Genomic DNA, 144,179 nt, shown 5'->3' with positions numbered 1-144,179 from the left:
TATAAATTTTTACATGTTTTGAATATTAACGCTTTATAAACTTATGATTTGCAATTGATTTCTTCCGTTCAGTAGGTTGCTTTTTCTTTTTTTTTTTTAGTGGTTTCCTTTGTTGTGTTGATGCTTTTTTTGTTTGATGTGGTCTCACTTGTTTATTTTTGTTTTGTTGTCTTTGTTTTGGTGTGAAATCTAAAAAAATTCATTGCCAAGACCTATGTCAGGGAGCTTACTGCCTATGTTTTCTTCTAGGAGTTTTATGGTCTCAGGTCTTAACAAGTCTTCAACAGCTTGTTCTTTGTCTACTTTAAATCTGACATTTTAAAATTTTGATTTTCAATTTCCAGTGGATGTGTTTCTTAGACAAACTTAAAGAATAGACTTTTACTTTATTTCAAGATACATCAAAACTTAGTCACTTCCTTTTATAAAACTCTTCAGCAATACTTAGGAAAGGAGTCACAATAATAAAATAGGGAAATAAGAACAATTTATTCACGGAGAAGGGAATTTTTACAAAGGGAAGTAATGAGCTAAGACAACCATCCAACCTCTTTACCCAGATATTTTAACCAAGCAGATTTATGGACCAAAAGGCTGAGATTAATGGTTCTTAAGCCTGGCTGAGCATTACAATCACCTGGGGAGCTTTTAACAAACACCAAAGTCTGGGCCTCACCCCTGGAGTATCTGATTTAATTGGCTTTGGTGATGTCTGGGCATTGGTGCTTCTTCATAGCTCTCCAGGTGATTCTAATGTACAGCCAGGGTTGAGAACCACTGGTCTAGAAACTGTCTCTACTGCCCCTATGAAATATACAGGTAATATAATCAGAAGTGCGTTTCGTTGGTTTTTCTACTCTACCTGTGGAGCTTAATCATCTTTAACTCCTTCAGGTTTCAGGAAATGTTGTATGTAGTTAGACATTACACACACACAGGCACAAGAAAACACCCGATTGGCTCAGATCTTCAGAGCAACAAAGAGGTACAGACTTTATCATGTCTTTAAATGCTATAGCTCAAAATCTTCAAGTGGCAATACCTGTCACAGTAATAATCACTGGTCTTTAATAAAAATAGAATTTCACAGTTTGTGCCTCTAAGATCAAACATTGAATAAAGCTCTTAACTCTAGTAGTATAGACATGAATTGACAAATTCTTTGGAAGAGGCTGTCCAGCGATCTTTTATTCATTCCCTCTTGGAGGTGAAAGTGATGACACGTGGAGAGTGAAAGTAGGGATGCGGATGGGGGTGCAATCCTCATCAAAATTTTCTTCCACACTGAGAAACTGCTATAATTCAAAGTAGTTGGGCTGTAGTCAAAGACCCCTGGGAATATGCCCACAAGCTTCACAACTGAAGACGAAAGAGATAGGTAGGAATAGAGTGGCAGGATTCAGCATCATGAGGAAGGAAGTAGGGTCTCCCTGCTAGAAACATGCAAATACTTTTTTAATAACCATTTATTATTTATTTTTATTAGATTATATTAGTAATTTAACATACTTTCAGAGATTAGTTGGAAGTCAGTGCTGGACAAGAATGAAACATTGACTAGGTAGCAGAGTTGAGGCGAAACGTTTTCCACCAATATATTGGAAACCTATATCCAAGTGTTTTCACATAGATTTCTCTTCCTCAAAGATTAACATGAGTGGACTTCCCAGTCCCTTACTCCCCAGATTCTGTTATTGCAACCTAAGCTTACATCCTTTCCTTCTGTACTATCTGAATCCCTCTTGGCCATTGGCAGTGTGCCTATTGGAGATCCCATTAAAATTCTGGCTCATAATACTTATGTGACATTTGTCAACCTCAGTGTGTAAAATGGAAATGATATGACATCCTATGATTTTTATTAGAGCAAAAATTAGATTAACGTATGAGAAAGTATACTGTAAACTTTTGCTACTCAACCTTAACCAAAGCTGAACCTAGGAAAATTCACATTGCTTGCTTTTTTTGTTTTTTACTGCCAAAGATCAATGTGGGAAGTATTGCAAATATGCTGATCCTATTGACATATTCAATGTCAGTCTGTACCTCACTGCCGTCCTATAATTCTTTAACTTTTGTGGCCTCTCTGTTGCATTATCTAAAATGGTTGTTTCACACTTTTTTCACGTGCCTCAAATCTCTACTTCTGCCTCATTTCAGCTCCTGTGAGTAGATGGCCTTGGCTCTGTTATCAAGAATGATTGGGTCCATCCAATGGGAGGTCCCTTTAATGTTTTTGCATTTTATCTGGATGTATTTTCCTGGATTGTCATCTTTCCTACCTCTCTTTGCTCCTGCCCAAAATCTCTAGGTCCTAAAGATTAGCTTGACTGAAGCCCATCTTCTCCTGCTCCTATGAAGCCTAAGTCATTATCTTCTCTCTGCTCAGCCTCTTCCCTCACTCCCTACTCATTGACTTGTTGCCTTCAGACATGTTCAGGTCTCACCACCTCCATATAAACTCTCCTTCACCCTGGTTCTACCTTACATTACCATGACATCTCCCTCTTTCCTGGATCCCAAGTCTCTTAAGTGAGTAGTCTTTCCTCATCCCCCTTTCAATATTTAATGTCTCGTTATTTCTCACACCCTATTTCCTGTGACTTTTCAGGTGTCCTTCCCATCTTTGTGGCACTAGCATCTTCTTTGGTCTCTGTGACAACGGCTCTCCTCATTTTTGTCTTACATCTCACACTCTTTCACTGACTCCCTTTTCTTTCTTGTCTTCCAAGTAGTTTTACACCAAATCCATTCCACAGCCATCTTTTCATTTTAGAATTTCTCCCTTAAGATTATTAACCATTCTCACAAATTCTAATATGTACATAACTCTCAAATTTGGTCAATGCCAGGCTTTTGAGTTTTATTCTTGTATTTCCGATTGTTTGATGGTTACCCCCACCAAACTCATATTTAAAATTGAATTCGTTATATTTCCCTCAAGCACATTTTCTCCAGTCTTCTTATTTCTATTAATGACATTATCAACTGTATAATATTGGTGTTTCAATCTCACTCAACCACCAACTCAATCATATTTAGTCTAAATGTCTAAACATATTAGATTCATATTTAAAATCACGTAATCAGTCTAGCCCATGCAGTGAAAGAAACCTCCTAAATACACACACACATTTTTTTCTCTTTATCATTTATTTTTGTGAATAACATGTAAATATTATGAGTATGAAATTGGTTACTAAGGATAATCTGATTTGATGGCATTGTATTTATTGGAAGAAAGGAATGGATTTATAGTAATTGGACATGCGACTATTGTCCAGGAACTAACCAAATCAAATACATATTGTAGCATGAATGTCTTTTACAGTAACAAATGCATTCTGCCTTTAGTGTATTTTAAAATTTGTCTTATTTTATATCTTAGGTTGAAATGTTAAGTGATAGCAGAAATTGTATTCCATTCATCTCTGTTTTATCTGTGGCCCCTAGAACTTGCTCTTGTAAAATAGGTAATCGGTAAACATTCACTAAATTTACAAAGGCATTCACAAAGTTCTTGAGGTATAATGCAAAAAGCCACCCCAAATGTGGAATGGCTAGTGGAACAATTGCTGACAACAGAGTAGAAGGGTTGCAAAGAGCAATCTTTACTTATTTGTGTATTTTTTCCTAGGCTCAGACATTACTGTGGCATCTTCAGTAAGAAACAAGGACATTAACACAAGAAATGCATACATTTCTACCCATATTAACACTTTGTGTTTTTTATTTTTATATTATTTATTTATTTTAACATCTTTATTGGAGTGTAATTGCTTTACAACGGTGTGTTAGTTTCTGCTTTATAACAAAGTGAATCAGTTATGCGTATACATATATCCCCATATCTCTTCCCTCTTGCGTCTCCCTCCCTCCCACCCTCCCTATCCCACCCCTCTAGGTGGTCACAGAGCACCGAGCTGATCTCCCTGTGCTATGTGGCTGCTTCCCACTAGCTATCGGTTTTACATTTGGTAGTGTATATATGTCCATGCCACTCTCTCACTTTGCCCCAGCTTACCCTTCCCCCTCCCCATGTCCTCAAGTCCACTCTCTAGTAGGTCTGCACTCTGTGTTTTTTATATCCCATCTTTTTCTTTGTGATTGGCAAGCCCTACATATTTAGCTTAATGTTCATTCTGGGTGTCCTCCTAGAAATATCATGAGATTAGCTCACTTATGAAACTTAAGCAATTGTACTACATGATTATTGCCTGTAATAATGATAATGAGTTAATAAAGAGAAACATGGATTCAACAATTCTCAAGACCAACAGAGCTCTATGGAACCATCTGAAGTCCAATTGGAGGCAGTTCTTAAAGAGCCAGTGAGCAAAATTTAGACAGTTTATAAAAGCAGTCTGAGCCAAGAATCATGAAAACATAAACCTTAGGGAAACTAACTTCCAACTGTATAAATTTCCTCTTTAAGTTTCACAGTTACCTGTTTAAAAAAAATTACAAAATTCCAGTACTTTCCATTTTATTTTGGAACTGGATTGTCTCAGAATCAAGCCACTGTTCTTATCTGACTTTTGGTTGGTCTCATACTGCCTTTTTATTCGTTTGGCTGGTGTTGGTTCTAAGCACCATGCCCAAAATTGTGGGCAGGTCAACAAAATCCAGTTTTTTGTTTTCGTTGCCGACATGTTATATATACCCTCATAGAATACTTAGTGGGTAGATGGAATAGTCTCCATTCTTTGTGGCAATAGGAATTATTTTCAAATGAGTCATTTGCTGTAAATGAATGTGGTGGTGTGGGCTACCGCTTATACCAGCAGCATGTAAAGTTAGAAACATATTCTAAGAAACCTTAGAATATGAAGACATGATTTAAATCTTGGAAAGTTTTTAAATTGATAGTTTGATATTTGATTTCTTAGACTCACACATGATGTATGGAATATTTACCAGGGAAGAAATAAGGGAAAAAAAGGAAAAGAAAGGAAAAAAAAAAACCCCACAAATACCTTTTCTTTGACTTTTATTTTTTCTTTTAGCCTACACAGATAAAACAAAGTTCAGAATTTACTGCCAAACACTTATTCATGAGTGTAAGTCAAATTAAATGAAGACAAGTTAATAACAGCACTTTGTAAAATGATAAATAGCTAAATAAAAGGAAGGCATTATTATATTGCAGATCATTTAAAGCTATTATTGGACAATATGGAGCAGTTTAGGAAAGATTTCAATTTATGACAGATTGTAAGCTCCTCAATGCCAGGAAAGAAGTTCTGCTTCATCTTTGTATCTATTCAGAAAAGCGGTATATTTTAAGTGAAGATATAGATGTGAATGTATTAATATATAATTTTATATTTATATATAAAATATATTAACATAATTTGCATATATTATATATAAATCTTATATATATATGAAATTTTCAAAGAACTAGTGCAACCTTAACAAGTTTTTTTTTTTAATTACCTTAAGAGTCACCGGTATATGTTTCTATTGTTTTATGGAAACATAAAGAGTTAAATTCAGAAAAGTAAGGGGAAGCATGGGCCAGGATTCTCCAGTGTGACACACTAGAAATATCCCTACAAAACAGAAATGTCTATGGATTGATGTGTCGTATCTCAAAATATGGCCCTACAAATATAATAGGATGAAGAAAACATCTTGCTGACTCATCTATTTTCAGTAGATGCTCTAATGCAGTATTGTAAATGGGAGGTATTCCTGTCCCAAAATAACACACCCAAACCTGTTAAATAAATTCAACTTCATATGTCTGTTTCTCTATAGAAAATGTTAAAGCCAGTTGTTAACACACTTTGGAGACTTAATAAAGGTTCACCAAAAATACAGAATAGACTTCCTCCCCTGTTCATTAATCCTACCAAACCCTCCAAATCCAGGTCTCACCTTCTCCTGGAGGCATCCACACTGCAGAAAGGAAAATTAAAAATCATCTTATCTGGCTGGTATTTCACAGGTGAGAGGATTGAGCTGTCGAGAGGTTATGTGAGTGGCCTAAAGTCACACAGTTGTTCTGAGGCCAGAACCCAGATCTTCAAGTCCAAGTCTACTTCACTTTCACCACTTCCTCACCATCCCTAGTGAATTTCTCAGGCTTTGAAGATGACCAATAAATGCAATTTAGGGAGGTAGTGTTCTAGGAAATGGGTGAAATGTTCCGGGACCACCTCCCTAGTGGGGTCTTCCTGACAAAGAAAATAGATGTAAGAGGCTTCTTAGAGGTGAAACCTCACTCTTTAGTTTGAGGGGGTGATGTTGGCAGTTACAACAGAGTGGGAACAACCTCCTTGCCAACATTATTATAGCGTACCTTTGATATCAGGAATGAGTGTACGTTCTAGAACACTGGTTTTGAAAACAAATCAATAAATGGACTTCACAGGCTCAGTACTTCTCATGAAAATCTATGCAGAATTTTGTTAATTTTTTTTTTTTTTGCATTTATCGGCCAAGTCCAAAGATTTCCTCAAATTATCTAAGGGTTTTATGAACCAAAGAAGACATAAAAATCACAGATCTAGACTGTCAAAGGAAGTAAATCCTGCTCTAAAACTGCAAAGTTGATGTTTTTATGTTTAGTATTTCCAGCCTCTCCTTTCTGTAATATTTTGTCTTCATTAACAATATTCTGTTCCAGTCATTCCCTCCCATTTCAATACTCTTCTGATGGTCTTTTCCTCCCTCTTCAAAGCCTGTCTTCAAGAAAAAAAATATTCAAAACTCTTTCCTCCCCACTGAGATGGATGTGACCCATAAAGCTGTCATTCATCTACTCTCTTCTGTTTAGTTGAGCTGGACGTTTGAAGGCGTCCAGCCACTTCCCGCTTTGGTCATGAGAGGATGTCCTCCACATTCCTTGGCTATTTGCCATCCTCTCTTTCAGACCAACTTTAATGATTCCAGATGGGATATAATTCTTTTCCTGTGTTTATCAACTTCATGTTCTAGAGAACATGCAGTTTTTTTCGTGAAATGATTATCACAATCATACTAATTAACATATCCATCACCTCCCATAGTTATCATTTTGTGTGTGTGAGAGAGAGAGAGAGATCTACTATCTTGGCAAGTCTAAAGTGTACAATACATCATTATTAACTCTGGTCACCATGTATAACATGAGGGCTCCAGAATGTATTCATTTTATAACTGACAGTTTGTCCCCTTTGATCAGTATCTCCCCTTTTCTCTTACACCCCCATTCTCTGGTTGCTATCATTCTACTCTCTGCTACTCTGCGTTTGACTTTTTCTTTTTTTAAGATTCCACATATACATGAGAAAAGGACTGCTGGACTAGCCTGAAGAGAAGGGATCTGCTTTGGGAATTATAGGAAGTAAGGCTGAACACCTATGGGAAGATAAGTTATGTAGGGTCTTCTATTCCATGGTGAATTTGAACAGTGTTATCTTTACAGATTTAGGTACAGAACATGGTCTCTTTGTGGGGACTTTTGGAAAAAAAGGATGCTCAGGAAAGTGACTTGGCTGCAAGAGGGACTCTAGAGATGGGTAAAGGGGACAGAATACGATTTGGTAAAGAATTCAGGTGGCCAGTGAATCAGGTATTCAGAACAAAATAGTAGGGAATTTAGGCAAAGGTTAGTTTTCAGATTTTGGCGGGAAGGTAAGGAAGTAGTTGTTATTTGTGAAAATTCTTCCTGGATGGCAAGATTCTTCATACTGACTTAGGTCTAGAGCAGAGCTCAAGTCTTGCGGTGGGACTCAGACAGGTGTTGGGATATCTCTCGGTACAAATACACACATGCACGCTCGCACATACATTATCCCAAATCAAAGACACAGGACAGTAGGCTAGGCCACCATTTGGTTAGGCTGGAGGAGGAGTTATATCAGTTGTACAACTTGTATCCAGAACTCTTTTCTGGAAGTACAAAGCTCTGGGTTAGCAAAAGGGACTCAGAGGATAAAGCAGCAACCCAGCCGGTACAACTGGACCACCCCTACCCCCTTTTTTGGTAGAAACAATTCTTAATATCTAAAAAATTCCAGTGTATCACAGAGAGTATTGAAAAAAAAACTAGAGAAGCTCTCTGTTTCTAACTTGATGTTTTAGACTGTTGCTGAAACATCTCACTAGTGGCTAAATTTATGCTTTTAGGTGCATCGCTACCTTTCTAATTTTGCCAAAAAAAAGATTCTGTGCAACTGAATAAAAGCTTTTGCTCCAAGCCATCCAATGTCCTTTCTGGACCAGTAAAGATCTTCGTTTCAAGAATGGGCTAGACAGTAAAAAAGAATGAAATAATGCCATTTGCATTGACATGGAAGGACCTAGAGATTATCCTACTAAGTGAAGTAAGTCAGACAGGGAAAGACAATTATCATATGATATCACTTATATGTGGAATGTAAAAAAATGATATAAATGAACTTATTTACAAAACAGAAACAGATTCACAGACTTAGAAAACAAACTTACGGTAACCAAAGGGGAAAGTTGTGGGGGAAGGATAAATTAGGAGGTTGGGATGAACATGCACACACTACTACATATAAAATAGAAAACAGCAAGGACCTACTGTAGAGCACAGGGACCTCTATTCAATACTCTGTAATAACCTATATGGGAGAAGAATCTGAAAAAGAATAGATATATGTGTATGTATAACTGAATCACTTTGCTGGACACTTGAACCTAACACAACATTGTAAATCAACTCTACCCCAATAAAATTTTTAAAAATGATGTGCTAGACAGAACTCAGGGGTGACACCCCAGTTTATTAGGCTGCAATGGAATGAAACTCAGGTTTCTGGGTAGCTTGAGCTCAAATTACCTACCTGATATCTCCTGAGTGCCTCATTCTGATCTACAAGATCATGTTTGCTCAAAATGCCATCTGAAGTTTCCCTGAAGTAAACACTGACAGGCCGAAACGAAGCTAGAGTGACAGTAAGAGCATAGAACCATGGTTAATATGCACGTAGGGCTTTTGGAGAAGACCTGAGTGCTACACCATTTACGCTGGGATCAAGCATTAATGAGATGTGATAAAGAGAAGCAGACAGTAATCATGACTCACTTTGTCATCTGGTACAAACCACACCCTCTGGTGTGCAAACATGTCCCTCTTTCCCATCCAGAAATGGTGGGAACAGATGGCTTTGGAAAAACTTGTTTTGTAAGATGAACTTCTAAAGGGTCTAGTGTGTTTTTTACATGACCCTTATCTCCAAACACAAGGCCCTCAAATCCTGTACTTTTTCTCACTGTGTGTGTAGGGGGCTGGGGGAGGGAATGCACATTCTCTCAGTCCATGCGAATAAATCTCTTGCCCTGGCCCTGGTCCATTTCTGCCTAAATGAACTCATAAGAAATACTATAATTGGAGCCAAGGTTTGCAGCAAAAAAAAAAAAAAGAAAGAAATTTGTTTTGACTGAGAGAGAGAACTGACTTTATTTCCTCCTGGGACTTTTTAAAAAGATAACTTAGCCTTGTTGACTCCAGCTTTCTTATCAGGCAAATAAGTAGGTTTGGCTAGCAGGCTCACCTAACTAGCTATTCTGTAACTCAGATCCCTGACACATTCAGCAGCATTTCTGTTGGGGTTAATAATGGTGTATTGTGCAAAGCAAGCTTGATTTTCACAGCTCAGTCTTCCCTTTGCTTGGTTCTGTCTTCTCCCTCTCCTCCAAATTATCTTCTCGCCACGCACATTATCAGTTCACTTTACGTCACATAGCATCCCCGGCCTTCCTGTCCCCTCTGCCTTTCATTAGTTCTAAATTCTAAATGTCCTCTCCTCATTTCCTCACTGGTAACTCTTTCAGCCTTCAATCTTGTACCCAAGTCATGAACAATCATTACAACTGTTCCCTTTATGTCTTCAGCCTGCTTCTTCCTCTCTAAGTCTTGTTTATTCATTTTTTAAAATTGGGGTATAGTTGCTTTACAATATTGGGTTAGTTTATACTGTACAGCAAAGTGAATCAGCTATACATATACATTTATCCCGTCTTTTTTGCATTTCCTTTTCATTTAGGTCACCACAGAGCATTGAGTTTCCCTGTGCTATACAGTAGGTCCTCATTAGTTATCTATTTTATACATAGTATCAATAGTGTATATATGTCAACCCCAATCTCCCAATTCATCCCAACCCCCCCTTTCCCCCTTTGTATCCATATATTTGTTCTCTACATCTGTGTCTGTATTTCTGTTTGTAAATAAGATCGTCTATACCAACTTTTTCAGATTCCACATGTATGTGTTAATATATGATATTTGTTTTGCTGTTTCTGACTTACTTCACCCTGTATGACAGTCTCTAGGTCCATTCATGTCTCTTCTCTACAAATGACCCAATTTTGTTCCTAAGCCTAGTTTATTCTTATAAGAAGTTTTCTTGCCTGGACAGAAAGAATCAATAAAACATGACCAATGAAAATATTGCCTCTCTCCTGCACCTTCTCCCATACATAGTGTGTTATTTAATCATTGATTTTATGATATTCAGGTCGCTGGTTCTTGATGATAAATTCTCAGAGAAGAAAAACGTTCTCTACTTGAGCAGTGGGCATGGGTGAACCAAATTCTCGTGCTTATTTTGTTACTTGCTTTGTGATCTTTGGCAAAGGACTGCTGTATGACGTATGCAGATTCATGTTAGTACCTGTCGCATGATCTCAGAGTGTCATCATGGTGCAAATGAGTTGCTTTCTTCCCTTGCTCTATTTTTTTTCAAAAATGCTCAGATTAGGAGCTTATGTGAGCCTCTTGAAGGTAGTTTCTTTAGTGTCTGCTGTGTGTGTGTGTGTGTGTATGAGAGGGAGAGGGAGAGAGAGAGGGAATGTGAGAATATAAAGAAGGTAATGAGTAATCACTTATGGAGTGAATGAATGAAACTGGTTAAAATATATGAAAATCAATGGGGTGTCATTTTCTATTAATAATTAGAACAGAGAAACACATTCACCTACTAATTTATTTATACTTAAGTAAGAAAAGCCAAAGCTCTGAAAAATTCAATGAGATTTTTTTTTGTAGCTCCCACTTTTCAGATTTATTTCAGAATTTTCCAAACCCCACATCTTCTTAGAAGGTGTATTTAAGGTTTTTAAATGTAAGTAAAATAAATCGTGCTTTCAGGAAAATGTCACCATGCTAAGAATTAGTTGATTTCCAATTTTCAGATGACTATGACTATTAATTCTCAGTTGATAGGGACTTTGTGAGCACACTACACTCAATAGCGTGAGATCTGCCAACAACAGGTGTATTTTTGTTTCCAGTGAAAGGTGTTGCCTATTTTGGCAAGAGTGGAACTAATTTATAAATCACTGATTTACGCTGGTGTTGTGTTTATACACACACACACACATACACACACACACTTACACACATGTATATTTATATATGCATACACTCTCCCAGCAAACAGCCCAGCTATCCAAGACTGCATTCCAATTTGCCAGTATCAGTAAAATTGGCTACAATACCAAAAGGTGTTCTAATAAAATTGTGTGTCTATCCCCAAATGGTGAGAGTGTTCACATGCTTCTGCATGAGTATTTTCTGTAACGCTGTGACAGTGAAATGTTGGAAGCAATCCCAACAGAAGTGCATTAGTTAAATTGTTGTGCATCCATCCAATGGAGCACTGAGCAGCAATACAGATGCTTCAGAACTGTACCTATTCACTTAAGAGATTTTCACGATACATTTTCAAATGTAAAAGAAAGCTATAGAACTTAATATCATGGTCTCATTTTGGAAAAAGTAACGCACATATAGATGTGTTGAAAATTTTCTAAATGAATATACCCTGGTGAGAACTTGTCTCTGATGTGGAGAAATTAGACCCTTTAAAAGCCTTTTTTTCTTTTTTTGCTTGTTGGTACTTTCTGTTCTTCTATACTCAACATGAGTTAATATGATAATAAGGAAAAACACTTTCAAGATGGCTATTTGGCCATATATGTTAAAGCCCAAGAATCATCATCCCCTCAGCATAAGAAAAATTTTACACTTTGGAATAAGACCCAAGAAAATGATTAGAATGTATACAACGTATCCAAAATATTGGACTAATTTCCCCTTCCTTCAGCAGTGATATCCTTGGCAATATTAAGCACTATCATTTAAAAAATCTGTGCTAATTTGATGGGTGAAAAATCTGTTTATTTATATTTATATTTTATATATTAATCTTTAATTAATGTGGAATTAGTATATCAGACAGGAATTCTAAGTCGATGTTTTTCTTTTCTATGTAATTAGCTAGACTTATTAATTAGTAAACCTACTAATTAATACCATTTATTGAGGACCATAAACTGGTATGAAAATTTAACCTTATTATACACTAAATTTATAGATATATTATGGTCCATTTCTGTACTATCTAGTCGATCTCATTTATCTGTCTGTTACTCTGCCTGGACAAGACTTTTATTTTTATTTATTTATTTATTTATTTCTTCTGCGGTACGCGGGCCCCTCACTGCTGTGGCCTCTCCCGTTGCGGAGCACAGGCTCCGGACGCGCAGGCTCAGCAGCCATGGCTCACGGGCCCAGCCGCTCCGCGGCATGTGGAATCTTCCCGGACCGGGGCACGAACCCGTGTCCCCTGCATCGGCAGGCGGACTCTCAACCACCGCGCCACCAGGGAAGCCCTGGACAAGAATTTTAAATAGTGTAGCTTCATGATTTAACTCTGGTGAAGATTTGCCCCTCCTTGTCCTCACTTTAATGAAGGGGTGTTTACTAAAATGAATAGAGAATTATTAATCAAGGAACTCAAAAGCATGAACAGGACTGTTTGGGGACCCCTTACAAAATTTTGACAGGTAAACGTGTGATGTATTTTTCTAGGTATCTCGGTCAGTGATATCATTACCACTTGTCTGCACACGTAGACAGTGTTCACCTGCAGATCAGTATTTCTCCTAATCAGCTTTTCTACTATAAATGTTCTAACTCCTTGCCACCCAGCTTCTTTCCCAGGAACAAGAAATAACAATGTAGAGACTTCAGATAACTCCTTGGGTTCTGTGGGTCATGTTTCATTCTATTCATCCTGACCCCATTCACAAGGTTGTTCCTGATAAATACCTTTCCTCTATATAGTAAGACACGTGCTAAGGTTTGCACCTAACAACTCTGGTAAGTCAAGCAACCCTGGCAGTGATTCATTAGAGAACTGCATACTGGAGACATCTGAGATTGCTTCTGCAAGTCTCTGTGATCTATGAAGATAGTTCAAGACAATATTTGTACGTGAAGCTCTCATCTCCTATTCTGTATTCTACTTATTCTTCCAAGTATGTTCTCCTAGAGCTGTACCTTTATCTTTTTTTAATTTAATTTTTATTTTATATTGGAGTACAGTTGATTTACAGTGTTGTGTTAGTTTTAGGTATACAGCAAAGTGATTCAGTTTTATATATATATATATATATATCCATTCCTTTTCAGATTCTTTTCCCATATAGCTTATTACAGAGCATTGAGTAGAGTTCCCTGTGCTATATATTAGGTCCTTGTTGACTATCGAACTGTTCCTTTTTCTTTCAAGTCCTGCCATTCGTGGTCATCTTCCAGGTGAAAACGACTTTGGTCAATTTTTTTCTATATTCTTGTCTCGAAATTTCTCTGTGCTTCTTGTGCCACCTTGTCACTACACCACTGCTCTCTTTTCAGGCTTTCCATTGTGCCTTCCAGAATGACTGTGGCATTGTTTACAAAACCTGTGTTACTTTTGACATCACTTCACTTCATTCATCTCTAGCGAGGATAATGTACATCTGTAGCTTTTTAGTAGACAGTCCTCATTCTGTTACCTCCTAAGTATGCAGGAAGCAGTGTTCAGTTTTCCTAAGTTTCCCAGCTATTGGTATCTTTCCTCTTCTATATGTGTGCAAATCGTTTTTCCTCTGAAGCTGGGCAGCACTCTGTATTTGCTTAGCCTCCCAGCTACTTCTGCATATTCATCTACAAGTTAGCACACTTTTCACAGATTTTCCTCTTTCAAACCCTAGTTTCTACCACCATCCAAGTGAGTACAATGTTCATGTAATCTGATAAAAAAAGCTGAGCTTATCGCTCAGTTCCTTGACATTCTGTTGCATTTATCTTCCCCTTATGTCATTCTCAGAAATAGCTTCATCCTCAACCTGTTCATCACTCTAAAATTCTCCAGTTTTGGAACATTAAAAAAAGTTTTTGATTTCTAATTTATTATATAAAATTAATAATGTTCACTTTAGAAAAATTTTAAGAGAAAGAACATACAACTCACCAGTAAGCCCAGGATATTGATAATTTGTAAGTTATATATCAATCTACCTCTATATCGATCTATCTATCCATCTATCCATCCATCCATCCATCCATTTATTGTCTATAATGTGCATGTTATCTAGCTAGCTAGCTAGCTATTTACCTATAATTCTTCCTCTCAAAACCCTCAGCCACATACTAAAACACACGTACTAATATATAGGTATACATACATCACTTTTTCTATGTCTGCATGAAGTGGCAATTGAAACTCATTCGGGCCCAAACTGCTAGGCATAAACACGTGCCCTGGAACTATGGCTGTGTAGATGAATTCTCAAAGTTGTAATGTTGAGATCCAAGCAGATCTGAGCAAGAAACACACAGTTTCAGCCTTATTGACTCTCAGTCTAAACAGAACACCTCTTTAACCGCCTGTTGCTCTTGAATAATCATGAATAGTGTGACCAACAGCAGTGCAGCAGCTATCCTGCAAGACATCCAAGTTCCATCATGTTCTGTGTATCTCCAGGGGCCTTGTAGTGTCTGGAGCAGAAAGATTAACTCCCTAGGCTCACATGGCCATCTGACACAGGTGTTCTTTTACATGTTTTTTTCATTACAGGTAGCTCTCTTTGCACATGTAAGTGTTTTTCCTTCTCATGGCTTTCTTCACCTGTTATACAGACATTTAAAGTATATATACTTTTCAGGGGGCAACATATGACTCCTAAATTGTTTTATATATCTTTTAAAAAATTATTTTAACAAGCATGCTTTTTTTTTGTGGAAACTTGAGAACAATACTTCATTGCCTCATTTCTGCATGTATTTTTATAGACTTCAAGTTGGTTATTTTATCTATATTCAATTTGAATGGAAAGACATCATTCTAGTTCTGGTGTTTCCTAATATACACGCTGATGGAATTGCAACAACAGATTTATGAATCCCAATGTCCAACATGCTCCCCCAGTCCCTCACCTAGCCCCTACCCCTTACTTTTAACACATGACTCTGCTCTTATTTTATGGAGAAAGTACTTTTCATAGTGGGTATACTTCTTCACCAACCTTCAGTAATATTTTTTAGATGTTCCTTTATCTTAACAATTTATAATCCAGAACCTTAGTTTAATCCATTTATAAACCCTCACATAAATGATCAATTAATATTTGACAAAGGAGCCAAGAGTACTCAATGGAGAAAAGATAGCCTCTGCGATAAATGGTTTTGAGAAAACTGGATAATAACACACAGAAGAATGCAGTTGGACCCCTATCTTATACCGTACACAAAAAATAACTCAAAATGGATTAAAGACAACTATAAGACCTGAAATCACAAAACTCCTAGAATAAAACATAGGAAAAAGTATTCTTGACAATGGTTCTGGCAATGATTGTTTGGATTTGATGCCAAAAACAAAAGCAACAAAAACAAAAATAAACAAGTAAGACTACATCAAACTAAAACAATAAAAACTAATAAAACAAAACTGCACAACAGGTAAACAATTGACAAAATGAAAAGGCAACCTACAGAATGGAGAAAATATTTGCAAATTACGTATCTGGTAAGGGGTTAATAACCAAAGTATATAGGAACTTATACAACTCAATAACAAAAAAACATACAGTCCAATTAAAAAATGGGCAAAGACCTGAAAAAACATTTTTCCGAAGAAGACATACAGACGGCAACAGGTACATGAAATGATGTTCAACATCACTAATCATCAGGGAAATGCAGAACAAAACTACAATGAGGTATCACCTCACACCTGTTAGAATGGCCATCGTCAAAAAAACAATCGATAGAAAGTGCTGGTGAGAATGTGGAGAAAAGGCAACACTTGTGCGCTGTTGGTGAGAATGTTAATTGGTGCAACAACTAAAGAAAACAGTATGATGATCTCTCAAGATGTTAAAAATAGAGCTACCATATGATCCAGCAATCCCACTTGTAGGTATTTATCAAAAACAATTGAAATCAAGATCTCGAAGAGATGTCTGTACTCCCCTGTTCAGTGCAGCATTATTCACGATAGCCAAGATATGGAAACAATGTAATGTCCATTGATGGATGAGTGGATTAAAAAATTTATATATGCATATAATGGAATATTATTCAAGCTTAAAAAAGAAGAAAATCCTATCATTTATGATAACATAGATGGACCAGGAGAAGGTTATGCTAAATGAAATAATCTAGACATGGAAAGACAAATACAGAATGATCTCATTTATATGTGGAATCTAAAATCATCAAATTCATACAAGCAGGGCTTCCCTGGTGGCGCAGTGGTTGAGAGTCCGCCTGCCGATGCAGGGGACACGGGTTCGTGCCCCGGTCCGGGAAGATCCCACATGTCACGGAGCGGCTGGGCCCGTGAGCCATGGCCGCTGAGCCTGCGCGTCCGGAGCCTGTGCTCTGCAACGAGAGAGGCCACAATGGTGAGAGGCCCACGTACCGCAAAACAAAATTTCATAGAAGCAGAGAGTAGAATGGTGGTTATCAGGGGCTGGGGGGGAAGGGAAATGGGGAGTTTATGGTTAAAGGGTACAAAGTTTCAGTTTTGTGTGGTAAATAAGTTCTAGAAATCTACTGTACAGAGCAGTGATCTAACAATATTGTATACTTATGTTAAGTGTTTTTACCACACAAAATAATAATAATATTAGTAATAAACAATAATTTACAAAGGAGGTGGGAGGATACTTTAGGAGGACTTGGATATATCTATGGCCTTGATAGTGGTGACAGCTTCACAGGTGTATACTTATCCCCAGACACATCAACTTGTATACTTTGAATATGTACAGCCTTTTACATGTCAATTATACCTCAATAAAGTGGTTTAAAAAAGAATCTGCTGATTTAAATGTTAATCTCATCAAAAAAAAACCTTCATAGAAACATCCAGAATAATATTTGAACAAATATCTGGGTATCATGGCTCAGCCAAGTTGCCACATAATATTAACCATCACATATTTATAAGTTAAATTCTAAATCTTAATTTCTTCAAACTCTTCTCAGTTCCTTGGCATTCATTTGCATTTATCTTTTCTCTTCTTAAGCCACTCTCAGAAATAGCTTTATTCTTGACCTATTAAGAAGATCTGCTCAACACAAAATTAATTTAATTTATGAATAATTGGATGGTTTTAATTCATACTTATAGTGCATAAATGATCACACATTAATAAGTGCATGGGTTAGCAGCTTTGCTTGGTTAAGTCCAGAGAGAAATCAGAAAGGATCACCCAGTCCTATATTCTTATTCTATCAAGCTTACAGAGTACTTCTTCTCAACCCAGAAGCATGTGACACAGAAGTAGAGTTTGTAGAATGACTAAGTTACAAATAAATAAATTTGTTGAATATGACTCCTGGAACAATGTTCTTCCATACAGTTTGTATAAAAGTAAGGACAATGCCTTCAGCCTCCACTTCTAGGTGTTTAAAGTTCATTTTAATCAACCTGTCACAGCTTTGGGCATTATTACTTGTGTGGCTATCCCTTCCTTTCTACAATGGGCCCAAGATTTGTAATCCTGAGTTGATCCTCTTTGTCTGGCAAAGAATCTCTTGGAGGACCCTCTCTGATATGCAGATGTAGGGCTAGCAGGAACACATTTTTCTAGGATTAGAGAATTAGTGTATAACCAGTTCTTTTTTGTCTTTTTTCAATGATGAAATAGCTGCAATGTGGAGTACATCTCTGTGGAGAGAGTGACAATTTAAGTAAAAAGCCCTGGGCTTTCTGGAAGGAAAGAGTCAAATCCCAATCTATATGCCTAGTGTATGATTAATTTTCTATGTTAACTTGGCTAGGCCACAGTACTGAGATATTTGGTCAAACGATATCCTGTTCCTGTGAAGATATCTTTGCAGATGATATTAACATGTAAATCAGTAGACTTCAGCAAAGGAGATTACCCACCTTAATATGTATAGGCCTTATCCATTTACTTGAAGGCTTTAATAGAGAAAAGAATGACCTCCCCTGAGAAAGAGAGCATTCTGCCAGTAGCCGGCCTGCAGACTTGAGCTGCAATCCTAACTCTTCTGGGTTTGCAGCCTGCTAGCATACCCTGCAGATTTTGGACTCGCCAGCCTCCACAATTGTGTGGGGCAACTCAGGGAATACTTCAGGATATGAGGACCAAAGACAGAGACCTCTGAATTAAATAGCACGTGGGAAAAGGGACTTTAAGCTGGAGAACGGGCTTTAGACAAGGTTTTAAGTTTGATTGAGAAGAGTTGATTTGAAGCAATATGAAGCTGCCACTTCCTTTAAATCTAGCTATGCTTCCATGAACAAGCAATGTGAGCGATAGCTAACCAAGTCAATGTGAACTAAGAACCTTAGTGCCTTATTTGGAGCACCATCACTGTCCAGGGAGGGTTCAGAGCCTGTAAAAATACCTCTATATTATGGACCAGTTTTTCCATCCAGTGACGAAACAGTTGCAATAATAGACCAATCAGAATCCAGTTCTCAGTCTCTGCTTAATATCTTGAAAAGGCATGATGTACTTTCAGCTATGTAAACCTGTAAGAGTTTTGAATGATTTGGGGAATGGAAGGGTGTATACAGAGAAATATAATGGGTTTCCTGTTAAGTGTGTAACGGGGGCTCAAGTGGGTTACTAAAAACTTTTCTAAAGTTAAAATATACATCAGAATTTTATGTTAATAGATAAAAGAATTTTTGCTCCAATTTTTAAATTTTTAATTTAAATTCATCCATTTAAAAAAACATTAACAAATATTTATTGGGTACATTTTCTAAAACATGCACAGTTCTAAGTGTTAGAGCTAACTTATTGAACCATTACTTGCTTCATGGAATTTACATTCAAGGGGAAGAGAGAAAGGCTTTAAAAATGAATAAACACACAAATACATAATGTAGAATGTTGGTGTGTAATAAGTGCAATGGAGAAAAATAAAACAGAAAGGGTATGAGTTGTGCTACGGAAAAGAAAAATGGAAATTTCTGATTAAGTTATACCTCATTGAGAAGACAATCTTTTTTTTTTTTTTGCGGTACGCGGGCCTCTCACTGCTGTGGCCTCTCCCGTTGTGGAGCACAGGCTCCGGACGCACAGGCTCAGCAGCCATGGCTCGCGGGCCCAGCCGCTCCGCGGCATGTGGGATCTTCCCGGACCGGGGCACAAACCCGTGTCCCCTGCATCGGCAGGCGGACTCTCAACCACTGCGCCACCAAGAAAGCCCGAGAACGCAATCTTTGACCAAGTACTTGAACTAATCATCCAGGTACATATCTGAGGGAAGAGTATTTCAGGCAGAAGGAAGAGTCAAAGCAAACGCTGCAGCAAGCCTGTGCCTGATTATTCAAGGAATATGGAGTCATCCAGTGTGGCTTGATTAGAGTGAGCAAGAAGATGAGCTCAGACCAGAAGGGACTGAGGGGTGAGTGCCGAGTGTCAGGGTACAGGTCCTGTACAGCCTTGAAAGTCATTGTAATGGATGGAGTTGAGTTTAATTAGGATGGTGAAGATTTTTCAGTCAGTCTGGATTTTCATGTGTAGGAAGACCATGAGGGGACGACCATAAGAAAACTTTCTCTACCTTTGATTGTAAATAAGAGGAATGAGATTTCCCTATGGGAGTTTACATGTGAAATCAACACATAATGAATCAAAACAGATATAAGCAGCCTCCCTGGTCCCTTTGGAAAGGATTACTATTTGACTAGGGGACCTTATCCATAAAAATAGAGTAGGGAGGGAAATTTGTAGTTAGGCCAATCCAGGCTCTCTTTTTTTTTTTTTTTTTTTTTTTGCCATATCAAAGCACACATATTATTGGATCTTAATTTCAGTTTTTATACCAGATGAAGGGTAGGGGAGAGTGTAGGTCAGCCATGGAGCACAGAAAAACTAGAAGAATCACAGATATAAAGATGGACAATGTCTATTCTCATTCCACCTGGAAGACAGAGTGTTCTGACAGCCCTATCTGCTTGTTAAGTACATCAGATTATGCAAATGATGCATCAGTTTGATTGGACTCAATAAATCTCTGTGATTAGCTACTGCTTTTTAATTTAGATACTGTGTGATGAGAGGAAAGGTCACTTCATGTTACAAAGAGCCTAATGCAACGTAGCAAGTCTTAAATAATAGCTAGTAATTCAGGGTGGTTCAGGGTGAGAGGAGTTATTGGCTGATTATAACAGTAAAACTTAAGGTAAAATCTTATGTAAATATAGTACCTGAAAGGAGATAACAAAAACCTGTTCGTAGGTAAAAATGTATTTACAGAGCTTAAAAGCCAATAGCTTGCTTTCTTTGTGTTACACTATCTACTTACCACAGGTGGGAACATAAGTTAGAAGAGGAAACCTTAAGGCTTTACCTTTGTTCTGGTTTTAAAAGACTAACAGCGCTTTTCTCTTTTTTCTTCTAAGACTCAGCTGCTCATGGCTTGTAGTTCAGGGGCTCTGCTTGTTTTTTGAGTGATCCTCCTTCAAATCACTAAATCAATGTACAAACATATATTCATTAGCTCCTATTTTCTAAGCACTCTGTTGGGGTCTTGAGGGTGCAATGATGACTAATATGTATCGTCAAGGAGAGCTCAGTTTAGGGGAGAATAGGTCTGTCTATAGTTCTGAAAAAATATTTTGATTTTTGTGTTTACTTTATGTAATTTTTAAATTATAAAAATAATAGTAACCACTACTTAAAAATTAAGAAATACAGGAAGAAAAGAGGTAAAAACATTCATCTTCCCAGCACATACAGAAACACCTCCCTAAATATTTGGGAATTTTTTTGCTTTTTTTTTTTTTTTACTCCAAATAGGTTTTTGAAATTTTTATGTAGTTCATCTTCCCAGCACATACAGAAACACCTCTCTAAATATTTGGGAATTTTTTTGCTTTTTTTTTTTTTTTTACTCCAAATAGGTTTTTGAAATTTTTATGTAGTTGTGACTATTTTGTATATAAATTTGTGGCTTCAGTTTTGTTCCAATATTATAATGTTACAATTTCCCATAATATTAAATTTCATTGTAAGTGGTTTAATATTTTATTGAATAGGTATGTAGTTGACTATATGCCCATCTTTTTATTTTTGGATATTTAGTTTTAGTTTTATTCCTTATAGATAATGTAATTAACATCTTGATGCATAAAACCCATTTTATATTTCAGACAATTTTCTTAGAGTGATTCTCAGTAGTTGAATTACTTGTTTAAAATAGAAAATGTTTTAAAATCTTGAATTTGATGACCAGTCTGTCTTCCTTTAAACTCTAAGTTTGTATTTTTGTTTGTTCTGTTATAGAGATGTGATCCAGTAAATTTTCAACATGTGTACAGTATGTGTATAGAGCAGGCAGAAGGAATGTATTCAGCCGTGTTAACGCCTGAGTTCCTTATGCTCTACAACATATCCTTTAATAGCGTCTCTGGAAGCTATTTAATTTACTCAGTGCCAGCTCTGTGTAGTTCATTTCTGGGCACAGGGAAAACAAAGGTGGTGCCTCAGTATTCACTGACCCTGTAGTGTGTCTTTGGGTTGAAGGAATGGTACCTCTCTGTCTGTTCCAGAAGCAATTTGTAAGAGCATAGCAGTGTAGGAATGTTTTAATTAAATAAAAACATATTGAAGAAAGATCCTGCACCCAGTGGTCCCAAGATTTGTCACACATGCTCAGAAAAGATCAATACTGGGACTTCTCTGGGGGTCCAGTTGTTAAGACTCCGCACTTCTGCTGCAGGGGGTGCAGGTTCGATCCCTGGTCAGGGAAGTAAGATCCCGCAAGCTGAGCGGCCAAAAAAAAGAAAAGATCAATATCAAGTCTTTGATAATTCAATGACACTTCCTTCTCTAGGTTCTAGGTTGTGGTGAAGATGATTCATGTTAATACAAAGCAACTAGCACATTCTAATCACACAGTAAACATTTGCTCCTTTTTCTCTTCCTGCTAAGAAGACTTTGCATCCCCTTGGTCTGAGTAGAGTCAAGTAGGTGGTGACTGAATAATCCTTTTCTCCCAGTTCCAATACTAACATCATTTGGTCTTTTTTCTACGTGATGTTCTTTGAACTAATCAGAATGGAAAGCAGAAAGAATAGTGAGAATTCTGGGGTGAAAAGAGATTTTTGTGAAGTTCTTTTGAGGAAAAATACAGTCTTCCATGTGTGCTATTTCTCTTCGCCCTTAGTGAATAGGGACAGAGCTATAATGGTCCTGGGAGGTGAAACAGTGACAGTAAGATCTTCCTGGAGCTTCAATGAGAACCCATCTTGGGCAGAGTTCAAGACCTGATCTCTCATTCAAATGATTTGATGATTCTAAATAATTACTGTTGAAGAAATTTTGAAAGCCTTGAATGACATAAACATACAGAGAACACAGCAGAATGATTATATTTATTAAATCAGATACAATCTATGAGTCTTAGTAACCTACCCATAATTGGGTCCTTTTTTTCCCATGATCCCACTCTCGGTTTTAGGTCCATCTACTCCTAAGAGGTAAAGATAAGGTGTTTTAAACCTTGAACACCTCCCCTACCCATTTATCTATGTCTGTTTCTCCAGAAGTTTCTTTTTTGAGGTGTGCAGCAGGGAGGAAAACAAGAAGAGAGGGTGTCCTATTGTGGTACAGACACTCTGCTCCAAGAAACACTTCCCAAAGCATCAATGAAAAGGCAGAGCTCAAGACCAGATCCTCCCTGATACATTACATTGATCCTCATTGCCTGTCTCCTGCTTGGTGCTGTGGGGTCCTTTCACTATCAGTCTTTCCCAGCCAGCATCCCTAAAGGATTTTCTTTTTCTGATAATCATCTCCCAGTGGACTGTGGCCCTGAAGGATGGAATAGGATCTGAGTAACTCCAACGCTACCAAAAAACAATCCTTCATAAGCTACACACTGCTGGAGTCCCTGCAAAAACTCCCTTAATACATCTGGACCTCAGTTTCTGCATATGTGACTTGGAGTTGTTGATACATAACATCGAAAAATTTTAATAGGAACTAGCGACACCACATACAATGAACTTCATATGGCATCAGGCGTATATTAAAGGGAAGGGGCTTTACAAGTGTCTTATACATTACAATGCATAGGAACTACACAATCTGGAACGCCAGTTCAAAGTAGTAATGTTCTTACCTGTAACCAGATCAGATTTCATTCCTCACTATTTTTAATCAAATGATTAAAATGGATCATCTTGTTAGAATCCTCTCTTTAGGTGACATTTAACTAAGAGAAATTTTTGTAGAATAGAGGATAAAGTAAACATTTTACAAGCGCTTTTCAGATATATATTATCATTTGATCCTTATAAAGTCCAGTGAAGTAGAATGCTGGAAGTTATTTGCTACATGACTTTGGAACTTAACTTTCTCCATAATCAAGATTTAAGAGAAAGTTATATTCCCAGTGTAATAAAGCAAGTGGCAGAGTAAGAACTTGAACCTGTATTTTCCCACTCAAGTTCCTGTGCTGATATCACAACAACATCTTCCCATTCCCCCAGACACTCTTTGCTCCAAAAACACCAAAACATTACCAGCCATAAACTAATGTGTTTATCCTCCTCACTACTTCTCACAGTTGGTTCTTCATTGATCTCATTGTTCTTGCCTCCAGGAAGCCTTCCTTGCCCTGATAGGATTTCGGCATAGAGGTCACCTCTGACTTCTGACCTCTATGCCTAAATCTATCATAGCACTAAACACAAGGTACTGTGATATACGGACAGTACTCACTTTGCACAACTTCATGGTAACTGTTCTTGCCTATCTGCCTCACCAGACTGTAAGCGTCTCAAAGGAAATGATTGTGTTTTCAGCCATGACCTCAGCGTCCTACGCATAAGATACTAATGAATGTGTACAGAATTAATGGAGAAAAACCATGTAGTCATTTAAAAGCAGAGGTATTCTTTCTGTTCCCTGAAAAAAACAAACCAGTAGAACTTGGATGGAAGAGACAAGACACCTGTGATGTCCTGTTGGCTGAAATGTTCAATAACTAGATTAAAAAATTCCCTTATGCTTGTTGGCCAATATGTGTATTATCATTTAGAGATATCCCTTTTCATTGCAATCACTAGTATAAGAATGTGCTTCAGAATCCATAAAATGATGCATAATTTTAGTGGACCAGGAATGGGTTTTGTAATAATACTTCAGGGTTTTTTAGTAGGAATTGTATATTTCTTTCTCAACAGAAATATAACTGGGTGTATAAATCAACTGCATAAGTAGGAGGCATTAGAGTCTGTGAGTAGGAGATCAGACAACACCAGGTCCAAATTCCACTCCTACCACTTGCTAGCTAGGTAACTGTGGGCAAGCTGCGTACTCTTTTTATTTTATAAAATGAGGAAAACTGAGTCTTAATCTTCTGAATTTTTTATCTTTTTAAACCCCAGTTTTTTTCGTATACAAAATATGGGTAAGATGATATTTATCACACAGGAGTATCATAAGAATCAATATGATAATTAGTATAAAGGACCTGGAACTTGGTAAGCAGCTCTAATTAATATTAGCTATACTGTGTGATATCTGGGCATGCCAGCTTAGACTCACTACCACCTGTGACAACTCCTGAAATTATCCTGGAAATTACATTTTTTGAGTCTTAAAGGCTTCCCCCTACCCCCTTCTCTTGGTTGTTATTGATGATACGAATACCCTTGGAGGGCTGAAAAACCTTGAGCTTATAGAGTCCTACATTCTTATTTCATGAGAGTTCAAGCTCCCTGAGATCGCCATTGTGGAAGAACAGGCTAAGGATACAAAATAACTGGAAAAGAGAGTTTTACACAATAATGGGATTGGATCAGAAATTGCTTCACTGAACCACTTATATATGTGAGAGGATAACCTTCTCAATAAATTTTTGCCAACATAGCAAATACATATACATGTATTTATTTATTTTGCTTTTTATTTTTTTAATTTTTATTTATTCATTTTTTTATTGAAGTAAAGTTGCTTTACAGTGTTGTGTTAGTTTCAGGGATCCGCAAAGTGATTCAGCTACATATATATATATATATACTTTTATATATACATGTATATATGTGTGTATATATATATTTACAAATATATATATACTTTTTCAGATTCTTTTCTCTTAGAGGTCATTACAAAATACTGAGTATAGTTCCCTGTGCTATACAGGAGGTCCTTGCTGGTTATCTATTTTATATATAGTAGTGTGTACATACACATATATTTATTATACACATAATAAATACACACATTTATCAAGCTACATTGAAGCCATTATTGCAGTGGCTTATTGGAATATAGTATTTTACTGGAAATGTACTACTTCTGAGTGGGGAATATGGGGAAGAAAGAAAGAGAAACAATAGCGTAGGATCAAGGGATCTTAGAGCCAGACTGTGGCCAGAACTTCCGCCTGCTGTGCCATTGTCACAGGACCATAGCTCTGAGGTTGGGCAACACCTTTAGTAAACACTTCCTGAAGCAGAGACAAGAATGAACCCTGAGGTTTCATTCTGTCTCACTTGAGAGGAAGGGACAAACCCAGTGCACGTCTGCTTGAGACAGAAGGACAGACACCAGGCTCCTGGGATCACCCAGCATGTGGCGAGGGCTTCTTTTGACAGCCGCTTTCCTCCTTTCTCCACTTCCGGGTAGGTGTTTAACTCCTTTTCAGGTTCTGTTAAATACCCAGGGAACTGCTTGCTTTTCATCTTCTCCCAGTATTTTTTTTTTAACCAATTTTACTAACCAGTTGAGCTGGTTTAATTTGTTGTTTTGGGGGGCCCGTACTGATTTAAACACTCAGTGTAAAGGAGAGGCAAGCAGACTTCTTGAATCAATATTTACACATCTGATCTGAGAACACTTAGAAATGAGAAGGGAAATTTAATTCAGCATCATTTAAACAGTGAATGTGATCTTTGCATCAAAGAATGGAATGCACCCAAATCAACCTTGTCAGTTTTTAGAGCAGTTAAGATGAGGCAGGTTTGACTGGTTATTGCGGTACAGAAGGCTTCAGAAAGTATCTATTATTATTATTGGGGCCAGTTTGATTCGTCCTATTCCTTTCCATCACATTTTTATATTTAGTCCTTTCATTATTGGTGATGATAAATATGACGAATTAGAAATAAGTAGTGGACCCATTTCATGTTTATAAAGCACTGTGATATTACTTGATCAAAACAATGTTGCCGTTGAACTTATGTTGATCATTCAGTTACATTTTGCTGGTTAGATCAAACATTTGTCGACTGAAAAAAAAAAAGCACAATGTGAGAGTTGTGAGTGAAGTTTTATTTGGGGCAAAATGAGGACTATAGCCTGGGAGACAACTTCTCAGATAACTGTGAGGAACTGTTCAGAAGAAGTAGGGCAGGGAGATCAGTATTATGTGTTTTGTTGAAGGGGGATCCATGGAATCAAGCATACATTTTGGCAGGAGGTTGCTGCTAGTCACGGTGAGCGGATGTCTCCATTAATAATTTTAGAGCTTTTCTAGATATGAGAAAATGCAAGAAATTGGGTTCATAACATCTTCTCCTAAAAGTATCTAATTATCTGAAGGTCTGTTCTGCCAGTTTTTCCCAGAGTACAGAGTGCCTCATTTCTGATCTTTGCCGGCCCTGAACTCCTGTTTCAGGCTGTGTATTTGAAGGTCAACTACTGCAGTGGCTAGTGACTTCATTCTTTTTTTTTTTTTTTTTTTTTGGCGTACGCGGCTCCGGACGTGCAGGCTCAGTGGCCATAGCTCACAGGCCCAGCCGCTCCGCGGCATGTGGGATCTTCCCGGACCGGGGCACGAACCCGTGTCCCCTGCATCGGCAGGCGGACTCCCAATCACTGCGCCACCAGGGAAGCCCCAAGTGACTTCATTCTTGTAGTGCCAGATGGTGAGCAGCAATTTTCAGTTTAAGAATTCAAAAGTAGAGTAATATTACTTCCTAATAATCAATTATATCTAGCATATCTCTCCATCTCTGATGAATTCTCCAATTAGATTTTGGTTAAATTACATTGGCTAACACATTTCCTTTGTTTATTTCTACTTCGAGAGCTTATTGAAATTCAGCACGTTAGCTTCAGTGCGTGAGACTCCTTCCCTGGTAAACCTTTTCCTGGGCTTTAGAATGTTTGCCGGGACCTAGAAATGGGAACAAATTATCAACAAGAAGGATGGGGTTAGGTAGGGAAATATTCTCCTACCCCTTTTGCCCACTCAGTACTTTGTCACTAAAAGCATCTTTCCTTTTACGCTGGTTTCTGATTTGTTTTTCAGACTTGGGAAAGTTTTAACTTAACATCTTTTGGTATAGAACTGTGCTAGGAATTTAAATTATTGACTTAAAATTCCTATTTTTTGAGTCAAAGTTAATAGAAATCTTCTTTCCCTACATTCTCCAAAAGTAGGATCACTGAACACTCTCTGGGACACTTTGCTTGGTTGAAACATAAGAATTGTTTGTGTACTAGCCTTACCCAACAGCATAAAGATCAAGCTGGGTCTGTTAACAGAATAACATAGCTACCAGTGTGGTCCACCCACATTATAGCCTTTTCGGTGAATTTGGGCATACTAACTGATTCTGTTCTCCTGTCTTTGCATTCACATCATTTGCCCCAAGAGACAAAACATTTTTAGAGGTCATGTCACAAACTGTGACATCTCTGAATACTTGGTGAGAAGGGGACAGAGGTTCTGAAGTGGCTTTTGTGAGGATGGGGGGATGAACAGAAAGCTGCCTTCCCTTATCTTCCATCTGGAACAGAAAGCTGCCCCCTCTTTTTTATTTTCCATTGTGTATTTTCAAGAATGTCTCCATGAATCCGACTGCCAATTCGGGGGACACAGGTTCGAGCCCTGGTCCGGTAGATCCCACATGCCGCAGAGCAACTAAGCCTGTGAGCCACAACTACTGAGCCCACGTGCCACAACTACTGAGCCGGTGTGCCGCTACTGAAGCCCATGAGCCTAGACCCCATGCCCCGCAACAAGAGAAGCCACGGCAATAAGAAGGCCATGCACCACAATGAAGAGTAGCCCCTGCTCACCACAACTAGAGAAAGCCTGTGTGCAGCAACCAAGACCCAACGCAGCCAAAAAAAAAAAAAAAAAAGGAATGTCTCCATGGTCCCTGAAATAACCCTGAAATGAAATACCCACTGAAATGTAAGACATAAAGCCATTTCCATTTTCCCATCTCTTCCTTTTTTTGTTTCTCTGCCCCCATCATCCAGAGAATAAGTATGTGCCCCTCCAACCATGACTCCTGCCCAGTTCTTACATATGCGAAACTAAAAAATGAGGTCAAATCAGGCCAACTGTTTGTAATGAGCTTTACAATCCCCTGAGAAAAATAACTTATAAGATTTCATTGTAGGAAAGGGAAAAAAATTTAAAGAATGTGACAGGTGCTTGGGGGTGAAGAAGTAAGGAGAAATTTCTTTACTTCAGCAGAATATCCAGGGGGTACAGTACTTTTTGAAATTATTTTATTTCAAATTGCAATTTCTTCCTGTCTCCATAAGTCGACTGGAAGACCCCAAAGAGTATACGTAATTTGATCTTTAGAGCCAAAGTGATAGACATAATTAGGATGTGTTTTTTCCTTTAGTGTTTGTACTCACCTTTACTGCATGAAGTTTAAAATCACCAGATAGTTTGATGGGGTAGCTTGATGGGGTACAGAGAATCCCAGAACCTAAGTCCATGTCATTGCATAAACCCTGATTCAGGGCTTAACATCATGTGTTTAGTTTGAAAAGACATTGCTTTCAACAGTTTTGAACAGATTTGAAGAAAAATGGAAATATCAGTATTATGTACAAAGGGGCTAAACTCTAAAATGGCTCCAAACACATTAAAAGATAAAGTAGCCATCCAGACTAATGTCTGGTATATTAATCTTGTCAACAAGATTTAACTTTTCTAAAGACAGAGGGAGGGAGGCAGAGAGAGAAAGAGAGATAGAGGAAGGAAGAAAGAGAAAGAAAGAAAGAAAACGGTTGGAAGGAAGGATGAAAGGAGGGTGGAAGGAAGGTCAGAAGTTTCCAGATTAAAAGAGAGTAAAGAGGGCTTCCCTGGTGGCGCAGTGGTTGAGAGTCCGCCTGCCGATTCAGGGGACGCGGGTTCGTGCCTCGGTCCAGGAAGATCCCACATGCCGCGGAGCGGCTGGGCCCGTGAGCCGTGGCCGCTGAGCCTGCGCATCCGGAGCCTGTGCTCCGCAACGGGAGAGGCCACAAACATGAAAACTAGATAAAATACCTGACCCTAGAGTGGATCCTGCACTGGAATGGGGAAAATGCTATAAAGGATATTATTTGGTCAATTGACAAAACTGGAATACTGATGGTAGATTAGGTAAAAGTACTGGCTCAGTGTTAAATTTCTTAAATTTGAGAGCTGTGCTATGGCTGTGTAAGAGAATATTCTTGTACTTAGGAAATACTCAAGTTTGTAGGGGTAAAGAACCATGATGTATGTAGTGTAACTCATCCTCAAATGGTTAGAAAAAATTGTGTGTATGTGTATGTATATTTATATACATATGTATGTGTATATACACATATGTATATATGTGAGAGACTGAGAATATTCAAAATCTCAGTGACAACAACCTCAAAATATTGGTGGCTTACAAGAATACTTTGTCACTCATGAACATGTTGGCAATAGGGTAGATCTGTGAATTAGGTAAATCCGGGTGAAGGATATAAAGACGTTATTTGTACTATTCCTATTCTTGCAATTCTTGTATACATTTGAAATTATTGCCAAATAAAAAGTACCCCCCCCAAAGTACCCCCCCCAAAGATTTCACTCTTCTAAAACTAATAAACAGTGAAAATAATGATCTAACCCAAAGCCAAATAAGAGTTTTCTTTTTCTTGATCCGGTTTTGCTAGTCAAAACTAATCCATCCCGTGAGTTCTGTGGGAGAGAGAAAAGCAAGCATTAAAGTGAATTAGTAGAAACATATTGTGTTTCATCTCAGATTTGTGTAATCCCTGGATGATAGTTGTGTTGGTTCCACAGGCCTCAGAATAACAGTGAGCTGTTACACAGCTGGGAGGAGACGGCACCATCACACGTTAGGATGATGAGCCAAACAACACTTAGGTCTGTTGCCTCTCTTTAACTGCTGTATAATTTGTTGTATCTCAAATCTCGTTCTTTCAGGGCCTTCGCGGTTTCAGAAAAAGAAGGGCCACTAAGGGAAATTCTATCTGTTATCTTTAGAGAATGTACCCTGCTGCAAGAATGTGAAAAGCTGGAAATCTGTTCACTTCACACTGAAGAAAGTGAGAGGTTGCTGGAGGCGTTTTAAAAAATATCCTGGTTTAGTTTCTTCATTGATTTGTTTTGGTTGCCATTTGGAAGTGCTTGGCCATCAAACAAAGAGTTGGAAAGAAATTTCTCCACTGATTTACATGCTTAGACTCCATATTTCATAGTCAGTTGGGAAACATTAGCATTTAGATACTAACTAGAGGCATGGAGGTCAATGTGTATATCAGAGAAAACTTGTGTTGGTTGGATTGGCCTGTCCCCTTCTCACCACTTCTGAAGGGGAGCATGTGAGTGTTATCCCTTTCTGCTTTTATAAAAAGAATTAGTTGGGTAGTTATTATTTTATGAACTGAGGGCAGCTTAGACTAATATTTCCCATCAGAATAATGTGTGTTTCATACAGCATTTTTAGAAGAGTTACTCTGGTTGCAATGTTGGTGAATATATGGCTTCATGAGCTCCATATTAATGGGACTAATTGCATTGATTGAACACAGTCCACCAGACAGCATGCGGGTGCCTTATGGTGTACTTAGAGATTAACAGGAGACTGTACGGAATTGCTACCATCAGTTAATTTCTGGCAAGAGTAATTTTCTTACTCTTGGCATCTTATTATTTTGAAATAATTATGATAATTAGGAAAATTTTCACTCGATGGAAAGAAAATGACTGATTTACTGTTCCTTTAGGCTTTTGAACCTCGCTTATTGTTTTAAAACTAACATTATTATTTTCCTCTACCAAAAATTAATTAAATAGAAATAAAAGATGCCCAGTGATTAGCTCTAGAAGTAAGAAGTAAGTGACTGAGGGAACTTGTGATGTAATTCTTGAAGTGTGACTATGTAATGAGACATTTTATCACAAGGTTCTGAATAGAACATTATTGAAATGACCGTCACCTATTCAAAGAGATCATTGGAGATTCTGTATTTATTTGCATAAAGTTGTAGACTACTTGAACTGTTCTTCAAGATCATTTAATCTGCCCCCTCTTTTCACAATTAAAAAACCCAAACTAAACCCAAAGTTAATGTAGTCTAGTGTTGACGCCACGGCTTTAAGTGTTTTTGAATTATTTTTAACAGTAAATCTTGAGCCAGTGAAAGAAATGCCATTTCATCACTTTAACACTCCGTTTTTGACCCAGTGAGCTTTTAGCAAATTTAATCACTTTTTCTATTCTTCAAAGTTAGATATGCAGATGGCTCTTGAATGGTCAGAAGAATGAAAGCCATCCTAAAATGATAAAAGAAAATTGATATCACTAGGAATTTTGAAAAGTTTCTACTTTAGTTTCTGAAGAAACTTTGAAAAAATAAGCATTTATTCTCTGGAACATCACTGGGATAAGTGTACATTCATGCAAAGCGACTAATGAAAAATACTGTTTTATTTGCTAAAAGATCAACCCCATCACATAAATTTATGTTATCATAGAATTTAGGTTTGCCTATTTTAATGAGCTAGAATTACCCTCTAGTCATTTAAAGCCTTTCCAGTTCCAGTTAGGAAACTGCTGGGTTGGGGCCATCCTGTGGATCCCTGTTCCCTTGTACCTACATTCTCTGTGGATCTGCAGCCCCTTAACCTCTAAAGAGCTGGTCTGTTGACATTTCCTCAGGCACTTCTTTATACAGAGCAGGGACTGGACCATGTGGGCAAATAAAAAAGAAAATAGAAAATTCAGCATCAGCTTTGGGAAAACTGAATTTCTCTGAAAAAAATAACTTCTGGAAACAACATTGAAATGAGAATTCAAGATGCCATAGTAGGTTGAATCTTTCCAATTCTCTTTCAATATAACTGCAGGTTCAGAAGTTTTCCTTCCAGGCCAGTCCTAGTGCTCTAATTGTCTGCTTCTCCAAGTTTCATGTTTTTCACGTTTTGTATTCAAAAATGAAGGTATGTCTGTACTGCAAAAGTCAGCCCCTTCTATGGAGCTGATATTGGAGCCTTTTCTTACTGATTTCGTTTCTTTCATTACTGTAAAATATTGCTGTTGGAAAACCCAAGAAAAATATATTAGAATCTGAACTGGTATCCATTAGTTATTTCATTTTTATGACACTGTGTAGTTTCAGAGTGCTTCAGTTTGATTATTCTGACACTGATTAGGTTCTTAGAGGATTACTTTGGCTTCTGTTCTCTTGTCCTGGCTTTTGCCTGAACCTTTTGCTCCCTTCCCCTAGGGGACACAAAGTGGTAAAGAGAAGCGGGAAAATTCCAAAGAAATATCTTCACTAAGCTGAGAAACACCAGTAAACTTTCAGTGGGAGAATATCTGAAGATGTAGATTAAAGATCTGAGAGGAAGAGTGGGCTTCTAATTTTGCTGATCTTTTCTGGTGTCTGCACTTTTATAACTCTCTCACATCAGTTAAAGCCCCTGCGTGTGGCATCATTCATCAGAAACGCAATCAACATGACCACTACCGAACAGCATATGTTAGTTCTGCTTAGCTGAATCTTCTCTACCTTTTTTTTTTTTTTTTTTTGCTCAGTAAATTCTATAAAAGAACTCCCTGGAGTGAAAAACTATGAAGTGGTTTATCCCAGAAGACTTCATCCACTGCATAAAAGAGAGGTCAAGGATCCAGGTCAACAGGTACAGCTTTTGATTTAATAAAGAATTTTGAATACACGCACACACACACATATACACACACATACGCATATATATAACTATATTTAATATGTAGATATATATACATATTTTTGTATATATACATACACACATTTGTGTTTTTTAACCTGTCTTACCTTTATTAATCTTCACAATAACCCAACATTCTATTATTAGCTTTATTTTGATTTTAAAGTTCTGGCAGTTGAAATAAACTAACTGTCCAAGGTCACACAGAGGGTAAACTTTATTTATGGTAATTTATAATTTATTCTGTTACTTCTAAAGAATTTGATGCAACTTCTTTTATCTACCTCTTTATATATCTCTATCTATCATCTATACATACACACATACAAACAAAACCGTGAACACTAAAATTGAAGTAAAAAATAAAATATTGTGGGTGAATAAATGCATATATGTGTAGTAAATTAGGATTAATTACTGTAATTGAACATAAAATTTACCTCTTTTTTCAAAAGAGTCGGCTATTAAAGTTTGTAGAATTCTTACCACTTGACAAAACACACATTCTCAGTCAAAAGAGGAAAGCTAAAACATAATGATTCATTCCACAGCAATTTTCTAATTACCTACACCTGGAAGTCTTCTGCTGGGTGCCAGGAAAATACAAATAAATGAGACATAAATGACAACTTTTACATCTACCTATTGTAAGATGAAACTCACTGGAAGCTCATATTCCCCAACTGGACAAAGTTCCTCACAAATTATTTTTTCTAAAGCAAACACATGTATAGCAACAGAACCCAGAGTAGACTCTGTTTCCCAAAATAATTGTCTCTCAACAAAATGTTTCTGCTAAATTTATATAGGACCCATATGCATTGGATTCCCTGTCAATATGGCTTTCTTCAAATGCTTTCTGGCAGTCTCTTAAAAATGCCAACTACATCTTCCACTGAATATTTTGAGGTGAAAGCCAAGTTGCTAGAAATTAACTTTGTGGTTTCTGTGTTGAGACTCTTGGTCTTCCTTGTGCAAATAATTGATTAGCAATTACTTGAAACATTTAGAATTTAGAGTGCATGGGACAGAGGGGATCCCTGTATCTACAAAGATCTCAGTCTGGATTGATCACTTCTCAAGGCAGTGAAGATGAGGACTCTTGTACTTTTTATTATACCACTGTGCCCTCTGCTGGACCAGAGAATTAAGGCACCAACATTACCTGTCAGGTATGCAAAGAGCATGGCCCATTTTTCTGACTTCCTCACACCTGGCCACATTACTTAAGATTTGAGCTAGAATGAAGTAATCCTCTGAAACATTTTCTGGAGGAGGCACTAACAGCCAAGACAGAATCTTAAAGATTTGATTCATGATTGTATTCTTGACTGTATTTTACATACATGGCATAAGGAGACCTGAATAAGCGTTTGTTGAATAAGTGAGTAAATGAGTAAGTAAACAAATAGACAAATGAATGAGTGTAAGTGGAATACATTTCCTATAAACCTGCATAGATGTATAGTCAACACATTCTCAGTCAAGGTCCCTGATGTTGAAACTTACATTCTGAAGGTGGTCACTGTTCTTGCAGTCTCCAGATCACATGCTTCCTTAGAGGCCAAAAATATCTTGCTGTTGGTCCATGCCTTAAAACAAAATATCTGGGGCTTCCCTGGTGGCGCAGTGGTTGAGAGTCCGCCTGCTGATGTAGGGGACGCGGGTTCGTGCCCCAGTCCGGGAAGATCCCACATGCCGCAGAGCGGCTGGACCCGTGAGCCATGGCCGCTGAGCCTGCGCGTCCGGAGCCTGTGCTCCGCAACGGGAGAGGCCACAACAGTGAGAGGCCCGCGTACCGCAAAAAAAAAAAAAAAAAAATATATATATATCTGGCATCACAATGCCTCCCCTATTGGGAACAATGTCAGGCCTTAGCTAGGTCCACCAAGGCTTTCAGAGGCCTCGGATTACTGTATGTTATCACAATAGTTGGGCTACAGGGTTTCCTTTGTGTATTCACAGGCATCATGTTGACTTTATAGTTCTGTTTCCATCTCAGAACCATACAGGACTCTAACCGTCCCAATCCACCCACTAGACCTTACCCATGGTGTTTCCTGGAGGAAATTTTTATTTATATGTCCCTGTGCCCAGTTAATCTTACTCAGTGGGCTCCAAATCATTTCCTTCTAGTGGAAGCTCTCCAAATCAAGGTGCCTATTTCTTCTCCCAACCCATAGCTCAGAACCTAGATAGAATACAAATAAGACACACTTCTTATTAGCAGGCATTGTTCTCCACCATGAGCTTCTACTTGAGAAGTACAGTTATAACATTACCCAGTGCACCCTCTTTCGTATAGTCTCTGGTTTTCTTCTTTGCTGTTTTCTTTCATCTGTACCCTCTATGATAGTATTGGCTAAAACTCCCATTACCCAATTATCTTTTCTGAAACAACCTCCAAATAATATTTTATCTGAAAATCTACTAAAATCCATTGCTGACAGAAAACAGATATCTGGAAGGCTCTTCTGTATGGACGGTCATATCTGGTATCCTCCTAATTTTTTCATTTTATCTGGCCTTTCTTAAGCCTGAACAAGAAGTGGTGACAATTCTCCATGACGTTTGTTTTCAACCCTCAGGCTTTTTTCCAGCTCCTGTTATTCATGAAAGTGAACTGAGTTAGAGCAGCTTCCCCTCCTCTAGACCCACAGTGTAGGATATTTATAGTCTGAGATTTTTGACACCAGAGACACACTTCAATAACTGAAAATTTAAAGGAAATTTTAGCTGAAATAACTGACCTCGGAGATGGCAAATCCCTGCACAACACTCTGACCAGATGGCTCCAACTTTTTTTTTTGTTTTTTTGTTTTTTTTTTGCTGTACACGGGCCTCTCACTGTTACGGCCCCTCCCGTTGCGGAGCACAGGCTCCGGACGCACAGGCTCAGCGGCCGTGGCTCACGGGCCCAGCCGCTCCACGGCATGTGGGATCTTCCCGGACCGGGGCACGAACCCGTGTCCCCTGCATCGGCAGGCGGACTCCCAACCACTGCGCCACCAGGCAAGCCCCTTTCTTTTTTATCAACAATTCTATTTTTAAAAATTTGTATTGGAGTATAGCTGCTTTATAATATTGTGTTAGTTTATACTGCATAGCGAAATGAATCAGCTATATGTATACATATATCCCCTCTTATTTGGATTTCCTTCTCATTTGGCTCTAACTTTCTATTGTCCCTGGATGAGCTCAGGTCCTTTTCTCTCCTTCAGCAGAGGGAGGAGACAAGACAGCTTGACCTTAGGTGTAACACAGCAGCGGAAGCATCACTGAGTCCATAATAACTGGTGCTTTATCACGTTTGCTCTGCCATATTGGATCTCTTTAATAATGTCCTGGTACTTCCCAGTGAATTGGTAGATATTACGTGTCACCATGGCTAATAACCCTGTTTTATAGGACAAAGTCAGAATTCAGCACCTGATAGCATCTTCTTTAAAATTCTTCTGTATAGACCTCTCTATCTCCTCCTGTATATATAAATCTAAACTTAAAATAGTTCTCCTTTTCCACACAGTTTACTAGAAGTGACATTTTCTTCTCTTTCTGAACACCCGAGACTATGTTTTCTTCCTGATGACTTCTTCCTGCCTTAGGGTACAGATTCATGTCATTTTGCCCATATTCTGCCCTCCACGTAGCAGTGAGAAGACCTCTAGACCAAATCATCAGTTGAGAGGCTTGCGGGTCTTTGGGTCTGTGTGCATAGTAGTACTTCTTCTCAAATAACTTCCCTACCCTGTGTCACCTGGCTAATTCATATCTCAGCTGACATGTTCCTTCCTCAGGAAAGCCTTTCCCTGCCCTTAAGACGTTAGACATCCTACCCTGCTTCCAGATTCATACCCCTTATCATATAACTCACTTCTATTGTCTGTCTTTCCGCAATATTATAAGCTTTCTGGCAGTCGGTACCAATTTTTCCTGCTCAGAGGCCAGTTTCCACAACTTAGCAGTGCCTGGCATATAACCCACACTCACATCTTCTTTGTAGAATGTGAGGCTGCCTGGATGGATAGATGGGTTTGTATAAAGGCCTCAGATAATGTGTCTATTCAGTTGGCAGCTGTTTGACTTGTTAAAAAGAGGCAGAAGCAGACATTTGGAATTATAGAGACCACTGTTAAAGAAAAGCAGACATTGCTTTCTAATGATGAGACAGATGGACATAGCCAAATGAATCTGTGTGTGTATGTTTTTAATCACCAGTAAGTGTTTGTGCATTTTTGCAGGAAAAATTTGAAACTGAATTGAAGTATGAAATGACAGTTAATGGAAAAATCGCAGTGCTTTACTTGAAGAAAAACAAGTAAGAGTCTTTACTTCTGATACTATCCTCACCAACAGCCAGTTAGCATGTGGCAAGTGTGATAACTGAGTCTGTTACTACTTAGGACTCCCACAAACCTTGGCTAATCATCTTTTACTCTCAAGTGACCCAAGGGCTTCCGCGAGTATTTGTTTGTACTGAAGTAGTAGAGACACTGAGGAAGGTAACACTTTACTAGTGTTTTGCCAGTTGAAGTCATAAAACACAATGAACGAGGTGCAGGCAGACGTATATTTTATCAACTTCTATGAAACAGCACATAGATTTTTAAGTCTCCCCCATGCATCACTGCATTTTGTTATTTTAACACTGAAAGATTAGATATTAAAAAAAATTGCAACTATTTTCATCAGAAAAACAAGACATACATAAGTTAAATAAACTCTAGGGCCAAAAAACAAGTCAGTGGTAAAAACTGAATCAGGGTCCCCTGATTGCAACGCCAATGCTGTTTCTACCCAGCCAACCACTAACCCTCCATTTTCTCATACATTACATTTTCCTGTATTCCTTCATTCTCTTCATTCAGTTCATTGAAATCCAACATTCTTTTTCAAATTTCACTATCTCAGCTCTCACCCAGATCTTGATCATCCTATATCTAGACTATATCCGAAGTAGTTTCTTCCTAATTCTGTGCTTTCAAGCTTTATTAATCCCTCAATTATTCAGTATAGGGCAATGAGATTTTTTTTTTTCCCCTCAAATAGACTGTCACCTTTTGCAAAAAGCCACAACTGTCGAGAGTTTGGAAACAGTGTGGTACAATGGAAATAGTACAGGCTTTGAATTCAGGCAAATCTGGATAGGATTCTTTGCCACTTGAACTGTTTAATCTCATCTGAAAAATAAGGAGAGTAATATTTATCTGGTAGGATTGTTGAAATGATTAAATGATATGTGTAATAGGTCTATCCCAGCAGCCAGGATAGAGATGGTATAGAATACATATTAGTTACTTCCTTTTCTCCTCGCCCTGCCTCTTTTAAAAATATATTCAGACTCCTGTTTGCTGGTGGATAATTGAAAGAACTTTAGGAAGCTCAGTGAGAACGCTGAAAGAGCCCACACTACCAAGTGCAAGTCAGTTTTCAGTACACTTTCCACTGCTGCAACTGTTAAGTTACTGGTAACTGACAAGGACTGGGTGAAAAAGGCAGCCATCCTTAGCTGTGGGGAAGAACATTGCTCTTTTCAGTCATTTTCATCAACTTTGCCCTACTCAGTTCTATTTCTTCCTCAAATCTCTCCTCAGACAAACAGGCAGAGTCTGATGAGGAAACAGACATTGTTCCACACTACTCAGGAATGTCCCTGCCCTTCCCACTCTCTCCGGTTTAAGCATTTGCCCTGAGGGGCTAAGAGGTAAAACTTTGCTCCACACCCAGGGAAAGCTCTCCCTTTGATCACTGGACTTTGCAATTAGCATGAGTAAACATGACATTTTCCTCCCACCCTCAGGGGTCTCCTTGCACCCGGCTACACGGAAACATATTATAATTCCACTGGAAAGGAGGTCACCAGGAGCCCACAGATCATGGTAAGACAGAGTATCCTAAATTCATTGCTAATTGGCGTGTGACCCACACACTCAGAAGCAGTGTCATTGCCAATTAGTGAAAGTGAAATGGTGTTATGGCAACGATGTTTTTTTCACAGTAGTAATTTCTTTTCTTTAATTTTTATTTTATATTGGAGTATAGTTGATTTACAATATTGTGTCAGTTTCAGGTGTACAGAAAAGTGATTCAGTTATACATGTATATATATATCTCTTCTTTTCCAGATTCTTTTCCCATATAGCTTATTATGGAATACTGAGTAGAGGTCCCTGTGCTATACAGTAGGTCCTTGTTGATTATCTATTTTATATATAGTAGTGTATATAAGATGTGGTACCTATATACTATGGAATATTACTCAGTCATAAAAAAGAATGAAAAATCCCATTTGCAGCAACATGGATGGACCTAGAGATTATCATACTAAGTGAAGTAAGTCAGACAGAGAAAGACAAATACCATATGATATCACTTACATGTGGAATCTAAAAAAAAATGATACAAATGAACTTTTTTACAAAACAGAAACAGTAGTCATTTCTTAATAGATCCTCTAACATTTTTATAGTTTGACAAGAACAAATGTATTCCTTGACCACCATGGTAACCCTTTCCAGCCTTTAAGGACTCCTTATAGGAGAGTGGGCAGAAAGAGCTTCTTATTTTCATTTGAAAAGTAGAGAATTAAATGTATCTGGTGTTCTTATTCAGTGCCAGTCACCTCTCAGGATCATGTAGTCTCTCAAACTCAAGACTATTTCCTCAATGGTAGAATTGTAGAATTCTGTGTTTTCCCTAAATATTTCCCACTCTGGATTCTTATTCAGAGAAGAAGACAGGATGAAGTGGTATGAGGAGTGTTTTATCCTTGCCATCTATTCTGAGGAAGTTTTTCAAGCATTTTCTTCCATAGCAATGCACAGAGGTTTATGTGGGCCAATACCTCACCTGTTCCAAAGTACAAAGGTGAATTTGACTGAAGTACATCCATGTGAAAAAGTGCTAAGACTGAGCATTTGGCTTCGAGTGGATACAGGGATGTTAATCTAGTTAGTCTGGTGGCGCTGTTTGGAAAAATCAAGAAATAACAGCACAAACTGAATAATCCATTCATTGGAAAGAGTTCATCAGTGTTAGGAAATTTTACTGAGCAATTAGCCAAGGAAAAGAATGAATGTCTGGTGTTTTGGGGGCTCAGGTTTTAAACTTATACCTGTGAGTTGTTTTTTTCCCAGACTGTATTCATCCCTGTTATCCTTCTTCTGCAACAACAAAATTTACGACAGTGTTTAGTTAATGCCCCCTAAGCATTTGGGATCATTAGCTAAATAGTAAAGATTTTAACCACAAAAGGCTGCTTAAAAAAATTTTTTTTAGGGAGACTTCCCCGGTGGTCCAGTGGTAAAGAGTCCACCTTCCAATGCAGGGGATGAGGGTTTGATCCCTGGTTGGGGGACTAAGATCCCACATGCCGTTTGGCAACTAAGCCTGCATGCCACAACTACTGAGCTCGCGTGCCTCAACTAGAGAGCCCACACACCACAACTAGAGAGAAGCCAGCACGCCGCAACGAAAGATCCTTCATGCCTCAACGATGATCCTGCGTGCTGCAACTAAGACCCGATGCGGCCAAAAAAAAAAGAAAAGAAATTAAAAAAAATTTTTTTTGTTGTTCAGCATAAAATGATTTGAAACCATTATAGATCTTGTTTCAAGATTTCAAATTCAAATTTAGTAGCGGGTCTAAAGTACATGCACACTTTTCCTTTGTCAAACCCCTTTTCCCTTTTCTCTAGGATGACTGTTATTACCAAGGACACATCATTAATGAAAAGGTTTCTGATGCTAGTATCAGCACATGTAGGGGTCTAAGGTAAGGCTTCATAATGGTTTGTTTGTACCTGTGATGATGGGTGTGTGTGTGTGTGTTAATTACCTAAAGAATCTCAAATATAATAAATTATACTATAGTTGAGTATGAATTCTAAGGACTCAAAAATTGTGAAATTTGAAGGAAACATGGCTTTTCTTGGTAGTAGTTTGTAAATTACACCTCTGAATTGCTTGCAGAGTTGTCTTTGTTTGTTTGCTTGTTTTCAGAATATAGGTTTTTGAGTCCCAGTTTTAGAGTCAGAATCTTTAGGGAATGGGAACACCTCTCTTCACTCTAAACTCTCTCTAGTGTGTCCAATCCATGCCTATGGCATCCATTTCTCTTGCGATGTTAATGACTTGTCATGTATTTGTCTACAGTAAGATATCTCTTCTGATGCCCAGACTTCATTAGCTCACTTCCTCTTCCATATCTCCATATCTCTCCATATCTGGATATCTTAAGGAAATCTCAATCTTAATATACTCCAAATCCAACTAATGATATTCTCCCTCATGTGGCGTTTTTCCAGTGCTTCCTATCTCAGTAAAAGATATAGTCAACCAACCACCTAATGCAGAAACCTAGATTCCTTGATGACTTCTTGCCTTTCAAATACGCATTTTCTATCCATTTAACAAGCCCTATTGATTATGTGTTCTAAATATTCCCTGAGATTATTCACTACATTCTCTCTCTACTGCCACATCCTAGTCCAAACTGCCATGATCCTTTAGGCAGACTGTTGCAATAAATCACCTAACTTACTTCCCCAGTCCACTCTTCTACTTCCATGTATGCCTAGTCCAGTCTCCCTGCTATATATTCTCAGACTTTTGCTTCCTAGCAATTATCTGCCATAATTGCATGTATTACGTATACATCATATAATTGTATATATTTGTGGATCAAATGTGATTATTCGATCCACATCCATCTTCCTTATTTGAATATAAGCTCCATGAGATGAGAGACCACGACTCTTTTCCTTTTACCTTCTGCCCTTGCCCCAGTGTCTAATGAATAATGGGTGCTCGCTCCCTAATTCACGGTTAAATGAATCTTAGCTCAGGGCTTTAGCAGAGAGAATCGAGAAGAAATTGATAATATTCATTGATTATGTGCCTTACGTATTATCTCCTTCAATCTTTACAACTATACTATTAGGTAGATATTATTATTCCCATTTCAGAGGTGGAGAACTAAGGCTATGTGAGTTTAAGTCTTTTTCCCATGGTATCACGGATAATAAGTGATAGACTCAGAATTTTAACTCTATCTATAAGACTTCAAAGTCTCTTTTATTGTCGGTGTATCTTTAGAGCAGACCAGGCATGAGAATCGGAAGGACTCTTGACTGAGAGTCAGGAATTTTCCATTCTAGCACCAGTTCTGACACAGGTTAGCTATATGACTGCAGTAGTTACTTCTCCCCAACCAGTCCAATTTCCTCATAGAGAAAATAAGTTTAGGTAATCTCTAAGCGTCTCTTCAGCTATAATGTTATACTATATTTTACTGCCATGAGCTTGGAATGCTTTGGCATTGGTCATATTTTGAAGTCGACAAGTCTTTAGTGCTCAGAACTGGAATATTTTTAGGAAGCTTAGATTCTTGTGTTTTTCAGGGGTTACTTCAGTCAGGGAGATCAAAAGTACTTCATTGAACCTTTAAGCCCCACACATCAGGATGAACAGGAACATGCACTCTTCAAGCACGATCCTGATGAACAGAAGACTAACAGCAACTGTGGGATGGATGACATGTTATGGGTACCTGAAATTCATCAGAATGCAGTCCCATCGGCCACCAGTCTTCTTGTATGCCTACTTTTATTTTTTATTTGCGGTGCTCTCATGTATCTCATCCTGGCTGCTCTGGTTTCCAGTCTTAGTAGCTCCAACTGACTGAAACTTTACAGTCATTGTTGAAACTAGTAGGTTAAAGAGACATTAAAACCTTACTGTACATTGACGATTTATTTAATGAGTGTGTAAGGATCAACTATTATTAACAACATGTTGTGTGCAAGGGTTAAAAAGATGCATCGATATAATGCTGGCCTCCTAGAAGCAGACAGCTTTCGTGATGCTACAACATACAACAAAGGTGTAAAGTATTATTACTGCTTTGAGATAAAATACCCTGCCTTCTCCATGAATGAATTTATTCAATAAATCTTTCTTAAAGTACCACCATAGGTGCTGGGGATATAGCAGTGGGCAAAATAAATATCAGATCTTCCCACAGGAACTTAGAATATTCTTTCATACCTGGAATTCAGCTTCTGGTCACAGAAGGAAAATGAATATTGCTTGTGTTTGAAACTATAAAATATATACACAAAAACTTTGTCATTATTACCTTCATTTTCTTTAGGATACGCTTCACATCCAATCATCTCTTCTACTGATACATGTTCTCAGAATGCATAAGCACTGGACAGAATAGGTTTGAATAAAATAGAATCTCTGTTGGATTCAATTTGCTATGGGTTTAAATTCTACCAGCGGTATGATATCTAAGAGTCCAGGAGAATCACTCTGAGCTATATGTTCCTATGAACGTTGATCTCCTGGTTTAGCTTGGTACAGGCCTCTAGTCTTTCTGTCTCAATTCCTTGGTAACTGTGTGCAAATAACCTCGCTCTCATGACAGCTTATTGTTTGGTTTTGCTACTTCTTCTCAGTTCCTCTCACTGTTATCCCGCCTCTGATGGACCACTAAATATTAGAGGCCTCATGTAACTCAATACTGGGTCCCATTCTTTACTTTATCTACACATTCTTCCTAGGTAATCTCATCCAGTGCTATGTCTTATTTAAATAGGAACTTCACTAATTACCATCAAATGTATATCTCCAGCCTTTGCCTTTAGAGGCCAGACGGTTACAAGTAGCTACCTACTTCATGCATCTAACCCTTGTCTGAATTTCTCATCTGGCCTCTTACCAATTTCTACTGATTAAAGAGTTCAAGAACCCAGATCAGTAAAAAATCTACGTGAAACATGTTTTTTGTTTTTGTTTCATTTTGTGGAGAGAAAGAAACTGAAAATAGGGAGGCTTGGAATGTGGGAAGGAGATCAAGCACTGTCTGAGAAGAAAAGGACAGACTGGGTGCCGCGGTGGCTCTGGACTTTGCACCATTGGTAAAGGAGGGTGTATTCACTGGGATAGGAATAAAAGGCAACCAAAACAAAACAAAACCCTAGGAGGATGCTGAAGTTAACGTGCCTCTATTTCACAGCAGGCTAGTGGAGAAAGTCCACCGTTCAAAAAATATGAAGACTTTGGTTTTATTTTTAGCACTCAGTTGTGTAATCCTTTACACTCTTTGGTAAAAATGAAGGGGCCAGACTAGAATATCACCAATGTCTCTTCTACCTCTGACATTCTGAGCCTTGTCTATAGATGATTCTGGATGGTTAGTTAGAGTCAAAATGGTAATATTGTCTTCCTTCATTCCCAGACCAACCAGCTCTTACAGAATTACTCATTTAAAATTTAAGAATGACTCTTGCAGAGAAAGATGTTGTCTTAGTAATCTTCTTTTTTATGTTTATTATAGAAATCCAAAGACCAGAAGGCTTGGGAACAAAATAAATACATAGAATATTTTTTGGTCCTGGATAATGGTGAGGTAATTATATCAGATAAATGTGTCTTTCAAAATGCTATACTACATAAATTTATTATGTAAGATATTAAATAATGGATGGATAAGTTTTTAAAAATAATGAGTATGAGCTATTCTTTTTTACAAATTGTTTTGAACCTAGGAAATACAACATATAATTAGACTGATATGATCTTACCTTTTAAGGAATGTACACCTAATATGATATGCATAAACTGATTTTTTTGCACTATAATGTGCCTTTCTCATTGTCTGAAGAGCCCCAAACTTATTTTCGAATTAAATTCCTTTGTCACTTTGTCTTCTGTTAAGTAGTTAAATCATTGGTAAATTAAAATTTATGCTCATCAGGGAGTGGTAAATAAAATTAAAAAAAACTAATGGATAGAATTTTCTGAAAAAGATGATTTTTTGGTAATATTCATTGTTAATCTTCTTTTATAAGAATGCATTTTATATATTGATTGTTCTAAACCTGAAGTCCACATGTGTGCTCTCAAAAGGAAAATTTTTGTGTTATGATAATGTAAGTTAGTTCAGACCCTAAAATTTTGACCTCTCTTATTATACTAAATTCACTTACTGCTCATATTTTTTGAAATAAGTAGACTATTCCTTGCACTAGTGCTCCTCAGCTTAGGAAACCATGGTATTTAACTGAAAATATGTCTGCAATAGCTCCTTAGAGCTTTACACTGAGCTAGTACTTCAGAGGACAAAACATCATCTCTTCTTCCAGACTGCTTTAATTTAGGTAGAGAAATAAGGAAATGCTTTGTTTTTAATGTTTAAGTGTTAACTTTTATAACTGATCATTAGTTATAATAAGTAAAATAAAGTGAAATTGCTTTTTCTTACCTTCCAATTATATTCATTTCTATCAATGTCTATATTTTGTCTGTAGTTTAAAAAGTACAATCAAGATCAAGAGGAAATAAGAAAGAGGGTGTTTGAGATGGTCAATTACATCAACATGGTATGATATATTTTATTAAGTGTAATTTTAACAATTTGCTAGGTGGTGCCATTGGGTGTTTCTATGAATGTTCATGAAGCAGGGAAGAAAAGCCAATAGTCCTAAGACTAATACTGCTTACTGGCTCTTGAAGGGTGACCACAACTTTGGCAACTTAATTGAATATTAATATTACATGATAGAGAAGTATCTCACATACTCACCACACTATTCTCAGGTCCATGAAGATATAGGAGGTGGTTTTGTTTCATGGTTTTTATTTTTCTAAAACCCAGTAAGAAAATGCTGACATACAAATCCCAATAGAAAACCAATCTAAGGAAGAAAATGGAAAACCAACCAACCAACCAACCAAAAAACAAAATAAGCCAAGCTCTGGTACATAGCAGCTTTCAATACCTAATCTCATTTAATCCTTGAACAACGCTAACATATTATTAAATGTAATTTATAGCTAAGAAATTAGTTTCTAAGATGCAAAATAACTTGCCTAAAATCACAAAGTTAGGAAATGGTAGAGAGAAGATTTCAACTTAGATTGGTTAGATTTCCACGCCTGTTTCCATTGTACAACTGTTGATTTGGTTCTTTAAACATGATTTTATTATCTAATTTCTAAGAACTTTTAAAAAATGATTTTTATATCATTTCTATTTAAATCTGCTGCATTTCCAAAACCCATTTCACTCTCACAACCTTCTATACTAAACTAAACTATATGTTAGTTTAGCTTAAACTAAACTATACTATATGTTCTAAACTAAACTATATGTTAGTTTCCTATTAGTTGAACATATGGTTACCTACTTAGTTGAAATGGCTGAGTCACTTGTGGTCCTGCAAATCCTCTGAGGATAGAAATAAAACGAAGGTGGATACAATGACCAAGGTCATATCTCATCTTCTCACCACAAAGAGTATGCTGACTCCTCTTAATGAGCCCCAAGAACTGGCCATATTTATTGAGCACCTACTTTGTGTCGGTACTTTTCTAGATTACAGAAATAAAATGGGGGACAAAACTGACAAATATCCTTTTTTTCAAGGAGTTATCCTTCCCTTCAGGAAGTTAGCATCCTTGTTCAAGGAGGCAAACAAACAAGTCAAATAAAGAGTATGTAAGATGGTGATAAGTGCTATAAAGAAAAATAAAGCAGAGTTTTTAAAAAGAGAGAAAGGGAGAGAGAGAGAGAGAGGAGAAAGATTGAGATATCTTGGGTGCTGTGTTAGGGAAGTCATTTCTAATAGGGTAACATTTGAGTAGAGACTTGAAGGAAGGGAGAGAAGTCTGACCCTAGGCAGAGCAAAGGACCTGAGGGCAGAACCTAGATTGCCTTGTTTGAGGAATAAGGGGAAGGCCATTGTGGCTGGTTGTAATAAGCCAGGGCTAGGGTGGGAGATGACATCTAAAGGTAGCAGTGGGCAGAACCTGAAGGCCCTGTGGGTCTGCGTAAGGACTTTGCTATTCTTTTTTTTAATTGAAGCATAGTTGATTTACAATGTTAATTTCTGCTGTACAGCAAAGTGATTCAGTTACACACACACACATGTATCCATTCTTTTTCATATTCTCTTCCATACGGTTTATCACAGGATACTGAGTGCAATTCCCTGTGCTACACAGCAGGACCTTGTTGTTTATCCATCCTACATGTAATAGTTTTCGTCTGCTAATCTCAAACTCCAAACCCTTCCCTCTCCCACCCCCCTCTCCTTTGGCAACCACAAGTCTGTTCTCTATGTGTGTGAGTTGGTTTCTGTTTCGTGGATAGGTTCATTTATGTCACATTTTAGATTCCACATATAAGTGATATCATATGGTATTTAGCACTTTGTTATTCTTAATGAATGAGGAAGACATTGGAAAGCCTGAGCTGAGGTGTGACATGTTCAGATCTGTGTTCTTAAAAGATTACGTTGGCCATTCTGTTGAAAATAAACTGAAGGAAAGCAAGGGCAGAAACAAGACCAGGTAGGGGAATCGTGTCATAATTCAGGGCAAGAGAAGATGGTGGCTTGAGAAAAGGCAGTGATGGGAGACCTATTGAGAAGATCTGATGTCTGGACAGAGTCAACTGGGTTTACGAGGTGGGTGGAAGATGAGAAGCATAAGAAAAAGAGTGGAGTCAGGTGACACCAAGGGTTTTGACCTAAGCAACTTCAAGAATGGGGAACAATGGTGGGGGATGATGGAAATCTATCAGAGGAAAGATTAGGATTTCCATTTTGGACACAGCAACTTTGAGATATCTCTTTGTATAAAAATTTCTAGGTGGAAATGCTGGAGATACAAGATTGAAGTTCAGGGCAAGAGATGGCAGGTCCAGGTCCATAGATATAAATCTATGACTTTAGCACGTATAGATGGCATAAGACACAGGTTAGCAAACTGTAGCCTGTGGACCAACTCTGGCCTGTTGCCTTTTTATAAAATAAAGTTTTATTCAAACACAGTCATGCCCATTTGTTTACATTGTTTATGGTTGCTTTCCTGCTACAATAACAAAGGTGGTGAGTAATTGCAACCAAGACCACATGGCCTCAAAGCCTAAAATATTTTCTACCTGGACCTTTGCAGAAAATGTTTGTAAAATCACCAAGGGAATGGGTGTAGATAAGTAGGAAGAGGACACAAAGATATATACTTGAAGTACTTCTCTAAGGAGGAGTAAGAGGGGAAGAGGTGAGAGAGTGGAGGTGAGACCAAGGAGTAGACAGTGAGATAGGAGGAAATCCAGGAGAGGTTGTTATTCTAGAAGCTACTTGAAACAAAAATATATCAAAGGAAGACATGATCAATGGTGTGAAATGTTCTGAGGACCAGGAACTGGTCACTGGATTTAACAAAGTAGAAGTTATTGGTCTCCTGGATGAAGCAAGTTCCTGTGGAGTGTAAAAGCATGATTCCAGGGAGTCCAGGAGACAATGAAAGAAGTGGAATTAGAGACAGCAAATACAGAAGTTTTGTTATAAATGGAAGCAGAGAAATGGGGCGTAAGTCATTGGAGGAAGAATCATAAAGAGAAATTCCGGTCCCGCCACGATGAGGCATCCTTTATATGCTGATGAGAACCACTGCACAAAAGGCTAAACACTGACAGTGAAAAAAAGATGGAATAATTTTTGGAGGAATCTCTTTGATCTGGGGAGAGATGGCAGGTCCAGTGCATGCATGGAGAAGTTGGCCTTGGGCTCACAGTTCATTCATATAGTGAGGAAGGGGAAGCACAGGTTGTTTGAACAGGTGTAGACCAGTGGGTGGACGGGGTGGGAGCTTGTGGAGATTCTCTTCTGGTTGCATCTATGCTCTTCGATGAATTTGGCAGCAGGGACATCTGCTCAAAGTGAGGATTTAAAAGAAAGTGGCAGAATTTTTGAGAAAGAAGAGCAAGCATGAAAAAGTGTATAGAAGGTTGTGAGAGTGAATGGGTTTTGGAAATGCAGCAGGTTTACTGGAGGGTGGTTCAGACCACTTGAGGTTAGTGGTCATGGCTTCTAGGTGAAAGCAGCCAACATCATTTGTTTTCCCCTGTCTGTGTTCGGGGCTTGATGGAGGAGAGACAGAAGGGAGAGTTTGTTTTAACCGGGATTGGAGTTTTGTCAGGTGAGTAAGATAACGAAGAGAGGAATAAGGAAGTTGGAAAAAAATCAAAGGCAAGATTTTAATCTGATTAGATTTTTACTTTGCTTTTGATGATAATTGCATTCCTCAACACTTTTCTTGTTTTCTTGTTTTTTTTTGAAAAAATATCTCCTCAGGTTTCTCAGCAGAAAGTTGCCCCAGGAGAAGGCCTGTAACTGTGTAGTTTATTGAGATATAATTGGCATATTACATTGGGCAAATTTAAGGTGTTCATTGTGTTGATCTGTTACACTTATATATTGCAAAATGATTAGGTTCGCTCACCTAATAGGTTGACTAACACCTCCATCACGTCACATGATTCCACCATTTCTTTTTTGTGATGAAAACATTAAAGATCTACTCTCTTAGCAATTTTGAAGCATAGAATACAGTATTATTAACTTTAATCACCATGTTGTACATTAGATCCCCAGAACTTACTCATCTTATAACTGGAAGCTTGTACTCTTTGACCAACACTGTGCAGTTTTATGGACTATAGTAGTAATTTAAGTTTTCATCTTTAGAGTAAGTGTATTGTCTCATAAGCTTAACTAGTTATTTCTAAAGGTTATTCTATATGCATTGTAGATTATTTGGTTCAGTCCAGTTTCAAGTATTAGAGGTCCCTTACTTTATTGTAACTCACATATGCAGGACTTTTTCATGTAGCCTGTTCCTTTTCTGATGTCCAAATCAGCACCGAGTCAAGCTTGCTAATTCTGAAAAATTATGACTCTGAGGAAGTTACATAGCATTTGAGGAAATATATTTATAGTAAAGTCATAGTCATGAACTACTAGCAGGAAATTATAATATTTTTTGAGGTTGCAAACAGGAAAAGTTTGTTTCAATAGACCCTTTGTCCCAAAAAAGGGAGTTTATAGACCTAAAATATCTAAGGGTGCCTGTCTTGCCTACAAATGGGGATGCTAGTGTCTGCCAAAAGAGATGGTAACTTCCATTTCACAAGTATGTTTGGAAAGAAGGTTTTTACAGTGCTGTTGTAAATAAGTTTCAAAATCTAAAGTACATTGAAAATATTAAAAGATAATAACACCATTATGAGTTGTTACTTTGCCATTTATTCTCTTTCAACAGCTTTATAAAAAGCTCAATATTCATGTTGCCTTAATTGGGATGGAAATCTGGAATGACAAGGATAAGATAAAGATATCCCCCAATGCAAGCCTCACCTTGGAAAATTTTGCTAAGTGGAGGGGGGGTGTCCTCCTAAGAAGAAAGCGTCATGATGTTGCTCAGTTAATCACGTATGTAGAGATTTTCCCCTTTGTATGTTCTGTGGTATTTGCCATAGACATTTTTCAAAGCCTTGGCAAAGCAAATGGTATCTCAGGTTACAGGTTTACACATAGAGCGTTAAAAGTTTAAAAAGTATTCATTTGGATCTTATGTTGCATGTGCTCTTACTTTTGTTCCAACGATTTCTTTTTCTTTTTTTTTAAGAGAGAGGCTAGTAAGTGAGCAATGATTCATAACAAGCTTGTTTGTTTTGATTGTGTATAACAGAAAGGAAAGGCGGGTTTAGATAATGGCAAGAGGGATTTAGATTCAATGTTTTAAAAGAATGGATTAGCTGTACGCACCAATCAGGACAAACTTCTAGGACTGAAGGAAAATTGAACATGATATTCTAATCCCATGCTTCTACCATCCTGACAAAATGACTAATTAGTGACTAATTTAAAAAATAGGGGAAATAAATCCAACAGCTATAAATGACACAAGACTGCTAAGCATATGCCTCAAGACAGTTCTGCCTGATGGTTTGCAGCTGGAATCAGATGGCAACAAAGAGTGACTTAAAATTACTTGAGTTTCACTACCTAAGAAAACAGTGGGTGTCATGGGAAATAAGTGGACTAGGTCCTGTCAGAATTAATTAATATTCTGTGCTGGTTATCTATGACTGCATGATGCATCAGCCCGCAACTTACAGACTTAAAATAAGTCTTCTTCATTTATATGTCTAGTGCCTTGCCTGGGGTGCCGGTTGGTCATCTCTTTGCATATACAGCTTTTCATGTGGCTAACTTGGACTTCCTCCAATATGGCAGTCTCAGGTTTCTGGATATCTTAACAAGGTGACTAGCTTTCCCCAGAAGAAGCATTCTAACAGGCCCAGGAGAAAACTTCAAGGCTTGTTATGACTCAGTCTTAGAAATCACACATCACTTCTGGTGTATTCTCTTGGTCAAGAACAAGTCATAGACCTATCCAGTTTTAGGGAAGGTGCTACACAGGATAGGGATACCACAAGGCTGGCTCATTGGGTTATCTTTGAAGGCTAGCTGCCACAGTTCCTTAATTTGGAAAGATGAGTTCCAGACTCAGGGGCCCACCACAAGACATAGCTCATTTTGGGGAGTGGTTTGGTGATTTTCCAGGGTCTCGAAGGTAGTGAGTAGTAAGGGGATTCAACTCTTACCAGACTGGTCCCAGGACAAAGCTAAAATGGTAGTTGAATCCAGTATTGTGAAGTAATAGGGTAGAGAAATATAAATTATAGACAAGATGACAGATGTATAGATAAAAAATAGTAATCCAATATCAAGAGTAGATTTCCTGAATAGACCAGAATAAACAAGATAAAAGAACTAAAAAGATAAGGATGGAAGGAAATAATTGTCCTTTCACGTGTAAATTGAAAGCCTTACCATTTACCTGACAAATTAACAAAATATACCTATACCTGGGCATAACCGGGTATGAATCTTAGAGTCCAAATATACTCTATCCACTGAAAAGAGAAACCAAAATAGGTAATCCCATAATGGAGGAAGATTTTATTTTTTATAAATGAGCTAGTAGTAAGAATTAAATCCACAAAAATGTAGACTTAAGTATAAATAATTTCACAATATAATTTTAAAAGAGAATATAAATGCCATAAGTCTTTAAAATATCATGTATCATACAAAATATCATTACAGAATAACAGCTATTGAAATCTCCATAGGGAATGGAAAGTGGCAGGAAGTTCTCTCATTTCCTCATTTTTCATGGCAGAATGTGTACTTGCCATTCTTTATGTTGATAAGTGGGAAAATATAGGTTCAACTTTTTATGTAAATGCACCTACTAAGGGAATTTTAAAAATGATGCATACTTGCAAATTTCTAGATGCAAACCAGGGTCAGATTCTTAACAGACAATAATAACAGAATAATAATAACAAAAAAGCACATGGAATTATTAAAAGTTGAAAGAAAAAATGAAACAAAACCAAAATAGAAATTAAAATTACTAAAGACCAAATATATCATCTACGTAAATAAATGCAAGTGGTTCAAATGTCGCTCCAATAGGACAAATATTGCCAATGCATAAATGCTTCAATAACACAAATACTTATAGAATGAGCCCAAACTTAAATCAAGCTACAGCTAAAACAGTGCTAAAATAAAAGTAAACATATATAAAAATACATGAGGAGAATATAAATTAAGGTGAAACATGTTTCATCTTAATTTATATATTTATATAAATTTATACATACATATGTATATATAAAACAAAATATTTGTTAGAAAAAAAATCCCCCTTTATTTCCTGACAAGAGATGAATTCCACAATGAAAAATATAAGAATCATGAATAAGAGATATAAAATATTAAAGTGATTACTCCCAGATGCTTGGATTTAAGTGGTATGAAAACCATTGTATTTAAAAAAATGCCTTTTGCAAACTCGCTGAAGGAAATATTTGAGTGATGATTCGCGATGTGAGTTTCTCTGTTAATTAGTTAGGGTTCTGGATGAATTGTCTATAGAAAATATACTTAGAGTCATAAGCTTTATCAATTTCTCTCTTTTTCGCAGGGCAAGTGAATTTTCTGGAACAACTGTGGGCCTTGCTTTCATGTCTACAATGTGCTCTCCGTATCATTCTGTTGGCATTGTTCAGGTTTGTTTAAACTGTTGGTTCTACAGCTCAAGCCTGTCAAATGCTGTTCTGCTGCATCTATTGAGAAGGTCATGTAGTTTTTCTCCTTTGGTCCTTTGGCATGGTAAAAAACAGTGACTGAATTTCAAATGTTGAATCAATCTTGCATATCCAGTATAAACCCAACATGGTCTAGTGTATTATTTGTATATATTGCTGGAGTCAACATGGTAACATATGTTGAGGATTTTTGCATCTATATTCATGAGGGATATTAGTCTGTAGTTATCTTATCCTGTAATGTGTTTTTCAGGTTTTGTTATTAGAGCAAGTATCAGGGTAAAGGATGTGCTCCCAACTCTTCGATTTTCTGGAATATTTGAGTAAAATTAGTATTATTCCTTCCTGAAATGTTTGGTATAATTCACTAGTAAAACCATATGGATCTGGCATGTTTTTGTGGAAAATTTTTAAACTACATTTTCAATTTCCTCAATAGATATTGGACTTCTCAGGTTATTTATCTCTTCTTGAGTGAGCGTTGGTAGTTTGTGTCTTCAAGGAAAGTTGTCCATTTAAGTTGGCATATATTTGTCGATGATATTCCATTACTATCCTTTTAATATCTGTAGGATTTGTAGTGATTTTCCCTCTATCATTCATGATATTAGTAATTTGTGGGGGTTTTTTTTCCCCATGATCAGTCTGGCCAAAGGTATATCAATTTTATTGATCTCAAGGAAACAGTTTTTGCTTTACTGAGGCTTTCCTAGTTTCAATTTCATTGATTTCCGCTCTTGTCTTGATTATTGATTTTTTCTGCATTCTCTGCATTTAATTTGTTACTTTTTCTAGTTACTTAAGGAAGAATTTTAGATTGTGAATTTGAGGGTTTTCTTCTTTTCACATATAATCATTTAATGCTATAAATTTCCCACTATGCACTGCTTTAGCTGCATCCAAGTTTTTTGGATACGTGTGGTTTCATTTTCATTAAGTTAAAAATATTTGCTAATCTTTTTAATAAATTTATTCATTTATTTATTTTTGGCTGCGTTGGGTCTTTGTTGCTGCGTGCAGCCTTTCTGTAGTTGCAGCGAGCAGGGGCTACTCTTCATTGTGGTGCGCGGGCTTCTCATTGCAGTGGCTTATCTTTGTTGCAGAGCACAGGCCCTAGGCGCACAGGCTTCAGTAGTTGTGACACTCAGGCTCAGTAGTTGTGGCACACGGGCTTAGTTGCTCCGCAGCATGTGGGATCTTCCTGGACCAGGGATCAAACCCGTGTCCCCTGCATTGGCAGGCGGATTCTTAACCACTGCACCACCAGGGAAGTCCCCTTAATTTCTTTTTGACTCATGTATTATTTAGATGTGTATTGTAATAATTTTCATTATTGACTTTTTAGTTTAATTCTGTTATTCTGTCATGGTCTGTGTATTCATTTGTTGGGGCTGCCATAACAAAATACTATCGCCTGTGTGGTTTAAACAACAGAAATTTATTTTCTCACAGTTCTGGAGGCTGGAAATCCAAGATCAAGGTGTCATTAGCTTTAGGTGACAAGGTATCTGAGGCCTGTCTCCTTGGCTTGATGATGACCACCTTTTTGCTGTGCCCTCATGTGGCCGTTTTTCTGTGCACACTTACCCCTGGTGTCTCTTCCTCTTCTCATAAGGACATCAGTCTTATTGTATTAGGGCCCCACCCTTATGACCTCGTCTAACCTAATTATCCCTTTGAAGATTCTATCTCCAAATACAGTCATGTTAGGAGTTAGGGCTTCAACATATGAATTAGTGGGCAGGACACAATTTAGTTCATAAGAGTCTGGGAATATACTTTGTAGAATTTTGATATTTTAAAATTTTTTGAGGTTTGTTCTTGGTCATTGCCCCATATGAACTTCAAAAAGAATGTGTCCTACTGTTGTTGGAGTGTTCTGTAATTGTCAGTTATGTCAGGTTGACTTATAGTGTTCAGTTCTTTTGAATCGTTTATGGAGAGAGTGCTTAAGTATCCAAGCAGAACTGTAGATGTGTCTGTTTCTTCTTTCAGTTCTATAAGTTTCACTTCATGTATTTTGAAGCCCTATTGTAAAGTGAATACACAGAGTTGTCATGTCTTGTTGGAGAACTGATCCATTTATCATATTATGTCCCTCTATTTCCCTGAAATATTCCTATTCTGAAGTCTACTTTGTCCAAATTCAGTATAATCACTCCAATACTTTGTGGCTATAGTGTACTTGATACAACCTCTTCCTTACTTTTATTTTTAGCATATGTATTTCTTTACATTTAAAGAAGGTTTCTGCTAGATAGTATATACATGGATTTTATTTTTTATCTAATCTGACAATCTCTGTCTTTTATTTGGTATGTTTAAATAATTTATATGTAATATCATTATTCATATTGTTGGATTAAAATCTTTCATTTTGCTAGATGTTTCCTATGCCATCTCTTCTATTTTTTTCTGCCTTTTTAGGATTGAGTATATTAAAAAAAATTTCATTTATCTCCATTATTAGCTTTTTATTGATTTGTTTCTTTTTAATCGTTACCCTGGGGTTTATTATACATCTCTGCTTGTACGTTTTACCTTGAAATGGTATTAACTGGTTCACATATAGTATAAGGACTTTACAAGGGAACACCTCTAATTACTCCCTTCCATCCTTTGTGCTATTTTTATCAAATGTTTAACTTCGCATATACTATAAATACGATATACACTGTTGCTCATTTTTCTTTAAAAGTCATCTTGCTGTGCAATTTAAGATGAGAAAAAATTAGTTTTCCATTTATCTTGTCTTTCCTGGTGCTTATTTTGGTTACATTCCCAACGTTCTTCCTTTCTTTGCAGAGAGAAAATTTCTATCTGGCATAATGTATTTTTTCTTCCACAAGAATTTTTAAAAAACATTTCTTATAATACAAGTCTCCTGTCCATGAATTCTTTCCATGTTTGTAAGACGATGACCTTATCTCTCTTTCATTCTCGTATATATATTTCAGTGGGCTGGCAGTTCTGGGTGGATAGTGTTTTCTTTCGGCACTTGTAGTGATCTCACTGTTTGCCGGAGCTCCTAACGAGAAATCCGCTGTAAACTGTATCTTTGTTCCTCTCTAATGTGTGTGGGTGGTTTTTTTTTTTTTTCCTGATTTTAAGATTTTTCCTTTGTCCTTAATTTCTTCAATTTGATTATAATTATAATTATGTTATAACTAAGGGGTTTTTGTGGGGAGAGGTAATTTATCCTACTTAGTGTTCCTTTGTCCTGGGGCTTGGTATTTGTGATTAATTTTGGAAAATTTTAGGCCATTATGTCTTCAAATATTTCTTCTCTTCCATTCTCATCCTTTTTACTTTCTGGGATTTCAATTACACATAAGTAATTGAACATATATGTATGATCATTCTATATTACCCCACAAAACTTGTATCTCCATGTTTGTTTCATTTTGTTTGGTTTTTCCTTTTTATCATTTTTTTCAATTCGTGTTACCATTTGGGTAATTTCTGTTGAAACATTAAATCCACTGATTCTTTCCTCAGCTATTCCGGATCTACTGTTAAGCCTATGGAAGGCATTATTCATCTCTGTTACTGTCTTTTTCAATTCTAGTGTTTCCATTTGATTCTCTCTTACGGTGTCCAACTCTCTTCTGAAATTTTCCATCCAGTCTTATATGATATTCATCTTTTCCACTGAAGCTTTTAACACATTAATCATAGTTATTTTAAAGTGCCTCTCCGATAGCACTAATAATCTGAGTCTGGTTCTGTTGATCGGCAAGGTATTGTTTTTTCTTGTTTTTTTGGGGGGTGAGGCCTTATTACTTTTTGTTGAAAGTTAGGCATCTCGTGAAAGGCAGTAGTCTGAGGTAAATAATTTTTGGCCTGGAAATGATCACTTCTTTCCTTCTAGGACTTCAGTGTGAAGATTTGAATCGATCTAGCAGGAGTTGAGCTGGGTTCGGGATTTTTTGATTGGTATGGACATCCTCAGTGCATCACAGATGTTAAATTCCTTTCACATTATTTTGTGTTTAGAATGAAGGATGGTTTGCCAGAGTTTTTGTCACTGTGTGTTCCACACTCATCTTTAGGGCTTTACTGCACCTCACAGGGAGTCTCTTTAAGCTGTTATCCATCTCCCATCAATAGGTTGTTGTTACTTGTTACTGGATGATTGTTGGACTTTTGGTGGGAGGAGGGCATTTCCTTTTGTTCTCATTAAGCTCAGTCTTAGGCCAAGTCCTGCATCTCTTAGTTTCTGGCATGGGTCCTTCTAGTGATTCTGATCCACTGCCAGATGGTAGAGACCTCTAGTGACGTAAACCCAGCAGGCATTCCTGCCCCTTCTGCCCCTCCCCTCCAGTGGTAGAGGTTTTTTGCTTTTGGTTTTTTTTTTTCCCCTTTCTTTTTATTTTTCACAGTTGCACTGAGACTTCACCAGTGCGTTAAGGGTGACAAGATTTGTTGCCCTTCTCTTAGAAGTTTAAGACCTTAGTTAGGGCTAGGACTAGAGTAAGCCAAGTGAGGCACTTAGCTCACCCTGGTGCTGGTCATGTTTGCTCCATTACAGGGAGAAGGGAGAAGGATTGTGAAGGGGTTTCATGCCTTTGCTACTGCTGTTCTGCTCCCCCAGGTCAATACCATGATGGAGGATTTCCCAGAACTCTGACTTAGTGACGTCATGTGGAGAAAAATCTGTGAATAGGTGGGAATTTCTCTAATTTCTGAATTCCTCACATTTTGCATATTCTCTTGCTATTCCACAATCAACATTTATCAGTTTTTTGGGGTTTTTTTTTGGTGTTTCCACCACACTTTTTTTTTTTAATAGCTCTTTATTGGAGTATAACTGCTTCACAATACTGCAGTAGCCTCTGTCACACAACAAAGTGAATCAGCCACATGCACACATACATCCCCATGTCCCCTCATCCCCTCCCTCTTGAGCCTCCCTCCCACCCTCCCTATCCCACCCCTCTAGGTGGTCGCAAAGCACCGAGCTGATCTCCCTGTGCTATGCGGCTGCTTCCCACTGGGTGACAGTTTTACATTTGGTAGTGTATATATGTCGATGCTACTCTCACTTCACATCAGTTTTTAATGTTTTATATGAGTTATTACTGGCATCTGGTAGTGTCTGCCCCAGGTAAACAGAAGTTCACGTCCATCTCTCCCACTAGGTGCCAGCCTGTCTTTCCTTAGATTTCAGCTTTGTTGCCTTGTGACCTCAGCTCTAGGATTGGTTCTAGAAAATTGTGAATCTGACTACAATAAGTTTGGGTGGGATGCTCTGTCCAGCTTTCTATTATCTGGTGATGAGAAACAGGGGTCAGGGAATTCTCATCTGACTTTGTCTAATTTCAGTTTTCATCAGGCCCTGGGTCTCAGCAGCTAGGCTTTCTCAGTGATCCTGCGTCCTTTCAATGGCAGCAAAACTCTGCTTTCTGACTTTTGCAGATCATTCCTGGAAGAGAGTTTCCTGGCCCTCCTGCAATGGCAGAAAACCTCACTTGATATCAATATAGGATCCTAGGCTCAGGATTTTTGTCTGCCCCTCTCTCAGGAGTAGAGGTTTTTGTAGTTTTGTGTGTGGGCTGTGTGTGTGTGTGTGTGTGTGTGTGTGTGTGTGTTAAACTCATGCCCTATCTGTAACAGTTCGGCAGTTCTGCTATAGGTTGTTGCTACTTCTCCCGTCAGTGAGTATGTATATATCTCCCCAATATATCTTATGAGTCTAGGTTTATGATAGGCTTCCTATCATAAACGGAGGAAGTAAAATATGTATTTTAAAGCTTGAAAGTGCCTACCATAAAATTGGAAGAGAAACTAGCCCACTTAAAGCAATAGTTAATAATATATGATAGTAACATCCATAAGATGTTATGGAAAAAACCTGAACAAACTTTTTGGCCAACCCAATAGACTTAAAACTGCAGTAGGAATCCAGAGGAGAGGATTGTTGAGAGGATTGTTGATGAAGAGTAATGTGGTCAGGAAAAGTTCCGTTAAAATGAACCTCAGAGCTTGGATTGGATTGAAGGGGAAGAGAGGATGGAGGTAATTCCAGTAGAAAAAACCATTTTAGTTATGAAAATAATTATTTAAAGGAAGGTACGCTAAATTTGAAGGAACCTCAAATAAGGCAATCTGGAAAGTGTCTATTTAAACACATTTCTTTTTTTCTTAAATTGTTTGGTTTGTTTTTGTCCCCACTGAAGACTCTCCATCTTAATAGATAGTAAGGTTACCAGGTTCACCTCAACAGGATGCAACAATATTGTAAGTGGTAGGTATTAACTTCCTGTCTCACATACGTGTTCCTTGTTTGCCAGCCTTGTACTGTGCCTGATGGACTTCTCTGTTTTGTTCTTTGAAATGAAGTACATAAGGGAATCAGTTTTCTGTGGGTGGGTGTTATTGGCATATTCCTGTATCCCTACTGGGAAATTACAACCAGCAATGATTCTTTAGTGTTGTTTTATTGCTTCTGGATAACTTGGATGTCCTGCTCCAACACCTTTAATCAGAAACAATCTGGTAATGAAGTTGGCTACTTGCTGAACTTCATGCAATAACGGAAGTCTGGAGTTGGCTGATGTCTAGTCTTGGCAGTAGTAGATTTGAAAAAGGTACCAGTGGTTCTAAAGTTCTAGGTTCATGAGCACGTCTAGATCCCTATGAACTAAATACATTAAAGACCTCCAATTATTGATAAATTGGAAAGAATTTGAAAAACAATCCAAATGTGAGGGGGGAGGTAAATCAGTTTTTAAAAATTCTAATTTCTTATTATTGTTGAAAAAAAGGTTGTCATTATCCGTCATGGCAGGAAATAACAAAAATTTTCATTATAGGGACCCATTGACAAGAACAGAGAGTAGCCTTATGCCTTGTGATGGGCATTCAGTACCAAAGGGGTGTGTGTGTTGGGGGGAGAGACAGCAAGAGATACAGAGACAGAGAGACAAAAGGGCAGAGAAAGTCAGGGTGAGAGACAGGAGAGAAGGGAAGAGAAGGAGAGAGGGGAAGAGATGGGTAAGGTGAGGAAACTGAAGCTAAAATCAGACTCTCTGCTCCACTTGACTACAGTGAAAATACTTAATTATGTCCTGAGTGATAATTCAGTTTGCAAACCAGAGTATCTGTCTCCCTATTCTCATCCTCAGGACCACAGTCACAACGTGCTCAGCATTGCAGGGACCATGGCCCATGAAATGGGCCATAACTTCGGAATGTTTCATGACACCTATGCTTGCAAGTGCCCTTCTACAGTATGTGTGATGGACAGAGCACTAAGGTGAGCCTTTCCGGGAAGATGCTATTTATCTGTGTTTTGGATTCACGCTGGGCTGTCATCTTCAATGACATGTTCAAACTTTCAAATTATTAAATAGCAGTATCAGGACAAAATCATGGATGTGTGTCTATACCAAACTACCTTGTACCTCATCTATGTGTAATGTTTTTCATTAACTGAGACATAGTTTAAACATACTATCTCTTTGCTGTTGGGGTGATGTGTCACTTTATCCTCATCTTAGCTACACAAGATCTGGGTTCATAAAATCATTAGCATTTATCACATTTTCAGTGAATTCAGATTGGGTGGTGGTAATGGAGAAGTTTTAGAAGAAAAATGTAATTAAAGAAGAATGGGGCTTCCCTGGTGGCGCAGTGGTTGAGAGTCCACCTGCCGATGCAGGGGACACGGGTTCATGACCTGGTCTGGGAAGATCCCACATGCCGCGGAGCGGCTAGGCCCGTGAGCCATGGATGCTGAGCCTGCGCATCGGAAGCCTGTGCTCTGCAACGGGAGAGGCCACAACAGTGAGAGGCCCATGTACCGCAAAAAAAAAAAAAAAAAAAAAAGAAGAAGAATGAAATTAGAACACTTCCTAACACCATACACAAAAGTAAACTCAAAATGGATTAAAGACCTAAAGGTAAGGCTGGATACTATAAAACTCTTAGAGGAAAACATAGGCAGAACACTCTTTGACATAAATCACAGCAAGATCTTTTTCAATCCACCTCCTAGTGTAATGAAAATAATAACAAAAATAAACAAATGGGACCTAATTAAACTTAAAAGGTTTTGCACAGCAAAGGAAACCATAAACAAAACAAAAAGACAACCCTCAGAATGGGAGAAAATATTTGCAAACAAAGCAACCAACAAGGGATTAATCTCCAAAAATATACAAACAGCTCATGCAGCTCAATATCAAAAAAACAAACAAACCAATCAAAAAATGAGAAGATCTAAATAGACATTTTTCCAAAGAAGACATACAGATGACTAAAAAGCACATGAAAAGATGCTCAACATCATTAATTATTAGAGAAATGTAAATCAAAACTACAGTGAGGTATCAACTCGCATGGGTCAGAATGGCCATCATCAAAAAATCTACAAACAATAAATGCTGGAGAGGGTGTGGAGAAAAGGGAACCCACCTATACTGTTGGTGGGAATGTAAATTGGTGCAGCCACAATGGAGAACAGTATGGAGGTTCCTTAAAAAACTAAAAATAGAGTTACCATATAATCCCACTCCTGGGCATATATCCAGAGAAAACCATAATTCGAAAAGGTACATGCAACCCCAATGTTTATTGCAGCATTATTTACAATAGCCAGGACATGGAAGTAACCTAAATGTCCATCAACAGAGGAATGGATAAAGAAGATGTGGTACATATATACAAAGGAATATTACTCAGCCATAAGAAAGAATGAAATAATGCCATTTGCAGCAACATGGATGGACCTAGAGATTGTCATACAGAGTGAACTGTCAGACAAAGACAAATATATGATACCACTTATATGTGGAATCTAAAAAAAGGGTACAAATGAACTTAGCTAGCTACAAAACAGAAATAGATACAGATGTAGAAAACAAACTAATGGTTACCAGGGTGTAAAGGGGGGGGCAGATAAATTGGGAGACTGGGATTGACATATACACACTACTAGATATAAAATAGATAATAAGGACCTACTGTATCGCACAAGGAACTCTATTAAATACTCTGTAATGGCCTATATGAGAAAATAATCTAAAAAAGAGTGGATTTATGTATATGTATAATGATTCACTTTGCTGTATATGCGAAACTAATACAACATTGTAAAGCAAATATACTCTAATAATTTTTTTTTTTTAAAAAGAAGAATGTTCTCATAGGAAGATGACGAGAGTCTTTGAAAAGAGATTACACATTCCTGCCACACCTTAGGCAAAACTGCCCTGGAATTTTATTTTTAAGAACCCCACAATCCCTTTTATGTGTTCATTTCCTCTTTTTGTATTTCCCTCTCCCAGCTCATTCAAGCTAGGGTTAGTCTCCCATGCCCTTCCACAAAAGAGCATATGGCTGCATGCCAGTTACATATCTTATGCTATCTCTCACATATATTACTGTAGTTTAAAATTTTTTTTAAATTTTAAGTATAGTTGATTTACAATGTGTTAATTTCTTCTGTACAGCAAAGTGACTCAGATAAGTAGGCATATATATTCTTTTTCATATTCTTTTCCATTATGGTTTGTCACAGGGTATTGAATATAGTTCCCTATACTATACAGCAGGACCTTGTTGTTTATCCATCTTATGTATAATAGTTTGCCTCTTCTAATCCCAAACTCCCATTCCTTCCCTCCCCCGCAATCCCCTTGGCTACTGCTTTTTTTTTTTTTTTTTTGCGGTACGCGGGCCTCTCACTGTTGTGGCCTCTCCCGTTGAGGAGTACAGGCTCCAGACGCTCAGGCTCAGCGGCCATGGCTCAAGGGCCCAGCCGCTCCACGGCATGTGGGATCTTCCTGGACCGGGGCACGAACCCATGTCCTTTGCATCGACAGCCGGACTCTCAACCAATGCGCCACCAGGGAAGCCCGGCTACTGCTTTTTTAACCTCATTGTTATTTGTGGAATGAAGAGAGGCTGTCAATAGAAATCCCTCTGAAGGAAAATGAATTCTTAAACATGTAAATAAATATAATTTTAGTGCCTTTAAGACTTCAAAACCAAAAGGACCGAAGGCTGAATGAGATTATCTGGATAAATTAGAAGGATTTTTAGTTTATTAAACAGCAGCCTGGATGTTCTATTTTAAGATGTGACCATACTTGCCTTGTTCATTAAGCTGGAGGTGTTTATACCTGCGCGGGTGGGCTACTTCAGGCGCAAAAATAAGAGCTCATGATTTAGCAGTTGGTGAGTGTCTTCCCTTTGATCTTTTGGGTCACGTTTTGAGTGTATCACACCCAACGCCTGATATTTCCCCCTATCTGCTCAGCGTGACTGTATTCCATTTTCTTTTTCCTTACCTTTACAGCTTCTATATACCTACGGACTTCAGTTCCTGCAGCCGTGTCAGCTATGAAAAATTCTTGGAAGATAAATTATCCAATTGCCTCTTTAACGTTCCGCTGCCTACAGATATCATATCCACCCCAATCTGTGGGAACCAGTTGTTAGAAATGGGAGAAGACTGTGACTGTGGGACCCCCGAGGTACCACCAAGTTCTTTCTAAAATGATCTACTTTGTTTTTCAATTGCTGAGAGATAAACTATCAACGTGCGGTTCACTAAAAAAATCACACTTCTTGTAATTTTGAAAATGTTTGTTTGTAGACATTTGTTAGGCCAACTTTGGGACTCAGGACTTTTTACCATTCGAAGTGCCTGGCTTGGTCCCATCCTCTTGACAGGGCAGCCAGGATTCTGAATGGGACCTTTGCCCCCATCTTATTAATACCTAATGCGAGTACCAGGCCAAGCTCTCAGGGGGTTGGCCTTTCAGTACTTCAAAATAGGATTACACATTTATCCCTTCTGTGAGAAAAAGGAATCTTTCCCAGATGATGTTTGTTTGAATAAGGGCAAGAGTTTTTTGGGGTTTTTTTTTGCGGTACGCGGGCCTCTCACTGTTGTGGCCTCTCCCGTCGTGGAGCACAGGCTCCGGACACGCAGGCTCAGCGGCCATGGCTCACGGGCCCAGCCGCTCCGCGGCATGTGGGATCTTCCCGGACCCGGGCACGAACCCGCGTCCCCTGCATCGGCAGGCGGACTCTCAACCACTGCGCCACCAGGGAAGCCCAGGGCAAGAGTTTTAACCCTAAAAATTGGTAACTGTAAATATCTCACTCTGAGGTTCCCAAAGTAGGAGTTTCCCCAAAGCCTTGTGCAGATGCCTAATTTCCCAGAAGCAAGGTGGGGAGAACAAGACAAAGTATACTGCTTTATAGAGAGCTGAATTAAATGTCAAACTTGAATAAAGAACTATATTTTTAGATTTTCAGTACATGCTCTAGAGATTAAGTTTACTGCTGGATAGATACAAAATTGATGAGCTGAACTAATTATGTTCTGTAACAATTTAGAGGAATTTGATTTTCAAAAACTGTCCCTTTCTTTCATTTTCTCTCCTATTTCACCAAAAACAGACCATGTTCAGTATTACTATGGGAGATTGGGGGAACTAGAAAAGATATTCAAATAAAAAAATTATTGAAGTAGAATTCAGATAAACTCAGTATTTCTAATGTTAAACTTTTTTTTTTTTTTAGTTTTCCCCCAAATCATTTTCAAACTGTATCAAAGAAAGGTCTGTGTGATGAATAAATTGTATTATGAATTGTGCCAAAATGAGACCAAAAGGTAATCTTGCATTTGCATTTGTTTCTGGTATTTCTTAGGAATGTACCAACGTTTGCTGTGATGCAAAAACATGTAAAATCAAAGCAAATTTTCAATGTGTGGTAGGGGAATGCTGTGAAAAATGCCAGGTAAGATTATTATTTTATTCTATCTTAATAATTATGATTACTCTTTGTTTTTTCTGTATTAAAATCTTAGGGATTATGTTCAATGAAATAGGCAAAGTAATATTTTTCTGTCTATAAAATAATGTTACCTACCATCTATCAAGTCCTCACTGAGTACTTTGCAAAGATGGGCTCTTTAATCCTCCAATAGCCCTTTGAAGTATATATTATTATTTAATTTTGTTTTCGAGCAGAGTCTCAGAACAGATAATGTACAAAATAATACAGCCACTAAATGGCAAAATCCAAGTATGATCAGTTCCAAAACCAATGCTTTGTTATTCCCACCTGCTATTTCTTCTGATGCCGTGTGACCCTCTTGGACCAAATCTAGTAATTGCTTGCATATCCCTTTTGTTGGCAAAAAATTAATCAGCCGATCTAAGAAAGAAATGGAAAATTTTATTCTAGCCAAATTGAGGATTGTAACCGGGGAAGAGCATCTCAGAAAGCTCTGAAAACTGTTGAGCCAGTTAGAAGTCAAAGCACAGTTGTGTAAGTTTTTTGAGACACAGGGCTGTACGTTAAATGGCATTTATTGATAGTTTACACAATCCATATCTAAGCATCACCATGGCCCCTTACAAGATCAAGAAGGAACGTTATCTTTTAAGGAGTTATCTTGTTGGTGCTGGGAGTATGTTGGTCTTTATGGTTGAGCAGGTATTTCTGCTGATGGGGGAGAGATGGTCAATGCTGATGGTCAATGCCTAATGCAGATACACAGTGCACGGTATGGGGAGAGAGGAGGTCAGAGGGAGAGACAATTTCTTATGTTTAAATTTTCCTTGTCTTGCCATAAAATATGAATTTTATTTCACACTTTAATATGGTGTAGTGGAAAAGCTTTTAATTTTAATAATGTAGGGGCTCCTCTATCGTCAACCTTTGAAGTCACTTCTGGGTGAAATTCTTAGAAAAAAGACATAAGATGAGGATGCCGTGTCATTTTCTCTGTGGGGCTTTTTTGACTTTCTCTTCCAGTTAGAGTTCAGCATGTTACATTCTACTGTTGCAGAGAATTCTCTATTATGATTATTTGTTTATGTGTCTTCTTAGTTAGACTGATTCTTAATGTCTGGAGTCTGATTCATGCTCACCTAACACAGAATTGCGTTCATTTTAAAAGCCCAATAACCATCTGTAAAAGGAATGTGCAGATGGCATGCCAGGTTATAGGCAGTGTTTGAGATAGGTTTTTTTTGTTTGTTTCTTTTTTTTTTTTAATGTTGGAGGGAGAGGAAAGAAATAAAGGAGGCCAAAATGAAGAAAATTTGAGAACTTAAGTAGTATTCAACAAGTATTTATTAAGTCTTGTTATAATATTTATTAATCTCTTGTTAGAGATTATGAGTGATAAAGAAAACTAGTATTTGACTTCAAAAAACTTGCTATTTCTTTAGGGTGCTATTTCTTTAGGGTGATGACATACATAACTAAAACAGACGAAAATATGGTACATGATTAAATGCTCAGATAGATATTATAATGACAGATGGCCATTATATGGGTAATAGTTTCCACATATATTTTCACTTAATGTTCATAATGACCGTAGAAAGTTAATATTGGATCGGGAAACGGATCTTCAGAGAGATTAAACCCATTTGCTAAGGGTACACATCTAGCCACTGGCAGAGCCAAGATTCAAACCTGTATCTTTTCAAATCCAAATTCAGGGCTCTTTTCCTACCACATGTAGAAAAGAGGAACAGTGATTTGCATTGAAGAGGTCAGAGGAGATTTTAGAGAAATAGAAAGAAAAGAAGATATAAGCATGGTTTGTGTGACATCTGGTAAGAAAGCTAGTCTGACTGGAGTAGGGGGGGCTTGAATTTGGAGGGTCTCATACGCTCTGATGAAAATTTGGATTCTTTTAAAAATATTTATTTATTTATTTGGCTGTGCCGGATCTTAGTTTTGGCACATTCTGTCACCAGCGTCAAGATATGGAAAGTCTTTTGATGATATGAGAGCATGCCTTCTCACTTCAACTAGAGAAGGGTATGCTTCCAATATCCACACAGGCCTCTTAGATTTGTATGAATGGCAGAATTTCTTTTCCTAAGGTTTCTCTGAGCTCATAAGAGCAAGACTCGCAGTAATAGATTGCAATGGAATTAACACATGAAATGAATATTTGGTTGTTTCCTCCTTCTGATAAATCATTCCATAGAAAGACGTGAGTTGAAAAGAAATATCTGAGCATACAATAAAAGGAATTAAGAATTAGGAAACTCTATGCCTGGAAAAGTCTCAGAGCACGCTGATCTGGGCTTATAAACGTATCTTGCTTACTATGGAAGATTTACTTCACCAATAAATCTCTGAAGCTGCAGATTTAAATCTCCTTGAAAAGCTTGTCAAAGATGCATTCAACAAAGGGAGAAATAACTTCCTTCTTTCCATCTAAGATATTGCTCAGTTTTCTTCTGTGTTTTTTCATTGTTATTTCTATAACGTTTGCTCTACAAATTCAGAAATATTGATTGCTTAAAGACTCAGGGCTTGGCCAAAGTCAACAGAAGAGAGATTATAGGAGATGTCTTCAGCTTATACAATGAAAACGTGAACTAAAACAGAACGGTGCCTCTAACTACGTTGCCAAACGAAAGGCCACAGGGAAAATGTTATTTGAATCAATTTGAGATATTAGGGTTAAGTCAGGTGGAAAAAAAAATTTTATTTTTTTTTTTATTTTATTTCCCTATAGTTTAAAAAGGCTGGTGAGGTGTGCAGACCAGCAAAAGATGAGTGTGACCTGCCCGAAACGTGTGATGGCAAATCTGGTCTCTGCCCGGATGATCGATTCCAGGTCAATGGCTTCCCTTGCCAAAATGGGAAGGGCTACTGCTTGATGGGGATGTGCCCCACCCTGGAGGAGCAGTGCACCAAGCTATGGGGACCAGGTAGGAGGACAAACCCCAGTGATGCTGGCACTACCTTTGTACATACAAAGGAAAATCGTATCACTCCAAGTGACAGTGTTTAATCATGGCCAAAGTAGCATTCTGTCCCTTCCATCTTAGAGACTGTGCCACTGCTCAAAATCCTGGAGAATTTTGCTAGATGTAGCAAATAAAAATAAGGACAGTCCAGTTAAATTTGAATTTCAGATTAACAATTTTTTTTTAAGTGTCAGTATGTCTCATGCAATATTTGGGTGAGACTTAGGCTGAAAAAAAGTCTTTATCTGGAATTTAAATTTAACTGGATGTCCTGTACTTTATCTGGCAGCTCTAACCAAAATCCTTCCCAGTTAAGCAGACCCTTGGAATTTTGTGTGTGTGTGTGTGTGTGTGTGTGTGTGTGTGTATAGGGGTGGAATGCAAAGGAGCAGTGAGGAAAATTGAAAGTTTTTAAAATGTTTATTTTGTCCATAATACCAGAATTTTAAAGGTCATATTCTCTGATTACACCATAAAAAAGAAATTAAAAATAAAAGCATAACTTAAGAATCTTCAAAAACTTTAAACCCATATTTAAATTATGCTAAATAACTTGATTAGAAGAGCAATTTTTAAAATATCAATTCGTTGGACTTCCTGGATATGATGTATATTGTGTAGATACATTTAATTTTCATACCATTTTCTGCTACATTTCCAGATTCCTACTTAAATGGCTGAAGGACTATTTTTAACAGGGAAAATACATATTCCTAAAAATATTTGAGGAAGGTTATCATATGCTGGAAACTTTCCATAATTCCTGAAAATATACATAAGACGAGATGAAGGAAAGCAACAAAAGCAACAAAAATCACTGATTGACAATATACCCAGAAAAAAAGACACCTGGGAAATAAATGGACAGGAACCTAGAAAAACCCCTGAATGAAGCCTCTGTATCAGGCCAGGGTGAGCTGAGACACAATTTGAGGAGAAAGCTTGATACCATTGGTGCATCAGGAAGTGCTCTGATGGTCTGGAATTCGGTTCTGGCTCTTCTCCAGTTTATAGGTAATGCAGATGGACGTGCTAAGTTACAGCTGCAAGCAAAGATGGCTTTGCTGGTTAAAGACCTTGTACTTCCTTGGCTAACTTCAGTATATGGCAGAAACCTGGGGAAAGGAAATCTTCAGCACAGAGATGAAGCTCTGAACATCTCCTTTGTTACTTGGCTATAAATCACTGCGATAAAAACTATTACTTTCTTCTTTTTGCCTGACCCTTCAATATCGCCTCCCTTACAAATCTGTAAATTTTCTAGTACCTAGACACTGTTTTGTTCATAGTTGTTATTCCCAGTGTATCCTAGCACAGTGCCTGACTTTAGTAAATGTTCCAAGTGATCTGTTGAATTAATGTTGAATATATTTATCCAATATTGGAATAGAGAAGAACTTTTAAATCATATATTTAAAGGTGGCCTTTATAAAAGACCAGAAAAATAGATTTGCCTAAATAAAATTTCAAATTTTACAATTCACAAGGATCACACATTTATTTTAAATTAGTCTTCAAAGTTTGAAAAGTCTTATAACACATACAAGGGGGAAAAATCACTGTCTTTAACCTCCTGTAAATCATTTGGAATTCCAAATATTGAAAATGTGACCAAGGAATAAACAGGCAATTCATCATAAAGAAGTACACGTGTTTAATAAACATTAAAATCATTTTAACTCACTAGCAAGAAGTATGAAACACTATTAATACATCAGCACATGCAATATATGGTAAGAAATATAAATGAAGACAAGTTAATCTTCGACACTTGTTAAATTGCAGAGCTTTGTTACAGTTAATGCTTAGTGTTGGTGAGGATGTGACAAACTTTAATATGCTCTGGTAAGAGTATGAATTAGTACAATCTTTTCACAGAGAATTTGGAAAAATGTGTGTGCAACCTAAAAAGAAAATGTGCTCCTTTCCTTAGCAATGGTACCCAGGTATATTTATTTACAAAGGATTTTCAGCCAGCATTTTCTTTCTGAACCATGTACTACAGACCAGGCACTCTTCTCAGTGGCTCACATATATTAACTCATTTAATTCTCATAATAACGCTGTGGGGGAGGTACTATTATAGAATCCTCATATTTACACAGAGCAAACCAAGAGATTAAGGCACTTGCCAAAGATCACACAGCTCTTACTTAATGCCTGAGCTCTTAACCACTGTGTTCTGTTGCCCCAGTTGATGGGGATCTGAGGAAGATTACCTGAGAAATTAAGCATGCGATGCTCATCTCTGTGCCTGGCAGAGTAGAAGTTTGACTAAGCACAGCATGTACCTGTCACAGCTGCACCCTCCAGCAGGATAACATTCCAGTATCTGCCTGTGGGCTGCTACTACGATAACTACGGCTCTTCCAGCTAAGTCTTCAATCATCCAGATGTTTACAAATATTTAGATAGCCATTATTCAAAAATAGGCTATCTAAAAGATTGTTTTAACTCCAGCCATCTCTCTTGATATCAAATTAGTGCAACCTATATTTCCAAGAAGGGTCAAGGGGATGATGCTTAAAATCGTATTCCTCATGCTGGTTTTCTGTTTCATGAATCCTTTATGGCACTGAACTATTTATCTCTTTTCTTTTCAACTGTGTGCCTACTGACTATGCCTGGTCCCAGGAACCCAGGTTGCAGATAAGTCATGTTTTAGCAGGAATGAAGATGGGTCAAGTTACGGGTACTGTCGAAAAGTGGATGACACACGCATTCCCTGTAAAGCAAAGTAAGTGGCCTTGTTATTTGAACCTTCCTGCTCATTTTGACACATTCTGATTTATCCCATTTAAAGAGAAAGTGAATTTGGACATCATTAATTTGATAAACATTCATTGAGTGACTATTATATGCTATATTTTAGGCTAGGCACTGAGTTAAAAAGACAAATAGGGAATGATCCACTTTTTCCTGTCTCTCATAATGGATGCTTCAAAGGACACCAAGTACAGCTGTTGTTAAATAGAATGAATGTTTGAGACCGAGCATGCAATAGTTAAATGGGCCTGGTTGGAAATTTGCACACTGATTCTCCAGTATACTTTAGATGCTTTTCCATCTAGTGTCTTTCATTTTGATTCTAGTGTATAAATATGTATCTACTCAGAGAAATAAGCAATATGATGATGGTACAGTTTTATTTAAACTTGCCATGGCATTCTATAAAGAAAAAATACAGTAAGGGAAAGATTGACAAGTTACCTAAAGAATTTGTTGTCCTTTTTGTATTGATAGTCTGAAAAAAATGATAGAACACCATAAGCAATGAACTTGAGATTTTTCTATATATTTTCCTTTGATTCTGTAATTTTAAGGTGACTTTTAAAATTCAAATGATAATAGATTAAACTTTATACCTGCTCCAAATTTTACACATACAAACTAATGTGTAACCAGAGATTAAATGAAAAAAATCAGCATTTCTCAAAGATTTTCTATTAAAATAACATTGATTTTTCTCAGTGATAGATATTACCAAACAAACTATATTTTGGACAGAAGGTCATCTCTTGGGGAGTCTAAGCCTCAAAGATAATCATACCCTGTGGGTTCTTCTTTACAGGAAATCAGGGAAAATTATGTAAAAGGCAATATGTGTGGGAGAGTGGGGTGGGAGTGTGGCAATATTTAGTCTGAGAGGTTGTGACAGGGAAAAGAGACTAGGGTAACTCCATCTTTCCTCTGTAGAGTGTATACACCCTTGTCCTGTATAACTTTGTGTGAACACTGGATAATTTCTGCAACCAGAGGCACAAGCATTTCATTCCTTCCCACAGGCTGACCTCCTGGTCACTTCTTGATAGTCTTTGGCTGTAGTGGGAAGTAAGCCTGAAAGTCCCTGTGTCCTAGAGCCTTCCTCATAAAGCTCTACTTAAATGATTCAAGAAAAACACCCTCTCAAGTCTGGAGAGAATGCATGCCTTTCTCCACTCCTCAATGGTATTATCTAAAAGCCTCAGAGACATCAGAAGAATCTGATTCTACCACTCTCTGAAGAGTTTTTCACAGCATTCCTCTAAATTCTGCATAAAGCAATTGATTCCAATTTTGTTGGCGATGACTTTCTTCCCCTTGCTAGTGAAGGCAAGGCTTTAGTGAGCGCTGAGCAGTTTCATCTGAATTTGCAGGGGTTCTTCCAGTAACACACGATGCCTTGGAGTGACAACCAAGGCTCAGCCTTATACCGATACAACTACAGTCGAGAGAATTATTCTGCTGCCCTTCATGGCAATAAATAACCTTAGCTGAAACAAGACAGAAACTGATTTCCTAGGTGCCCTCCATGATGTTAGACATCCATCCTCCTTATAGCTTCTTGCTCCATCATACGTATGACCTCCTTTCCCAAATGTTTCTCTCAGTCTGTGATGGCTTCTCCAACTCCAACCGTCATATTCCAATAAGCAAAAAGGAGAAAATATTGAGAAGAGGACATATACCCTCACGTAAGGCCACCCTCAAGAATCTGCAGTTAAGATTCTGCTTCCTTCCCATTGGCTAGAATTTAGGCAACTGGCCAAAATTTGGGAATATGAGAGACATGGGATTTTTCTTTTGAGCAACATTGTGCCTTGCTAATATTCAGTGGTTCTATTACTGAAGAATAAGGGGGAAATTGGTATAAAGGAGAACTAGAAGTCTCTGCCCTAGGGGGAAATACCATTAGTTAAATATCGATAGGGAGCTGATGTACATTTGTATAAAACTGCATTTTGGATCCTGCTATTTCAAAGGCAACAAATTTCGGCTTTTCTTCAGTGATGCCCTGTGTGGGAAGTTGTTCTGTAATGGTGGGTCAGATTATCTGCTCCGGAAAGGACATATAATAACGTTCCTGACATGTAAAACATTTGAACCTGAAGACAGCAGTCAAGAAATCAGCATAGTAGCCAATGGAACCAAGTGTGGAGAGAATAAGGTACATTGATTAATGGTGGCTTTTACTCAAAATGTTCTGGTTGTTTGTTCATTTTGTTTGCTTGCTTCTCAAGGCCTCCTTGTGTTTCATGGAGCACAGTTTTTCAAAGTAACGTTTATGCCATTCATGTATACATGACTGCATTCTTGCCTTCAGTGTTATTTAATAAGTACCTATTATGTGCTTAGCACTAGGTTGTTGAATTTAGGTAAATTTTATTTCCCCCGAATTGGTATGGTCTCAATACATGATAGCCATTCTGATGATAATAATGAAAAAAATCGTAACAATACTATTTATTTTTACATAAATGATAATTATCTTAATATTGGAGATGATGTGATATTACCATGTTTTCCATAGTATTTTTGTTTAGGATGCGTACCTTGTACCATGTGCAATGCTTAGCTCAGTGCTCTCAGTCTTCAGAGTTGGACTAAAGAGGTGCATTAAAGATGACCCATGAGATATGACGTGAAGTAAGGAAATCTTCTTTAAAGAGGACTTCCTAAATATTTTATTATAAAAATGATCTAGATTCCATATTCCTATTTTCAAAAGGATTCAGTGATTTCCCTAATGAAAAGGCAAGTTTGATAACAATAATAGTAACTAAAAATACAAGGCTAAATACCAAAGAGTCAACAGTTTGCAGAACTGAAACCACTGGACATTCAAGTCTACTTTGTGTTTTTCATATCACTTTCAGGTTTGCATTAATGCAGAATGTGTGGATGTCGAAAGAACTTACAGATCGGCCAATTGCTCCTCTAAATGCAAAGGACATGCTGTAAGTCTTGACAATGTTTCCCCAAGCTTGCTGAATCTTGTGTCATTTTAGGTCAGACAGTTTGGATGATGTTAAAATGATGTTTCAGCGTTGAATGATTAAAATTATTATCTAACTCCTCACTAGTTTTATTCAATGAAAAATTCCTTCAAAGAACCTGGTACTGAAATTACTATTACTGATTCATACATTACGTAGACAGTTGAAAGGCTACAGAGCAGAGGTTATTCTTTTTTTGGAGTGGACTTAATTATGGATGAATCAACCCTCGGGTTGGGGATTAGTCCAGTGAGAAAACTAACAGGATCGTTGCTCCTCTAGGTGTGTGACCACAAGCTCCAATGTCAGTGTAAAGAAGGATGGGCCCCTCCTGATTGTGGTGGTTCTTCCATGGTCTTCAGTAAGTAATATTGCACATCGAATGTGAGAAAATTACTCTCCTCTTCCAAGCTTTTATTTCCTGTTATGTAAGATTTCATTGTCTTTTCTCCACTCCTCTTGGAATTCCTATTCTGTAGATATTGAATCCACAATATTAATCCCCAAAGTTTCTACAGCAACTTTTTCATCATATTTTCCACATTCTTATGTTATTGTGCTACATACAAAAAGATTTCTTGAAATTTTATATTTGTCATTTTGTTTTAATTTTCCAAATTTTCTTGCTTTATGATTGTTCCATTTTCATAGCAGCCTTGACTGAATGTATACTAGATATAATATCCTCATAAAACTCTAAGAATATGACATAATTTTTGTAGGTTCACTTTGTTCTCTAGATTATCTCTATTTCTTTTGAGTCGAGTTGTTTTGTTTTTTCACCCTGTCTCTTGTATTTCCCTGGGCTGTTTTTCTTCAGTATGTATGATCCTTCTTTCAATGTGGGATTAGGTTGACTTGCTCTTTATAACTAATAATAATAATAATAAAATCTTTTCTTATTTTTTGGCCATTTGGATTTTGTTTTTTGCAAAGCATCTGTTCAAGCCATTTTGTTTATTCTTCTATTGGGTGTCTCCCCTGACCCCTTAATAACTTGTGTAAGTTTTAATATATTCTTGATATAAGCTATTTTTTCAGTTATATATGCTGCAAATAACTCCCTTCATTCTGTGTTTTCTCACTCTCTTCGTGATGTCATGTGATTAAAGAAGCTTTTTAAAATTATTATTATTTTTAAAATCTATTTTTGGCTGCGTTGGGTCTTTGTTGCTGCGCGGGCTTTCTCTAATTGCGGCGAGCAGGGGCTACTCTTCGTTGCTGTGCGTGGGCTTCTCATTGCGGTGGCTTCTCTTGTTGCGGAGCATGGGCTCTAGGCGCGCGGGCTTCAGTAGTTGTGGCTCACGGGCTCTGGAGCACAGGCTCAGTAGTTGTGGTGCACCGGCTTAGTTGCTCCGTGGCATGTAGGATCTTCCCGGACCAGGGCTTCAACCCGTGTCCCCTGCATTGGCAGGAGGATTCTTAACCACTGCACCACCAGGGAAGCCCTAAAGAAGCTTTTAATTGTAATGTTGTCAATTTGTTAATCATTTCCTTGATGATTAGTTTTTTATCTTTTTGTGTCCTTTTTAAGGACAATTTTCCTATCCTGAAGTTATGAATGTATACCCATATATTCTAAAAAGGATTTTTGTATTGCCTTTTCAAATTTAAGTCTATAACGTATCTGGAATTATTTTGTGTGTGATGCACACAAAGTGTGCAATTTCATAATAACAAAAGTGTTAATTCACTGGGAAGACATACAATTCTAAACTTTACTGTAGATAACAGCATGGTCTCAAAATATATAGGTATTGATAGAACCAGAAGTAATAGCCAAATTCACAGTTACAGTGGGGGATTTTAACACTCTTGACTCAGTAATTGGTACAACAAACAAACAAGGTATCAGTAAGGGTTAATATATTACACACAGTTAACAAACATGGCATTAAAAACATATGGAAAACACCGCACATAAGTGCAGAACACATATTTTTGTGTTCATAGACAGAACACTTACAATATGGGCTTATGCTGGGTCATAGAGCAAGTGTCAACAAAGTGTTCAATTTCGTTTTTATCTCAGATAGATGCCCAGTTGTCACACCATTATTCATATCATAAATGACTTTCTAATAAAGCACGTGTGTCCATGCACGTGTGTTGTTCTGGGATATCTGTTCTTTGCTGGTGGCCCTGTTTGGCTATCCTTATGCCAGTATAACACTCTTTTATTATTGTATCTTTAAAATAATTTTGTTATCTTATAGGAGGTCCTTTAACATTGTTCTTCAAGAATGTCTTGGCTATTAGCTTTTGTATTTCCACATGTATTTTATAATCAGATTCTCAAGTTACACACACAATTCCTGTTGGGGTTTTAATTTAGTGTAAACTACAGCTATAGATTTACTTGCAGAAAATGAGCATATATAAAATATTGAATTCCAAACCTATTGACATGAAATATCTATCCATTTACTTAGTCTTCTTTAATTTTGCCCAATAATAGTCAATGGTTTTCACCACAGAAATTTTACATATATTTTGTTTGATTTGTTTTATAAGAAATTAATTTTTATTGTATTTTTAAATGGTATTTTTTGAAAAAATATTTTTCAACTATTACTAGAATATAGAAGGTCAACTAATTTTTGTATATTTTTATATCAAGCACGTCTGCTAACCTCTCTTAATAATTTTAGTAATTTATTTGTAGATTCCATTAGATTTTCTACATATTCAATCATTCTGTTTCAGAAAAATGACAGTTTTGCTTCTTCTCTAATCTTCACCATTTTAATTTCTCATACTTGTTTTCCTTCACTGAGTAGTACTCCTGTGCAATGCTGAATAGAAATAGAGATAGCAAGCCTCTTTGTTTCTTTCCCAATCTTAGGAAAGACTTTCAGTATTTTGCCCTGTTATCTGAAGGTATTCTGTACATATTGGATCCTCTTCATTAGATCAAGAAAATTCACTTCTATTTCTAGTTTGCTAAGAATTTTACCAAATACTTTTTATTTATTGGTTAAGATTTTTACGTCTTTACTCTGTTGGTATTGCAAAATAAATTGATTGATATGTGAACATTTATCTAACTGTGCATACTTTGGATAAACCCAACATGGAAATAGCTCTCACGGATACTGATGGATGATGTTTGCTATTATTTCATGTTCATGAGTGATGCCTGTACTTGCTAAATTTGAGTATCATGGTTATGCTAGACATATTAAATGAAGTGGAGCATTTTCATTCATTTAAATTCTCTGGAAGAGTTTGTATAAGAATGGAAGACTCTTTCCTTAAATACCTGGTAGAACTTGTCAGTAAGCCATGTAGGCCTAGAATTCTGGACAATATTTTAGTTAAAGATTCAGTGTCTTTAGTAGCTATAAGACCCTTCAGGTATTTAATTTCTTCTTATGCAAGTTTTACTATGTTATATTTTTCTTAGACATTTACCTACTTCACCTAAATGTCAATGTTTTGGTTTAAGATTGCTCATAATACTCACTTATCTTTTCAATATCAATAGTATCTGTAGCATTGTTTTTTCTCTTTTTTTATATTATCCTAACAAAATTTTAAAACTTATTATTCTTTATGATTTGCTTTTTTAACATTTTTTTTGCTATTTCAATTTCTACTTTATACAATTCCATTTCCTTAAGTTTATTTCATCTTTAAAAGAAAAATCTTGAAAGGAATCTTTGGCTCATTAATTTTCAGTTTGTAGACCATATCGTAATTGGTATTTTCATTATCATTTGTTTCAAATTATTTTCTATTTGCTTTCTTCTTTGGCCCTTGAACTGTTTAGACATATATTTCTTAACATACATGCATATGGAGATTTTCTAGCTTCTGTTAAATTAATACTTAGCATAATTCCATAGGGATCAGAAAACCTGTGTTGAGAATATGCTGAAATTTGTTGACACTTGCTCTATGACCCAGCATAAGCCCATATTGTAAGTGTTCTGTCTATGAACACAAAAATATGTGTTCTGCACTTATGTGCAGTGTTTTCCATATGTTTTTAATGCCATGTTTGTTAATTGTGTTTAATATATTAACCCTTACTGATATCTTGTTTGTCTGTTGTACCAATTACTGAGTCAAGAGTGTTAAAATCCCCACTGTAACTGTGAATTTGGCTATTACTTCTGGTTCTATCAGTACCTATATATTTTGAGACCATGCTCTTCCCAGTGAATTAACACTTTTGTTATTATGAAATGCTTTTGTGTATCCCTAGTCTTCTTGCCTTTTAAAGTCCACAGTTCCTGGAGAAAAATATAGCTGTACCATATTTCTCTTGGTCTCTTTTGCTTTGGTATAACTTTTTCTTCATACTTTTACTTTCATCCTTTCTGAATCCTCATGTTTTATATCTGTCTCTCATTTTAAAAAATACAGATATATTTTAAAATTTTAGTCTCAATCGTTTTTTTTAAAACTTAGTCCATTCAAATTAAATGTAATTACTGATATATTTGGGTGTAATCTACAATCTTATTATATGCTTTTTATTTGTCCTGCCTGGTTCCTGTTCCTTTTTCTCTCCTTTCTTGTTTTCTTATGGACTTACTGAGGATTTTAATCACTTCATTTTTATTTTTATTAATTTGGAGATTATACATTTATTTTATATTCTTTTCGTGGCCAGCATAAAAATTTCCATTTTATTATTTTTAATAGAGACTTTACTTTTTAGAGCAGTCTTAGGTTCACAGTAAAACTGAGCAGAAAGTACAGAGATTTCCCCTATATCCCTGCCCCACACATGCACAATCTCCCACCGCTAACATCCCCCAACCAGAGTGGAACATTTGTTACAATTAATGAACCTACATTGACATGTGATTATCATCCAAAGTCCACAGTTTACATTAAGGTTCATTCTTGGTTTATTTACTTTTCATTCCTTTCCGCATTTCGGATCTTCATTTTATGATCGTTTTCCTTCCTGTGTTTCTGAGTTCCTGCTTTCTCACTCCAAAGTAATTTTCTCTCACTCCAAAATATTTTCCCCCTATTTCTTCAGCACTTCTGTGCTTTTAGGAAGATTTTTTAAAAATTCATTCGTTGTTTTTAGTGAGAGAGCTAGTCCAAATTTCCTAGACCACCATTTCCAGAAACAGAAAGGGCTGTATTTTTTGTTCAATCACTGACATCTTCAACTGTAAACCTGCTTCCTTTTATAATACTCTCCATCTGCCTGATGCCCCGGGTTTACCTCTAGACCACATCCTTTCAAACTATGGATGTCTGTGAAGTACTGCCAAGTTCCTCTTTATTTCCTCTGGACCGTGTCACTCTTTTGAAAATAGCTACGATTCTGTTGTTAGTGCAAGTACACTTTTAAAATTCTGAACGCATCTATACTGTTTCTAACACAGATGCCTCAGAACTTTATTTCCTTTGACTTTCTGGGTAGGAATTTTTATGGAGGGTAGAGAGTATTAGGTATTTGAACTGTTATTATCTTACCTAGAATTCTACTTCTGAGGTCTCTATCTCTCTGCACGCATGTGTGCTCACACTTGTGAACTTTTCTTGCATTTATGCAAAACTCATTCTTATTATTCATTTACTGATCTCCGTCATCTCTGTAGTAAGAGAGCAGTAGCTGTTTGCATTGCTCTTCAAACTTGTACCTCCTGGTCTTTGTGCTTTCAGATTATAATAAGAGAAATGAATACATGAGATAGCAAAAGATTGAAGTTGCATTCATTAATTAGATTAGTAGGTAAAAAAACACCCTATAAACCGAAAAACTTTGTTAGAACCATTCCCCAGTTCACAAGGTCACATAATTTTTTTGTCCATAATAATTCCACCATAGAGCAAACGTCAGCAGGACACTCACTTATGTCCTGTCTGTCTGTCACTTATCAGTTATCCATCAATTCTCTTTTTCACGTCTCAGCTTCTTACTTGCTACTAAGAGGAATATGATTTCAAGTCTTCAGATTCTTTTCACTGGTTTTATTCCAAGGCTGAATTTTAACAATGTTTCCCTCCTCTTCCGCATCCTCCTTACTTCATATTCTTTCAGCCCTTTGTTTTCAATTTATTACAAACATCATCCCTTCTAAGAATTCCCCGTAGTATGATGCTTTACCTATCTCATGTAAAATGTTTTCCCTAGACATCCTCTTAATTTCTCCTATCTAAATAATATTATAATAATCATTATCAAAATATATTTTCATTTTACTGGCTATGAGAGATGTTCCAGGGACTGCATGTCCTTTGGGGAAAAGGTAGGCGGAGTTTGTGATAAATAAAGAAATAAGGGGGCTTCCCTGGTGGCGCAGTGGTTGAGAGTCCGCCTGCCGATGCAGGGGACACGGGTTCGTGCCCCGGTCCGGGAAGATCCCACATGCCGCGGAGCGGCTGGGCCCGTGAGCCATGGCCGCTGAGCCTGCGTGTCCAGAGCCTGTGCTCCGCAGCGGGAGAGGCCACAGCAGTGAGAGGCCCGCATGCCGCAAAAAAAATAAAGAAATAAGGACCAGTGTGATGTATACTTGTGAATTTCCCATATTCTCACGAGGCCCTCGTTCTCCTGGCTGCAGATTTCTCCATTGTGGTTGGGGTGCTGTTCCCTGTGGCCGTCATATTTGTGGTGGTTGCTATAGTAACCCGATACCAAAGCACCAGAGGAAAGCAGAAGGAAGTCCAGAGGTAGGCATTATCTTGCCTTGGGGACGTTTCTGGCCTCTAATTCACTTTAAATGTAAGGACCCAAATTATCCAATTTAATTTTAGTTTACTTCAAATACTCAGAAATAAGTACAGATACATTTTTCTTGGACCAGAGGCTATCTTTTTATTGGGAAATTCTTCACAGTAAGATCTCCTTTTTCTCTTCTATTAATCACCGTTTATAATTAATAACAACTCTCATTATTAAAGATGTTTATGCTCATTATCCAAATACAGTATCTAAAATGTATCGATCATAGCTTTATGACCAGCACTCTGCTTAGCCCTTTCACATATGTCATTTAATCTTCATAGGGAAATAACAGTTACTATTATTTCCATTTTATAGATGAAAAGGTGTTATAGATTGATCCTCACAACAATCCTGCAAGGTCAGGCACTTCACTTTTTTACTGATGTGGAAACAGAAGCTCAGGGAGATAAACTAACATGTTCAAAGTCTTACAAAGTAAGTAATGGAGTCTAGGTTTGCACATAGATCAGTCAGTCTTTCAAAGATAATCTTGACACTACAGTCTCTTTCTAGCATTTTTTAAAAATTGATTTATTCACCCAGAATGGGCTTTTAATAAATACTGAATGAATAAAACAAATCTTTAATTAAATGGCATAATTTAGATAAAAGTTGGATTCAGCATCTTCATTATTAGGTTTCAGGGATTGGTAGAGAATGGAAAAGAAAATTAGTGGTAATGATTATTAATTACAAGAGAAGGAAACCTGCATGCCCTAGGGAGCAGATGAAAACCCAGTCAACTACCAAGTATGAAACAATGGGCAGAGGACACTAGCAGACATCTCTTGAATCTCCCTCTCACATGGAAGGAATTTCTAAGTCAGTTTATATGATATGTTTTCACATACAGGCCACTGTCTACCACTGACACCGGGCCATACAAGCAGAAGAGGAAACCACAGACGGCGAAGGCTGTTCAACCCCAAGAGGTGAACCATAGTCTGTACTGTGTTTGCCCTGGGTCCCAGTTTGTGATTCTCTCAGTCTTGTCCTGACCAGCTAGCTGTCATTTCTACTCAGCAGTGTTTTACAAATCCATCTCACTAGTTAGTATGTAGCAAGGACTGTGAGCTCTGAACTACACATTCAGAAAGTTCACCTTTGCCTTTTGTTCAATGCAAAAGAGTCTCTCTACAATTCAGGGGCTGCTTTGCTGGGGTTCACAAAATGCAAAGAGAATAAAGAGAAAGGGGAGGGCAGATGCCAGCTCTCTCTCTTTCTCTCTGTGGGATTCTAGGTTGATTCCTTATTCCTTTTGCAATATCCCAATAATGACAATATGTATACTTGTATGACAACACCTGTAATATGTATAATCCTTAATGCCCTAGTTGTGTCCTGCAAGTTTAAAAATTTAAGTGGCAATTGCCTAATGACAATGACATTGGTAATAATGTTTTTGATGGAAACTTACCCATCTCTGATAGCTCTGTACACAGCAGAATGCAGCAGCTGGGCCACTGTGATTTTCCATCCAATCTCTTAGTGTCATCTTAGTTCTGAGCTCACATCAGGAAGGGGTGCTTATTTGGAAGCTGAAATTAAGACACCGATCGTTTTTTAAAATTTATTTTTATTGAATGAAGCATTCTTTAAATTCTATAGTGCTTTACAATTTTCAAAGTTTTCACACACATGATTTCATATAAACCCATTTTAAAATTTTATTTTTTTCTTTTTAGATGAAGCTTGACACACCTGAGCTCCTGGCAGAGAAGGATGCGCCTCCAGCTTCTGTTGTGAGTTGGTAACGTCTCTTAAAAATCCCTTCCAATCTCACCTCAGGGGAATACTAGTGAAAGACATAACCCGCAATGCCCAATTATTTCTTCAGGAGAATGTTCAGATCTGTGTGAATATTCATAGAAAATATGGATTCTTCTGCAAAACGTTTTGAAAAGACGAAATACGAGCTTGCCTTTCCATTATACTACTAAATTTAACCCTTCAACCTGAGCTACTGGGTCTGAAAAGCTAATTCATTAAAGAAGAGAACCGATCTGCTTCACAGAATGCCGTCTTCATCCTATGTCTGTTGGCATTGAGCTTGTTTTTGAACTGCATGTGCGCACCTTAGTGAAAGCAATTAAATGTACAGGTTTAGAAGATGCCTAGTTCTCCGTTTCTGAAAGTGATTTAAGCCTTTCCGTTAAGCACACCTGTTTTCGAGGCCCCATTTTTTAATTTTTTTTTTTTTAACCTTCTTACTAGCTAATTACGAAGCCAGATTTTTCTCCACCGCTGATTCCTACATCTGTGTCATTCTCTTTCCTTGTAAGTATCAGATGGTCACTGACGGTGTTTTAAATGTCTCTTGTGCCCCATGTGAAGGGTGTCTTCAGATCTCTGGGTTCCCTTTCAGGATATGCTAAGCTAACCTGAGATACCATAGCCCATGGGAATATCTGAGAAAGAAGGCCTACTCACTGTCTACAAATTAGAATGGCTATTAATTTTTTACTGTTAAAAATAGTTCTACTGTTACATAATTGTTAAGAAATGATAAATGGTTCTGCTGTAGAAGTTGAACTGTCTCCTTCACAGGTTAGTTTCTAGACGCTCATTTTGGAGGATACAAAATTGTATTATAAATTAGACTGTACTTGTTTATTCTAGACAGAATAAGGTCTATATTATTCACAGTTTTCTAGAGGAGGAAGGGTATGAAAAACGGAGCACATGAAGGCAAACCCAGAATAAAAGCCAAGCACTCATGAAGTAACAGGTAGTCATTCGCTCAAGTGGATCCTGAACATATCCCCTCATACTTGGTACTTTGTTGTGAGTACATGAGAAGGAATTAAAACTTAAGGTCATTTTCTTCAATAATTTTTACATTTTTGGTGGGAAAACAAGTCATATGCATATGGAGCACTTAACTCCTCATATATTACGTGTGCCAAAGCAGGCAATACTACTGAGAGAAGTATGGTGAGGGGAATGAATGGGGTAGGAATGGGGAAGTAAGAGGAAGGTCCATTGACTAAGTGGTTGGAATTTGTACTGGACCCTGAGGGTTGGGTAGAATTTAAAATAAGTGACAAGGAGGTAGGAAGGATTTAAATAAGGAAATAAGTATAGCAAAGATGGGAACTGCACAGCATTTCTAACGCCCTCCCATTATTTTTGTCCCTAATATAGCATAAAGACACAAAAGGACTTTCCTCTGCTGTTTTCAAGGATAAGCCAATATCTACACTTAAAAGAGATCTATAACCAAACTATTCTAATCTTGTAGCCCTCCTAGAATCAATGACAGAAGTGCTAACCATGGCTTCCTAGAAGATGCTCACTAAGGACCGTGTCTATATGAGTATATTTTGGGTCCTAGTATATGTCTTCCTTCTGAGCTTGGACAAAAACCAAGAGAAAGAAGACATAAGGGTCTTTGCTAGAAAGTGATGATGACCCCAATATTCTTTGTTTTCTCAGAAAAATTACCCAGGGATAGTGAGATGGAGGAAATTCTCCACAGAAAAATTACCCAGCATGGCATAATTCTCCTGATGCCCCGCCCTCTACAACTGATAAGTGGCCGGGTGGATAGTTGAATCCCAGTTGTGATGTTTTTCTCTCCTTTCTCTACCCTCTTATGTTTCCACTCCTTCACTGTGAAGTATCAAGCTACAGAATAGGAAGAGTGACTACAGAGAAATCATTTTAATTTCTTAATAGTTCAAAGTTATGTAATATCTAAATTTTTAGGAAAAGTTCATTATTTAAGAGTTCTGTCTTATTTTAGGGCTCCAATCCAAAAGTCTGAAGTAACAGCTAAGCAAGGATTGGTGGGTAAATGATCAACTTAGAAGACTGGACCATCTGGATGGAAAAGAAATGTACTAATATTGCTCTTGACACTCAAGGACGTTACTATTTCTTGATTATACTTTGAAGACATAAAACTTTCAAGAGAGACATACTCTTGATAATCTTTGTATGAATTAAAATTTTCTGTTCTCTATACTCAGGGGAAAGAGGATGGCTCTAAAGAAAGAGTTATAAAGCTGAAATCTCTAATTAGGTGAATTTCCTAACCTTTCCCACCCCCCACCCCTGCTTTTTTACTGTGATGTTGACTAATATTTGTTAAAGGGTTTTGAGCACCTTGATTTTCTCATTCAGTAGGAATTAATTCACCCTCTAATGAAAACAAAAAACAAGAAATCACAGGAAACTGGGAAGGATGGGAGAAAATTGTATACTCCTCATTGGATGACTAGCAATAGCTTAACTGTTTTAACCCTGAAACTGTCAAATTAGAACCCTCAGTTACAAAGAAAATTATACAAACATGCTCTGGTTTATATCATGTCTTTTTCCTACCCTACATTATCATCTTCTGGAATTCTTATTAGCTGTGTCATTGGAAGTTCACTACAACTGATTAAGACTTTATTAATTAAATTGTTTTTTCATAGAAATTTGTATAATTCAGTTACTGGTAAGCTTAAAGTGAACATTACTTTCTAAGTAGTTTTAGTAGAAACTTAGTAGTACTTTCTAACTAAGTTTTAGTTAAATAAATTAATAACGTAAACCAGAAGTTGTAAACTGCTGACCAGCAGGATGTGTCTGGACTGCAGATTTATTTTATTTGGCCTCAATGATTTTGGCCAAAAAGTATTTTTTAATGTTTTGAATGTATTGCCAATATTTAAAACTTGGGAGATCCTGCATAAACATCCAGATCTCCAGCATTTTAAAAGTAATCAAATGGTTTGTCAACACTGGAATCACATTGCCCACAGCAACCATCAGCTTAGCTGACTGGTGATGGAACAAACAAACAAACATTGTAGGTTGCCTTACCAAAAACTCCTTTCTTGCTTTTCAGAAGCCAAATTTTGTTCAGTTTTCCATATGCATTTCCATTTTCACGCATGCATGAAGAGATCATCTCTGTAATAACCTATATGGGAAAAGAATCTGAAAAAGAATAGATAAATGAATATGTAGAACTAAATCACTTTGCTGTACACCTGAAACTAAGACAACATTGTAAATCAACTATACTCCAATATAAAATAAAAAATTAAACAAAAAAGATAATCCTAACACCATCTCCTGGATACATCTCTATCATCATTCTAAGTCAATCATAATAATCTCATTTCCTTTACCAGTGGTTGATTGATTTAGAGGTAAGTGTATTAACCCACCCTACCCCCATCCCCCCCCCCTTTTTGCCAATGGGCAAGACAGGAGATATGCTGGGGAATTTCTAGGAAAGATATCCTTGTCCCTTCTGGCTATTTGGATATCCTATCTATCTGGTATTGTTGCAGCCATGTTGTGATTATGAGGGCATGGCTGATATACTGAATAAGATAGAGCAGAAAAATGAAAAGAATAAAACCTGGTCTTTTAATGATGTCATGAACTGGTAGATTAGTAACCGCCTGCATCACCGTGTACTTTCTTGGGACTTCTGTTGCATGACCAATAAAATCTTCTTATTGTTTAAGCCATTTCAAGTTAAATGTGCTCTTATTTGTGACAGAAGCCATCCTGACTAATAAAGTAGCTGCTCCTATTATTAGGGCACATGCTTTCCCCTTCATCATCACCGCTATAGATTGCTTCCAGAAAAAGACCTTCCCTTGCCAATGACAACTTTAGACATTGCTTAGCAATTAGCCCTGGACAGTCTGCTATTCTGCTCAACACTAATACAATATTACTATTCTTAATCTGCTAAATAAGTAACATTGTTATGGAAACTAAATTCCTAAGCAGAAGAAAATTATGGTATGCTGTTTACTATGAAAGTATCTCCTTGTTAAAATTTAACTCTTTTCTCTCTCACACCTGGTGTTGAAGTCCATACTCTTTTTTATAAAACAAATTTTTTAAAATGTTTTGTGGTAAGAACATTTGACATGACATCTGTCCTCTTAACAGATACTTAAATGTACATCAAAGTATTGTTACCTGTAAGTACAATATTAGACAGCAGCTCTCCAGTTCTTATTCATCTTGCATAATTGAAATTTTATACCCATTGATTGGCAACTCCCCATTTTCCCCTCCCAGCCTCTGGCAACCACAATTCTGTTCTTTGCTTCCAGGAGTTTGCCTATTTCAGACATCTCTCATATAAATGGAATCATGCAATATTTGTCCTTGTATAATTCACTTATTTCATTTAGCATAATGTCCTACAGGTTCACCCATGTTGTTGCATTTGACAGGATTTCCTTCCTTTTTAAAGGCCAAATAATATTCCTTTTTACATATATACCACATTTTAAAAACTCATTCATTCATTGATGTTACACTGTTTGTTTCCACATTTGGGGTATTATGAAGAGTGCTGCAATGAACATGGGATTGCAGATAACTCTCTGAGACCCTGATTTTAATTTTTTCATATAAATACCCAGAGGTGGAATTGTTGAATCATATGGTGGTTCCATTTTAAATTTTTTGGAGGAATCTTCATACTGTTTTCCATAGCAGCTGTACCAATTAACACCCCCACGAACAGTGCACAAAGTTTCCCTTTTCTCCACACCCTCGCCAACTCTTCTGACCTCTGGCCTTTTTGATACTAGCCGTCCTAACAAGTGTGAGGTGATATTTCACTGTGGTTTTGATTTGCATTTCCCTGATGATCAATGAGGTTGAGCACTTTTTTACATACCTGTTGTCTGTCTTCTTTGGAAAAATGTCTGTTAGGCTCCTTTGCCCATTTTCTTAAGCCTGGCTGTTTTTCTGAAAATATATATAAAAATTTTACCATTTTAACCAATTTTAAGTTTACAATTCAGTGGCATAAGTACATTCACAATGCTGTGTACCCAACACCATTATCCATTTTCAAAACTTGTTCATCATCCCAAACAGAAATTCTGTACCCATTAAATACTTCCCATTACTACTTCCCCCAGGCCTGATAACCTTTCTTCACCTTCTGTCCATATGAATTTGCCAATTCTAGGTACCCTAATAAGTGGGATTATACAGTATTTTTTTTCTTTCATGTAACTGGTTTATTTCATTTAGCACAATGTTTTCAAGGTTCATCCATGTTGTAGAATATATCAGAATGTCATTCCTTTAAAAGGCTTAAGAGCCTAATATCATTTTAATATATTTATTTTTCTCCTTAAAACAGCTGGAGGCAATTTCTGGGGTTCCACATCCTCATGCACATTATCACTGTTTTCAGGCTTGCTCGTTTCCTAACCCACTAATTCTTTTTACACGTTGCTTCTTGGTGAACATACTTTTGAATTGATCATGTTACTCACTTTATTCTTAGTATTTTAGAACGTTGTTTTAAAGCAAGGGTCTTGCTAGCCTCTTCTTAGCAAGAACCACGTCTTAGGTTGCTTTCCTAGCCTTACCAAGCATCTCCATGAGCTGAGTGTTGAAATCCTTAGTGTACAACCCTGATGGGGACCTAAAGGAAGCTGGTAAGTTTGTCTAAGTGAAAAACAGGGTGATAACAACCTGACTATAGATAATGGTCTCCTCCTGATGTCCCAGTAACTTCTGATGAAGGTGACTGCAGCCTCTAACTGCAAAAATTGTTGCATTTTTCATAGAGAAGGCCCGATTCAGAGGCCAAGTACATAATGACTCAGTATATAACGTTTTCCCTTCTAAGTCAATGTGTGTCACCTGTTTGGCTTTCTAAACTCCAACTGCTGTGAAGTAGCCCACTGAGGTTTGCGTGTCTTTGGGGACATGTTATAACTATAATTAGAATAGAGTCTACAGCAGCCAGTTCTAGGCAGACTCCTTTAGTCCTACTTGCCAGTAGCAGGCTGAGCAGACCCAGTGAAAAGCTGAAGTGTCAGATGGGGACCCGGAGAAAGTCAAGAGCAAATTTAATGGAAATGTTCAGAAAAGAATAAGGAAAAGTTTTTAAAAATATGTTATGTGGGGGAAATATACAATACACAGGGATAAAAGCAGAGACAGTTCCCCCAGCTCTTCCATTAACTAGCCTTTTAGACTTAGTAAATAATTTGAACTCTGTGGGCATCTTTAAATTTCCTATGAAATGCAATTAACAATTCACGAATTGCCAATATCTAAAGAGGGTTTTCTAAGAAATGTGCAAAGGTAGTATGAAAAACATAAAAAGAAAAAGAGAAAAGAAGAGAGATGTCCATAGTCTAGAAGGGCAGGTAATGTCCATCTGTCATGGATCTACCCATAAGATGCTTCCGTTCTTGGATTTGTCAAAGGTGGAGCCCTTCTCTGTACAGGCTACTGTTTCATCTTTGAGCAGGAAGTAGGGCAAAGTTACTTATTATGTGTAGATATTTCATTGGTGAGCCTCTATTTTTCTTAGTGTTTTGTTGCGTCTATGAAGTGCTTTTAGAATTTGTCTCCATACCTTTATTCCTCCTCTTCCATTAAGTCTAAATCTCAGCCAGAACTTCTGGGTCAAATCAAACAGAACTTCTGGGTCAATCCTAGATTTGGGGCTGCCATGTAAAATGACCTGGAATTGATATTTGAGGGAAATCAACAAGCACTGAATCCACAAAACTATTAGAAAAAAATGAAATCACACCTGATTGTAAATTTGTTGATTTTTTTAAAAGTTAGAATATCATAGGGTAATGATAAAAGTTTACAACTGTAGAGTACAATATGATTTATGCAAGCCTGTGTGTATGTGTGTGCATGTGTGTCTTCGCTTAATCCTTACAACATTGTCCTCATTTTACAGATGAGAAAACAGAAATAAAAATGAGAGTAGGTTATTTTTCTCTAGATTATTCAGCTAGGATGTGTTGAAATAGGGTCTCAAACCCAACTATTCTGACTCCAAGTTTTTAGTTCCTTCTACACAACCACACTGTCTGCAGCAAAACTATTTTGAACAGAAAGGCACATTTAACATTATAGTACTAAGTAGAGAAATTCCCCTTTATCTCCAGCTATAATTTCCTTTCTACAGTGTTACCAGTGAAAATTTATCTGATGTTGGTGTCAAACTTTATGCCCCTTGGCTGTCTACTCCTTCTGAAAATAACTTTTAATTTTTCTCCCCATTCTTCCCCCTATTGATAGCACAGAGCCTGGAAAATGGTAAGTACTCAAAAAGTCCTTAACAAAAGTCTTTGGTCAAGACTCTGGATTTAGCATTATGCAACTTACACACTTACCCGGTTGTTTTCTTTTGTTCTTTAATGCAAACATTTGCAAAAATGTTAATTTACTATGTTGACCTTTGGGATAGAAAGATTAACTTCTTTCCCTGCTGTCCTGGGACACACAGCCTCGTTCTAAAGACTGACGTAAATAAATATAGAAATAAATTTATTGCTAAAATAACAGCACAAGGGAGCATGGGGGAAATATTTATCAAAGGAGGGCATGAGAAATTTCTCAGGGAGGTGCCATTTAAACCTTAAAATAGCAGGTCTGTCAGGCCTATAAAGGAAACAAGAAGAAGGGGGCATTCTAGGGAGATAATGAGATTCAACAGTAGCATGTATGAAGTCATAGTTCATCAGGTTTATCGAGGTTAGCCTGAAATAAAGCGTTTTATTTATTTTTATTTAAGGAGTCTCTTTATATATTTACATACACCACCCTTCATTAAACATACACACACACTGTGCACACACACAAATTGTGGAGGTTTCAAAAAGTATAACAAAAGGAAGAGAAACAGTTAAGAGAATTAGAAAACAAGAAAGCAAGAAAGTTCCAGAAACCATAAAGCCATGGGTAAGATGAGACCAGTGAAATATAAAACATACAGCCCTACAAGTTTGATAAGTATGAGCTCTAAGTTTTACTCCAAACTATCTGAAGACAAAAAAGTAAACAAGAGAAGTAAACAGGATTGATAGGAGATGGATAGCACCCATAAAATAAAAACAAACATACTATCAACAAGGATAATAAAACTACATAAACAGAGCAAAGCCAACCAAACAAATACATAAAAGTCAGAAGGAGCACAGCTCTTCCTGTTTCTGAGAGTTTTCATGGTGGTATCGTTATTGGATCAAACTTGAGAACCTGACTTCGCCTTTTTCCTGGGCTCTCACACTGGTATCCCCCAGGTATTTCACAGATACAGATTCTCGACTACTTGCCCTAACCCACGCTATACTCACACCCAGTAGGAAAAGAACCCCAAAAGGGAGGAATGTGTAGGCTTAATTCAGCTCATTGACCCAACGTTTTCACCAGTGACTTTAATCCATTACTTGTCACAGTAATGGAGTAATTATTTCTAACTAAGCTGTAAACCATGAATTGAGAAACCAGATAATTGATCTTTCTCATGCTAATATATCACTGAACAAGTGAAATAGATATTTTAACCTGTTTTAAGAGTACTTGCGGCAATATGGATGGACCTAGAGATTATCATATTAGGTGAAGTAAGTCAGACAAAGACAAATATCATATGATATCACTTATATGTGGAATCTAAAACAATGATACAACTGAATTTATTTACAAAATAAAAACAGACTCACAGACCTAGAAAACAAAGGGTTTTCCAAAGTGGAAAAGCAGGGAGAGGGATAAATTAGGAGTTCAGGATTAAAATATACATATTATATTTTATATATATATATATATATATACACATATTGTTACATATAAAATAGATAACCAACAAGGTCCTACTGTGGAGCACAGGGAACTATACTCAATATCTTGCAATAACCTATAATGGAAAAGAATATATATATATGTATACACATATGAAACTACATTACTTTGTTGTACACCTGAAACTACCACAACATTGTAAATCAACTATATTTCAATAAAAGTTTTTGAAAAATTAAAAAGAGTACTCAAAGAAAATTTTTAAAATGTGCATTCATAGCATATTTAAATTTGCCACTGAGAAAATTTAATATTTGAAAACTGGATGGCTTTACACCAAGTGACACTGGTTACATTTTATATCATTTTACAATCATTAGTTACAAATGTTCCTATCTCAATTGATTATTTGGAAACCTGAATCTATTGTTTTTCTATAAAATCATTTCTAGCCTCATTGGATTGATATTTTTTGGTCACTAAAATAAATATTTAGAGAGAGTACTACAATATTCTCTCTCCTGCAATAATGAGTCTTGACCGAAGGTGAACATTGAAATCATCTATATTACTTTAAAATAATAAGGACCCCGCTTTACACCAACAGAATCTGAACAAAGGAGGAAGGAATCAAGACATCAGATTTTTAATAAATTCTAGAGGTGATCCCGATGTGTACTCTTCACTAAGAACCAAAGATTTAATGGGAATATCTCGGCCATCATTTGCTACCTATATCCTAACTGGTCTTGTTTGTTCATGGAAATTAGCATCAGGAACAGGAAAAGTTAGATTACAAAAATATTTTAATATATATATGTTTTTCAGCAGTCACAACCTCTTATCCAGTACACTGTAATTAAATTATAAACATAGGATATTTTATTGGTATTGATATTTCATTCCAACTGATAAAAAACTTTGGGGCTTTAACTGAAGTAAAAGGAAGCCAAAGTTAAGTATTTGAAACAAAGGCTACAGACAATATTGAAAATTCAACTTGTAAAGAATTAAGAACGAGCAATATTTATATTTGAAGCTATCATTTTCTCTCTCGGTGGTCGCTGAATAAGAAAGTTGTATAAGGATATCAAGTGTAAACAACAAAATATATGCAACTGTAGCAGAACCCAAAGCAATTGGGATAATCTGATTAGTTGCCGCACACATTCATGGTTCACTAAATTTTTGAGGTTCATTCCCATGATTGAAGAGAAAAGAGAAAGCTTTTATTTTCTAGAGCAGTTTTAGGTTCACAGTAAAATTGAGTGGAAGGTACAGAGAGTTCCCATGGAACCCCTGCCCCCTTCACAGGCACACAGCCTCCCCACCATCAACATCCCCAACCAGATGGTACATTTGTCATACTTGATGAAACTACAACGACACACCGTTATTATTCAAAGTACATAGTTTACATTAGGGTCCACTTTTAGTGTTGTCTATTCTAGGGGTTGGACAAACATATAATGTCATATATCCACCATTATAGTACCATACAAAGTATTTTCTTTACTCTGCACATTCATTCCTCCCCCGCCCACCCCCAAGCCCCTGACAACCACTGATCCTTTTATTGTCTCCAAAGTTTTCCCTTTTCCAGAATTTCATAGAGTTGGAATCATAGAGTATGTAACTTTTTTCAGATTGGCTTGTCATGTGGCAATACGCATTTAAGTTTCTTCCATGTCTTTTCATTCTTGATAGTTCATTTCTTTTCAGTGCTGAATAAAATTGCATTTCTGGATGTACTACAGTCTATTTATCCATTCACTTGCTAAAGGATATCTTAGTTGCTTCCAATTTCTGGCAATTATGAAAAAGCTTCTATAATTATCCATATTCAGGTATTTGTGTGAACATAAGTTTCATCCATTTGGCTAAATCCCAAGGAAAGAGATTGCTGGATTGTAGGGTTACTCCAAATTGTCTTCCAAAGTGGCTGAAACATTTTGCTTTCCCACCAGCAAAGAATGAGTGTTCCTGTTGCTCTGCATCCTCCCCAGCATTTGATACTGTCAGTGCTCTGGATTTTGGCCTTTCTAGTAGGTGTGTAGTGGTATCTGATTGTTGCCTTAATTTGCAATTCCTCATGATATATGATGTTGAATGTTTTCATATGCTTATTTGCCAAACATACCCTTTGGAACTGATCCAGGAACCTTTTATTTTGTTGCAACTGAAGATAATGTCATAATAAAACTTATATTTGAGTCCTTCTAATATCTCTTGAGATGGTAAATCTTCCATGCGGTGACTCAGATGACATCAAATAATACCTCCATTAGCAATAGGTGGGTCTCACAACTAAAGATACACGAGCTGTTTGGTTTAGACTTCTGCTTTCTTCTTAAAACACAAAATGGAGAAGAGGGAAAAAGGAAGCTAGGCTGATAGAAATAGGTTTTGTAATTAGAAAGGGGTTTTAAAGGACCCATTCAGCTGAATGATCTAATTCTAGGTAAATTTAGTGAGGAAAGAAAACATGCATATCTTGTTTACATTTAAAAATCATCCAGTCATTTCAAGGAAATAAGCTGATGTGGCACATCTGGCTTTTAGTCCCAGGAGAACTTAAGGAAGCTGGAAGACTTCCCCAGATAATGTGGGAGTAGGGGTGGACTTGTTTTTAGATTTCTGTGTGCTGCTTTGGCTTGGAACAGGAGGCAGCTTGGAAATCTGTGAGAGGGTAAAAGAGGAACAGAAGGTATTGAGCTTCTCTGGCTGTTTGCCAGATTTGCCTTGAATACAGTGTTGTGTATTATATCTGCTCCAACTGGGATTAGTCCTGGTGGACTCCGGAATAAAATCAGGGCAATAGAGAAACCCTGAGCAGTATGATTCCAGAGGAAATGAGACTAATCCTTAACAGTTGCTTTCTCACCTCACCCGCTCTAAACTGACAAAGGAAGTAACATCTAAAGAGTTTATCTTACTAATGCTATTTCTCTAGGGGCAAACGGTGAAGGTCTGAGAGCTGTCTGTGGGTGGGGAGTAATTGACTTGTTTCCTTGTATTTGAGGTTTTCCACCCTGTGAGAGATGCATCAACTTCCCACTTTCTCGCTTTTCTAGCTAACAATATCTGAGGCTGTCCTTCTCTATATGCATGTCTTAGTAGAATAAGGAATAGTGTTGTGTAAAAATGAGGTAGCTGACCCAAAAATAACACATTAGGGAAACAAACATTTCCAAAGACAAGTAATATGTTGGATTACAGATTCCAACCTAGGCAGAAATATTAGAAGAGAGGAGACAAAAATAATAATAAACATACTAATAGGAGTAAAGGAAGATAGTTCAAATATGAAACTAAAACAAGAAAACATAAAGAAAGGAACCAAGGGAAAATATGAGACATAAGAAAACTTAATAGTTGAAATATACAGAATAAAATAGAATAAATAATAGAATATATAGAATTGAGGAACAAATCAGTAAACTGCAGAGACCAAAAGTTTTTTCCAGAAATAACCCAAAAAATTACGAAGAATTTTTTTTAAAAAAGGAGAGCCAAAAATTATGGAGGGTAGAAGTAAAAATGCTAAAGTCCAAATAATAGAAATCCCAGAAAAATGATATCTCAAAAAAGGGGAGATAAGTAAATATTTGAATAATGGAGATGAATTTTCCAGACTTAAGAAAGAGAAAAGAGCACCATATGAGAAAAGCCATGGAGAGTCAAAGGGGGAAAGGAAACAAAACATTAAAAAAAAAAAAATCTTGCCATGGAGAATCAAAGGGGGAAAGGAAACAAAACATTAAAAAAAAAAAATCTTGCCCTTAGCAAATTTATGACAAATTTAGGAATATCAAAACAAAGAAAAAAATCCAGTGATTCCAAGAGAAATAGCATATCACACAGGAAAAAAAAAAGATTTCATTGACCTCACATTTTCTAACAGCTGTAATAGATTCATGAAGGAAATACAATAGCAATTTTAAAGTTTTGAAGGAAAAAACTTAGAACTAGGATTTTATACCCAACCAAACTCTTATTTAATTATAAGGATTTGATTCAACAATATTCTCAAGCATCAGGGGTTACAGAAATTGACTACACAAAGACCCACTTGAAAAGCCTTTTGGATAAATTAATAAATGAGACAAAAAAAAAATCCAGAGTACACCACAATAAATATATGAAGCAGAGATGATTAAACATCTTGATAAAATGTATGTATCCTAAAACAAAATAGTTATAGCCCCCTCGCCCAAAGTATATCCATAATTGCCCTGATTTGAAAGTCTGGATCAATTCTATTCAAGAAAACTTTCTGTTATGATGGAAGTATTCTACATCTTCACCCTGTAAATGGTAGCCACTAGCCACATGGCTATTGAATGTTTGAGATATGGCTTCTATGACTTAGGGACTGAATGTTTAAATTGTATTTAATTTTAATTAATGTTAATCTTAATAGACACATGTGGCTAGTGACTACTTTTTGGACAGTATAAGTCTAGATGATATCAATAAAATGTAAGACTTGGGAAAGAGCAAGGAATAAGAAAACGAGGTGAATTCTTGTATTATTTGGGGGGAGAAATAGTTATCAACTATTTAAAAAGTAAGAAATAATTTGAAAAGATGAAAACAAGGACAAAAAATACCAATAGTAACAATAAATATAATTAAACTAAACTTACAAGTTAAGAGACAAAGATTGATGAACTGAATAAAAATAAAATGCAGATATGCATAGTTTACAAGTGACACATCTAAAATATAATTTCATGTAAAGTGAAAAGATAGGAATAGAAATATCAGGCAAATATAAGTAAAAAGAAACCTGGGGTATCTAATTATCAGAGAATATATACTTTATGGCAAAAAAGCATTATTAGGGATGGAGAGGGTAGGGAACAAAGAGAGTTATTGTATAATTTTAAAAGGTACAAAGTAAAATGTAGTATTTTATGCATCTGAACACCTAATAAATTTCTAAAACCACAAGGGGAAAGTGATAAACTTGCCTTCATTGTAAGAGATCTCAACATCTTCCTTTTGATTATGAATAGTTCAAACAGACAAAGAATTAGGAAGAATATATAGGTGATGTAGACAATATAATTAACAAGCTAAGACTAATGTAATTATATAAAGGTCTGCATCAAACAAGAAAAAAATCTAAAAAACTATTACAAAGAGATATAGCCAAAAATCCAAATACAGGGACTAAAATGTGACACTGAAAAAAATTTGAATACTCAAAAGAAGGCAAGAAAGGAAAAACAAGAGAATAAAAAGCAAATACATGCAGACTCTGGAGGGGCTCATGCCAGGGAGTGCTTCCTGGGGCTTCTGCTGCCGGCGTCCTTGTCCTCACGGTGGGACAGGGCCAACCCCCGCCTCTGCAGGAGGCCCTCCAACACTAGCAGGCTTTTAAAAGGCTACTGCCAAAAGTTGTTTACATAAAAACTCAAAAGAGAAGAGGAACCAAGATGGCAGAGTAGAAGGACGTGCTCTCACTTCCTCCTGTGAGAACACCAGAATCACAACTAGCTGCTGGACAATCATCGACAGGAAGACACTGGAACTCACCAAAAAAGATACCCCACATCCAAAGACAAAGGAGAAGCCACAATGAGATGGCAGGAGGGGCGCAATCACAGTAAAATCAAATCCCGTAACTGCTGGGTGGGTGACTCACAAACTGGAGAACACTTATACCACAGAAGTCCACCCACTGGAGTGAAGGTTCTGAGCCCCATGTCAGGCTTCCCAACTTGGGGGTCCAGCAATGGGAGGAGGAATTCCTAGAGAATCAGACTTACAGAGACTCCACTCTTGGAGGGCACACAAAGTAGTGTGCGCATCAGGACCCAGGGGAAGGAGCAGTGACCCCAGGGGAGACTGTACCAGACCCACCTGCTGGTGTTGGAGGGTCTCCTGCGGAGGCGGGGGGTGGCTGTGGCTCGCCGTGGGGATGGGGGCACTGGCGGCGGAGGTTCTGGGAAGGGCTTCTAGGCGTGAGCCCTCCCAGAGTCTGTCATTAGCCCCACCAAAGAGCCCAGGTAGGATCCAGTGTTGGGTTACCTCAGGCCAAACCACCAACAGGGAGGGAACCCAGCCTCACCCATCAGCAGTCAAGTGGATTAAAGTTTTACTGAGCTCTGCCCACCACCAGTCCCTCCCATCAGGAAACTTGCAAAAGGCTCTTAGATAGCCTCATCCACCAGAGGGTAGAGAGCAGAAGCAAGAACTACAATCCTGCAGCCTGAGGAACAAAAACCACATTCACAGAAAGTTAGACAAGATGAAAAGGCAGAGGACTATGTACCAGATGAGTGAGCAAGATATAACCCCAGAAGAACAACTAAATGAAATGGAGATAGGCAACCTTCCAGAAAAAGAATTCAGAAAAATGATAGTGAAGAGGATCCAGGACCTCAGAAAAAGAATGGAGGCAAAGATCGAGAAGATGCAAGAAACGTTTAACAAAGACATAGAAGAATTAAAGAACAAACAAACAGAGATGAACAATACAATAACGGAAATGAAAAATACACTAGAAGGAATCAATAGCAGAATAACTGAGGCAGAAGAACGGATAAGGGAACTGGAAGACAGAATGGTGGAATTCACTGTTGTGGGACAGAATAAAGAAAAAAGAATGAATAGAAATGAAAACAACATTCATTTCTGGGACATTAAACGCAGCAACATTCACATTATAGGGGTCCCAGAAGGAGAAGAGAGAGAGAAAGGACCAGAGAAAATATTTGAAGACATTATAGTCGAAAACTTCCCTAACATGGGAAAGGAAACAGCCACCAAAGTCCAGGAAGCGCAGCGAGTCCCATACAGGATAAACCCAAGGAGAAACACGCCGAGACACATAGTAATCAAATTGGCAAAAATTAAACACAAAGAAAAATTATTGAAAGCAGCAAGGGAAAAAAGACAAATAACATACAAGGGAACTCCCATAAGGTTGACAGCTGATTTCTCAGCAGAAACTCTACAAGCAAGAAGGGAGTGGCATGATATACTTAAAGTGATGAAAGGGTAGAACCTACAACCAAGATTACTCTACCGGCAAGGATCTCATTCAGATTCGATGGAGAAATCAAAAGCTTTACAGACAAGCAAAAGCTAAGAGAATTCAGCACCACCAAACCAGCTCTACAATAAATGCTAAAGGAAATTCTCTAAGTGGGAAACACAAGAGAAGAAAAGGACCTATGAAAACAAACCCAAAACAATTAAGAAAATGGTCATAGGAACATACAGATAATTACCTTAAACGTGAATGGATTAAATGCTCCAACCAAAAGACACAGGGTTGCTGAATGGATACAAAAACAAGACCCATCTATATGTTGTCTACAAGAGACCCACTTCAGACCTAGGGACACATACAGACTGAAAGTGAGGGGATGGAAAAAGATATTCCATGCAAATGGAAATCAAAAGAAAGCTGGAGTAGCAATACTCAAATCAGATAAAATAGACTTTAAAATAAAGAATGTTACAAGAGACAAGGAAGGACACTACATTATGATCAAGGGTTCAGTCCAAGAAGAAGATATAATAATTGAAAATATATATGCACCCAACAAGGAGCCCCTCAATACATGAGACAACTGCTAACAGCTATAAAAGAGGAAATCGACAGTAACACAATAATAGTAGGGGACTTTAACACCTCACTTACACCAATGGACAGATCATCCAAAATGAAAATAAGTAAGGAAACAGAAGCTTTAAATGACACAATAGACAGATTTAATTGATATTTATAGGACATTCCATCCAAAAACAGCAGATTACACTTTCTTCTCAAGTGTGCATGGAACATTCTCCAGGAGAGATCACACCTTGGTTCACAAATCTAGCCTCAGTAAATTTAAGAAAACTGAAATCATATCAAGCATCTTTTCTGACAACAACACTATGAGATCAGAAATGAATTAAAGGGGAAAAAAACGTAAAAAACACAAACACATGGAGGCTAAACAATACGTTACTAAATAACCAAGAGATCACTGAAGAAATCAAAGAGGAAATCAAAAAATACCTAGAGACAAATGACAATGAAAACACAATGATCCAAAACCTATGGGATGCAGCAAAAACAGTTCTAAGAGGGAAGTTTATAGCAATACAAGCCTACCTCAAGAAACAAGAAAAATCTCAAATAAACAATCTAACCTTACACTTAAAGTAACTAGAGAAAGAAAAACAAACAAAACCCAATGTTACCAGAAGGAAAGAAATCATAAAGATCAGAGCAGAAATAAATGGAGTAGAAACAAAGAAAACAATAGCAAAGATCAATAAAACTAAAAGCTGGTTCTTTGAGAAGATAAACAAAGTTGATAAAGCATTAGCTAGACTCATCAGGAAAAAGAGGGAGTGGACTCAAATCAATAAAATTAGAATTGAAAAAGGAGAAGTTACAACAGACACCACAGAAATACAAAGCATCCTAAGAGACTACTACAAGCAACTCTATGCCAATAAAATAGACAACCTGGAAGAAACAGACAAATTCTTAGAAAGTTATAACCCTCCAAGACTGAACCAGGAAGAAATAGAAAATATGAACAGACCAATCACAAGCAATGAAATTGAAACTGTGATTAAAAATCTTCCAAAAAACAAAAGTCCAGGACCAGATGGCTTCACAGTTGAATTCTATCAAACATTTAGAGAAGAGCTAACACCCATCCTTCTCAAACTCTTCCAAAAAATTGCAGAGGAAGGAACACTCCCAAACTCGTTCTATGAGGCCACCAACATGCTGATACCAAAACCAGACGAAGATACTACAAAAACAGAAAATTACAGACCAATATCACTGATGAATATAGATGCAAAAATCCTCAACAAAATACTAGCAAACAGAATCCAGCAACAAATTAAAAGGATCATACTCCATGATCAAGTGGGATTTATCCCAGGGATGCAAGGATTCTTCAATATACGCAAATCAATCGATGTGATACACCATATTAACAAATTGAAGAATAAATACCATATGATGACCTCAATAGATGCAGAAAAAGCTTCGACAAAATTCAACACGCATTTACGATAAAAACTCTACAGAAAGTGGGCATAGAGGGAACCTACCTCAACATAATAAAGGCCATATGTGACAAACCAACAGCAAACATCATTCTCAATGGTGAAAAACTGAAAGCATTTCCTCTACGGTCAGGAAAAAGAAAAGGATGTCCACTCTCACCACTATTATTCAAAATAGTTTTGGAAGTCCTAGCCATGGCAATCAGAGAAGAAAAAGAAATAAAAGGAATACAAATTGGAAAAGAAGAAGTAAAACTGTCACTGTTTGCAGATGACATGGTACTATACATAGAGAATCCTAAAAATGCCACCAGAAAACTACTAGAGCTAATCAATGAATCTGGTAAAGTTTCAGGATACAAAATTAATGCACAGAAATCTCTTGTATTCCTATATACTAATGATGAAAAATCTGAAAGAGAAATTAAGGAAACACTCCCATTTACCATAGCAACAGAAAGAATAAAATACCTAGGAATAAACCTACCTAGGGAGACAAAAGACCTGTATGCAGAAAACTATAAGACTGATGAAAGAAATTAAAAGATGATACCAACAGATGGAGAGATATACCATGTTCTTGGATTGGAAGAATCAATATTGTGAAAAATGATTATACTACCCAAAGCAATCTACAGATTCAATGCAATCCCTATCAAGTTACCAATGGCACTTTTTACAGAACTAGAACAAAAACTCTTAAAATTTGTATGGAGACATAAAAGACCCCAAATAGCCAAAGCCGTTTTGAGGGAAAAAAATGGAGCTGGAGGAATCAGACCCGTGATTTCAGACTATACTACAAAGCTACAGTAATCAAGACAATATGCTACTGGCACAAAAACAGAAACATAGATCAATGGAACAAGATAGAAAGCCCAGAGATAAACCCACGCACCTATGGTCAACTAATGTGACAAAGGAGTCAAGGATATACAATGGAGAAAATACAGTCTCTTCAATAAGTGGTGCTGGGAAAACTGGACAGCTACATATAAAAGAATGAAATTAGAACCCTCCCTAACCCCATACACAAAAATAAACTCAAAATGGATTCGAGACCTAAATTTTATACTGGGCACTATAAAACTCTTAGAGGAAAACATAGGAAGAACATTATTTGACATAAATCACAGCAAGATCTTTTTTGATCCACCTCCTAGAGTAATGGAAATAAAAACAAAAATAAGCAAATGGGACCTAATGAAACTTAAAAGCTTTTGCACAGCAAAGGAAAGCATAAACAAGATGAAAAGACAACCCTCAGAATGGGAGAAAATGTTTGCAAATAAATCAATGGACAAAAGATTAATCTCCAAAATATATAAACAGCTCATGCAGCTCAATATTAAAGAAACAAACAATCCAATCCAAAAATGGGCAGAAGACCTAAATAGACATTTCTCCAAAGAAGACTTACAGATGTCCAAGAAGCACATGAAAAGCTGCTCAACATCACTAATTATTAGAGAAATGCAAATCAAAACTACAAGGAGGTATCACCTCACACCAGTTAGAATGGGCATCATAAGAAAATGTACAAACAACAAATGCTGGAGAGGGTGTGGAGAAAAGGGAACCCTCCTGCACTGTGGGTGGGAGTGTAAATTGATACAGCCACTATGGAGAACAGAATGGAGGTTCTTTAAAAAACTAAAAATAGAATTTCCATATGATCTAGCAATCCCACTACTAGGCATATACCCACAGAAAACCATAATTCAAAAAGACACATGCACCCCAATGTTCATTGCAGCACTATTTACAATAGCCAGGTCCTGGTAGCAACCTCAATGCCCATCGACAGATGAATGGATAAAGAAGATGTGGTACATACATACAATGGAATATTACTCAGCCATAAAAAGGAACGAAATTGGGTCATATGTTGAGATGTGGATGGATCTAGAGACTGTCATACAGAGTGAAGTATGTCAGAAAGAGAAAAACAAATATCGTATATTAACGCATGTATGTGGAACCTAGAAAAATGGTACAGATGATCCGCTTTGCAGGGCAGAAGTTGAGACACAGACATAGAGAACAAACGTATGGACACCAAGAGGGGAAAGCCGCGGGGGGATGGGGATAGTGGTGTGATGAACTGGGCGATTAGGATTGACATAGATACACTGATGTGTATAAAATTGATGACTAATAAACTGCTGTATAAAAAAATAAATTAAATTAAAAAATTTTTAAAAAAGAGAAAGGAAACAGGAAAATAGCATATTCTCCCCCAAAAAATAACAATACCTAAAATGAAAATGGGCAAAACACCTAAAATAAAACAGCCTAAGCAGATATATTAGAAGAGAGGGTCCAAAAATAACAATAAACATATTAATAGGCATAAGAGAAGTTACTCCAAATATAAAACAAGAAAAGATTTTAAAAAAATAAGGAGAAATATTAGGCATGAAAAACTTCATACTTGAAATACAGAATAAAATAGAATAAATTGTGGAATGTATGGAATTGAAGAACAAATCAGTAAATTAAAGAAATGAAGTAGAGAAAATATTTCCAGAAAAAGTTTAAAATTTGATTTACATCCAGAGAGACATATACTCAATAGTACTGTAAAGTAGAATTGACTGTAAAAACACATATCATGTAAACACTCTTTAAGAAAGGCAGTGTGGCTATATAAATATCAGAAAAAATAGATTTTATACAAGAAATACAGCTGGAAATAAAAAGGGACATTCATCATGAACATATAATAATCTCAAATGTTGTGCACCAAGTAATAAAGCTTAAAAATACACGAAACATGGGGCTTCCCTGGTGGCACAGTGGTTGAGAGTCTGCCTGCCGATGCAGGGGACATGGGTTCATGCCCCGGTCTGGGAAGATCGCACATGCCGCGGAGCGGCTGGGCCCATGAGCCATGGCCGCCGAGCCTGCATGTCCGGAGCCTGTGCTCTGCAACGGGAGAGGCCACAACAGTGAGAGGCCCGCGTACCACAAAACAAACAAACAAACAAAAATACACAAAACACAAACTAAAGAGCATTAAGGTAGAAATAGGTAAATCCACAATTATGGTAGGTGATTTAAAATACCTCTTTCAGGCATTGATGGAACAACCTGGAAAATTTTAACAGTACAGTTATAGAAGACTCGAACAACACTACCAAGTAGACAACTAGTATGACCTAATTAATAATGAGTATAGTATTATATTCATAACCACAGAAAATACATGATTTTTAAGAGAACATGGATTTTTCACTAATATGTTGATGAATGTCTCATATATTTCAAAAGACTGTAATGTTACAAAAATTTTCTCAGAACACAACAGTAATATATTAGAATTTCATTAAAATGAGATATATTGGAAAGCTCCAAATATTTTGCAATTAGGCAGCACGCTTCAAAATCTCATAAATTAATAACAAAAATAAAATTAGGAGATATTTTTAACTGATATTTTTATCTCTTTCAAATAAAAGAAATACTGGATAGTGCTGAGAAATGTATAGCTTCCCAATGCTTATGTTAGAAATTTAAAATCAATGATTCAAATAATAAAAAATTAAAAAGAAAATAAATTAATTAAAATTAAACTTATATAAATTAAGAAAAAATGAGGGACTTCCCTGGTGGTCCAATGGTTAAGACTTTGCCTTCCAATGTAGGCAGTGTGGGTTCAATCCCTGGTCGGGGAGCTAAGATCCCACATGCCTCATGGCCAAAAAATCAAAACACAGAACAGAAGCAATATTGTAACAAATTCAATAAAGACTTTAAAAATAGTCCACATCAAAAAAATCTTTAAAAAAATAAGAAAAAACGAAATGGCACACAAAAACTAATAAAGAAATGAACAAAGGAATAATTCGATTTGAAAAGAGAAATTTGGTAAAGGTTTGATAAACTTTTACCAAACATATCAAGTATAAAGGGAAAGCAGAAATTACTAATATCAAGAATCAGAGTGATTCCATCACAACAGACCCTTTAGATGTTAAAAGGATAATAACAAAGTAGTATGAAAACTTTACAGTAAAAATTCAGCAGCTTAGATAAAACGGAAAAATTCCTTTAAAAACAATTTAATTTGGAAGACAGAGTAGGTGTACTTTTCCCTATTTCTCACATGAAGTACAACTAAAAACCGTATGTGGAATATATATAAAATAAACATAATAAGACTCAAAGGTGGAGAGAAGACAGAACATCTAGGACCTTGGGCTGCAAGTAAGGACATAATGGTGAGTTCCCTGGGTTTTCTTTCACCCAGACTGTATCTGAAGAAGCCATCAACTTGGAAATGTCAATGGACACAGACAAGAAAATCCTCAACAGAAGTCTGTTCATTTTAGTCAAACAACCAGGAATAAGACAGGTTAGCAACACAGAAAATTTTAAATGCTCTACTCCAGCCAAACACTACACAAATATTTATGGCTACACTCCAACTACATCAGCAAAAGCTGAATGAACCCTTTGACCACCATACTGGGGTGATGTCAGACAAGGCTAAGTGGAGGCCTGCGCTTTTTTCATTCTCACCAGGCGGTAATGATCATGACAGCCCACTCCCCTTGGTCTCAGTGGAAATGAGGTAGAGAGCCTTGATTTCTACCCCTACCTGGGGAAAATGAAGGGCTCCCTCCCCACTCACTGCTGCAGGGTTGTCAGAGGAAGCTTAATGGAGAGTCAAGATTTTCATCACCTCCCGGGTGTAACAAGGCCACCTTCCCTAACCGAGGTGTCAATGGAGACCATGTGGGGAGCAGTAACAAGGTGCTCCTACCTCTCCAGAGAGGGTAGTGTCAGTGGAAACCTAGTGGGGAGCCAGAACCCCCTCTCCTACCCAGGAATGATAAGAAGCATTCCCACCTTCAGGTGTCAGTTGAGTTAGAGTGGAGAATGTGGATTTCTACCTGCAGTAGGTAGTAATGAGGCAGGGTCCCCCTTCTCCTGCCAGAGAGGTGTTAGAAGAAGTCAGCTAAAACAGAAAGTTTAAGTAATATTTAGAGTTTCAAAGCATGATATCTCCAAAGCCCAAGTTTTAATAAGAAATTACTCATTATACCAAGAACAGTGGGTATCTCAAATTAAGTGATTAAAAAACAAAAACAAAAATCAGCCAGTATAGATGAAAACACTGAGATGACAGAGATTATAGAATCATCTGACAAAGATTTTAAACCAGTCATTAAAAAGATGCATGAAAGAGCAACTGTTAACATGCTGGAAACAAAAGCCAGTATTTAAAAATCACATTAATAGACTAAATAAGAAACATCAAATGATGATATCAATCAATGAAGGAAAAATTTAACAAAATTCAACTGTAGTGCATGATTAAACCCTCAGTAAAAAGGAATAGAAGGGAATTTCCTTAATTTGTTAAAGAACTTCTAACAATTTTTAATATTTAATTATATAATATTATATTTAATTATATTTAATGATGAAAAACTCAGTGTTTTCTCCTAAAACTGGGAACAAGGTGAGGCTATCTGCTCTTGTCACTCTTATTCATCAGTGTAATAGAAGTGCTAGCCAGTGCTACAAGGCAAGTAAGGGGGAAAGAATCAGATCAGAAAAGATAAAATAAAACTTTATTTGCAGATGACATGATGGTCTAGACAGAAAATCTCAAGGAATCTACAAAACAATCCTAGAATAAGTAAGTTCCACGAGGTTGCAGGATACAACAGATAAAAATAAGTTTTATTTCTCTATATTACTAATGAAAACAAGGAAGCTTAAACTAAAACTACAATCCATTTGCAGTTTCTTAAAAAATTAAACGTGTGTAAGTCTAACAAACATATATAGGATTTATATGCTGATGAAGTACATCAAAGAAGATTTAAATAAATGGGGAGACCTTCCATATTCATGGTTAGGGAGGCTTAGTATAGTAACATGTCAATTCTTTGCAAACTGATACATGGGTTCAACACAATTCCTATCAAAATATCATGAGGATTTTTTCTATATACAGACAAGATAACTCTAAAATTTATAGGGAAAGGCACAGAAATTAGTATAGCTAAAACAATATTGAAAAGGAAGAAGTGAAAAGATCAATTTACCTAATTCCAAGACTTATTATTTGGCTATTCTCAAACTCGTTTTAATAGGTGTTATACATTTTTTTCTCTAGCTCATGAACATATTACTAGTGGAGGACTGATCTGATATAACCTAGTCTGCAACAGTTGGCAGTTTCCTTTGGTTGATACCCAAAATACTCTTCTCTTACCCAATTCTGTATTTTCTTTTCCCTCATGCACCATTCCACTTACTGTTCAGTGTAATTTTCCTCACAATTATACTGTTGAATCTCACCTCCCAAAACCCTTATACAAAGCCTGGAACATAAGCAATTCTAAATATTTGTTGAATGAATGAGCAAACCCAACTGAACCCTCTCTCATTCCTTTTACTTTATTCACCTTAAAATATACATACCCCTTATCTTCAATCTCTTTACTATCTGTCATAACTGAAATCCCACTCTCCATTCAATGACCTTGTTACCTTGCATGCATTTTAGGGATATTTCCAACATATTTCCCACATTAATTGGGAAAACTGCTAGTTCACCAAAGATGGCTTTTAAACGATTGCACTTTCACTTTTACTTCCATTAAGTTTCATGTTGCTCAGCTGTCACCTTCTATTTTTACTTATCTTTGACATCTAACAACTTGATGATAGCTAACAAATACACATTAAAGCTGTGTGATGTAGCTGTTCACCAAACCCATTTCCCTTTCCTCTGGAATCGTGTAGCTGGACTATTGTCCCAGCCTCCCTTACAATTAAATGTGACCCTGTAAGTTCTGGCCAATGGAGTTCCAAAGATGCGATGTTATTTCCAAGCCTAGCTCCATAAATGCTCCACTCTTTCTCTTCCTCCATCTTTCAGATGGATGTTGATGTCCATGGTAACACTGAAAGTTACGTGTTGAAAACGGCGGGGCCTCCATCATCCAGTGTCTCCGAATGACTGTGTGGAGCAGAGCCCCTTGCTGCTGATTGGATTTTAAGTGAACTATATGTTGTGTATAGCCACTGAGATTTAAGATTTACATGTTACTACCCTTAGAATGACCTTTAGTAGTGCATGTGGTACTTCTCTGTATCAATAAAGTCTGCTATAACTTTAGAACTTTTAATATTTAAAGACCCATAAGCATACTAACATTATAGTTCTTGGATCTTACTGCAAGGCAAAACTTTAACTCTAGTGGTATCAAGCCTTACTATCATTTCAGATAACTTAGGTACCTAATCTATTGTCTAATATGAAACTCTTGTACATCTAACTCTTTCTGTGATTTATAACCTTAGTTGTTTCATTAATACTAACTAAACAATCTTTTTACCTTTCCTTAGTCAGTTCCCCTTCCATTGTTTTGAATAATTATTCTGAGTACTTATTTATTTATTCTTATTAAAGTATAGTTGATTTACAATGTTGTGTTAATTTCTGCTGTACAGCAAAGTGATTCCTTTATACATATATATACATTTAATTATTCTAAACCCTCTCTTCTCATCTCAAACCTCTCACCCAACCCACTAATTCCTATCCTCTCATATTCTTAGAATAGGCTTCTTCCTTGAAGCAATTGAAGCCATCATGGATCCCTCCCACAATAAGATGTTTGAAATACTTTAGTTCTCATATCAAGCAACTCTTCTCCTATGTCAGTGACTTAGGAGACATATATTACAGACCTTCTGGATGATCTGAAGTAAGTCTCTTTGAGTCATCTATAAAATGGGAATCACAATCTTTGAACTGACTACTTAGATCTAATACGATTACCAAATAAAAGAATGTATGTAAAATATTCACATTTTAAGGGATTATTGTAATTTTCATCCATGTTGCTGTTCTATTTTCATTTCTAGTTAGACACTGTTTAAACATCTTCCCCAGTCATCAAGTATACTTTATTATGAAACATTTCAGAATGTTGTTAACTTTTATTGGAACAAAATTCTCTGTGGTCAAGACGTTGGTCATGATTTCTTAGTTTTGTGATCATAAATTAAGTCCTATGTTTAGTAAATCCTTGGATATTGTGTTCATAAGGGTACATGATATGCCATTCCTCATTCCCTCCAGATGCATCAAGTAAACAATCTCTTCACTATTATTTCCACAGTTTTAATTTATAGACTGATATTCAACTATTTAACAAACAGCATTAGTATCTCAGGCAGACAGTTCAGTTTACAAACTTCTTTTCATTGAATGTGAATATTTTTGAACATCTATTATCTTCAAGGTGCTGTGCTCTTGAAAGATACACCAGGAGATATATATCCTGCCTTTAATGGTTATAAGTAAACAGTCTGATCAACTGACCAAATGGGAAGATGTCATCTATAAGATTCACACAGTTGTTCAAGCTGCCCCTTAGAACTCATTCCAGATTTTTCTATCTTCCTTAGTTGTTACATCCAATCAATTAGCAAGTGTGACAATTTTATGAGCTAAATATTTCTCAGATAGGTACCATTTTCTTTAAGCCCTTTAACATTTGTCTCTCTATAACTTGGCCCCCTGAATATCTCAAAAGCTTTATGCCATATACCTATTACTTTTTATGTTATGTTCAAGTCATGGAGAACATATTGTAGTTCTACACACATATTATGATTTTCTACATATCCATGGCTTTTCTCACATAGTTTTCTCTCACAGAATGCTCATTCCCCTATTTCTTGTCCAGCTAATATTATCTGACTCTCTCTGCGCACCAAATGATGTGTTCTAAAATCTACCTGAATGTAGTGCACAAGCCTCAATCATAATGTTTACCATTTGTATAAACTGACCTATTTGTAAATTAATCTCTATTATTAATAGACTTTGTTACGGGACTATCACAATACTAAGGATAGTATCAGGGTCATCTTGAAATGCCCAGAATAGTAGCATTAATTTAATATAAACTCAAATTTAACATGATCTCAATAAATATTTAACTTACCTTGAAATACTAGCTGTATAAGTAACCAAATATTAATGTGGTGTTTAATAGTCTGAAAGCAGACTTTTCAACAGCAACACTAGTTGTCAAAAAAAAAAAAAAACCCAGTAAAATAGCTTTTAAAACAAATGCTGAGATATTAATTGTCATTCTAAAACTGTATTCCCAGCTAAACCACCATTAAAGAATAGGGTGAAATAAATACTCTCAGAAAAAAAATTTTTAAAAAACAGTAGTGTTTACTCTAAGAAATGATTTGTCAGAGAATATGTTTTATAAAGACATTTAAAAAAATACTAATGCTAAAAGGATCTACAAGCAAAGAAGGTGGTATGATTGTGAGTAATTTCAAATAGTATTATCTGTATAAAACACAAACTAATGATAATGACTAACTTAGGGGTGAAAATCATGGTAGAGCTAAAATACCTGACAACAACATGTAAGATGGCAAGGGGTGAGATGTTGATAAGAGTTACACCATTCCAAGGTCTTGTACTATTTGATGGTAGAGATGTTAAGATTATATTTTGTGAAATTTTAATGGTAACTACTATAGTATATATTGTTGATCTTCTGCACCAGCAAAAAAAAAAAAATATATATATATATATATATAAAGTTATAGGGAAAGCTTAAATGACACAACAGAACGTAGAAGAACAAAAAGAAGCATAAACATGGAGAGGTAACTATAAAACTTACAGTCCAATGCTAGCAAACTCCCAAATATATCAGTAAAAACTAAACTCAGTAGTTAAAGAGCATAGATTTTTAGATTGGGAAAACTCTGCAAATGGGGGTGTAATTTGGAGCTAATTATCTGAGAATTACCAGATCAATGTATACCAAGAAGCTCAAATTGTTCTACCTTTTTAACTAAATAATACCATTTCTAGTAAGTTATCCAAAAGAATCAGAAAATCAATCATAGAAATATACACAAATAACGACATATAAAACATTACACGCAAGGCAATATTCTAAAGTCACTAAAATAACATATTAATATACAATAGGATGACAATGTTTATGCTATAATGCTATGCAAAAAATAACAGGTTCCCCAAACCTTTTCTACAGTAAGAACTATAGTTTATAAAGTTTAATTTTATTTTCTTTTCTTTTCTTTCCTTTCTTTTACCAGTGCATGGAAGAGAGATGAAAATAAGTTGTCAAAATGTTAACAGAAGTCACTTCTTGATGTTGGGCTGTTGGGTGACCAACTTCTTTCCCTCAGTATACTGATTTGATGCTTATGACCATGAAAATGTATTATTTTTGTAATCAGAAAAAGTTATTTTCCTTCAGTAGAACTCATAGTGCGTTTCAAAAATACTTTATATGCAGTATAATTTGAGGCTAGCACTGTCAAGAGAATTTACATTTGCACATTTCCTTATAGTTTTACGTGTGTGCGTGCATGTGTGTGTGTTACCTTGTATGAATTTTATAAGAAACTTAGAGTAGGTATCATTATCATCATCCCCTTTTCACAGATAAGGAAAGTGAGGGTCAGAGAAATTATAATATCCTAGCTTATAAAACTTTGCCTGGTGCTTGTTTTACAGATTGTTTTCTCTGTGCCAATTTTTCAAAATATGTACAGACTACTGAAATATTTTCTAAAAGTGTGGATCAATTTCTATAACATTACCACATGGCATGACCAATGGCTGAATTTAATGAATATGTAAACATATGCACACACATCTCAGCCTCAGTTGGTACTTTCCCACTACTATAGGAGCATCAGGGCCAAGCAGCTGTCCAGATGTGACTCCTTAAGCTGTAACCACACACATAAACACTTCTCTTAAATGAGGAACATTCTCACAATCTTGACACTGCAATTTCTTAGCAACTTCCCAGTGTCATTAGGAAACATTACTCAATCTCCCAAAGAAGGTTTTAGGTTTTTATCCTTATTATTTTTTTTCAATTTGTAAAGAGAAGTAGGGGAAGATAAAACTGGACAGCTGGGGAGACCAAATCTTCATGTTGTGTGGGACGTCTCAGCTACCTACAGTAGCCAGCATGTCTTTGGTCCTGCTTTCCACCCTCTGGCTCATCGTTCAAGCTCAAGGTAAGTACTAATATATTGACAGTTCCAAAGAATTGTTTCATCATTGTCACATCTTTCCAGAATAGGGAGAGAAAACTAAAGAAAAATTCTTTGTTATCAAAGCTGAACTGGAGGAGTAACTTGTTCTTCTCAATGTTTCCCTTCTCAATGGAAATTGTCTTCCACTCAGTTTCAAGAAACCAACCAACAAAAACCTTTAAATATTTTGTCAGTATTACCTCTCTTTTTCTAGCAATAGCCATAAAGCAGACTCCTGAACTACAGCCCTATGAAGTAGTTCATCCTAAAAAACTACACATTTTACACAAAAGAGAGATACAGAACAACCAGACAGAGAAGCATGGCAAAGAGGTAAGCAATGGGATGACCGTGGGATTTTGCTGTCACCTAAAGAGACAGTAAAGGACCTTTTCACTAGTAGAAGTGATGTCACAGTCAACATCTAGTAGTTCAGTCTTGAAGCCCATTTACACGAATGCTCCCCTTTGCCAGGAGAGGGCATAGGATTTTCCTAAATGCTTTCACAGTTAAGCAGCAGGAAGGGAGTTAACTCCCACACTGGATCAGAAAAAATAAAACAGTTTGGGTGTTTCTCCAAGTCTGCGGGGGGAACAACAAAAAAAAAGAGGACAGAACGGCAGTATTTCTAGGAGAAGACATTCCTTGCCAAGTCCACCAAACCCATGTCTTCTCCCTACCCTCACCCCCTGACCCCCCTGAATTGCCTTTTTTCTATAATAGAGAAATCATATTATCTCATTAATTAACATTTTAAAAATGTATTATAGATATTAACTTCCTATTACATTTGTAATTATTATTCTATACAGCTACCTATATCATTATAATTATTTTAGATAGACTCATAAACATAAATTATCATTATTACATATTTTTAGGAAAGATATGAACCTGAACTTCAGTATCAGATGATATTAAACGGAGAAGAAGTCATTCTTTGCCTACAAAAAGCCGAGTAAGTTGTTTTTCCTGACAGTCTAATCACTGGATTATACCTAAGAGAATGTGGAAAAATAAATCTTCTTTAGACTCTATATACTGTAATTTGACATAGAAGACATGAAGCATATTGAACATTAGATGCTAATATTGGTGTTAATATTATCTAAGAAGTTTGATGTTTCCCTAGGAAATTATATGCAAAGAGTAAAACAAAGAGAGCTGCACGAATGACTTGATGCCCTGCTGCTTTTGGAATTTACTGAAAATATTTTTCACCCAGATAAACTGAAACCTTTGATGTGACTTTCCATTACTTTTTGTTGCTGTTGTTCTGTAAAGCATTTTTATTTTTTTAACATCTTTATTGGAGTATAATTGCCTTACAATGGTGTGATAGTTTCAGCTGTATAACAAAGTGAATCAGCTACATGTATACATATATCCCCATATACCCTCCCTCTTGTGTCTGCCTCCCAACCTCCCTATCCCATTCATCTAGGTGGTCAAAAGCACCGAGCTGATCTCCCTGTGCTATGCGGCTGCTTCCCACTAGCTATCTATTTTACATTTGGTAGAGTATATATGTCCATACCACTCTCTCACTTCGTCCCAGCTTACCCTTCCCCCTCCCCATGTCCTCAAGTCCATTCTCTACGTCTGCATCTTTATTCTTGTCCTGCCCCTAGGATCTTCAGAACCATTATTTATTTATTTATTTTTAGATTCCATATACATGTGTTAGCATATGGTATTTGTTTTTCTCTTTCTGACTTACTTCACTCTGTATGACAGACTCTATGTCCATCCACCTCACTACAAATAACTCAATTTCAATTCTTTTCATGGCTGAGTAATATTCCATTGTATATATGTGCCACATCTTCTTTATCCATTCATCTGTTGATGGACACTTAGGTTGCTTCCGTGTCCTGGTTATTACAAATACTGCTGCAATGAGTATTGTGGTACATGACACTTTTGAATTATGATTTTCTAGGGTGTATGCCCAGTAGTGGGATTGTGGGGTCGTATAGTAGTACTACTTTTAGTTTTTTAAGGAAACTCCATACTGCTCTCCATAGTGGCTGTACCAATTTCCATTCCCACCAACAGTGCAAGAGGGTTCCCTTTTCTCCACACCCTCTCCAGAATTTATTGTTTGTAGATTTTTTGATGATGGCCATTCTGACCAGTGTGAGGTGATATCTCATTGTAGTTTTGATTTGCATTTCTCTAATCATTAGTGATGTTGAGCATCCTTTCATATGTTGTTGGAAATCTGTATATCTTCATTGGACAAATATCTATTTAGGTCTTCTGCCCATTTTTGGATTGGGTTGTCTGTTTTTTTGATATTGAGTTGCATGAGCTGCTTGTATATTTTGGAGATTAACTCTTTGTCAGTTGCTTCGTTTCTAAATATTTTCTCCCATTCTGAGCGTTGTCTTTTCATCTTGTTTATGGTTTCCCTCACTGTGCAAAAGCTTTTAAGTTTCATTAGGTCCCATTTGTTTATTTTTGTTTTTATTTCCGTTTCTCTAGGAGGTGGGTCAAAAGGATCTTGCTCTGATTTATGTCATAGAGTGTTCTGCCTATGTTTTCCTCTAAGAGTTTGATGGTGTCTGGCCTTACATTTAGGTCTTTAATCCAATTTGAGTTTATTTTTGTGTGTGGTGTTAGGGAGTGTTCTAATTTCATTCTTTTAAATGTAGCTGTCCAGTTTTCCCAGCACCACTTATAGAAGGGGCTGTCTTTTCTCCATTGTATATTCTTGCCTCCTTTACCAAAGATAAGGTGACCATATGTGCATGAGTTTACCTCTGGGTTTTCTATCCTGTTACATTGATCTATATTTCTTTTTTGTGCCAGTCCCATACTGCCTTGATTATTGTAGCTTTGTAGTATAGTCTGAAGTTAGGGAGCCTGATTCCTCCAGCTCCATTTTTCTTTCTTAAGATTGCTTTGGCTACTCAGGGACTTTTGTGTTTCAACACTAATTGTGAAATATTTTGGTCTAGCTCTGTGAAAAATGCCATTGGTAATCTGATAGGGATTGCATTGAATCTGTAGATTGCTTTGGGTAGTAGAGTCATTTTCACAATGTTGATTCTTCCAATCCAAGAACATAGTATATCTCTCCATCTGTTTGTAACATCTTTAATATGTTTTATCAGTGTCTTATAGTCTTCTGCATACAGGTCTCCTTAGATAGTTTTATTCCTAGGTATTTTATTCTTTTTGTTGCAATGGTAAATGGGCGTGTTTCTTTAATTTCTCTTTCAGATTTTTCATAACTAGTGTATAGGAAAGCAAGAGATTTCTGTGCATTAATTTTGGATCCTGCAACTTTACCAAATTCATTGATTAGCTCTAGCAGTTTTCTGGTGGCATCTTTACGATTCTCATTGTATAGTATCATGTCATCTACAAACAGTGACAGTTTTACTTCTTTTCCGATTTGGATTCCTTTTATTTCTTTTTCTTCTCTGATTGCTGTGGCTAAAACTTCCAAAACTATGTTGAATAATAGCGGTGGGAGTGGGCAACCTTGTCTTGTTCCTGATCTTAGTGGAAATGGCTTCAGTTTTTCACCATAGAGAATGATGTTGGCTGTGGGTTTGTCATATATGGCCTTTACTTTGTTGAGGTAAGTTCCCTCTATGCCTACTTTCTGGAGGGTTACCACAAATAGGTGTTGAATTTTGTCAAAAGCTGTTTCTCCATCTATTAAGAAAATCATATGGTTTTTCTCCTTCAATTTGTTGATATGGTTTATCACATTGATTGATTTGCATATACTGAATCCTTGCATTCCTGGGATAAACCACACTTGATCATGGTGTATGATCCTTTTAATGTGCTGTTGGATTCTGTTTGCTAGTATTTTGTTGAGGATTTTTGCATCTACGTTCATCAGTGATATTGGCCTCTAGTTTTCTTTTTTTGTGATATCTTTGTCTGGTTTGGGTATCAGGGTGATGGTGGCCTCGTAGAATGAGTTTGGGATTGTTAGTTCCTCTGCAGTTTTTTGGAAGAGTTTGAGAAGGATGGGAGTTAGCTCTTCTCTAAATGTTTGAGAGAATTCACCTGTGAAGCCATCTGGTCCTGGGCTTTTGTTTGTTGGAAGATTTTTCATCACAGTTTCAATTTCTATGCTTGTGATTGGTGTTTATATTTTCTATTTCTTCCTGGTTCAGTCTCAGAAGGTTGTGCTTTTCTAAGAATTTGTCCATTTCTTCCAGGTTGTCCATTTTACTGGCATACAGTTGCTTGTAGTAATCCTTCATGATTCATTGTATTTCTGCAGGATCAGTTGTTACTTCTCCTTTTTCATTTCTAATTCTGATTTGAGTCTTCTCCCTTTTTTTCTTGATGAGTCTGGCTAGTGTTTTATCAATTTTGTTTATCTTCTCAAAGAACCAGCTTTTAATTTTATTGAAGTTTGCTGTTGTTTCCTTCTTTCTTTTTCATTTATTTCTCATCTGATCTTTATGATTTCTTTCCTTCTGCTAACTTTGGGGGGATTTTGTTCTTCTTTCTCTAATTGCTTTAGGTGTAACGTTAGGTTGTTTGAGATTTTTCTTATTTCTTGAAGTAGGATTGTATTGCTATAAATTTCCCTCTTAGAACTGCTTTTGCTGCATCCCATAGGTTTTGGGTGGTCGTGTCTTCATTGTCATTTGTTTCTAGGTGTTCTTTGATTTCCTTTTGATTTCTTCAGTGATCTGTTGGATATTTAGTAGTGCATTGCTTAGCCTCCATGTGTTTGTACTTTTTACAGTTTTTTTCCTGTAATTGGTATCTGGTCTCATAGCATGTGGTTGGAAAACATACTTGATACGATTTCAATTTTCTTAAATTTATCAAGGCTTGATTTGTGGCCCAAGATATGATCTATCCTGGAGAATGTTCCATGAGCACTTGAGAAAAATGTGTATTCTGTTGTTTTTGGATGGAATGTCCTATAAATATCAGTTAAGTCCATCTTGCTTAATGTATCATTTAAAGCTTGGTTTCCTTATTCATTTTCATTTTGGATGATCTGTCCATTGGTGAAAGTGGGGTGTTAAAGTCCCCTACTATGATTGTGTTACTGTCGATTTCCTCTTTTCTGGCTGTTAGCATTTGCCTTATGTTGAGATGCTCCTATGTTGGGTGCAAAAATATGTACAATTGTTACGTCTTCCTTCTTGGATTGATCTCTTGATTGTTATGTAGTGTCCTTCTTTGTCTCTTCTAATAGTCTTTATTTTAAAGTCTATTTTGTCTGATATGAGAATTGCTACTCCAGCTTTCTTTTGATTTCCATTTACATGGAATATCTTTTTCCATCCCTTCACTTTCAGTCAGTATGTGTCCCTAGGTCTGAAGTGGGTCTCCTGCAGACAGCATATATACAAATCTTGTTTTTGTATCCATTCAGCCAGTCGATGTCTTTTGGTTGGAGCATTTAATCCATTTACATTTAAGGTAATTATAGATATGTATATTCCATTTACCATTTTCTTAATTGTTTTGGGTTTGTTTTTGTAGGTCGTTTCATTCGCTTGTGTTTCCTGCCTAGAGAATTCCTTTAGCATTTGTTGTAAAGCTGGTTTGGTGGTGCTGAATTCTCTTAGCTTTTGCTTGCCTGTAAAGATTTTAATTTCTCCATCGAATCTGAATGAGATCCTTTCTGGGTAGAGTAATCTTGGTTATAGGTTTTTCCCTTTCATCACTTCAAATATCTCCTGCCATTCCCTTCTGGCTTGCAGAGTTTCTGTTGAAAGGTCAGCTGTTAACCTTATGGGTATTCTCGCCTATGTTATTTGTTGCTTCTCCCTTGCTGCTTTTAACATTTTTTCTTTGTATTTAATTTTTTTTTTTTTTTGCGGTACACGGGCCTCTCACTGTTGTGGCCTCTCCCGTTGCAAAGCACAGGCTGCAGACGCATAGGCTCAGCGGCCATGGCTCATGGGCCCAGCCACTCCGCAGCATGTAGGATCTTCCTGGACCAGGGCACGAACCCGTGTCCCCTGCATCGGCAGGTGAACTCTCAACCACTGCGCCACCAGTGAAGCCCTGTATTTAATTTTTGATAGTTTGATTAATATGTGTCTTGGTGTGTTTCTCCTTGCATTTATCCTGTATGAGTCTCTGCACTTCCTGGACTTGATAAACTATTTCCTTTCCCATATTAGGGAAATTTTCAACTATAATCTCTTCAAATATTTTCTCAGTCTCTTTCTTTTTCTCTTTTTCTTCTGGGACCCCTATAATTTGAATGTTGTGTTTAATGCTGTCCCAGAGGTCTCTGAGACTGTCCTCAATTCTTTTCATTCTTTTTTCTTTATTCTGCTCTGTAGCAGTTATTTCCACTATTTTACTTCCAGCTCACTTATTCGTTCTTCTGCTTTAGTTATTCTGCTATTGATTCCCTCTAGAGAATTTTTAATTCCATTTATTCTGTTGTTCATCATTGTTTGTTTGCTCTTTAGTTCTTTTAGGCCCTTGTTAAACGTTTCTTGTATTTCTCCATTCTATTTCCAATATTTTGGATCATCTTTACTATCATTACTCTGAATTCTTTTTCAGGTAGACTGCCTATTTCCTCTTCATTTGTTAGGTCTGGTGGGTTTTTACCTTGCTCCTTCATCTGCTGTGTATTTCTCTGTCTTCTCATTTTGCTTAACTTACTGTGTTTGGGGTCTCCTTTTCACAGTCTTCAGGTTCGTAGTTCCCGTTGTTTTTGGTGTCTGCCCCCAGTGGGTAAGGTTGTTTCAGTGGTTTGTGTAGGCTCCTGGTGGAGGGGACTGGTGCCTGTGCTCTGGTGGATAAGGCTGGATCTTGTCTTTCTGGTGGGCAGGACCGCATCCAGTGTTGTGTTTTGGGGTGTCTGTGAATTTATTATTATTTTAGGCAGCCTCTCTGCTAATGGGTGGTGTTGTGTTCCTGTCTTGCCAGTTGTTTGGCATGGGGTGTCCAGTGCTGGGCCTTGTTGGTCGTTGAGTGGAGCTGGGTCTTAGTGTTGAGATGGAGATCTCTGGGGGAGCTCTCACCAATTGATATTATGAGGGGCCAGGAGGTCTCTGGTGGTCCAATGTCTTGAACTCATGTCCCCCCCCGTCAGGTCTGAGACCCGGCTGGAGCACCAAGACCCTCTCAGCTACATGGCTCAGAAGAAAAGGGAGAAAAGAAAGAAAGAAAGAAAAGAATAAGTAAAATAAAGTTATTAAAATAAAAAGATAGTATTAAATTTAAAATTTTTCTAATTAAGAAAGAAAAAGACGAGAGCAACCAAACCAATAAACAAATCCACCAATGATAAGAAGCACTAAAAACTATACTAAGATAAACATAAAAATCAGAAACTAGTCAGTCGCATACAGCAAACCCCAAGTCTACAGTTGCTCTTAAAGACCACCACCTCAATTTTGGAATGATTAGTTGTGTATTCAGGGATTCCACAGATGCAGGTACATCAAGTTGATTGCGGAGACTTAATACGCTGCCCCTGAAGCTGCACAGAGAAATTTCCCTTTCTCTTCTTTGTTCGCACAGCTCCTGGGGTTCAGCTTTGGATTTGTTTCCGCCTCTGCATGTAGGTCGCCCTCTGGCAACTCTTCTTCGTCCAGACAGGAGGGGGTTAAAGAGCAGCTGATTTGGGGGCTCTGGATCGCTTAGGTCAGGGGGAGGGAGAGGTATGGAATGCAGGGCAAGCTTGCAGTGGCAGAGTCCAGTGTGACCTTGTACCAGCCTGAGGTGAGTCATATGTTCTCTCGGGGAAATTGTCTCTGGATCACGGGACCCTGGCAGTGGCGGGTTGCACAGGCTCCAAGGAGGGGAGGTGTGGATAGTGACCTATACTTGCACACAGGCTTCTTGGTGGCAGCAGCAGCAGCCTTAGCATCTCATGCCCATCTCCGGGGTCTGCGCTGATAGCTGTGGCTTGCGCCCATCTCTGAAGGTCATCTAGGCGGTGTTCTGAATTTCCTCTCCTCGTGCACCCCAAAACAGTGGTCTCTTGACTCTTAGGCAGCTCCAGACTTTTTCCCGGACAGCTGTGGCACACTAGCCCCCTTCAGGCTGTGTTCACGCAGCCAACCCCAGTCCTCTCCCTTGGGTCTGAACTCTGAAGCTGAAGCCTCAGCTCCCAGCCCTCACCCACCCCGGCAGGTGAGCAGAGAAGCCTCTCAGGCTGGTGAGTGCTGGTCGGCGCCGATCCTCTGTGGGGGAATCTCTCCACTTTGCCCTCTGCACCCTTGTTCCTGCACTCTCCTCTGTGGCTCTGAAGCTTCCCCCCTCTGCCACCCACAGTCTCTGCCTGCAAAGGGACTTCCTAGTATGTGGAAATTTTTCCTCCTTCACAGCTCCCTCCCAGAAGTGCAGGTCCTGTCCCTATTCTTTTGTGTCAGTTTTTTCTTTTGCCCTACCCAGGTACGTGGGGAGTTTCTTTCCTTTTGGGGAGTCTGTGGTCTTCTGCCAGCGTTCAGTAGGTGTTCTGTAGGAGTTGTTCCACATGTAGATGTATTTTTGATGTATTTTGGGGGAGGAAGGTGATCTCCCCATCTTGCTCCTCTGCCATCTTGAAGGTCCTCTCCTCCATTACTTTTATAATAACATATATCTAATGCGCATTCAGGGCACACAAGTTTGAGATAGATCCCAAGGTATGGGGCTCCACCAAGTTCTATAATAGTCAGTAAACTTCTCCCTGAATGCAATGGTCCTTCATGTGTATTTACGACCCAACACCCTACAGAGATCCTTTGGAGGCTATATCCTTGGTTCAAAGAATCCCAAAATAATCCATTTGAAGGTAGAAAAATTCCTATGTGATTTTTCTATCAGAAAAGTATTTCAGGGTATTTCTTTCCTCAGATCTAAGAGGTATAACTAATGCTTTGGTTTGCTTTAGGAGCAGACTTCTGATGTTGGAAAAGGACCAGTGGTCAGAATGCCAGCTCTTTCTCACTGTAGACATTATCATTCCTTTAGTACTGATGATCTTACAGGAATATTAGCCTTTATTACCACCACGAGAGTATCATGCAGCTTTCTGCTCTCTACAGGCATCTCCTGGGGCCAGACTACCTTGAAACATATTACTCACCCAGAGGAGAGAAAATCACAACAAGCCCTCAGAACATGGTAGGTTCGGAATGCTTTCTGGGACTCTTACTTGGATCTGCTGCTTACATCATAAGATTCATAGGTTCAAGGGCAACTTAAAAAAAATTAAAGGACTTGAAAACAGGATGCTCATCTAAGACCAATGAGATAACAGATGAAAAAAATTGTATCTTTTTTAAAAGATAGGAGTAGTAGGAGGCTTCCAAGTGTTGCATTTTTAGAAGCAACCAAAAGTCTGCTTTCCCTTAAACCATCTTATCAATAGGCTAGAAATATTGTCCCCTAGGTTCTTGAAAGGTCATGTCGCTGTTTACTGTTTTCTAATGATGTATGCATTTATCCTGAGATCAGAAAAGGTATATCAATTATTTAATTAATATAATTTTTTATCTGGTTAAACTACCATCATATGAATAATACCAAGGTATAGATATCAGACATAGAGAATCAAGGCCAAGGGAAAAACAGGAAGAGAATATAAAAAGACTCATTCATAGAGTATTACCAAGCTAAGTGAGTTTCTCAGAGCCACCCTCCATGGTGCCCCAAACATCTATGTTTCTATAAAAAAACAGACAAGACTTATGCCACAGAATGACTCTCCATTCCCTTCTCAAGTCAAGACTCTCATTTCATGGATGTCTGGATTGTTGCTAACATTGACCTCTGGGGAAAATATCTGATAAATTTATTCATGCTCAAGTGTGAATGGCCAGTGATATCTTAATGTGGTACCTTTTCCAAGTCGTCTATAAGAAAATGTTTATGATGATAAGGTTTCTTACAAAGGAAAGAAAGACACAGATGGATTTTCAGACCCTGAGGCAAGTCAGTTTATTTTGAGCAAGAGTTTATTCATTAGCTTTCTTGGATCATTCTACATAAGTGACCCATTACTTTGCTTCTACGAAGTGCCAACCATGTGTGAATCTCTAGTTGTAGATAAATTCTCTGGGCTTCGGATGCTGGTAAAGGGATGCCACTAACACACTAGTTAAAATAATGAGTTGGACCAGTTAGTCTGAGGGGCTCAGGAGTGGTGATGTGGCCCCCTGAGGACTCTAGAATCTGGAAAAATGAATACCTCATTTTATTGACATGTGATGCACAGTGGAGCTTGCATAAGGGAACTATATTCTCAAAAGTTGACACTCAAACCTGAGAGCTCTTGGGGAGTGCTATAGATCCCATGGGGGAACTGGCTACTTCTCAAATGCAGCATCCACTCTTGCCATGAGTCCATTTAGATTCAAATTCCCCATGGAGTAGTTCATGAAACCACTGAGGTTCTCAATGTTTTTGTTTCTGGGAGCTGGTCTGGCCACAGCCACTACTTGAAGAACTTTCCTACATATTCAAGATAAGAGCTTTCAACACAACTGTGATATGTTTATTTTTGTAGTTAAAAAAAACAAACAAACACATTTTTTTCCAACCTTAGGAACACTGCTACTATAAAGGACACGTCCTAAATGAAAAGGATTCTGTTGCCAGCATTTGTACTTGTGATGGGCTGAGGTGAGTGCCACTTGCAAAAATGTTAAACATCAAGCACCATTTTGTTACACAAGATTGAGTCTTTCTGAACACCATATCTTCTTACTATCTTGGTAAAATTGTCTCCATTGATAAAATGTTGAATATATGTGGTTAAAGTGAAGAATAATGTATCATCCTTGCACTCATTATCTGCGGTTCTAGTAAAAGTTAAAATTAGCAATTTTTAAACAAGTACTACATTCTGCAGCTTGATGATATCTGGATCCATTTTCATGTTTATCACCCACTCTACCACTCACTCCCCAAAACCACCTGTTTCATTTTCTTAAAGAGTCTACCCTGCAATTGTCATGGTTGAACATAATTTTTAGAAGTTTGTGTGCATGGGTATGTGTGTGTGTCTGTCTGTGTGGTATTTCTGTTTATTAAAATAATTCTTGCCAATTAGGGAAAATTTTTAACGTGTGAGAAAGCCCAAATACAAAAATATCCACCATAAAATTTTACCTCTGTGTATCGCTATTATTAACATTTTGTCATGGTTGCTGCCTTTTATGCATATAGACAAATATATCTTTTACATGATTGAAATATGAAATAAAATATACATGATTCTTCTGCCAACCTGGGACATACCACATGACATCATAAGCCTTTTCCCAGATCATAAAATACCTTCATAGATGTAATTTTTAACAGCTGTGTTGGCTTTCTAATATTCCATCATATGGATTTACTTTGTATTTCTGAACTAATTTTCCTTCTAAGAAGAAAAAATCTTTCAGTTAATACTAATTATAAACTGTTCCTCTGGCTGATCTGCTCATCATTCTTTCTCTGTTCTGAGGTTCTTGGTATCTAAACATGCCTTTACTGCATTTTCCATTATATGTCTGGGAACTGCCAAGAAATATTTGCTAAATGTGAAAATAAACTATGGTGTAAATTCCAAATTCTTTGGGATAGCTTCATCTTAGTACTTCTTGTTCAGAATTCTCTAGGTAACTAAAATAGGCTCTATTTTAGTACTGACAAATACTGAGTACAACTTAAGTTAGCAAAAGTTAGCTGCAAGGCCTACAAATGAAAACTCTATGTGTGAGTTTGGGATTGAGGAAGAGGTATCCCTCCACTCTGGTCAGTGGATGTGACTCTGGAAGACAATCTTGAAATATGAGCCTCTGTATCTCGCAGGGGATACTTCACACATCACAATCAGAGATACATGATAAAGCCTCTGAAAAGCACAGACCAAGAAGAACATGCTGTCCTCATATACAACCAGGAGGAGCTAGACCCAGCTAATCACACCTGTGGTGTAAGAAATGTTGGCAGGAAACAGGGCCTTATTCGAACCTCAAGGTCACTCAAAAGGCCAGAGGTGAGTGAAGCTTTCCGACCAACATTCATTTCAGCAATGATGTATGAAATACTGGTGCACCCAGCAATGACTCGTATGAGTAAAGCCCAATCCTTCTTTACTTATTTAAATCTCTTTGTAAGCTTTTTAATGTCTTAGGTTGAAGATATTAACAATGTTCTTTCACTCTTCGTAAAGAAAGACTTTCTTCAGGCTGAGAAATACATCTATCTCTTTTTGGTGCTGGATAATGCCTTTGTGAGTATGAAATATAAGTACTTTTTGGCCAGTTAAGTCAACTTTTAAGTTTTCTTATCAAGTGGACACAAGCAATAAACTATTCTAGCTGAAAATACAAAGCCTGTCCACCTGACTGTCTTGTCTGTTCTACCTGCTTTGTCAAAAATAGTTTTCATTCATCCCCCCCTTTAAAATCTTCTGCCGAAATATTCAGATATTGGAAATACACTTAATGCCAGATAGCAACAGTAAAACAACCAAAATAACTAGAAACATAAAAGAATGGGTTATTAATATCTTTTTAAAGTTCTCACTATAATACATATAGACATAAAACTATATGTACTTTACAAATTATGTTCATATGCTCAAAAATACTAGAATCTGTGCTTCTAACTCTCAAATACTGCTTTATAACCAAATTTTAATAATATTAAATTGGTTTAAAAACATTGAAATTAATTTGATTTATTTAACTTAGTCTGAATTGACATTTTATATGAATGCCAAATTGTTCTCCTGCCAAAAACTTCTTACATTTGAATTAGAATTTGTTGAAATAGATTCTTATATCAGATAGACGTGGAATGAATAGACATTTATTTACATTGAAACATGTAATTTTTCTTAGAATGTAAAATCCTGTACCCCATCAGCTTTCTCACTTTAATTTGTGGTTTTAATTACTCTTTGCATTTTGTGTTTTACAGTATAACATGTATAATAGGAATGTAACTTTGATAAGAAGCTTTGTGTTTGACGTGATAAACCTAGTCAACGTGGTAAGATATTTGTTCTCTAAACATATACTTCCACACAGGAGCTTAGGGCTTCCCTATGTGTTCACCAAATAAGGAGCTGGGAGAGTCACAATGGCTTAAGGCCAGCAGTTTTGGGAAATTTAGCAGATAATGATCAACATCAAGGTAAAATCACATATACTGTAGCAAAGGCAACTTCTAGGTTTTCTATTTTCAAAATTCGGATACATTTATGCATCACTTGTGGTCAGTAAAATATCTAAAATACTAAATAAATCTCTCCTACTATATAGCACAGGAAACTATATTCAATATCCTGGGATAAACCATAATGGAAAAGAATATGAAAAAGAATATATATATATATATATAACTGAGTCACTTTGCTGTACAGCAGAAATTAACACATTGTAAATCAACTATACTTCAATCAAAACTTTTAAAAAAAGAAATCTCAAACATTTTCATGAAGAAAAATGTTCTTTCCACAGATTTATAATACCATAGATGTTCAAGTGGTCTTGATAGGTATGGAAGTCTGGTCTGATGGTGATAAGATAAACGTGGTACCCAACACAGCTGTCACCTTTAAAAACTTTCTGAATTGGCATCGTTCTAACCTGGGGAAGATGAAGATCCATGACCACGCTCAGCTACTCAGGTGAGCACATGCTGGACAGGGCCAGGCCTATTTTGACAGAGAAGATAAGTTATCCCAAATATTTCTTGGCAGACATTCCTGTTCAATTCTACCTCCCTGATCAGTTGTCAGAGAGCCTAAGGTTCTACTAATAGCAGCTCACCTGTGAGATTATTGGAGACCCATGTCAGAACACTAAAATCGACTCTTGGATGTGGGATAGCCAGCTGTGGTCATTATAATGCTATAGAACAGCAGAAGCTTTTCGGGGGCCTCATGAATATGAAAAGGATAGGGGAACTAGGGAAATCTCAAACATAGTTGAAAAAAGCTGATGGTTCCACAGATTCAAATTGTGACAATGTACCTGTAACTTTCACACAGTGGAGTTGGCTTCAAAAATCGAATTACAGCACTGGCAGCCTTGAATTCCTTGTGTTCCCCATCGTCTGTTGCCGTTATTGAGGTTTGTAAAAATATAGCTCCATGAGGTTCTATAACCTCCAGGAAGACAAGCACAATGTCTTATTCAGAGTTAGCACAATGTACATTTGCTGAGTCAGTAAATAAAAGTAGAAATGAACCTCCTGCTAGATCACTACACTGAAGATTCCTTGGATTATGAAACAGAATATCTCTTTACATTGACTATCCCAGAGGTTTCATTCTTTAGTTTGTGTTAGGGAATGAGAACAGGAAGACTGGGACATAAAGGGAATCCAGGTGCCCTCTGGGGCCCAAGGCAACTTCAAATTAATCATCCCTAGTATCTATGGCCAGGAAGGTCAGACAAAGTGCATGCTGGTGTCATATGGCCAAACACTACCAATGTCATAGGCATCACGGCAATAGTTTTTGGAGGTCTTTGAGTACATACTATGGTGTATTTTAGTACTTCTTATAAAGAATGGAATTACCATAATTTAACCATGGTTTATCAAGAATTCATCATTACATTAATTCAGCAAATACTGATTGAGCACTGGCTCAATGGTTAGATTCCCAGGAGGCAATCATTTCAAATGTTTATGCAACAATTTTCAATAACCAATGACAGGGCAAGAAGCTCAATGATTCAATAATTTTCATCTGTCAAATTATTTTTTTGTAACATTGAACATTGGCAAAAATTAACAAATAACTGAATAAAATCAGAAGTAATAGATATTTCTATTCTTTTTCCAGGGTAAGAGAAAGAATAGTGTCTCTCTTGCAGGAGTGATGGCACATGAGTTGGGTCATGTCCTCGGTATGCCTGATGTTCCATATAACACCAAGTGTCTCTCTGGGAGTTGTGTGATGAATGAATATCTGAGGTGAGCCCTTGTCACCCTAGAGAAAAAATATTTCTTAAATCTTAAAGAATTCAGATGCAGCCTATATAGTTGGATGGAATTTTTTTTTTTTTATGTAGCGCTGTTTCCTGCTAATTCACCCTCCAGCTTCTTTTTTCTTTTCTTTTTCTTTCTTTTTTTTTTTTTTGGCCACACCGCACAGCATGTGGGATCTTAGCTCCCCAACCAGGGATCAAACCCGTGCCCCCTGCATTGGAAGTGCAGAGCCTTAACCACTGGACTGCCAGGGAAATCCCCACCCTCCAGCTTCTTGATGTATAGGATTTACCAGCTAGCAGAGTTCATTATTTAAGATCTCCAAATATGCCAAGATAGAGCTTATAAGTATAGTGATCATGTTATTTTAACTTAAAATAATTTTAGCTTAGGGGGCTTCCCTGGTGGCGCAGTGGTTGAGAGTCCGCCTGCCGATGCTGGGGACACGGGTTCGTGCCCCCGTCTGGGAAGATCCCACATGCCGCGGAACGGCTAGGCCCGTGAGCCATGGCCGCTGAGCCTGCGCGTCCGGAGCCTGTGCTCCGCAACGGGAGAGGCCACAACAGTGAGAGGCCCGCGTATTGCCAAAAAAAAAAAAAAAAAAAAAAAAAAATAATTTTAGCTTAAAATAATATATTTTCTAAAAATATTTATCTAATTAAGATGATGACAACATCCTTATAAATCCCCATCACCAATCAATTCATTTTTATGTTATTAATAGTTGCCTTTTAATTCCAGGCACTTTGCAAGGACCTGGGATAGAAAAATGAAAAAACATACCTTGCTTTTGAAGTGTTCATAAATAGAAAGATAAATATGTCCATAGAACCTCTAATTCTACAATTATTTCCTTTCACTATTCATTGTTATTATCGCCTACCTCTTAGCCCTCGGTGAGATGAGTGAATGATAACAAATGGCGAGGCTCATCACTGCTGCCCTTTAGGACAGAAGTGAATCCACACGGGAATTTAAATTCTTCCAACTCTACAACTGGGTGTCTAGGAAAAGAATTTTTCAACCAGCATAGTATGCCTGCTCTATGAAGCTCCACATATAACATGGTCCCTTTATACTAAATTTGGAATTTTCATTGAACTACGTAATATCGTTAGACAAGTCAGATTCTCATGTTCACTTATCACTGTGTGTCATGATATTTCTCATTTTTCTTCTGGTTACAGTTCAAAATTCCCAAAGGATTTCAGTACAGTCAGTCTCTCACATTATAAAAAATATATTTTATCTCAAAAACCAAGATGCTTGCTGAAAACACTGGTTCCTAAAAATATGATGATAAAACCAGTGTGTGGGAACCAACTTCTGGAAGTAGGAGAAGTCTGTGATTGTGGCTCTCCTGAGGTATGAAAATATCCACGGTTTAAAAAATTTACTAAAGAGTTATTGTTGCATAAGAATTATACTGTTTTCTTTTTCTTTTTTTTCCTTTAAAATGTTTTTTTGGAAATTCTTTTTAAAGACAAACTTGACATCTTAGTAAAAAGTAGGCTTGCACTTGTTTTCAGTACTGCTTTTAGTAATCTTTTGAAAAGCATTTTAAAGCCAGGATACACTTATGACATGATTGTATGAAGTTCAGTGTAAAGAAGTAAATCATTAACTATAACATGTCACTTGTGATCTTTCCTAAATATATTAGTCAGAAATTCCTAAATCACATAAAGTCACAGCTGATCATTTGTTGAGCAATAACAATTAAAAGTCTAGAAGTAAGTTCTCTCCATAGAAAAACAGCTGGCCTTCTCTCATCAAACCAGTGTGTAAACGAGGAGAAATTAAAACAGAAGGAGAAAAAAGAAAAATCACACAAACCTGTAGAAAATGGGTTAACATAGAACGTCTAAGATAATTACTATACTTCTGCTAATCTTCATAAAAATCTGACCCCTTCAAGGCATCAGTGTACTCTAAAGAACGTCTCTGATAGAATGTTTACTAGCAATCCCAGATTAGGTTTCTAAAAGAAAGCATTCTATTTTCTTAGCAATCTTCTTTTACTTTTAAGATTGAGAAAATGAGTTACTATTTGAAGAGAATTTTTATGTGTCAATCTACAAAATGCTTTTATAATCACAATCTCCTTATTACTCACAACGAATCTACAAAATAGGTTTGTTATTTTCCCAATTTAGAAAAGAAGTGAGACGCAGAAAATTTAAGTAACTAGATCCAAGGATACAAAGCTAGTAATTGGTGAAGCCTACTGCAACCCAAGACTTATCCATTACTTTAAGAGGCTCTACGACAATGGGGAAGGCATGTAATCTCTCTATGCCTGAGTTTATTTATTCAGAAATTTTAAGCTATTGAATTATATTAAAAGTTTACATGGTGCAACAATCATTTGTAAAGAATATTGCAAATATTCTCTTAATTATAATGAGATATGAAATTTTACAAATGACGTGATACCTTACAATAAGTTAGACTTATGTTTATCTCATTCTTACTATGAGTAATTGTTTTAAATTACTTTTTATTGGAGTATAGTTGCTTTACATAGCTTATAAATAATTCTTGTCTTATAGTTTATATTATTGAATATATTTTTGCTATTCATCAGATAGATTTTATCATAATGATGCATAATCTGTTCATAGTTTACTAATATACGCTTAAATAAGTAAATAATGGCTACCTAATTTGTACTAATTTTTGCCATCTATCACTATAATATTAGTTGTTTTCTCCCCTCAGCCTTTTAATATGATGGATTATATTACTTTATTCTGTAGAGCTGAGTCACTCTTGCATTTTTGGTGACAAAAAAAACCCTGCATAGTTTGTAATAGAGAGTTGTTATATTAATAAGATAGTGTTTTACTTTTATTCAAGTTTTTGCATTTATATTCATAAATGAGAATAGTATGTATGTGTATATTCATTACCAAGTCTCATGATCGAAATTATGCAGGCTTGGTAAAATGAATTGAGGATTAAGAAAATTTTTTTCTCTACCTTCAAGCTGTTTGAATAGTATAGAAATATTGTCCTTTGAGCTTTTAAATTAACTTACATGTAATACCACGTGGGCAAATTTATTTGGGATAATTCTTGGATAATTCTGTTTTTGTCCTTTTAGGAGGTAGTTTTCACTACTCAGCATTTTTTCTATTATTAAATTTCCTTGGTCATTTCCATTGGAATTTGTATAGCAGAGTAATTTAGTTTAGAAAGTGAAAATTTCACTGTCATCTTGTACCAGAATTATGTGCACATAGTCTACAGGAAAAAAAATACTTGAACCCACTTTCGCATTGTGTGTGTGCTTTAAAGGAATGTGCCAATCCTTGCTGTGACGCCATGACCTGTATGTTAAAACCTGAAGCTGACTGTGGAAAAACCAGTAAACCATAACACGTAAGACTTTTTTTTCTTTCTTTGTTTCCAAATATTTTCATACTTCTATGTGATTTAAGAAAGATGTGACACTGAGTTCTACAATACACTAAAACACAATTTATTTTACATTTTTTAAATGACTCAGTTTCAGGAATGAAAAAAGCCATCAATATGAACATAAATAACTCAGAGTTGTGTGTATACTAATATAGAAATGAGAAAAGTGGCTACTTTATCATCTACTAGATCAGGACTGCTGTAATCTGTGCTAAAATTTGTATAAGTTTCTATTAGATAGTTATAAGTTTAATATAAAGTAATATAACAGAAAATTTTATTTAAAAAGGTCTCAATTGAAGAGCAAATTTTGTTCTTAAGTGCTGATCATTGAAACTTGCAGCGTAGTCAGAAAATAACATTTAAGAACACACTACAAGATTTAGCAATTTTATTCCTTTCAAAATGCCTCAATAATTCATAATTCACTTATTATTTTTGTGTTTTACACACTCCTACATAAGTTATACTAGGAAACCTAATTGTTTTGAATATATTCCTTTCAGTGAAAAACAGTCTCCAAATCTAAAAATGGCAACAAGAACAAAAAGTTATAAATAGGGGAAAGGTTCAGGATAAATTATATTAAAGGAGTTATTCTTACAAATCCCCACCCTTTCCTGAATTTCCTGAATCTTTTCTGGGACGGAAACTGCAGAGAGATTATAAAGTGAATAATCGACTCAAAAACCATTGACTATAACTTCCTCAAGGAAAGGATCAGAGGGGTCATAAGATGAGGAACATAATTCATTCTCTCACCAAGCATCATTGCACTCAGCTGAACCCCTGGTGTGATCCACTCTGCAGGGAATGCTAGACATTAGGCCCATTTTCTTCCTCTGTCACAGAGACCAGAAGCATAGCATCACAGAAAACATCCATTCAACTCTTTAGGGGCTTGGAATGATAGGTGGGCATGCCCCATTACTGGGCAAGATTGGCAATTTAGTATCATGGAAAGAAAATTGGACTTGGACTCAGGAAACTTCAATTCTTTTCTTAGTTCTTCCCCAAACTAGGGACTTTAAGCTAAGTTATTTAATTAGTTTTCTCACCTGTAAAATGAAGCTAATGATACTGCCTTTCAGTAGGGTTGTTAGCATTTTTTAAATTCTATAAATATTTATTATTATTACATAATATTTTATAATTTATAATAACCATGGCTTCCAAACTTTTTTCTTTTGATCAGAGAATGAATCCAAAAATCCACTTCACTGAGATGCTACTTGCCAGGACAAGAATCAAGAAATCTAAACATGCCAGGAATCTTGCATATTCTCACTGTTGTCCTGAGATATATTTTGCTTTTCACTTGTCATTATGCTTCCTATATTTTTACCGCTCCAGCCAACAGGTCAATAAATGTATTTAGAGAAGCTGCATGTTTTCTAAGCCTGATCTTTAGTGTATTTTTAAGGACCATGAAGCTGTTGTTTAGCTCTGTTCTTTGGAGAACAAAAGAAATTAGCCTTTGACTAAAACGCCTCAAAATGTTCTGCTGAATTATGCAGGCTCAATTCAGAATTGTAAAATGTTAAGTGACATGTGTTTTAACCCCACTTTTTTTTTTTTTTTTGCGGTACGCGGGCCTCTCACTGTTGTGGCCTCTCCCGTTGCGGAGCACAGGCTCTGGACGCGCAGGCTCAGCGGCCATGGCTCACGGGCCCAGTCGCTCCGCGGCACGTGGGATCTTCCCGGACCGAGGCACAAACCCATGTGCCCTGCATCGGCAGGCGGGCTCTCAACCACTGCGCCACCAGGGAAGCCCCTTATTAAGCATTTTTAATTTTGTCATGTGTAATCCTTTCACCATCACATTTAATATTAATTTGAAGAAGTCTGCATTGCTTACACTGGAATTTAGCCACCAAGGAATGCTTCATTCATCTATTGGCTTAATGAACCACAATGTCAATGAATAAAAGCGCAACTTTTGGAGGATTTTCTGTGTGGTCATTTTCAAAAATGAATATTTTCTAGTTTTGCCATAGGTCTGTGTTAGACGTTAAAGCCTCACATAATTAGACAGTTTTCCCTCTGGTCATTTGACAGCATTGCCACAGAGAGCTGGGCATCGTGATGGAGATGGAAAAGGTCACATCATATTTTAATGCCCAAAATGAAATGACTTGAGGCCAGTCACACAAGACTAGACTTCTTTTTGAAGTTTCTCTAAACCCTTTTTAACAATTAAAATAATTGCCCACATTTCCACTGATGCCTGGGCCGGGAGAACAGGAACTTAAACCTACTTCTAAAGATTAGGTTTTGAAATAAGCAAACCTTCCAGAAAACCCTGCTTGCTCCTGTCGGCTGTCTTCCCCTTCCTTGCTTCCCTATTATTGGTGGGTTTGTAACTACAAGTGTTACAATGAAGCTGCACATCTGATGTTGCTGGTAGCCCTGCTGCAGCCAGGACTTGTCAATATCCCCAACTGTCCACTGGTCTGATACAAACTCCCACCCAAATCTTCCAAGGAAAAAGGGTTTCCTTAGGTTTATTTCTCCCCTACCTCATGCTCAGATAGAGGCTTCTTATAGTAAAACTGCTTGACCTACAAGGATTATAACCAGTGGCATGCTGGACACAGCTAGCATTGGTTGTAAAACACAGCCATTACTAAAAAAGCAACCCATAAAAAATGTATAATTAAATACATTATATTAAAACCTATATTAGAGCTCCCCAGAGAAACACCATACATACTATATTTACATTTATTCACTCTTTATGATAAATAGATATATATCATATACATATGATAAATACATATCTACATCTATATTTATAGATGTCTATCTATCTACCTACCTATGTAAGAGAGAGAGAAATTGAATTTTGTTGTGAGGAATTCACTCACACAATTATGAAGGCTGAGAAGTCCCCAGATCTACCATCTGAAGAACCAGGAGAGCTGGTGCTGTAATTCAGTCCAAGGGCAGGAGAAGTTGGGATGAGGTGTCCCAGCTCGAGCAGGCAGGCAGGAAGAAAAAACAGGACAATTCTTTTTTCTCCACCTTTTGTTCTGTTCAGATCCTCAACAGATTGGATGATGCCCACCAACCTTGAGGAGGAATCTGCTTCACTGAGCCTTACGACACCCCGTGGTGCAGTCAAGTTGACCCATAAAATTAGCAGTCACAGAAGCAAAGGACACACTGAAAACTTATCACTTCCTATTATACTACATTTTACTAACCTGTGCTCTTCTTGTTGTCTAGGTCTACCATAATCATGTGATGGAAATCTCATACAGATCTTCCTTGATTTATGATGGGATTATGTCCCAACAAAGCCATCGTTTAGCAGTTAATACACCTAGCATCGTAGCTTAGCCTCGCCTACCTTAAACGTGCTCAGAACACTTCCATTAGCACACAGTTGGGCAAAATCATCTAATAAAAAGTCTGTTTTACACCAAAGTGTTCAATCTTGCAAGTAGTTTATTGAATACTGTACTGAAAGTGAAAAACAGAATGACTGTCTGGGTACAGAATGGTTATAAGTGTATGGGTTGTTTCCCGTCATGATTGCATGGCTGGCCGGGGTCTTTGCTTCCCTGCCACTGCCCAGCATCTTGAGAGAGGATCATACCGCGTATCACTAGCCCGGGAAAAGATCAAATTTCAAAATTCGAAGGACAGTTTCTACTGAATGGGTATCGCTTTTGCACCATCATAAAGTCAAAAAATTGTAAGTTGAACCATCATAAGTCTGGGACTGTCTGTATACCCGTGTGCTACTCTGTGTACTGTGTACACCTCTACTCTGTGTTCAGTGACGTCACATTAGTAGCTTTGAAATGGACCCTGGTGGGAGAATTTTATTACAGAAATAGGCAAGTGCTATAAATCACTGATTGTTTTGTGCATTGTCTATATTTCAGAAAGTGATGGAGAAGTTTTTTATAATGCAGATTCAACTTAAAAATGAGTCTTTAGGGCTTCCCTGGTGGCGCAGTGGTTGAGGGTCCGCCTGCCGATGCAGGGGACACGGGTTCGTGCCCCAGTCCGGGGGGATCCCGCGTGCCGCAGAGCGGCTGGGCCCATTGGCCATGGCCGCTGGGCCTGCGCGTCCGGAGCCTGTGCTCCGCGGCGGGAGAAGCCACAGAAGTGAGAGGCCCGCGTACCGCAAAAAGAAAAAAGAAAAAAAGAGTCTTTATAGCAATTACAATGTGAATAGCACACAAAAAAATTGAGAGACTATTCTTTCCGTATTGGAAAACTATTATCCACTTAAAGTCACTCACATCTTTGACAAATGAGAGAAATTCCAATATATATTTTTGTTGTTGCATTTCTGTCCATTTGCATAAACAGAGATACAAGTTCTGATATCCATATCAGAACTACCCTCACTCACCATTTGCAGCAGCTAGCGTGGCTACAGACACAATTGTTCAACAGAAATCAAAGAAAGCATCCTGTGAGAGTCCAAAGGCTGTATGAAATGTACAATAAAGAATATTGTATGCTTTATTATTATTTAAAAATTATATGACACACATCCTTTATATCAGTAAAATTTATAATAAGCCTATGTACTTATGTGCAAACATGCCTTTTTTTCCCCCTGAGAGCCAGTTGTTAAAAATTTACCAATGTACCACTGATTAGAGCATTTTATATCTAAAATTTTTCAGTCATACTCATGTGACTTAAAATCACTTTGTCCAGGGTATATCAGGGTTATCAGAATGCCCAGGTCATGGGAATGGATTCTAATAGCCCAGAAATATGATCTCCATCCCTTTTCCACTCTCTTCTCACTTACTAAGTCCATATACATAGTCTAGTCCTTTCCTCTTCCTTTCAGTGTCGTTTTTTTTTTCCCCTAAAAGATCCCTAGTGTTTTTCTGAAATTTGCCTTGATTAGGGCTGCTCCAGTCTATTGAACATGGGTTTATATCTATAAACCTCAAAGGCAAGAGTCGGGATTTTGATTTTATTTCCACCTTAAAAGATTATTCTCCCTCAGTTATTGAGACAGTATATAAATACATGGACTAGAGTTGAAATAGGGAGGACCCCTTCCAATTCTACTTAATAGCATCTAAGCTCCAAAAGCTGATGTATATTGAGGGGGAGGGGCAACACCTAACTCCAAGTGGCTTCAGGCTGTAAGTCCCAAGCCCTTGCCCAGCTAAAATGTCCTATTACATAATTTTAAATTTCTAAACAACTCCTCATTTTGTAACCAAAAGTGGGGTCTAGCGCTTGCTGCTCAAAAGCCAATAAAGAGGCAAGGTTGGTGGAAAGGAAAGTTTGCTTTATTTTGGATGCCAGCAACCAGGGCGGACACCTGTCCAAAGGCTGACCCCCCGACACTGACAGAGCTTTTATAGGCTGAAGGAGGAGACTACATGCAGAAACAGCATAGTCAGCTCTGACCGTCATCTTGAAATTGGTCATGAGGTAGTCTGACCACTGCCATCTTGATTGTTTTAAGAACAGTTAATCTTCAGTTCTAGGGTTGGTTGGTTCCCATTTCCTTGAGGCCAATTCTTGGAATTGTGGCAGCTTATGTCATGGCTACAGTCTGATCATCATGTAGTTAGCTTCTTCCACCTGGTGAGCGTTTCAGTACCTGTAAGACAGCTCACAGGATATGGCTCATAATATTACCTATAGCCCTTGAGTAGGAACTAAGGGTCCTTGACTAATGTTTAATGACTAAACTATTATTATTTGGTCTCCTTTGCCCATTTTCCTTTGTTTCTGCATTTTCTCACTTCTCTGATTAAACTTATTCTTTGGCTAAAGTTTTTCCACAGATGAAAGACAGGCAGAGGACTTGGGGGACAAGGACCATAGGGTCCTGCTCCGTTTCTATTTGTCATGAAAACATAGCATCTTCAGAAAAGTGGCTTAGAGATTTGGACAATTTTTAAAGGCTGGGTATAATTGGCATATTACCAAATAAGCAATTTAAATAAAAGTTTTCCCATTGAATTTATCAGGAGTCATCAAACTATTTGGGGAAAAAATTGCTGTGATAAAGACTTAAATACTGTTTTTGGAAACCTTCAGATGATTGGCATGTTGGTAGACCAAACATCTGGATAGTTTGCTTTTGACATTTGGTAATATGCAGACAGTCCAAAAGTTAAATGTGATGTGTTTTTAACATTTAGAAATTACTTTTCAAAGGCATAATTTTGTTTCCAACCAAAGCAAAACCAAAACACCACCATACATCTGTTCGACGCTGTAAGTTTTTCAAAGTATTTTTATATCTTTTACTTAGTTTGATTCTTAATGAAATCAATAAGAGATATGCATGAAAAATATTACTATTTTTATTTCATGAGGAAATAATCTGTGGCCAAAGCAGTTGTTTAGTGATTTATCTAGACTTCTATAGGAAAGTTTGACAGAACTCAAACTCAAGTGCCTTGAGTCCCAATGTCAGATCACTTACAAATAATTTAGATGTTTACCATTTTATCCTCCTTTCTGATGGGATTATCTCTGGAATGGATGAACCTCACATCTTAAAGCATTCAGATGGCATTTATATATTAAACCTTAGAGTGCGTCATAAATGCTAAGAGAACCTAGGATGTTGGAAAATTAATTTGAGCTCAAAGGCCTAATGCCTACAGATAGTGCTCAGTAATCTGCTTTCTACAGACACTGCAGATGTTACTTCTGTTTCCTCCAAAGAGCTTCCTTTTCAAATACATGTTTCAGGAAGCCTTGAAATATTGGAATCAGTTTTTACATTGCCTTTCTCTGTCTTCCTTGTGATCACGTAGTCAACAAATTCTAAGAGAAAATTGAAGGCATAGAAACAGAGGATCAGTAAAAGCTCACCAGGGACTTCCTGGGTGGTCCAGTGGTTAAAACCCCACGCTCCCAATGCAAGGGGCCCGGGTTCGATCCCTGGTCAGGGAATTAGATCCTGCATGCCGCAATAAAGGTCCCACGTACCGCAACTAAGACCCGGCGCAGCCAAATAAATAAATTTTTAAAAAATAGAAGAAGCTCACCAGAAGAGAAAAAGTAAGAGAGAGGGAGTAGAAGGAAAAGAAATCTACTCTCCTCAATGGATATATTAGAAAATACCCTTTCTAGGTGGCTACCACTCGGTACCAGGTGACCGGAAAAATCATTCTTCATCTTGACCATCAAATATCAATACATCAGAACGTTAGATAGTTATTCACAGCTATTCAGCTTTGCCTATCCCCAAGTCTACCACCACCTAGGGACAGCCCAAAATTGACAGAGCTTTTAATTTCTGAAATCAAATTAATCGGGATTTTTGGCATCTTCATAGACAAATGACAATCATCAAGAAAAGGTAAACCTGTAAGAGGGAGAGAGTGCCCCTACATATCTTAGGGGTAAAAAGTGCTGTTTTCTCAGGTATAATAAGGTCCATGGGACACAAGAAAGCAGTGAGAAATCAGGGTCAAGAGTAGGTAATAATGTTTCTGTGGACAGACAGGAAGAAGCTGAGAGGGAGAATCAAGGTTTGAAAGGTCAGTGCTGTGGAATCAAATTAGAACTACACAGTGAGATCAGCTATATAGAGGTTGCTTACAAGGAATCTAATCCATCATACAGGAAACATGTATAACTCTTCAAATATTCTGGAGCCCCTGACTGTCCTCCTGGACTGGGCTCACTCATTTTCCTTCTGCTGATGCACCACGAAAATTCCTGATATAGCTCTTCCTCAACGGTTATCGACACAAGCCAATCTTAAATAATGAAAAATAATGACTTCTTTCTTGTTTCTCTTAGCAGATCTAACTAAAGTGCTTTTTGAAAAAACTAACTTTACTATAGACTTAATAATAGGAAGAAATAAATAGCAGCATAAAAAGGAAACATAAAAGAGAGCCGTCTTCCCACAGTGTGGCTTTTCTGACAAGCGCCAGTCCAAAGGACTGTACATCTTCATGTACTTTGCCCAGGGCCCTTTCTCCTCCTCTTTATTTCCACGGGAGGGATTCCATTTTATTATCTATTAACTTTTCGTCCTGAATTTCTGATCCTTATTCATCCCTAAAAATCCCACTTAAGAACCATCTGCAACGCCCTCCCTGTAAGTTTCCAGGAAAGCCGCTTACTTCCCCGCAGGAGACTCTCTTCCAGGAAGGCTTTGGACAAGGAGCCAAGTTCCGGTGACAGGGAACAGACAGCAGATTTGCTCACCCCAGCGGCCTCAGCGACACAGAGCAGGGTGGGAGGGGCTCTCCGAGGCCGGCTGATCTTCAGGACCTCCCAGGAGCAAGGACTTCTTGCCTTTCCCCATCTTTGCATCTCAGTCTAGCCCCGTTTTCTCCCGCATCAGAGGGGCTGTGACCAGTGCGCGTTGTTGAACAGAGTAGAGGACTCCAGGATCAGGGCAGGTGGACTTTAGTCTGAAGTCTGGAAGCTTAGAGAGGGGCTCAGGCAGGGCCAGGATTTGGGGACTCAACGCCGGCTTTCGCAGTTGTGGACACTATTTAGGGTTTTACGCGCCCTCGTGTGGCCACAATATATATAGCAGCAGAGCCCACCTTTACTACCCGTCCAATCTGCATTTCCTTCAAGTCATCTTAAGTTGATCCACTGGGGTTGAAAGCTGCACCCCTGGCCAAGCTTTATCCATTCAGTTCAATACAACAAACTGCTCTCTGGTTAACTGTTGAATGAGGAAGTTGGTATCTTGGTTCTACTTGCGTTTTAAGAGTTTGTAAGGACACTCTTCCTTATTCATTTCAGATTTGACCAGTTTCCCACCTAAGAAGACTCTTTGAAGCTCAGAGGACAGACGGGCATGCATGCTCTGGAAGTGGTCTCCTCCCAGCACTACTAATGTATTGCACATACACACATATTCACACACCAAGCTGACTGCACTGATTACCTGGGATAATTACCCACGGGGTTTACAGATTCCACACAGCTGTCACTCAGAGACTGGGCAGGGGGTATAAACCACAGGGTTATTGTCCCTAGTCAGAAACACAAAAGGAAAGGTCAAATACTGAGGACACTCTGGTTTATTACCCAGGAATAAAAGGAAAAGAAAAATTGGATCAGAGGAAATCAGAGGTCTGAAGATTGTTCTGGCACATTGCTTCTGCTCTGGCAGTGACATATGTCAGAGACTTCAAGCATTTGGGTTTCATTCCCAGACTCGCAGGCCCTAGAGGTAACCTGGTTCATTCAGCCAAGAGGAACCCTGCTAAGCCCTGTTGGGTGGATGTTCCATTTAGTGGGCTTTCAGAAAGTTTAGGGCCAAGAGTAAACACTGAATCACTAGGATACATCCTCTATTCTGCCTAAGAATTAAAATTAGTCCAACCATGCCATCTCCTATCCAAGGGTTCATCAAACTCTTCCTTTCCCCTTCTACTCAAAAGGAAAGCTATCTTCTCATTAAATCCTACACAAGCTCCCTCCTTTCTCCTTAACCTTAGCCTGGAGACACAAGATGCAGGATGACCTGCTCCCTTGTTTTTCCTTGTTAATTCTACCTGGGACTTGAGCCTTACCCCTCATTCCTTGCCTGTGGACCACAAATCTCTTGGATTATGGCTATCCATCTACTACCATTTTTGAGTGCTAATATTCTGGACACGAGTCCTTGTCAGATATATGTATTAAAAACATTCAGATAAGTCAGAATATGAATATATATATATATATATATATATATATATACACCCACTGGGCATAGTGGAACTTGCCTTTTCATTATCTTAATGCTATCTTTCCAAGATTCAAAGTTTTTAATTTTAATGAAGGCTAATTTATGATTTTTTTTTAATGTTTGTTGTTTACTCTATATTCGCACATCCTTCTTCCCTTAGGGTTGTTAAGATTTTCTCTTATGTTTTCTACCGGAATTTTTATTATTGTATTGATGCTTTTTACATTTAGCTCTATAATGAATTTCAAGTTAATTTTCATGCGTGGTGTTAGGTAAGGTCCAAAGTTCGCTTTTCATATATATATATATATATATATATATGGACTGTGGTTCCAGCACCATTTGTTGAAAAAAAGTATCAGTTCCTCATTGAGTTTCCTTGATGCATTTGTAAAAACAAAAAAATCAATCGTTTATATGTGAGAGCTCGTTTCTGGACTCTTTATTCTGTTTCATTGATCTACGTATCTAATCTATGACCTTGCTCAACTAACTTATTCATTCTAACAGCTTTTTCTCCCCCCTAATTTAAATACTGCCTTTGCTTGTTGTATGTCGTCTAGAGGATTACAAATCCCAATGATCTTTATTGATGTGTCACATTTATTTAGGATCTAGCGGCTATTCCTAAATCAGTTTGTGCAGCCAGTTCAGTGACCGCCATTCAGTCTGGATGTGGCATGTGTGTTCTGTTCCACATCCTGGTGCCTCACTCTTTCCTAATGCTGCTATGTGATGACTTCCTATCCCGTACACATGCCCTCCCACCAAGAACCAGGCTGATATGACCATCACTCTGTCTTCCCCATCCTCCAAGTCAGTGGCATCATCTATATTTTGCTTTAGGCAACATTGCTAGCCCAGTAATTCAATTTAGAGACTGGAGATTCCAGCTTTTACCCTGGAGAGGGCTGTCTCCATGGGGGGAAAAAATCTCATATTCCATAATTGATAATTTAGGATTTGTATTTTTTTTGCTTTATTTTTTTGTTGTCTATTTATTTGATTGTTTATGGCAATATTTCTTCCTTTTGTAGAATAAATAGAAGTACAGAAGAAATTGTAAATTTGAGGAAGATGGACTCATGTTTGGAATATGCCAGGATATTTTGCACAACTCAGCTACAAGAGGACATCTTTTTTGACCACAGTGCATGTCGACCTCTTGTCTTACATAGGGATAGCCACCCAAAAGAGTGTGATGGTCTTCGCTGAAATGAGGGGCCTGGGATTGAGTGCAGAGATGTAATATATGAAAAACTAGGGTCTAATTTACTTTTTTTAAAAAAAGGGAAATACAAACAAACAATATTCAACAATAAAGTCTTCTCTAAGAATGTGAGCAAAGAAAGATAAAAGCTTCCGCTGAAAACTGGGAGATAAAGTTTCTCATGGTCTGCTGCCAGGGTTGGGATGGTCATTGTGTGGAGATTGTTACCTGGTTTATTTTTCTTGTATTTACTGAACTCCTACTTGTACTATTGAACTCCAAGAAAAAAAAAACCAGCAGGCACTTGCTGCACGCTCCTATTTCAGGCAGCAGAAAGAATTCTTTATTTCCCCCTTAACTACTCCAAAAATGCAAATGGAAAAGAGGGCACCACCTCCTGTGTCCATCAGCAAATACCAGGGCCCACCACCGTCCTTCATCACCCCAGGCCCTGTGGCCTCGAAATTCTGATGATGTATAGCATCATGTTGTTTTCTTAAAGCATGAGCCAGCAGGTGTATTGACACTCGGTTGGCACCCTCCAGAATTAGGCTGTGCGCAAGGGAAACTGAACAGGGCAGATGTCTGGGAAACTGGGAAGCAGTGGCAGGGGTGTGAAACTCACCAGCCACTTGCAAACAGCATGTGGTTAGTGACCATATTTCCTTGGTGCTAAGGGTAACATCCTTTCCCATTTTAACATTTATGAAGTTGGAATATTGCTTGTAGTATATATGGATGTATATTTTTACACACACACACACACACATTTGATGAGGTAGTGTTCTGTTTTTCTCTTCAATAACTATAATTAAATCAATGCTGTAGTTTACCAGCATGTTACTTGCCAATGCGGGAATGCACTCATTACCATGTCAGTTCTCACAATGTGCTAATGATACTAGTTGCCTGTTTTTTAAAGCCATATGTCAAAGTGATTAGTGCCTTTCTCTTTTTCATTAAGAAAACTTACAGCATGCTTCTCTTTTATTAGGCAATTGTGACACCTGCTGTCAGAAACAAAGAACTTACTTTCCAATTCCTTGCTGGTCTTTCCTATGGAAAAGAGATAAATACTGCTAGAACATGAAAACTTCTAGGAGAAAATGAGCAAATAACAGTTAATTTTTCCTGACCGTTGAAATTCCAGTATTAAGTAGGTAGCATTATGTGTTGAAATATTGTAAGCAGCCCAAAGCATGTCTCTGTGTCTCCCCCTTGTTTTTTCCTGAGGATTTGGTGATGAGTAATTTAGTGACCACAGATGGACAAATATTTGCAGACATCTACCCATTCTTTGAGCAGGTAGATAGCACCCTTCTATAGTTTCTAGTTCCTTTTGTATGTTTGTTCCTATGTTTTGTTTTGAGCATTTTCTTTTCTTTTCTTTTAATTTTTATTGGAGTTTAGTTTGCCCATGGGCTCTGTGGGTTAGGATTTCAACAGGGCACTGTGGGGACAGCCCTTTACTGTCTGGGATCTCAGCTGGAAGTACTAGGAGTGACTAAATGCCTGGATGTCAGAGCAATTGAGGCGATGTCACCCATGCATCTAGCGGTTGATGCTATGGGCAGAGACCTCTGTGCTCTATAGACGGGGACACTTATCTGCTGCTTCCCCACAGCATGGTGAGTGAGCATTATTTAGCATGCGGCAGGTCCTGGATCCAAAGGCGTCCAGAGCCAGGCAGAAGCTGCATGGCCTTTTCTGACACAGTCCCAGAGGTTGTATAGCGTCACGTGTGCTGTACTGTATTGCTTGCAAATGCACCCCTGTGGTCAGTCTAGATTCAAGAGGAGAGGTCCATGTTCAGAGAATCTGTGAACATGTTTTAAAACTACCACATCCATTTAATTGTGTGCCCTGGCAGTCCATTTCTTAAAATCAATTAGCAGAGTACCATTGTATGGCTGTGCCATACTTAGTGTAATCGAGTTAACCTTTCATAGATATTTAGGTGGTTTCTAGTTTGTGGCTATCATGACTATAACTGCAATAAATATTTGTGTACAAGTCTTTCTATGGTCATATATTTTTATTTCTCAGGAAAATACCAAGGATAAAATTACTAGGCCATATGGCAGTATATATTTAACATGAGAAAGTAACACAATGTTTTCTAGAATATTATGACTTTGTATCCCCATCAGTTTACATGTGAGAATTCAAGTTACTCCACATCTTCACCAACAGTTAGTATCATTCATCTTTTTAAATTTTAGCCCTTCTGCTACGTATGCAGCATTATCTCCGTGTGATTTTAATTTGCGTGTCCTTATTGACAAATGTTATTGAACACACTTTTGTACGCTTATTGGCTATATCTATTTTCTTGTGCAACGTGTGCATTCAGATCACTTGTACATTTTTATTGTGTTGTGTATCCTATTATTGAGTGATAGCAATTGCTTACGTATCTGGACACAAGTTCTTTGTCAGATATACCTATTACAAATATTTCCTCCTAGGCTATCTATCTCTTGCCTTTTCATTTTCTTAAAGATTTCTTTCCAAGATTAAAAGACTGTTGTTTTAGCATATATGTGGAACCTAGAAAAACGGTACAGATGAACTGGTTTGCAGGGCAAAAATAGAGACACAGATGTAGAGAACAAACATATGGACACCAAGGGGGGAAAGTGGCGGTGGTGGTGGTGGTGTGATGAATTGGGAGATTGGGATTGACATATATACACTAATATGCATAAAATGGATAACTAATAAGAACCTGCTGTATAAAAAAATAAAATTGAAAAATTCCAAAAAAAAAAAAAAAAGGATTGTTGTTTTTAGACTTGTGGTTGCCAAAGGGGACGGAGAGGCAGGGGAGGGCTGGACTGGGAGTTTGGGGTTAGCAGATGCAAATTATATATAGGATAGATAAACAACAAGGCCCTACTGTAGAGCACAGGGAACTTTATTCAATATCCTGTAATAAACCATAATGGAAAAGAATATGAAAAAGAATAGATATATATGTATAACTGAATCACTCTGCTGTATACCAGAAACCAACACAACATGCTAAATCAACTACACTTAATAAAAAAAGGGTTTTATTTCTTTTTGTTTTTTAAGTATTTATTTTTTAGAGCAGTTTTAAGTTCTCAGCAAAATTGAGAGAAAGGGAGATTTCCCATATAGCCCCTGCCCCGACATGCATATGCACATAGCCTCCCCAAAGTCCTAAACCAGAGTGGCATATCTGTTACAGCTGAGGAACCTACACTGACATGTCATTATCAACCAAAATCTACAGTTTACATTAGGGTTCAGTCTTGGTGCTGTACATTCTAAGGGTTCGGACAAATGTATAACGACATGTATGCATCATTATAGTATCTAACAGAGCATTTTCATTGCCTTAAAAATCCTCTGTGCTCTGCAGATCTTTTTCCTCCTTGCCCCAACCCTTGATAACTACTCATCCTTTTAATTGTCTCCATAATTTTGCCTTGTTCCAAATATTGTATATAGAGTTAGAATCATATAGTAAGCACCCCTTGGTTGGCTTCTTCACTTATTAATATTCATTTAAGGTATTTTCATGTCTTGTCATGCTTGAGATCGCATTTCTTTTTGGCACTGAATAATATTCCATTGTCTGGATGTACCACAGTGTATTTATCCATTTACCTACTAAAGAATAACTTGGTTGTTTCCAAGTTTTGGCAATTATGAATAAAAGAGCTATAAACACTCATGCATATAGGTTTTTGTGTGAACCTAAGTTTTCATCAACTTTGGGAAAGTAGTACAGAGGGCAAATGCTGTATTACATGGAAAGAGTATATTTAGTTTAGCAAGAAACCACCAAATCATCTTCTAAAGTGCTTGTACAATTTTGCATTCCCACCAACAATGAGTAACGGTTCCTGGCACTCCACACCCTCATCAGCACTTGGTATTCTCAGTGTTCTGGCCATTCTAATAGTTGT

The 144,179-nt window shown here is 37.3% G+C and overlaps 2 protein-coding genes across 2 annotated transcripts; both read left to right on the top strand.

The window, feature by feature from the left end:
* Positions 1-25,444: 25,444 nt before the first annotated feature.
* On the top strand, positions 25,445-84,919 carry ADAM28 (ADAM metallopeptidase domain 28). The gene is made up of 22 exons (XM_089912797.1): positions 25,445-25,919; positions 33,069-33,172; positions 37,462-37,538; positions 39,021-39,099; positions 40,918-40,994; positions 42,622-42,814; positions 44,565-44,636; positions 45,538-45,609; positions 50,336-50,505; positions 53,078-53,162; positions 60,329-60,459; positions 63,505-63,682; positions 64,869-64,958; positions 67,711-67,906; positions 70,580-70,682; positions 72,713-72,872; positions 73,582-73,662; positions 73,984-74,062; positions 80,235-80,343; positions 81,252-81,330; positions 82,613-82,675; positions 83,543-84,919. Exons 1-22 carry the CDS (start codon positions 25,868-25,870, stop codon positions 83,615-83,617), a joined length of 2,325 nt encoding a protein of 774 aa, XP_089768923.1. The 5' UTR covers positions 25,445-25,867; the 3' UTR covers positions 83,618-84,919.
* A 25,913-nt stretch (positions 84,920-110,832) lies between these two features.
* Positions 110,833-131,320, top strand: ADAMDEC1 (ADAM like decysin 1). Its single transcript, XM_022594829.3, has 14 exons — positions 110,833-111,043; positions 111,276-111,394; positions 111,943-112,019; positions 120,058-120,136; positions 121,560-121,636; positions 122,813-122,999; positions 123,177-123,236; positions 123,929-124,000; positions 124,471-124,640; positions 125,004-125,085; positions 125,805-125,935; positions 127,138-127,315; positions 129,251-129,334; positions 130,569-131,320. Exons 1-13 carry the CDS (start codon positions 110,956-110,958, stop codon positions 129,329-129,331), a joined length of 1,401 nt encoding a protein of 466 aa, XP_022450537.1. The 5' UTR covers positions 110,833-110,955; the 3' UTR covers positions 129,332-129,334; positions 130,569-131,320.
* Positions 131,321-144,179: the final 12,859 nt, after the last annotated feature.

This window comes from Delphinapterus leucas, chromosome 6, assembly GCF_059928025.1.
Source record: "Delphinapterus leucas isolate spDelLeu-1000000601 "Yukka" chromosome 6, BTC_Dleu_Yukka2, whole genome shotgun sequence".
Classification (NCBI taxonomy): Eukaryota; Metazoa; Chordata; class Mammalia; order Artiodactyla; family Monodontidae; genus Delphinapterus; species Delphinapterus leucas.
This window is presented reverse-complemented; position numbering and strand designations above follow the sequence as displayed.

What these genes read in the sequence shown, in the direction of transcription:
- ADAM28 (XM_089912797.1), top strand. Translation starts at nt 25,868, where the DNA reads ATGTGGCGAGGGCTTCTTTTGACAGCCGCTTTCCTCCTTTCTCCACTT. An exon ending in CCTCCTTTCTCCACTTCCGG is followed by an intron (nt 25,920 to 33,068) that starts GTAGGTGTTTAA and finishes TTTTTTGCTCAG; the next exon opens with TAAATTCTATAAAAGAACTC. An exon ending in CTTTACTTGAAGAAAAACAA is followed by an intron (nt 37,539 to 39,020) that starts GTAAGAGTCTTT and finishes TCCCACCCTCAG; the next exon opens with GGGTCTCCTTGCACCCGGCT.
- ADAMDEC1 (XM_022594829.3), top strand. Translation starts at nt 110,956, where the DNA reads ATGTTGTGTGGGACGTCTCAGCTACCTACAGTAGCCAGCATGTCTTTG. An exon ending in GCTCATCGTTCAAGCTCAAG is followed by an intron (nt 111,044 to 111,275) that starts GTAAGTACTAAT and finishes CTCTTTTTCTAG; the next exon opens with CAATAGCCATAAAGCAGACT. An exon ending in GACCACGCTCAGCTACTCAG is followed by an intron (nt 124,641 to 125,003) that starts GTGAGCACATGC and finishes ACTTTCACACAG; the next exon opens with TGGAGTTGGCTTCAAAAATC.